The sequence below is a fragment of the Lotus japonicus genome, chromosome 1 (genome assembly GCF_012489685.1).
Source record: "Lotus japonicus ecotype B-129 chromosome 1, LjGifu_v1.2".
Classification (NCBI taxonomy): Eukaryota; Viridiplantae; Streptophyta; class Magnoliopsida; order Fabales; family Fabaceae; genus Lotus; species Lotus japonicus.
In genome coordinates this window covers 136,351,946-136,488,035 of record NC_080041.1, presented here as the reverse complement: position 1 = coordinate 136,488,035, position 136,090 = coordinate 136,351,946, and the positions used below count along the sequence as shown (strand labels likewise).

Here is a 136,090-nt window from a genome sequence, read left to right as displayed (position 1 = left end):
AAGGGCAACTTCACTAGCCAAGCCTGAAAAGTTATTTAGAGAAAACTTGGATAATTTGTTGGTTAGAACTTTGAGTTTTTTCTTGGAATTTCGTTTGAGATGCTAACTCTTTATTTAGTCATGTCCTAACAAAACATGGGTGGATGGATCATGGATTAGCTACTACCGTGCTTGTAGAATGGTGCTAAAGAAAAGGAAAAATCAGTGGTGTACGAAAGGGTTAAAACAAAAGCTAGAAAGGTTGATTGAGGGGTCATTCTATTTTCTTTTTCTAGTAATAGCAAAACAATATTTTGAAAAAGTAAAAGAAAAAATTATTTTCATATTTAAAAATATAAATGAGCTTAATTTAATTATTTCAAAATGAAAAATAAATATTTTTATTTTAGTTGAATTGCATTTCTGGCTTCCTTAGTTTTGGCATACGTGTGATTTTGGGTTTTGACCATGGCCAAATGTACCTTTGAGTTTTGGGATCGCTGCAAAGTCCACCTAGGGTCGAACTTGCCGATGCTTCTTTCCCAATTATGATATCATGGATCGGTTCTTTGTCATGAAGCGAGAGAATTGAATGAACCTAATTGTGTGTCTTTAACGATTTACTTAGCTCCGCCATGTCGGTAAGTTACCGACAACCAAGGTTGTTGGTATTCTATGCCTATGAGTTGTCAGCAACTTTTTTCCGACAAATCTATTACACAAGAGCATAACTGTTAGTAATCCGCCAAAAAATGTAGGTGTTGGTAAGTAGTGGTAGTCGGGGGCAGAGGAGAGATAGATGCATCGGAAAAGTTAGTTGTGATTTTACATTTGCTTTAGTGCATGCAACGTTGGGGGTTGAAGAACAGAGGTGAAAATGTAGTGATAAATTTGAGCAGTTTATAGATAAAGACAATTGATGATACATAGTGATAAAAATGGAAGTTGAAGAGAGCTCAATAGACTCCAAGGGTTTGATGGTGAGTTTGAGAGGTATGATAACGGTGGGTTAAAGAGGTGAGATAGAAGTTATTGCTGCTAGCGAGAGATAAGAAACTATGAAGAATTGAAATGAAATTATATATTGAAATTGTAATTAAAGAAATGACAAAGAATTTGGATGTCAAAAATGATATATTATAATAGATACATTACTGGATATAAACGCATGATACATAGGTGTTAAAAATGAATATGATTATATAATCGATAACTTAACATGTGAAATTTCTCATTAACAATTGCTATGGACCCAAGAACCAAGATGATGAAAATACGAGGAGGAAGAGGAGGATATGTGCTTATTTATTTAAGTCATTAAAAAGAACCAAATCACTAAAACATTTAATTGAATAATTGAAGCTAGGAAAGATAATAAACAATATGTTGAGTAAAAAGAAAATAAAAGGTAGAACTCTTGATTTGAAACATAACACAACACCATAATAAAATGCTTTACTTGCGAGCATGCATGCTAATTGAGTGACATATATTTCTTCGCCATAAATGCACTTCAGTTTTAATCTATTATAAATAGATAATAGATCAATTGGCAAGATTTCACAAGAAAACAACATCAATCTCTAGGAATCACTTTCAACTAAGTCCTGAATTTGCTCTGACAACATTTTTCAAATATTTCACTTCCTCCAGGAAAACTATCTGGTTCTGCTCCATTGAATCACTGCATAAAATTAAGCTGATATTGACAAACAGAGCCCAAGTACAGTTGCTTTATAGCGCAATTTACAACTGTTGTTATAAATCAATCAGCCAGGAGGTTAAAAGGCACAAATTAAATTCACCAAGGATATGGACATTTACTTACACAAAAATGGACCATGAAAACCTAGCCTAATTAGAAAAGGTGTTATGGTTATGCCCAACAAAGGTAGCTAGGGAAGAACAGTGTTTGGATTGGCGCCATAGGACAAAATTCACAAGATGTCAAAAGCAGCTCTAGGGGATGACTGAGTGCATGTTCAAAAATCCTTCTCCATTTCAATCTAAAGTCAAAATCAATTCTAGAGAGAAGCTTCTGGTTCCTATAATTGATTCTTAGGAGAAGGAAGCTGATTCAAACATACTATTATACCTTATGTGATTCTGACTATTGTGAATGTGGAAGCAAACATAATTGTACATGTCTACAAGACTCTTCACATTCTCTTCATGAAGAATACTCAAGACCTTAAAAGAATAAAGGATAAGTTACTCAACCCCAGGCGTATTACCAGCTGTAGGTATTCGCATATCATCCTCCACTGCTTTCCTTTCATTGGCTTGCTTCTCACATCTTCTCCAGCAGTATTTAGAAAGATGCCCCTTCTTGCCACAAACATTACAGGCTATGCCCTTGGTATTTTGTTCTAACTTATTCCTATACATACCATGTGGCCTATTGTCAGCAGCCCTGTGTCCACTTGTATTGGCCTGATGATATCTTACACTATTAAAATGTTCACCCACATGTTTGACTCCATTGCGAGATTCTTCTTCTATTCTTATATGTTCCATTAAATTCCAGAAAGGTAGATACTCCTCACGCATTAACTTGATGCTGAATCCTTTCCAGGACGGTGGAAGCTTTGAAATGATGACACTAACATGAAAGTTCTCTTCAATAGAGATTCCAGCAGCAACAATAGAATCTGCAATGCTATTCAATTCTCGAATTTGGTCAACAACCGCTTTCTCATCAACCATCTGAAATTCAATATACCTTTTCACCTGAGATCTCTTTGTTCCATATTCCTCATACCGATAAACCAAATCTAACTCTTCCCATAACTCCTTCGCGCTCATTTTTCTGTTCACATACTGATTGAAAAGATGATCAGATAAGTGGCTCAAGATGTTGCGACGACACATTAGGTCATCATTTACCCATCTCTTTTCAGCAGCTTTGGCTTGTGCAATTTCTTCACCACTTGCATCTTCTCGTAATGTAGCATTTGGGCATAGTTCCACAAGCACATGGTGAATCTTTAACTGTTTCAAGAGTAATTCCATCTGTTGAGCCCAAAATTGGTAATTCCTCCCGTCAAACCGGATGATCTCGATAGGGACAAGCTCAAGAGGAGCAACATCAACAACTGAATTTGCTGCATCTCCATTTTTCTCACCATTAAGCTCTGGTCTACATTGTGATGATTATATGCTGCAGGTTAGGCCAGTCTACAGATACAATCTATACTGTTCAAAAACAACTTTTTACCATGCACTTGAGTATAATTAACAGACTACAAACATGTTTCATTTTCATCCAGAAAGTAAATACTAAATATTCATAAGAGTGCAGAAAACCTTCCAACTAAACTACAAAGTATCATATCGTATGCAGTTAGCAAATCATCAATATGCAGGGTTGAACAGAAACAAGATTCCGTGTTCTGTATGTAGAGGATTCCTCACAACCACATTTGGACACTTAACTGATCAATATCATTATGAATTCAGAAATTTTCATGTAATCAAAGAACTCATAAATCAACATTGAATGCTCACCTTATCCTTCCTTCCATCTTCCTGATAGCTTCCTCTATGGCGGGAACACTGTTCTTGAAGGTTGACCATTGTTCAGTAGATAAACTTATCCCTAAAATCAGCAGTACAGAGAAGGGATGCCTTTAGTTTCGGAGTTCAGAGTAATGAAGTCTCAACAAAACACAGCCACATATATTTGAAGAGAGACAAAATTCATCTCAGAATTCAGAGAGACAAACTCCAACTTAAGCATAAGCAACGTCTATAAAAAACAACACAGGTTTCATATTATAATGATGACACTACCTTACCATAAATTACTAAGCACGGTCAGTAGCCAAAACACAATTAAGGATGTTACTTTACTAAGAATATTCTAGGTTACATAAAGTCCCTAAAATGTACTCATTAATAACAAGTGTTAAGGGAATTTATGTAAACATATAAGTAGAAGAAAAATAACATGTTAATTTTTTTTAATAATGGCATGGGGTTTAGTACTTAAGAGTAAACTCCAGCAACACTTGCAAGATAACAAACCACTACATGAAGGTAGGAAATAAGGCATGTGAAAGGGTCTATGACCATAAGAGAAAAGAGAAAAGCACACATTAGAATGCTAAGCATATATTAATGTAAATGACCTTTAGGACCAGGGAGCTGTTTTCCGTCTTTATGATAGAACTCCCTAATTGACACCAGTGTAGTCCCTCTGAAATCTTGAACCACCACATTCCTCCTGTTTGATAGCTAGATCAAGCAACCAATTCATACTAAGGCCCATGATTAAGACTTAAGAGAGGAATATATTTGAAAGTTTAACAATATCAAAGACTGTAGTTCACAAATTGAATTTGGAGTTACCCACCTGGCAAATAACGCGTTCTGAATCCTCCTTCTCCTTCTTCATCTCCCTGTTGGGTTGCACGTCGTCTCTAGACTCTTCTTGCGGCGGTTTACCATCGGCGGCGGCGACAGTGAGAAGATACGACTCGACGACGTTTCTAACGAGTTGCTTGGTCTCCGGCGCGGAGAGGTCGATGCCGAGTTGGTCGGAGGCAGCGACTCGGATGGTGAACTCAGTGGTTTGTTCGATATTGGATTTCTTGAGTATATCCAACACAGTTTCCTCGATTTTCCGTCGAGTTTCGGCTTCCATTGCAAAAAAAACCTAACCTAACGTTGAAACTGAGCAGTTTCTCCAAGAACTCCCTTTATATTCAAGAAAATCTTAAAAATCATGTGTTTTTTTGTTCGTCGAGGTTTCGTGAGAATAGATAGCCTGATATGTAAGAAACAAAAATAAAAAAAGAGGTTCCACCGAGATTTGAACTCGGGTTACTGGATTCAGAGTCCAATGTCCTGACCACTAGACCATGGAACCTATGTGCTACTTATCGCTTTAAAGTCACTTCAAATTCTTGTTTCAGTCGTAACATTGTACTTGTAATTTTGCAACTAGGAAAGGTGAGGAGTTTTTCTATGCTATGAGTTTCACTTGTTTTCAGAACTTAAGGGCTGACTAATGACCTATTTCAGGGTATGTTTGATTATGGGGTGACAACCCTTGTCTTTTTTTAGGACGACATCATTCATTAGAATAATTTATAGTTCGTTCAGGAGATGAGGCTTGATTGGTGGGTTACGTCGGGATTACAGATTGTCTTCATGCGGAGTTGTTCGCGATCCTCCATGGCTTGGAGGTGTGTTGGCAGCGGGGCTTTCGACGGGTGGAGCTGTTCACGGACTCATCGCTAGCTTTAGGGCTCATCACTACAGCCCATCCTATGTACCACCGATATGCGTCGATCATTAATTGAGTTAAGCAACTCCTTTGACGGGAGTGGGAGGTGATTTGTCACCATTTGTTCCGTGAGGGCAATGCGGTTGCAAACTTCTTGGCTAAGTTGGATGCTGAGTCGATGTTTCCTTTGTTGGTGTGGGAAGAACCTTCGAACGACATTGCGCATGTACTTCTTGTTGATCGCCTAGAAACTTCTTTCCTCAAGGAGTACGTGTTTTCTTTATGTTTTCTTTTGTTGTTTCTTTTAGCCTTTGTATAAAAAAAAGGAGAATGTATAGAAAATATAATATATGAAATAGTTTTTTTTTTAAATCAATATTTTATTTATCTAACTCAATAACCAGATCAAATAAATATGATCTTAGTTACATCAGTTTAGATTGGTGCTAGATAAATCTAAATGGCATTTTATATGACTCAAGAGTAGCATTTTTAATTGAATATAGTTTTAAAAAAAGTCTACCTCATTGACATGGTGAATAAGGTTGACAGTACCCGACGTAAGTTAGATTGGGTTAGAATCATTTCCGACATGCATTATGTATAACCTCTTTGGTATATCTAATTGTCCAAAAAAATCGCATAGTTCGTAATAATTTCTAACTTGTCATTTTAGTTCACCTCATTCGTGCTAATTCTTTCTCCAACGTCTTAAACCCTATTAGGCTGGTTAATCTCAATTCACCCTTGTTGGTTTCCTCTTCATTGATAGAGTTTTCCAACCATGAGGCTCATTCATCTCGATCAACAAATGCCAATTAGGCTTATACTTTACTTCATTTGACGTGATTGCAATTATGTCTGGCTCGTGATTCATGTATATTCACTTGATAGTTGTTGCAAAGATTGGAGAGATACTAGAAGTTCTGAATTTGAAAAATGAGAGTGTAGGAAGTGAATAAAAATTCTTAGAGTGAGAAACTATTGAGAAGTATTTTGCTTGTTTGATGAGATTAATTTATTAGTTTGAAGTTTGAACCATTAGATGCATCCAAAGGTTCTTAAAAAATGTTGGGCTTTCATGACTTGAGTTTTGGCGAACTTGGCCCACACGGAAGTGAAAGAAGAACGCAAAGAATTTGGCATAAATAAAATAAATTGTTGAAGGTTAGGAAAATAATATGAAATGTCAAGTCAACGTGCAACGCATTTTTTTCAGTGAAAGAGCCGGAGAATGATATTTTCATAATATTATTTTATTTATTTTCATTCCTCGTTGCAATTCTGCCGTACGATCACATGGACTCCTCGTCCGATCGCCGTCTCAAACCGGCGGCCAAGCGAGGCTCTGTCGCCGTGGATCACAGAACGATGAAGAAAAGAAAAGTCGCCGATCGATCGGAGCCGGAGCGGATTGGAAATTCGGCGGGGAATCAAACGCCGACGGAGAAAACCGTTGATAAGGATATAAAACAAGTCCAAGTGGTGAGAATGCTCTTTATGAATTTTCAGTATATATTAACCTCATAACATGTATGTATTGGAGATCAATGATGAAGGTTTACATACCAATACCATTGACTTTTACTGTCATCTCATCTGTGATGTTAGGCTGTAAGTTTGATGTGTCATCAGTGCCAGAGGAATGACAAGGGTGGTGTTGTCTTTTGTTCAAGTTGCAACAGAAAACGTTACTGTTATATTTGCATTGACAAGTGGTAATTAACCTTTCTTCTTCATATTAATCTTATTATTAATTACTTTAAGAACTGTGAAAGAAATTTAGTTCATGAGATATTGAACTTTAGTAATCTGCCTGCCACCACTCGATCACTATAATTCAAATTAATCAGGTACCCTGGAAAAACCAGAGAGGAGTTTGAGACTCTGTGTCCATTTTGTTTTGGCAATTGTAACTGCAAAGCTTGCTTGCGCGAGGTTCCTGTGCTAAGGGTACATGCCATGCCATCCTTTCTTTTATATATGATTTCTCTTTCTATTTGAAATTTTGAGAGTTTCTTTTAACTCTTGTCCTTGACCTTGTTTCCACAGCACCCAGAAGTAGATGCAAGTGTCAAATTACAAAGACTCGTTTACTTGCTATATAAAGCTCTGCCTGTTCTGAGGCATATTCACAGGGAGCAGAGCTTGGAGTTAGAGATTGAATCCAAAAGAACGGGTAACGTCATCAGAAACAACAGTTGATAAATTTAGTTTTCTTCAAGACTTGTTTCTTATTTTATTTTATGTTATTCTGGTGTTAGATACTCAACTGCAAGAAATTGACATTACAAGGACCAAGCTAGCCGAAAATGAACGCTTGTACTGGTACATTTACTAACCATATTATCATCAAAAGATATTGGAATGCAGTCATTAGAGTTTCTGTTACCATTTTGTTCCATCTGTTCTGCCTTTGGTTTGTCTGTGACTTTATGGAATAATACTTGTCATAAAATTTTCACAACAAGGCTCTCTCATTTTTGGTGCCTAAATTACTTTCACCGTCTAATACTCCGGTGTCACTGCTATAGTGCTATGTGGTCCTAAACTGAATGCCTTCATTATAAATGGCAGTGACAATTGCAATACATCAATAATTGGATTTTACCGTAGCTGCCCCAACACCAGTTGCTCTTATGATCTATGTCTCACGTGCTGTCAAGAGCTCCGGGAAGGTTGCCAGCCTGGAGGTGTAGAAGCTGAAGCATCTCATGAACAATTTGCAGAGAGTTTACATAATCATAATTCCAAGAGAGCTAGGAGTAAAACGCCTAGTAAAAGACATGGGTGGGAGAGTGAACTTGCACCTACCGGTTCTGATTTTCAAGCTGACATGTCCTTTCCCCTTCCTGAATGGAAAGCTAATAGTGATGGTAACATTCCATGTCCTCCAAAGCAGTGTGGAGGTTGTGGTACTGCATTGCTAGAGCTGAGACGAATTTACAAAGCTGATTGGGTAGCAAAACTGCTAAATAATGCTGAGGATCTCTCTAGAGATTACATGCCACTGGATGCTGATGTTACTGAAAAGTGTTCTTTATGCCAGCCATATTTGATTGAAGGAAAAACCAATCCTGAAGTCAGGAGGGCAGCATTCCGGGATGACAGTAATGACAACTTCTTATATAGTCCAAATGCCCTAGACATGCCTGATGATGAGATTGAGCACTTCCAGAGGCACTGGATGAAGGGAGAGCCCGTGGTTGTGAGAAATGTTCTGGAAAAGACATCTGGTCTTAGTTGGGAACCAATGGTTATGTGGAGGGCTCTCAGAGAAACAGGTTCTAAAGTGAAGTTCAAAGAGGAAACACGAAGCGTAAAAGCCATTGATTGCTGGGATTGGTGTGGGGTAAGTTATACAAATAGATAAGTTCAAAGAATTTAATCTTGTCCTATGACATTTTATTTTATTTACATTGAATTGCTACACAGGTTGAAATTAATATTCACCAATTTTTCCAAGGCTACCTAGAGGGCCGAATGCACAAAAGTAGGTGGCCAGAAATGTTGAAATTGAAAGATTGGCCTTCATCAACCTCTTTTGAAGAGCGTTTGCCGAGGCATGGTGCTGAGTTTCTTGCTGCACTCCCCTATAGGGACTACACTGATCCCAATTCAGGTCTTTTAAATTTTGCCAGTAAACTTCCTGAAAACTCACTGAAGCCAGATTTGGGACCCAAAACATATATTGCTTATGGATTTTCGGAAGAGCTTGGTAGAGGAGATTCTGTGACAAAACTGCACTGTGATGTATCTGATGCGGTAATTTCTGCTCTTGGAAATCCTTTTATGTTGAGTTTGTATGTAGAAACCTGTTGATGGCAGTCCTGTACCTTTCATTGTTATCTGGCCTTGGCACTTCAATTAGATATTATTGGCCTCCAATTTAGGCATTGTTTTAGTTGCAATGTACCATATAAAACTTTTGAGCATCTGCAATCATGGAGTAGCCCTTTTATTGTGATTAGAACATTTCATTAGATATCATTTCAAGAGATAAGTCTATCACATTACTCAACTTCAGTCCTTTTACTTCCAATTGCATGAGAACTCTCACAAAGTTTTTCTCAAGGATGAGATGATGAAATCGTAGTTATTTCTTTTAGTAATTTTGAATCTTTGTCACATATCTTTGTATTGTAGTTTTCTATTACAGCTTATAAGTTTTGTTTATTTCAAATGAAATCTCTAAAAGTAGGAACACTTTGAAATGTAGATGTTTTTATTGACTTGAGACTTGTTTTTGTGTTTCTATGTGTTGTCTTTAATGAGTTCAATTTGATTGCAAATATTTGGTATACTAGTTGAGTCTAATAATTTTCACTCCCTAAAATTCACAACCTCCTGGTTTTCGCATTTTTTTAGGTTGTAGTTACCACATAAAACTGTAGCTTATGTCATAATTTTGTGATGGAGGTTTAGGTCAATGTGCTGACCCATACAAACAAGGTGAATATACCTTCCTGGCAGAGAAAAAGCATAGACAAATTAAGAAAGGAATTTGATAAAGAAGACTCTTATGAACTTTATGATGAAGCATTAGGTGATGTTGATGGAAGATCTAAATATAAAGCATTGAATCATGATCAAAAGGCAGAAAATGGGGCTAACAGGATTTCACCAAGTAGCCAAATGGATCAGAGCATTTCATCTATTGCTGAAGGCATGAATGGACAGTTAGAAACACGGAACATGGAAAATAGTATTAGCTTAACCTCTACTGAAGTTTCAGATCCTTCCAGGACTTCCGAACTGGAACATGTTCAATCTGCAAGCAGTTCAGCTTCAAGTAATACAAGCAGTAAGGAAGAAAGACCGAGGTTTGATTTTATAGATGATATTGTGTCTGGTGATCCCAAGTTAGAGCCAAAACAAGGCCTGGAGAAAGATTCTCTGGTAAATGAAAATGGAGCTGAGGTTGTGCTTGGTGCTGCTGTCTGGGATATCTTTCGTCGGCAAGACGTTCCAAAGCTAATTGAGTATTTAAGAAAGCACAAGAAGGAATTCCGTCATATCAACAATCAACCTGTGGATTCTGTAAGTAGCATTGCCAGTCATTGTTTACTTTATTAACCATATTTGCAGAGCTCAGTATCCTTTAATGTGATGGTTTCAGGTCATACATCCCATTCATGATCAGACTCTATTCTTAAATGAGAGGCATAAAAAACAGCTTAAAAGGGAGTTCAGTAAGATGCTAACCCCATTTTCCTGTTTTAGACTTGGTTGAAATTTTTTACCACAACATAGTAAACATCCTTTTCTCTATACAGATATTGAACCATGGACTTTTGAGCAACACCTTGGTGAGGCTGTTTTCATTCCAGCAGGATGTCCTCATCAAGTCAGAAATAGACAAGTAATTGATCTTCTTGTGATTAACTTGTATTTTAACTTACTAGGCAATATTATCTGCATTTATTATAATATCTGGAAAAACATGCAATTTCTCTCAGTCTACTTTTTATGTCACTATTTTCAATATGATTTTTTGTTGTTTTCTGGACTCAAAGTCATTATTTGACACACTATTTACAGTCACTGAATCTACTGTCTATGAAAAAGAATTCTGATTATGGCTGCAGGGCATTGCATGTTGAAAACTTGGATATAGTTAATTAATGACAAATGAGTCCTTAAGGATCAGCCTTTAGAGAAATGTCAATTTTATATACGGGTCAAAGCACGGGAAATTTTGGAAAATTGTGTTTTGTCTTGCTTATTTGTGTTCAGGGATTTGAATGAAATAGAGAAAGCCCTGTAATGTGGAAAAAAGTGGGGAGGTTCAGGTTTTCTAGAATCTATGGTATTTATCTATGCAAATTGGAGAGTAAAAGAATAGATAGTACATATTTGAGTCCTCCCTGTGCCTTATGAACATAAAAAGAATAGGCTTAATCCAGTTTTTGGTCCCTAACCTTTGTCATAAATATGACTTTAGTCCCTCGCCGGAGCAAAGGTGGGGTTGGTCCCCATTTTTTTGCAAAATAGTTGGCTTTAGTCCTTCCGGCCGGTTGGGTCAACACCGGAGCTCCGACAGCTGATATGGCCTTGCCACGTCAATTAATGAGGTCCATGTAGTTTTTTTTCTTTTTTATTTAAAAAAAATTAAAACTCATCTTCATCTTCAGCTCTCTCCTACACTAAAAAAAAACCCAGCTTCTCTCTTCCATAGTGGGCAAATAGCGGCGTTGCCATTAGCCAAAAATCGGCTACGCTATAGCGGCGTAGCCGCTATGTGATAACACTTGGATCACTAGAAGATTAGAAGGGTTCATGTCTTCAATAATCTGTACCCGAAATGTCAATGTTAGGGGTCCAATATTTTATATCGTTTATGCTGAAGAGGGGGGTAGTTTGTGCCATTATCTCTCTTTCTTCCTGGCAACTTATTACTTTATGTTCATAATGAAGGTTTGTGTTAAATATTTGTTAAGATTGCTGTTTATTTTGTTGTCAGTTTTTATTTTATTAAAATGACTACTTTGTGGGTAGTTAGGGTCAGTTTTTGTAATCATGGCAAGTTAAGGGCCATGTATGTTTAGTGGACAATTATTGTTATTAAGTGTTGTTGTTCTAATGTTATTTTAAATCAGTTTTTTAGTCAGAAATGTAACAATTCTCTGAATGTATCTCTTCTGAAATTCTGCACAACATAACTTTTTTTCTGGTTTAAGATTTCTCTCTATTCTGCTACTAATTTAATTCTCTGCTACTTCTTTTATTCTCTTAAAAACCAACAATTGGTATCTGGAGCCCTCTTGTTACGGACCTGTGAAAATGAATGCTGAATTAAATTCCTCACAAGTTGCACCTCCCGTTTTCGATGGAGAAAACAATGATCTTTGGGCTATCAAAATGGAGGCTTACCTGGAAGCTTTGGATCTCTGCGAAGCTGTAGAAGAGGATAATGAGATCCTTCCATTGCCGAACAATCCTACCATGACCCAGATCAAGAATCATAAGTAGAAAAAAACTCGGAAAGCAAAGGCAAAGTCATGCCTTTTTGCTAGTGTTTCAACAACCATCTTCTCTAGGATCATGACTTCAAGAACAACTGAAGCATTTCGAGATTATTTGAAAGCGGAATGTGTTGGTGATCAAAGAATGTGAAGCATGCAAGTACTTAATTCATGAGAGGGAATTTGAGTTGCAAATGATGAAAGAATCTGAGTCGGTCAAGGAATACTCAGACAAATTGTCGAGTATTGCCAACAAAATAAGGATGCTAGGAAATGTTTTTGTTGATTCCAAAGTTGAGAAAATTCGAGTGACGTTGCCTGAGAGGAATGAAACATCTATAACTTCATTGGAGAACACGAAGGATCTCTCTAAGATCACTTTGGTAGAAGGGTAACATGTCTTGCAAGCCCAAGAACAATGAAGGATGATAAGAGAAGATCATGTGGTTGAAGGTGCCTTTCCAGCCAAGCATCATGATGTTGGATCCGAAATAAATATTTTTTCAAGAAAAACTAGCCAAGAAGTAGCGAGAATTTTCCAAACAACCAAAACAAAGACAGGGTTAGAAAAAAATTACCTACCTTGTCAATATTGCAGAAAGATGAGTCACCTACCGTTCAAATGTTTGAAATGGCCAGACGCAAAATGCTGCAAGTGCAATGAGATGTGTCATGAAGTTGTGATTTACTGAGGCAAAATCCAAGAAGTTGCAGTTGAAGCGAAAAATGCACAGGAGGAGGAAGAAAACCTGCTCTTTGTTGTTACTTGCTTCTCTAGCAACAATTTAAGTGAATTTTTGTTGATTAGTAGCAGTGTTATCAAATATTCCGCCTTGGCGGTTTTCTGGCTTTCGCCCATGGCTGATATCCCGCCATATGACCACCATATTCTGCCATTTTTTGTCTTGTATAGTGGGATTTTGGCTTTCCGCCATGACCCGTCATCCGCAATTTACAACACTGATTGGTAGTGGTCGCACCAACCACATGACCTATGATAGAGAATAGTTCAAGAGTTTGAACAACACTGAAGTCAAATAGGTCAGAATCAGGAATGGTGAACAAATTCCAGTAAAAGGTAAGAGAATAATAGCTATAGCAAGCCATACAAGTACAAAAACTCTCTTTGATGTTTTTTATGTGCCTGAAATTACTCAAAACTTGCTTAATGTTGTACAGCTGCTTGAGAAAGAGATCAAAGTTCTCTTTGAAGGTAAATACTTCACAATCAAAGATCCAGAAGGCCTTGAAATATTCAAGGTAAAAATGAGGAGCAAGAGTTTTTCATTTGATCTAATAAAGGAGGAACAAGCTACATTTCTAGAAGTTGAGCCCCATAACCGTGGTGCGGGCTCCGGAAGATGACACGGTAAAGTTAGGCCTCAAATAATAGATATCAAGAGTGCATTCTACGTAAAAATTGTTGAGAATAGTTAGGATCTGAAAATCCTAACGTAGTGAAACAAAATAGAAAAGAGATAAAGGATAATATTTCTGGTATTTTTATTATATAAACTGAAAAATAAAAAGGTAACAAGAACTGAGAGACTGAATCATCTTCATAACCTAGAGGTTGGTTCCTCCAAAGAGTTGGTTCCCTTACAACTCCATAATTCTCAAAACATGACTCTAACCTAAGGAGGATACGTCTATTTATAATAAACTGACTTAACAAGGATAATATCTTAAAAGATATAGGTCATGTTTGGAAGAGCTTATTTGAGCTTATCTGATAGTATAAGCTCTTATGTCAGTGTTTGGGAGAGCTTATACAAACAGCTTATGGCCATAAGCTGTTTTGAGCTTATTTTCATAAGCTACTGATGATAGCTTATGAAAAATAGCTTATGATTTTTTTGAAAGCAAAAGCAATAATATTAAATATAAAAGAGGGGAAGCAACCCACCCTCTTCAAAAACAGAAGGGGGGGAAAGAGCTACAGCTCTAACAAAAAATCACAAACACCCTATACAACACCTACCAAAAGCACTCCCTCCATATACAAAAAAAAACCCAAAAGAATATCTCCTCAGAATAAACTCCCCCTAAAGGTCAGCAACACCACCAAAACCCCTCAAAAAACCTTAGGAAAAGAACAACCAAAACCCAAGGGGCCGCTCAAACCCACCAAGAGACAAACACCTCAAAAAACTATCCTTGCAAACCTCTACGCGCCGAAATCTGAGCCGCAATCTGGTTTAAGGCCTCTGAATCTGAATATATAGCTTATTTTTAATTTATTTCAATAAATTTTTTAAAATGACTTATCAATAAGCGTGTATGGCCATAAGAGCTTAATTAAGTTGTGTTTCCAAACGGGGCCATATATAATCCTAATAAAATATGACTCATAATATAAAATATCATATCTCAATAAAAGATAGACCCTCAAAATAAAATATAAACTCCTAAAATAAAAGATTGACACTAAAACTAAAAATAGACTCCTAAATTAAAATAAACTAAACTCCTAATATTTATATCCTAACAACTATCAAGTACAAAGTTAGAAGCCTTAATGGGGTAAATGGCACATCATGGTGTCACCAACTGACGACAGAGCAAATTTTTACCCCATCATGGCGTCACCAACTGACGACAGAGCAAATTTCATTACTACGAACAAAATAAATGAAACCATAGAAGACACTGGTTTTAGAGTTGATGAGCTCAAGGGGCAAGACATATTGCGCACGAGTTACTCTCAGTCTATTGAGCATTCCCTTTTATGGAGTGAAAAAGCCAGTAGTGGGTCTAGCTTTAGAGGAAGCAAGAGTACTCCTTGATCCTAACCTCATTAATACCAAAAGAATAATTGAAGCTGTAGCATATGCTGGTTTAATTTTTGGAGCAGATCTCATTAACTCCCAGAATGATGTTGTTCTTCTTAGAAATGATCCGTTTGGTCAATGATGTTTGGTGCATCAAAATACTTCACCTCAAGATACTCAGAAAATGGGAGAACAAGCTGGTGAATCCCTTGATCCAAGTTTTGGACAAAGGATGACGAGGACTCTATGCAAGCATCAAAGTTCAAATTACTCAGCAATTTGTGGTCACTAACACGGTCTTGTGTTACAGCCGGACCGTTATTTAGTTCTCTAAACAAGGAGGAGTATTAAATCTTTGTTTAAGATTGCTGTTTAATTTGTTGTCAGTTTTTATTCTGTATACATCTCTTTCGAAATTCTTGCAGCAGCCAAATTACTTTTCTTTTTTGCTGGTTTAAGCTTTCTCTCTATTCTGCTAGTACTTTAATTCCCTGCTACTCTTTTATCCTCTTAAAACCCAACAGTTTGCATGTGAGTTTTTTTTAATAAATGTTTTAAGGAACTCATTAGGAAAATAAACATAGTCTTGTATTTATGTGCATTGCCATCAACTTTTATTAGCGATCAGGCCTTCAGCTTCACTGTTCTAACTAGTACCATATATATGTGTTAATTAATATTATTTGCTTATGTTTGTTGTCTTTTAACCTCTTTTTATTGGCCAGTCTTGTATAAAGGTTGCGCTTGATTTTGTTTCGCCGGAAAATGTTGAAGAATGTTTACAATTAACTGGAGAGTTTCGTCTGCTCCCGAAAAACCACCGAGCCAAAGAGGATAAATTGGAGGCAAGCATGTCTTTTATCTTTTTTTGATTCCTTATGTATGTTGATTGTTGAGTCTCAGTCATTCTTTTATTTATATGGAATAAAAAAAACAAGTGTATATGGTTTGTTTTCATAATATGTATTTTTTCATCCAGGGCTTCCCAGCATTATTTTTTGTCTTTTCACTTTAGAAAGGTCTTTTACATTTAAATACTTTCAAGACATTGAAGACAGAAGAATTTAATTACATTCTTGCACACTTCTCTTGGTTTACAGGTTAAAAAGATGACCCTTTATGCTGTAAGTAAGGCTGTTAGAGAAGTCAAAGAATTGATGATGGCCAAATGAGTAGGATTGGTTATATTCTTAGTTATCTTGTCAGCACAATTTTGTTTAAAGTCATATTTAATATAATGGAGGCGTTGAGGGTATTTTAGTCCTTTTTTTTTAAAAAGGACTGTACTTTTAAACACTTTCGCCGTAGGAATATATTTAACTTGTATAATTTTTCGTCTACATTTATATAATTATTTAGAAATTTTCAAAAAGGGGTCAGCACTAGATTTTATTTTTGGGTCAAGAGCACTTGTTTTATTATCAGCATGGGTCAGCTCTATCAGAATGGTTTCAGCCCACACTACGTTAGATTCAATGAGCAACTTGGGCAATTGAATTTGTTTGATGGTCCTTGGCCCAGTCCACTTCAATAATAGTACTCGAAAGGCTTAAATAATGGTTTCTGTAAAATATATCATTTTTGTTTTCCGTCTTTCCTAAAAATATTTTTTTTACAACATATTCTAAATATTACACATTTTATTTTTAATCTTTGCAGTCACATTTTTATCCAAACTAAACGAAATTACACGTGGCATGAGTTTTTTTTTTTTTTTTGAGAAAGGACATGAGTTAAATGGTTATTATGTTAAATGATTATTGTGTTTATTCATTTATACTCTTGTATTAATTGTGTTTATTTTGTTTAGATTGGATGGAAAATGTGAAGAAAATAACTAAAAATAAAACATATAAGTTTGGGAGATGTTATACACGAAAAATGTTTTACATAATGCAAAACAAAAATGATAATTTTTACAAGGACGAAAAAACTTATTTAAGCCTACTCAAAATAAATATCTCCTATATATTCGGATGGTTTTTAGTGTTATGTTTGAATTTTTTTTTAAAAGGGCTACACTATTTTAACAAATTACAAATCATTACTTTTAAAAAGGTTGCTGTGAAATTTATTAATTCATAATAGGTATCCATCATTGTCAAATTTGTAAATTCATAACATTGTGTAATGACAATAATGTGATGGTGGGCGAGGCACATAACGTTGATAGTTGATGTAGGTGTATTACCTAGTGTTGCCAGCGGTGGTGGAGGGTGAGGGTGGAGACGGTGGGGTGAAGGTGGCAGCAGCAGCAAAATCCACCAATTGTCCTTGACAAAGTTACGTTGAATTTTATGATAAGCATCAAAATCAATCCTTTATGTCCATCCAATCTATCTTCACTCTCATACAGTTCGTAGTATAAATGACCTCCTGAGTAATGATAATATTACTATTGTTACGCTAAGGAATAAACACTACAAGAAAACTATGTATTACGGCGACGAAACACTATCAGTAATGTTTAAAAACCCTTAGTAATGTAGTTTTTTTTGGTAACTCATCTTTTGTAGGTATTAAACTCGTCGTGAAATAATATTGACAATCTTATGTAAATCGTAGATAAATTACCAACGATTAAAGATATTGGAAGAATATCGACAGTTTAGTTGTCGATAAACTTCTGACGGTCTAAATTGTCAGCGGCTTACCGATGTCTTTAACCACCATATTACTGATGGTAAAAAAGTCAATGATGTGGCTTTTAAAAACTAATTATTAATAAAAATGCAATAATAACAGTAGTAACAATAACAAACTGATCACCCCACTCGTCCTCATCAACAGCATGAACACCACCACCATCATATGCATTCGTTAACTTCGCAATCTGCACTACCATACTTGTATACCGTGAATACATTTGTTCCATTTACACATCATGTCGGGCCTTATGTTGCTTCATATGCTGTAAGAGTATATCATTCTCTCGTTGTAGCCTTAGCTACCTTGTGGTTTGTCTTTGAATCATGAGATGTTGAATGAGAATGTCCTAAAGACTCGTATTTCAAGCAAGAGACATTGAATTTATAATGCACAATCATGTCACTAACTCTATATATTTATCCCTTTCTCTTTTCACTTGTCATGTCAGACCATAGGTTGACAAAGGTGGATGAATCACCCGCTGTATATAGTACAAGTACTAATTTACAAGTATATAGTATCAATTTACTAACTTAATACAAGTATATAGTATCAATTTACTAGCTTAATTATCATACATTCCTCATTCTCAAATTTCTAAATATAGACACATGTGTGAATTGACCCCATTTTCAAAGGCTCTGTTTTTCTTGACCTTAGCTGTAATATCATCTAAAATTCAATACGACTAAAGGGTAGATTAAACTCCCTCGTTAATCCAATGAGGTCTCTAATCAAGATGCACAGGGACCTAATAAGCATGTCCACAAGCGATGTTAGCACTTGTGATCAAAATTGTTTATTACAATCCTTATTTTAATATTTTAAAAGGATTACAAACATCGATTATAATGTATTGAGTAGAAAATCATTTGTATCTAAACATTTGAAGTTTTTTTTATAAACTCTAAACACTTGAAGTACTTATAAGAATATAAAAGAAAATTGTGGCCAGAAAGGTTCTGGCTGCTACTAAGGGGTTTGCAGACGTTAATGACCCACTAATCGCTGAAATTATAAGCTTTAACCCCTAAAAAGGATCTTTGTTTCAGGGTTACTCTCTTTGAGACAGATTATCTTATATTGCACAATGCTTGGAAGGCATGTTATGTTGTACAATGCTTGGAAGACATGATATAAACAAGCGAACTTATTTGTCTATATATCTTTTGATCTAGTGCAACATACAGCAGATTCTAACTTATATATTTGAATCTTTGCTGTAAATGCTGTTAGATTAATTTAAAGTACTCTCTCTAGTCTCTACACAATACACATGCATGCTATAAACAGCTCAACTCATGTCCTTCCTCATGCTTTCTAATAATTAATTAATAATCTTTCAAGAAAGCTAATTAATTAATATATTATTACACACCAAAATATTTAATAGTGAAAGTAAAAACTTGATGAAAATATACTCTGCAAACTCCCTGACAAATGTCACAGAATCTAAATGAGGAGTAAGCTCAGTGACATTTGCATGCCTTCAAGAGGAATCTGATTCTTGTAAGCAAATTAAATAAAGAAGCATGCATGCATCAAGAACAAATTAAAGCAAGCTAAGTATCACCATCTAAGTGAGAATAAATTAAACCTCATCAGTCACATTTGCCTTGAAGAATTAATCTAATGATTCTTCAGCCAACCGTGCAAGCTAATCTAAGTATCATCCAGATATATATAAATATAATACTATTAAATTGCAGGAAGATCAAGTTTAAGCCTTTAGTATTGAAGCAAACAAGCAAAAGCAGAGATGAATGTCGACTCAAAATGGAGACGATTCCTCCTCCTCCAAATCATCATCAGATCCTATTTCCACACAAACCAAGCAGAAGCCAACCGATCCTGATTTCATCAATTTAAAAAAAGCATTTGGTAGTTATATATACATCATACATGCATACACACTAGCTAGCTAGTTGAAACTATTACGTACATGAGTTGATGATATATATATATATATATATATATATATATATATATATTCTATTTAATAAGCAACTTATATGGATTTATAAATCAGAAATATAATGCACAGTTTCTAAGTTGATCATTTTTGTTTTCTGCAACTTTAACTATATGAAGTTGATCATTTTTGTAAGGATCATGTAATTGGGGCTTCCTTGATTCCTTTAGTTCAAGTACTTTTTTACTTCCTTCGATTTTTTCCCATAAAGATGGGTTTTTCCTTGAAAGGTTTTAACGCAGTTTAACTATTGGGCTATGGGTCCCCGGGGGCACGTTTTTGTGTCTTACCCGGATTTTAGTAATATATTTTGCTGTAAAAAAAAAAAGTTGAAACATTAACAAAGACTTTTAAGGATGGGTTTAATTTCTATGAACGGATGGTGTAAAGTTTTTTTACACCATCAACCAATCAGAATTTAAGGATATGAGAAAATTTCTAATTTTATTTAATTTCATTAATTGATGAGGCACATCCTTAAAATCTGATTGGTTGATGGTGTAAAAATACTTTACATCGTCTGTGCATAGAAATTAAACTCATATTAAATATATAAGTTTCAAAATGTATCTAAAAATTTTACCAGCTCAAAAAATTGTAGTTACCTTTCACAACAAATAATTTTTCCAATTACTTGAGCTTGTATTCTCACATTTATGGGGACCTAGTTTGCTTACGATTAGAATAACACTTTATTGGTTTAAAATTTTATTTAATAAAAGTTATTGATTAACATTTGTACGTGTATGCAAATTAAATTTTTTTTCCTGAAACTTTAAATTTCTGTTTTTGCAGATTCTGTGTTAAAAGAAGTCGAGAGTTGTTATGTTAATTGGGAAGTTGTAAATTTACTTGATCGGTTACATGGTCATGTACAGAGAGATGAAACAATTTTTCATTTAGCCTTGAGGCAAAACCACACACGAGATCTGGAAGAGGTAGTTAACAATAAATATACGGAGCCACAATACCTGGAAATACGAAACAATGATGGGAACCCAGCATTTCACGTGGCCGCAATGACTGGGAAATGGGAATTTATGAGAATTATGATGAACAAGAATCCAAATTTGCCACTCATCCCTGGGCAAGATGAGATGCTTCCAATTCACTTGGCTGTTTTAGGTAGTCATCGCCAAATTGTGAACAACCTGTACACTTCTGATCTACTCGAGAAAATGAGTAACAAGGATATCGGACAACTCTTTTTCATGGCCTTTAAAAACAACATGTATGGTAAGTATAATTAATCTTACTATTTATTTGTGTATATATATAATATTGCATGCTTAATTTATAGTATTGATCAAATTATATATATGACAACTTTTCCTTTGTAACAAAAAAAAAACTATATATGTGACAGATGTGGCTTACAACTTAACTCACATGCATAATACGAAACTAATAGTGCAAAGAGATGATGATGAGTTAACAGCTTTGCATATGCTGGCACGAAAACCGCCTTCAGAAAAGAACAAATATCTTCAACAGAGAATGATTTTGAATTTACGGGGCAGATTTCATTTTTGGTTTGAATACAAAGAGAAATTAAAGTTGAGAACTGAACCTTCAGTTGTAGTGTTTGATGCAATAAAATCAGGAAACATTCATTTTTTGGAAGTGTTTCTTTCCATGTGCGGTCATCCTGATTATAACTCGGAAACTAAACTATGGGAGTTAAAGGACCCTTATAATGGACAGAATATACTGCACATTGCTGTTTGGTATCGACAAAAAAGTATAATGAACTTCATACTTGACTCATGGGAGTCAAAACATACAAAACATATTGTAATACAAGGAGTGGATAAAGATAGTAACAATGTTCTACATTTTGCTGCACGTCCACCACGAGAAACATCGGCTAGTCTGAGACCAGACATTCAAATGAAAAGAGAGCTCGAGTGGTTTGAGGTAATTATACTATTCTTCTTATCTTTCTTTATATATATTTGTAAAGAGAAACAATATAAAGAAAACAAAAGAGAAGCGGAACACACTAGAGTTTACATTATGAATGATTGGTTTAATTAAAAGATAAAATACTTACCCATATGTATAATGTGCATATATGTCGTTACAATCATTAATTAATATAAACTCCTTGCTAATATTGATATGCATATTCAGGAAGTGAAGAAGAGAGTTCCTCCTGAATTAAATACAATGAAAAACAAAGACGGCAAGACACCAATGGATATGCTTCATGCTCATCATACAAATTTATCAAGTGAAATTAAAGACACTGCTAAAAAAGTAGCCGAATCTGGTATGGTTCACTACCACAAAAAAGGGGTTGGGTAGCGGTTATGTTATGAGTTGGGCAGCGGTTCCGGGACCGGTGCATAACTGAGCGTTGCTAAAGTTGGGCAGCGGTTCCATGAACCGCAACGCATGGTATTAGATGGGCAGCGGTTAAAAACCGCTACGCATCAAGAAACAAACCGCTACCTAATATTAAAAAAAAAAAAAACCGCTACCTAAGATTAAAAAAAGAAAGAGAGAACCGCTACCTAACCTTTTTTTAACCTTTTTTATAAATGCAGCCAAATGAATCAAAACATGACTAAATTAATATATATCTGTGCTGAAATCACATCCTCTCAAGAATCTTCCCCCACCAAAGCGTTGCTAGACTTTGTCCACCCAGTGATATCAACTTCTCTGCAACACTGCCTATCAAAAAAAAAAAAAACTTCTCTGCAACACTTGAACAAATCTTGCAACTTCCACTGCATAGAAATCATGCAAAAAAAACCACAATTGATTATGATGAATCTACTGATCCAAAATATTAGATGAATCGTGATGTGCTCAGAATCATGATAAGCAAAGTAAATTAAACCTACATTAGACTAAACAACCAGCTAGCTATCTCTATGAATAATACTAAACAACCAGTTAGAAGACAACTACATTACACACTTCTAATAGATGTCTCATCTAGATTTCTTAGTGCTCACACTCAGCCAAGTAATTATGCTGATGCAACACAAAGAAAAAGAAGAGTAATCGACATTAATAATTTGGGTGTCAATTATTTGATGAAAAAATCCTCCAGAGTTACTGAAATGCAAAGTAAAGTGAATGACAGAACTCACCTTCAAAGCCAACTCTAAGACTTTAACTGCAACATGAATTAGAATGAGAGAATCCTCCAGTTCCTATTGGCATAAGACATGGCATGGTTAAATATGATATCTATTAAAAATATGAGAAAGGTTTACCACCAAGGCACTTCATAAAATCTTTCAGAAAACATTCTAACTGTGTGCATTAGAGTGATGAAAAGAGAACATACACGTTTCTGGTTCTTCTGATTTGTTATGAAATAAGGAGATATGTAGCCCCTGTCAAGCTTCATTCCTTCAACTACTTCCAGCTCATTGAAAAAAGGTTTGCCATCCTGAACCAAAGACCCCATTGGAGTAAGAGATAAGAGATAAGGAATGTAGCACATGTGGTTCTTGTAAAACATTTGAAATGGTCCCTTGTTATTTTGTTACAGTACCATCACCAAAATAATTGCATACTATTTGGAGCTTATAAAATGATAAAGTATCTGATCCTAATCAGACAAGATTTTCAAAGATTTCTCCAAACATGCACTAATTGTTAAACAATCATAGAACCATGCAGTTTCACATCATGTAAGTAACAACAAAGTAACCACTGTTGAAAACATTTGACCATAAAGTAGAATGTTCTTCAGTTATATCAACTTACCATCACCAGCTACATCATTGTTTGCATTTGCAACCTTCTTAATAAGACTGGCACTAACATTTTAACTTTACCCTTGAATTCAATGCTCTTTGCAACAGTCACTCCATCTTTGGTCACTTTAGGAGCACCAAAACTTAGCTCAATCACCACATTGCTCCCCTAAAACAGAATAAACTTGATATCAACCAATACTTATTTGGGATCAGCAATCATAATTCCTACATCAAGAAATACAAAAGTGATTATTTTTTAAATAGGTGAAATTATTTCACAAAATAACCAAGAGACAAATGAACCCAAAGCATGCAAAAATCTTAGCAAACACAACAAGGAAATAAACAATTTGCTCAGTTACCTTAGGAGGACCAATGGTTACTTTGGCAGCATCAGTAAGCTCTTCAACACCCTTAAGCAAGACCCAACCCAATACAGTTTAGAAACAGAGCTTGCGCGAGCAAAAGACAAAGGCAATGAAAAGCAAGCTATAACAAAGAGGACAAAGACAATAATTTAAGAAATTAAGTACAGAGACTAGATCGAGTTTCCCATCCAAGAATAAAAAGAATTACCAGCCAACAACACGTAACAGACCTAAACAACCCACTTTCCCAACCAAACCCAACAGCCAAACTAATAAATTCATCCATAGGCCCTCCAAATTCTAATTAGCAACTCGCCAAGCAGAAACAACAGTCGAGTACGAGTAAAAAAGAAGGCAAAATGAAAAGGGAAAAGGGAGATGTCACCTGAAGAAAGTGCGCCGCTGTCGAGCTTAAGGGTTGAGAAAAGGTGGAGCAGCAGTCGAGGCTTGTGTCCAGATGCGGAGAGGTTACGAGCAAGGTTGAGGAAGACTGGAGCAGCAGTCACAAGAGCAAGGGAAAGCGAGATTTCGTGGGTACTGTGTAGTTGTTCCACCACTTGGGCCGTGTGATCACTCTCTTGGGCCTGGAGCTCTCAGTTATGGGGAGCCCATCAGAATTGGAGCTATCAACTATATCCAAGCTTGATTATTGGGAAAGGACTACTGTTTATCTCCCTTGTCACTATGATGATAGCATTTGCTGCAGCTTCCTTCTTGATATTTGGTCACAACTACAAGTGGGTTGCATATGTAGTGACTACGTTAGGGCTTCTTACAATAATTTTTGTTCTTGGGCTTCAACTTGGCCTTGCTAATGTTTTACAAGGAGGTACAAATCAGTTGGCAAGTAGAATTAGTAATCTCCTAGTCAGGATGCGTGAGAAATTCCGCAAGTTTAAAAGGACAGATTTACCGGTGTCTGATAATCGGATCGCTGATCTGTATGGATGAGTCGGATGGTGAACTTACTGTCTCTGGAGTCTGGACATATGCGATTGTGGACACAGGAATTGCAAGGAATGGGGTATATCTAATTGATTAGCTTAGCTGTTTGGCTGGAATGGAATTAATGTTGTTGGGATTTATGTTAATTCAGCCTCTGTAGTAACTAGAATTTGCTGGCAGATTCATAATATGTGTACAATATATAGAGACGGATTGCTTTAGACGTTGTATTAACTAATGATCATGTTTTTTTTTTATATATTTCTTGTGAAAAAATCAAGTTAATTTGTCCTTGAGTTTGTGACTATAATATATGTATTATTTATATCTTTTGATTCAAAATTATGGTTTAGATTGAGTCTTTTTTCTTCAATTTCATGAGATTGCTCGGGTGTATTAATTGACAGATGTTATATTTGTAGTGTATAAATTTATTTATACTCCCCGTACTTTGAAAGTCAGGTGGAATTAGCTATGATATTAGCTTCGAAACTGCGGAACTGACTGTGAGAACAAAGGTGAAATTTTGAAAGGAAGGTGATCCCAACTCCATGACAGTGAATGAAGAGCGGAGCCAGCTGCCTAATTGAGATCGCTTCACTCTGCATCATAAACAGGTTGCTTTAATATGCAGTGAAGTATTAAGATTCAATCTGCAAAATGATTGAAAGAGAATTTTGAAATAGCTGCATTGCTGTAAGTTGGCTTTGATTTTGCTGTGAATGCGCAACAGCTGTGCCTTAGCTATTCATTAGCCGTGCAATTGGCTGCGTCTCTAGCTGTGAAATTGCTGCGCATAATTTAACTAGGAAAATTAGCTATGAACCGTGCTACAAAATTAGCAAATTAGCTATGAAATTGGCTGCGATTTAGCTGTTAGCAGCGACACTGGCTGAGCATCAACTGTTGAATTAGCTGGATCTATGTATGATACTTTATTTACAGTGGAATGGTATGCAAACTGCAAAGTCAACAGATCTCACTGAATAACAAATATGATGTATGCCACACGAGGAAAGTTTGGAAAAGAACAATGACATTTATAGTTTGGTAACTAACACTAGAGTTAACAAAATCATCAATAATGGAGGATGAAGTTGTATTGGAACTGAACAACTCCTAACCAATTTGCTGACCAGACTGCAATAACCCAAATAGCCAAGAGCAGAAACAGGACCAGCAAAGCACTAAAGTGAACGAAACTCTTCCTATGGACCGTGATGAAAGTCCGTAGAGATTGCACACACATACTTGTTGCATTGTTGAGCTTCCATGTGAACTCTTTGCTCAAATTTTAGCAAAGTAAAAAGCACAAGCATAAAAACATGTCAAAAAGTTTTTGAATGCCAGACATTTGACTGCTGGCAAGTGGAGGAATAAGCAAACATGTTTAGTGTGCCAAGCAGCTTGAACATCACTCTTTCTCTGTTGACATCATGCAATGTTAGGTTGTGAATGATATTTTCACAGCAATAACAAATTAACAAAAGCCACGTTAACAGCAACACAAACAAAAGGTATCAATCAAACAAAAAATGCAACTAGGTTCCTAGCCCAAACAAATGAAAGTAATAAAAAACTTAAGGACCTATCAAAAGCTTGGTGAAGTCTTATAGAAAAATACTTGTGAAGGAACTGCCTAAGAGAGGCATCACCTACATTAGATTAGAATTTCTAAATGGAACAATATCTCTACCTTAAGCCTAAACTAAGGTTGTAAAGTAATGAGAGTATTCAATGCCTCCTAATCTTGCTAACCACTACGGATCTGTCTAACACTAGTAAAAAAACCCTATATTCTAATCCTCCATCAGAACATTTTAATAACAGAAGTCATAGTTGAACTAACACAGGTTTATCTAGACTTCATCATAATCTTCCACATCTTCACCAATCCTTCTATTCAAGTTAGCCAGTTGTATGGGATCAATGGACATTTTTTCCACATCAGACAAGGACCATCCAGGGTATTCCTCTTGCTTCTCTTCTGACATTGATTTTGGAGATGAACTAGTCGGCACCGGAGCTGGTGTGGATAAAAAAACCATGTTCTCATCTGGGTTCATATTTAAGTCAAAATTTCGAACGACCACTCCAGCCGGTTTGCTAACCGAAGAACTCTGCTTAACTTCTTCAGGTTTTGAAACATTTTCTGGGCTTCCCTTGCTTTGAGTGCGCTTCTCATTTAGCTCCAGCATGTCAGAATCATCTTCCAAGTTGGCATGTGAAGTCATCTCTTGATCTACTATTGTTCTTTGAGTAGGATTGGTTATATTCTTAGTTATCTTGTCAGTATTTTTAGTACTTTATAGTCATTAATCTGAGAAATTACTTATCCTTGTTTTAAACATATGGATGTGTATTTATTTGATTATAACCATTTTTGTGGTGAAATAAAATGAATTGAATATCTGGAGTTTTCTTTTACCACTAGAGTTATGTGAGGGTAATGCAAGAGTATGAGCCTCTTCAGCCACATGCAGCCAAAGGGGGCAATGAAATCCTTTTTACTTTCTTCTTTTCATTCCTTCATCTTCTTCTATTGCAAATTTTGATGAATAGCTGTAAAAGGAGCATGAGGTTATGTAAAAAAAAATCTAATGTTAAAACATTTATATGAAACTGGTTTAATTTTGTTGTCGATAGACTACATGAGAATATAAAACCAATTTATCTCTTTTGTGATCATATGAAACTTTTATTATTCTCTTATTTGACTAATGTTATTTTGAATTTTTATATTTAAATATTTAATAAATTGAAAATTGTACTTTGAGGAAATTGTAATGAGTTTATAAAATAGAAGGAGGTTTACCTAATGTTTAAGAAATAGTGCGCCATAAACCAAAATGATAATATTAAAGGTAGTTTTGTCGACTCCATAAAAACAAAGGTTGACGTTTAGGTGTAGCTTATTTATGAAATAGAATGGACACTGGAGTAATTTAATTAATACTGTATTAAATTTTCAATCATAAATGGCTGTATGGGCAACCGCTAGCATGAATAGAGCAATAAATATCAATAACGAGTCTCTCGTTTTGGTTCATTTTTGGTGGACTTGTACCTAAAAGTCCTCATCACATCACATGCACGGACTCATTACCCATCCATCAACGGTGAACATGCCAAAATAATAGAAACAAGGCCAAATCCCTGACCATAATCAACGCAGCAATCAACATGCATTATTTTTGTGGTTGTGTAATTAATTTTTAATCTCTCTATCAAGCCTAATCTCATCTCTTCATTCAGAGTATTTGAAACAAAGTTTTTCTAGAATGCATCTTGCTAACATTATATATTCAAGAAGATCCAAGGATACAATTATAAACTGCATTCCATGTGCCCACGTACGTTAGAAAATTGACGGTATTTTTGCATTTCAATGTCGGCCTTATGCTGCATAGGTCATGTTATAAATATTCATAGGACTAGGAGCATGTCGTGCTCGAAAGGACAAGAAGATTATCATATAGCAAGGGTTAGAATATATGCTGTGGCCACCAGCTAATTACTACACTGTTCTTGGCGTCTAGCTAAACTATAGCATTCACTAACCAAGTGATATTTGTTGATGATACAGCTTTCACACGCTCATTAAGCATTGCCAAATTTTCTTAATTATTATTAAAAGTCCAATTAACCAATCCCACTTTTTCGATTAAGTTTTCCTTTTACTGGTAAAGTTAAGTTATATGTGGGCTTAATGCATGCTTAGAGTCCGTTTGGACATAACAGAAAACACAAAATCCAATAAGTATAGATGTGAGGGCACTTTTCTATTAATAGCTAGACTCCATAATCAGAGAAGAGTGTTTTAGATTAAAAACCAAATAGACTCTTACTAATTATAATATTAGTTCATACATGGAAATTGATTATGACGTTCGATTGTGACAATACTTACTAATATCCCAAAATTGGGTTGATATATTTTTTTCTAGTCACTGACCGACTGATTGGTGAGGAGATGTAAATTAACGGAACACCATTATGGTGATGGTGCTAAAAGAAAAATCATATATTTTCCATTAACTTGCATTATTATCACTACAATTATAATAAGGTAAGCAACACCATGCCAATAGTCAATTCTGGTGCTGGAGTAAACTTGGTAACCAATTCCACAATTTCATGCAGTACTAGTGGTGAATGTCCAAGAAACTCTAACAAGATAAAAAAAAGAGAGAGTAAAAACTAAAAGTTTATAGTTTTTGAATCACCATTTCTGGATGTGTATTGAATTTCATCCATAATGAACACATACAATTATGTTAACTCGTACGGTACATATACATGATTTTGCATGCCAAAGCCATAATTGAAGCAAAATTTAAAATATGGAATGAAGTCATAAATTTAGAAACCCCACTCCCCACCCAACAACCATGATAATTCATAATTAACCACCGCGCCTTCTTTTTACACCGGTAATGCATCCACCACTCTGTGTCAGAACCGCCTTTACACACCTCGCTTCATTTGTATTGCATCATCATTATTGCTATCATTATTTATTGTACAACTAGTAGATAGTTAAACTCTTTAATCATCTAATTAAGAATGTTCAATACACATAGAATGTAATGAACGGTTTGTCGAGAGTGATACACTCAATTAAATTAATGTAATTTCTGAGTATTAAGGAGATTATTCTCACGGCTAGCTATTGAAGGAATATAAAATATCTTATAGAAAATATCATTATTTATTCTCTCTGCCACCTTCACTCTTTTTCTTCACTCCACATCACAACACACTCTCTTGTCTTGCTCTCTGCACTGCACTGCAATGGAGGAAAGGAAAATGAAACCCAACAACAATGCCCTTCTTTTCTTTCTCTTAACCATCTCCTTCTCACTCTCCACCGCTGCTGTATCTCACTTTGAAACCCAATCTCTGACCCTCAACTCTCTCCCCCACCAACCCACCCTCTCATGGCCTGAATCTGAAGAAGAAGAAGAAGAAGAACTCTCCATACCCGAATCCGAAGGATCCGACCCAGAAACACTCTCACTTCAGCTCCACCACATAGACGCACTCTCCTCCACCAAAACCCCTGAACAGCTCTTCCATCTCAGGCTCCAAAGAGACGCTGCCAGAGCTGAATCCTTCTTCACCACCTCCGCCGCAGCTCTCAACAACTCCCACGCGCCCAGATCCGGAGCGGGTTTCAGCAGCTCCATCATCTCCGGTCTAGCCCAGGGAAGCGGCGAGTACTTCACACGCATCGGCGTCGGCACCCCCGCGAGGTACGTCTACATGGTACTCGACACAGGAAGCGACGTCGTTTGGCTCCAGTGTGCACCGTGCCGCAAATGCTACTCCCAGGCTGACCCGGTTTTCGACCCGTCAAAATCCCGCACATACGCCGGGATCCCCTGCGGTGCACCACTCTGCCGGCGACTTGACTCCGCCGGCTGCAACAGCAAGAAGGTTTGCCAGTACCAAGTCTCCTACGGTGATGGATCCTTCACGTTCGGTGATTTCTCCACTGAAACGTTAACGTTCCGGAGATCCAGAGTGACGCGCGTGGCTCTCGGTTGCGGCCATGACAACGAAGGCCTCTTCGTCGGCGCCGCCGGGCTTTTAGGCCTCGGCCGCGGGAGGTTGTCGTTCCCGATCCAAACCGGTCGCCGGTTCAACCAGAAATTCTCGTACTGCCTGGTGGACCGCTCCGCTTCGGCCAAACCATCTTCCGTCGTGTTCGGCGACGCCGCCGTTTCACGAACCGCCAAATTCACACCGCTGCTGAAAAACCCTAAGCTCGACACCTTCTACTACGTTGAGCTTCTCGGGATCAGCGTGGGTGGCACACCAGTTCGCGGCGTCTCCGCCTCGCTCTTCAAGCTCGATCCCACCGGGAACGGTGGCGTGATAATCGATTCTGGCACTTCCGTGACTCGCCTGACCCGGCCCGCGTACACTGCACTGAGAGACGCTTTCCGTCTCGGAGCTTCGCATCTGAAGCGTGCGCCGGAGTTCTCGCTGTTTGACACGTGCTTTGATCTCTCCGGGCAGACGGAGGTGAAGGTTCCGACGGTGGTGCTGCACTTCCGGGGAGCTGATGTGTCGCTTCCGGCGACGAACTACTTGATTCCGGTGGATAGTAGTGGAAGCTTCTGCTTCGCATTCGCCGGAACGATGAGCGGGTTGTCCATTATCGGCAACATCCAGCAGCAAGGCTTCCGGGTCGTTTACGATCTTGGTAGTTCTCGGGTCGGGTTTGCCCCGAGAGGTTGCGCGTGAGAATCGTGGTGGGAAAAAACTCTTTCCCCTGTTTTCTGATTATTAATTATTATTACCTGCTTTCTTTTCTTTTTTTGTAATTTAATTTCGAGTTTTAAAAAGTTAGATTATTAGAGAAGGAAAGATAAGATTGACATCTGAATCTTTTTAGATCTTACGGAAAGATTGAACAAAATGTTTCCACTGTTTGTTGTGTTTTCCTGTTTCTTAATCCATTACCTTCGTGAGAAAGACAATTATCTCAATCCTTCAATCTATATAAAGTATAATGTATTATCAGAGAAGTGAATATTCTCAAAGTGAAATTTAGTATTGAGTTTAAGGGAAATTCAAGCATTCTAGTGCTACATCTTTCAACATTTCACATTTACATGCTTCTTTCTTTTGATCATATTCTAACTGCTTTGTTTGAATATTCTTCAATGTTGCACTTGCTAATTTAATTAAACGCCCTTTCTATATATGCGTCAAAATTTAGCTAAAGTTGTGCATCTTTATAATTTTATTAGTATTAAGCTTATTTGTGATTGTTTTTTGGAATGCAAGATAATCTCATCAGGTAGTAACATCATCTCAATTATTTATGGGGACTAGAAAACTAATACTAGAAACAACATGCCAGTGTGAAATGAAATCCATAATGTGGTGTCCCTTATAATGGGTACGCAACTCCATGTTCTTTTATCTAATGTCCCCATCCTCAGAGTGGATCCAAACTCATATTGGATCCATATAACCTTGTTTTGCACATGCTCTTGTAGTCTGGTGCAATAGTTTCAAAGTGTTGATACCACATTGCACATGCTAGAAACAGTAGGTCAAAATATGCGAGCACTAACTGGACAAATGGAGAAAATTGTCAAATGGTTAGGAGAAGCTCGTGACTTAGGAAAGATAAAAGCAATAGTCTCTTTTTCCACTGTGTTGGAGTCTAGCTGTTGAAGACAGATTATAAAGTGGAGAAAGCACTAACCCACGCCAAAGCTCCTTTTTAAAATTAATGTTCCGGCACTTGGTAATGGCCAATTCCATTTTCCGGCTACCCAAGTCCCCAAATACTCGGGAACTGACCCACACCAACACCTCCATCACCATGTGCGCACATAGGAAAAGTTATGGCCAGGATAAGTACTGCTGTTCAGATTCTTGCAAACGAGCCTTGGTCAAGCACCTGACCATGGTTACCTCAGTGTATACACCAGTGTTTTAAACCTTGGCTCGGTCATCAACTCGGTCGGGGTACTGAGTCACTGGTCAGACCAGTGGGTCACTGGTTCAATTGCTTGATTCGGTATATTTTAAAAAAATTTAAAAATTAATAATACTAACTAAGGCTAATTAATATCTCCGTACTCTAAATTTAAAATCATTACCATCACACAAAAGAAAAATTCATTACCATCATACACAAATACCTAATAAAGTACTAACAAGAAATATTTTACTACAACAAAATATCACATATACGTTTAAAATATCAATTAAAAATAGGTAATAGGTTCTACATTTTTTAATAATAGTAAAAACACACAAATAACTTTTTTTTTCCTTTACAAATAACTTATTTTAAATTATAGTTATTAAATACTTACATTAAAATAAATAACACAAGTAAATATTGTCACTTTTGAAAATGTGGTTTTAGTTATTTTACTAGTTGAATTACCGGTGCATTGCACGGGTGCCTGTTATAATATATCATCTAAAATATGTGTAATATGACATGTTTGCAACTTTTAATAAAAAATTTCGTTTATTCATTCCATTTTTTTTGTTAAATTTTTTTTTTTTGATAAATTATTCTTGCAATTTCGACCTGGGTATGATGAAGGTTAAAGGTCTAGCTCACTAAGACTGTGACTCCTAGAAATTGAATTCTCAACTTAAGAATTTAAACTTATATATAAGCTGTTTTTTTATGGATTTTACATATTATTTTTCCTAGAAAATAAGATGTTGATGTCAATCCAGAAAATTGTGTGGATGATTATTTTAGATAGGGTATTTATATTTAAAACCTTGTTAATAATTACTCGTCGGATATGTCGTATTAAGCATGATTGTATAAACTTATACAACACATTGTGAGTTTATCCACTGTTTGGTGCTAATATTGTATTGTATAGACTTATCCTTATTATTTTTGAAATAAAACCGATAAACTGAAGTGAAGCGTATTGGAGAATATATACTAAGTTGATATCTTTCTCATGTTGGCATATACCTTTCAAGACTAATATTTACTCATGACCGATTGTATGTGGTACTTTCAAGAGTTACTGACAAACAATGGTTGTGGATTCTTGCAATTGATGATGAAGAAAAGACATGTTCAACAACAACGAATTTAGTTTACATATATATTTTTACTATGATTTAATTTAATTAATTTTAATGTTTTTATGACATATATATGTTCAATTCATCTTTAAATAATAAATTCGTGCTCTATGTACATCATATGTGCATGCCATGTGCATGTCACGGGTTCAAAACGGGTATATATTGTAATTCCAATCTCACCCCTTTTTGTCACACTTCTAGTTACTGTTCAATCCCATTTCTTCAAGATTCATTGCCCCAGAACTCCAATTGATAGGATTGGTGTTATAAGAGAAGAAAAAGAATTGATTTTAATTTATTCAAACTCAAAAATAAAGAATACAGTTGCTCAGAGTTTCGAGTATCACCCCAATATTCCTGATCATATCTCACAATAGAGTCAGTTTTCCCTTTTTCTATACTCTACTAACTTCCTAACTAACTCACTGACTATTCATTAGGTTAGTTAGCTATTGATACAATAACAATCTCTCTGAGCCCATACCTGGCACTCCCCTATTCCAATCATACATATACATATTTAGCTATTTAACTTAATGTAGATAAACTAATGATTATGTTATACACAATTGCAGCAAATGTGGAAGTCACATTCTCATTTTCTAGCTTGCATAAGGCCGAGGCATATGATCCTAGTTGGGTAAACCCAGAGGACCTCTGTGCCTAAAAGGGTTCCATGGTTGAAGTTGAAGGTGGGGTTGGACCTTTTGGAATTCTGACTTTGGCTTCAGAATATTTGGAGGAGTTCACTATGATCTTCTTCAGAATTTCCAAGCTCTAGGAAAGCATGTGGTTCTATTGTGCTATGACGCACAGAGGTTTGTCTAATTCAAATAGGGACCGAGATTTCCATTTTTCTTTCTCCCATGACTTGCTTTTATTTGAAAATTAACTAGTTTTCTTGTTTTTCATTTATGAAACCGTTCCTCTTTGGTGCATGACCCGTTATGGTACAAGCCAGCATTTGCTGGATTTGTTGATGTGGATGTAGCTGCAAGCAAGAAACTTTCACTTAGGGGGCGTTTGTTACAAGTTTTACAAAAATATGTCCAGAAATGTTGTTTTCCAGGAATCTCATTACCAGCAAAGTCATTCCCGAGTAAAATAAAAAATGTGTTTGGTTAGTATACGTTATTCCCGGGAATATTTTTCAAAATCATTTAATAAAAAAAATAGAAAAATAGAAAATAAGTAGTGGAAGAGGGAGTTAGTGGAAAATAACTTCCATTCCCATGGAAATGTAAGATTCCCCTTCTTTGAGATGGGAATGAGATTCAAAAAATCATGTGTAATTTACTTACCAGAATCTTTATACCCGGGAATAAAAAAATTTAAACTTCTACCAAACATGGGAATGTTACTTTCCCAACATCACATTCCCGGGAATATTTTGAGTGTGTGCAAAGGAAAACCCCTCCTCAATTTACATATAAGCTATAACACCTCCAACCGTGGCTATATTAAATAAAGTTACTAAATGGTTCTAAAACTACTATCATATTTACAAGGTATTGACCTTAATTTGGATGTTCACACTATAGCTGCAGATTTCATGCTCATGCAGTGGCGGAACTTGGAGAAAAAGTTCAGGGAGCAAAAATAAGATTTTAATACATTAAATAAAATTTTATTATCGACAATACTCATACACAGAAAAATAAAGATAAACTTAATTCGATTACATTAATATTGAAAACATGTTTTTAAGTTATGTTAAAAATTATAGGAGTTTTACCTAAAATAATAATCATAGAAATTTACTTCTCCTTTTTTACACCTTCATCTAAATTGTGGTTTTTTTGTTGAACTCATCTAAATTGTGGTTAATTGTAAAGGTGCGTTAAAAATGTAATAATAAAAGAAAAAGATTGAGGCAGCTAGATAAAAAACCACAATATAAAATAAAAAGTATCATCTTCCATGGAACAATTTAGTAACTCACATTTATGCTTTGAGGTTCTCCACAATAATTGGCGCAGTATCATTGTTGAAGACAAACAAGTGAGCTTGATTCATTAGTGCTAGCGGTGGATAAACCCTGGATAAAATATTTTCTTTTTCTCCTTCTGCAAAACTCTCCACCACTGAGTGATTGAGTGATCAATCTGCCATAATGAAGAAAATCAAATCAGAGAACATTAATTAATCAAAATTAGTATAGTCACGCTTGGAGCTCCTAAGTGTTATAAACTTATGTGTATACATGAAATTGAGGAAGGGGTTGCATTATCACATACCAAACTTCTGAGAGAAAGCTTCTTAGTTGCTTCTAAGTCCACATCTACAATCCAGCAAATGCTGGCTTGTACAAGTTACACTTCAAAGAGGAAGTGTTCCGAAAATGCAAAAATAAAACAATTAATTGTCAAATTTAGCAAGTTATTGGAGAAATAAATTTTGTAAGTTATGCATGCGTGGAGGACTACGTACTCATGCACGCACGCGCACACACACATATATGTATATAAGAAAGGGAGTCCTATTTGCTTTTGTAGTATTAGGGTTTTAGATTAATAGCCAACTAATCCAATGAATAGTTTTGACCAGAAAAAACCTAATGAATATTTGAAAAAAAAACCCTAATTAATGAATAGTTAGTTAGGAAGATATTTAAAAAAAGTTAGTTAGGAAGTTAGCAGAGTATAAAAAAGGGAAAAAGGAGCTCATTGAATAAAATTAGTTATTTTTCCATCATCTGAGGTGTTGTCAGGAACATACATATCATTCTTTGTAAAGTATGTTCCCAACGTGTAGTACTCGATGTAACACTGAACATGAATGTTGTTATTGTCAATGACTCCAGTGTAGAAAATCACGGGCCCCTAACCGGTAAGGCTCGTGGTCGACCCGGACCAGCACCCAAACTTGTCAAATGATTTGGATGGGTAAATGGCCGGTTCGAGTATTTTCCAGTTAACAAGGTCTGTTGAAAGCAAGTGGCTTTATACAATGTTGCCCCACTTAGTGCCATTTGGGTTGTACCGGTAGAAAAGGTGGTACAATCCATTGTAGTACACGGATCCTGTGTTTTTAGCATTTACCAGTGTAACTTGTTAGCATAAAGTAAATGAAATAAGACGCTTAATTATAATTTGGATCCTCTTAGTTTAACCTATGATTGAATTTGGTCCCCTAATTAAGTGGAATTGACTGAAAAATATTAAACAGGACCAAAATCACTCGCGTGTTAAATTAAGGGAACAAAATTAGAATTAAACCATAAAATAATGAAGGCTTAATACATCAGAAGACCCCTAAAATTGTAAAGAGAATCAGTTCCAGGGCCTGTAAAATTTTCGCATCAAATTGGGTCCCTAAGAATTTTTTTTTAATTCAATTAAGGACAAAGTGTATCTGATGCTGAAGTGACTTCAATTTTAGCCTACTCATCTTTTCCACGTGGCATTTGGAATTATTTTTTAACTGAAAAATTCTAAAACTTTATTTTTTAATACCAACTCATATATTGAAGCATAAATAAAAAATAAAAAACTTAATAAAATCCCTAACCTAAATAAAAACCTAATCTAATAATCACTAATGCAAGATCAAGCACCATCCTCGCACACCATGGTTCAGGTTCAAACGACCCTAACATGGAAGCATTAGCCTCTGAATGCTTGGCTTTAACCCCACCAAACCACTCCCTCTTCTCCCACACCGTCAACAACCGCACCTACACCTTCCTCATCGACCCTCCCTTCATCTACTTCGCCATCTTCGACCACCGCCACACCAAATCCCAAACCCTCGCCTTCCTCAACCGCATCAGATCCTCCCTAAAGGAAACCCTTGATTCCGTCAAGGATTCCACCGCGCCGCCGCCGCCGCTATCGCTCCAGACGCCGTTCGATTTGATTCTCCGGAAGATTTTTCATCTCGATGACGGGAACAGGTCGTCGCCGGCTGTTGTTGGGATCCTGCACGACGAGGGGTTGAAGAAGAAGAGGGTTGTGGATTTCGCCACCGCCGTTGTCAATAGGACGGGCACCAAGGATCTTGCTGCCGCCGCGACGATGGTTGATGTCAACGATGACCTTGTTTCGATGCTGGCGGTGGCGTTCGTCAAAACGCTAACCCAGAAGCCATTTTGAGGGTTTGATTCGCTTATGCAAGAAGCTGCATATACTCTCATGTTGATGGCAAAAGGGAATCTTGGAGATGAAGTGAAGCATGCTAGTGATCATGTTGATTTATCAATTTTTCGCTGTCGGAGTCGATGACCATGTACTGATACGTGGGAGGGATGTCGATTCCGATCCGGACGAAATACTCTCCGCTCCCTTCCACCACGTCGTTAGAGTCGAAACACTACTACAGAAAAGGCTTTTCGCCACGGTTCCGCACGCCCTTTAGCCACGGTTTAACCGTGGCGATAGCGAGCGTGGCAATTGCTCTATTGCCACGGTTCAAGGTTGAACCGTGTCAATTGGTTAGCCTATTGCCACAGGTCATCAAGTGTAACCGTGGCAATAGAGTCCACATATGGCCACGGTTACGTACTTAACCGTGGCAATAGGGTACACATATGGCCACGGCTACGCGCTTAACCGTGGCAATAGATACCTTATTGCCACGGTCCCGTGCTTAACCGTGGCAATATGTAGACTCTATTGCCACGGTTATAACCGTGGCAATATGTGGTTCACCTGGTCTGGGAAATTGCAACATCCATATTTTTTTTATTTGACCTGTTCTATGCATAAATTGCAGTACATTTTTTAAGAAATAAATTACATAAAATCTCATGTCCAGAATAACATTAACATATTCTAGAAGATAATTACTCAAATGTGCCAACAACAAAACAATGCTAAAACCCATGTCACTTAACAAATTTGTCTAAAAATACTAATTGTTGTTGAGAACACACTCTCTCAAGAACTTAAACCAAATAAGCTACATCAGTTAAAAGCATGAATTAATAATGACAAAACATGCAGCTGGAACAACAACAAACAACAATGAGGTTGACTCATCATCAGCCTCTTTTATTGATGAAAAAACAGCAGCTTGACAAACCCCCGGCCACTACTTGAAATCACCAAAGCTTGGCAGTCCACACTAGGCAAAATTCTTTAACACATAAGTAGCCCACTCTTCTTTAATTTCATTTAGTTGATACTCATCGTAGAAGCCAAATTGACAATCAGAGAAGTACTGCAAAATGATGGTAAAAGTAAAATTAAGAATCTTAGAAGGGAAAAGATAGAGTCAATACTTAACTTTCTTCTATTTTGATCACCTCTTCTTCCCTAAACGAATCTATCCTCTTTGACTGCTTCTTCCCTGATGAAGGTTCGGAGATTATTTTGCTGCTACCGTTAGATGTTACTGAGGATATGCCTGATCCATCAAATCTGTCCGATGAGTTTCTTGGCCCATCAGAAATGGGGGATTTCATGGATTCGCTTCGTGGATGCTTGGTCAATGAAGCCTTGATTGATCGTGGAATGCATTTTGAATGTCCTGAGGATGTTTCCTCTTTGTCTTCTTGTGGTTTCTGGTCTTTATATGTCCTGCACATTTGTGCATTGGTTATGTTATAGATGACACATTGGCCAGGATGTAATGTAATAATAACTATCATGTTCCATTCAGAATCCAATCATAACCAAAGAAAAAACTGTAAATCATGAATCCAAAAAGCCAACCACATTAATCATTGACCCCAGTGGCATGTTATATAGATTAGCCTCCATGTAAAGAGCTCATATTAAAAGAAAGAAATAAAACAGCAATGATGCTCATAATAACATGATATATGTGCCTCTATTTATTATTTTTCAGATTATCACTCCACCCCTTTTTGTCCTTTCCTTTTCCTTTTGTTGAGAAAAGGGAGGTGGTCTGATATTAGATATTTCAAGTATTCTTTTTTTTAATCAGCATGTTATGTTCACAAAACAGCAATTCTTTGTAACCTTTAAGAAATAAACATATAAACAAGCATGTGAAAGTACTTATATTTCATGAATTTCTGTTAGCTTTAACAGCCCATTGACAAAAGAAATACAAAAACATAGGCTTTTTAACCATGATCAGAGGGACAGAAGATGTTCAAGTGATTTCTTTTAATAAAAACCTAAAAATGCTAAGTGATATGGGGGAAATAGTGAAAGCATTTGCAAAATGTCAATGTGTGGACTTTGATTTGTAACAATTCACAGCTTAGTGGATGTTATGTTACTTTTGAAATCATTCATTTAATGTTGGAGAATATAACTCAAGCTGAAAAAATATTTTCAGATCTGAGAGAAACTCAATTAGCCTTCTATGAACAGATTCAAGCAGTTAGCATTATCACCTATAGACCACTTGCACAAATCACTGGTTTTCTTCCTAATCTGGCATTATTCACAATTCAAAACTTAAAGAATCACTAGATTCTAGATATCAATCCTGTTGCTACATCAGACCTTAAGCAATCCATATACTATTTCCTCAACATTGAATAACTATTTGATTATGACTAGTCCATTTCTTACAAAATTAAGAAAACATCAGCATGCATAACTCTTCCACGTGCGAATTTGTAATGCTGTAAGAGAATATTTGAAATCAAGACTTACCTTTCATCATTGTAGGAAGAAGAACGTTTCAGAACTTTATGTGCCTCTCCTTCCTTCAGTTTAGTCTCAATTAAGCTCCCACTAAAGTATTCTTTGTCTTCCAACCTAAGATTCATCAGCTTTGGATTCTCTGCTAAGCAATCAAATTCCCCTAACATAAAAGAAGTGGAGAACAGCGGAGAAGGGAATTTTGAATCAGAAAACCTATGCTTATTCAGCTTTCACTTCTGGAACTTCAGCTTGACATATTTCATGGCATTCAGGTTCTAATGATCTATCCTCTGTTGATACACCCCTTGTACAAGTTTTCTGAGCTCTGGTTCTGCTAACTTGTTCTTCTGTCTGAGTGGAAGCATCTGCCAATCCATCAGTCTTGTAAATTTTGTACTCTGTCAATGCCAAGCTCAGAGAGTCGCTCTTTTCATCCCTAGACTCCGGGGAAACATCCGAGGAGCCCGTATGCGGTTCTTGAGAAAGCTCGTCCTCTTGGGAGGTTCTTGTCTCTTTCCCATTCATGCTAGATGAGGAAGAGGCTTCATCATGACTTCTAGAAGAAGCTGGCCCCGGCAGCAGCTTCACATTCTGCATTTTGACGTTGCTAATGGGACTGAAATTATCTGCAAAGCAAAAGCCACAAAGGCTAAGGGTACATGCATTCTATGTCATTCAGAACCTACCAAATGACTATAATTTGAAGACGAATAAACAAAATATCTTCTTTACCTGAATTGGATTCATCAAAGAGCTCAGAGCCTTTGAGGACATACTCATTTCCATGGGCTGGTAAAATTAAATCATCTTCAGAAAGATCATGCCACACAAATCCACTCTTGTAGCTTCTGAATTACAAGAAAAACTAATATCAATGATTAAAATTGTATGCAGTAATTACTAAACTATTATTCAAAAGGGAAACAAGGGGCAAAGAAGAAGCCTATCAAGAGCATGTTTGGATTCTCGTAAAACCTTCCAGAATTAATTGCACTCCCACAAAAACAACTAGGATTAGCTTCTTATAGAATCAATTCTTCATTCCTAGGTGAAAATCTACTGTGTATCCAAACATGCACCAAGTTTCTTGATTTCCCCCTTTCTTTCTTTTTTCTCAACACAAATTAAACAACAAGACATAATGACATAGAAAGTGTTAAAAACTTGCTCACCTCTTACAAGACCATGAATACAAGGAAGCCATGCCTCTACCTCTCAATGCATTTAGTCTATCAATCACATCTGCACAAAAAACAAACAAACCCCTCAAAAACCACAATCCACAAAGGAAAATTTTAAAACCCTACAACCACATACCCAAAACAAGAGTACGGAGTGAGAACGGTACCTGTGGATGGTACTTGCAGTGAGAACGGTGAAAGAGTACAGAGACGGCGGAGGAGAAGACGGAAATCGAACAACTACTGTGAACGACAGCGAACAGCTACTGTGAAATCGAACAGCTACGGTATCTGACAACGAGCAGCTACTGTGAACGACGAAGCAAGAGGGAGATCATTGAGAACGAGAGGGAGAGGAAGAGAGGGAAATCGTGTTCTCATACGTGTTCTTGAACTGAGTCGAGGCGGAGGAGAAGAGGGAAATCGTGTTCAGGTGAGTCTTTGCTGGGGTTTCTAACTGAGGAGAAGAGGGAACTGAGGGTTAGGGTTATGTTGGGGTGGAGAGTGCGTGTGGGGAGGGAAAAAATTTGGAGTACTGGAGCCAAATTGTTAATTTGCTGGGGTTTCTAAAAAACATAGCCTATTGCCACGGTTCCTAAAAATAATAATAAAATATTTCCCCATTTTGCCACGGTTCCGTGTATAACCGTGGCAACTGACCTTTAGCCACGGTTCTGCCTATAACCGTGGCAATTGAGGCGTGGCGAAAAGCCATTTCTGTAGTAGTGAAAGCAGCAGCCTCCACTAATTCCTCTGCATAGTTGTTGCTGCTCAGCGGCAGAGGAAAAAGGTTTTTTTGAGATTGGTTGTTGTTCTTGGTGATGAAGGAGGAAGGAGAGCTTGGTTTCTTGTCTGGGTTCAATTTGGGGATGGGGAAGATTTGTAATTGGGTTCAATTTTGGGATGAAAGGGTTTAATTAGGGATTGGTTATAATTAGATTATTAGGTTAGTTTATTATTTAGATTATTAGATTGTTTAGTTAACGGATTATTAGATTAGGTTTTTATTAAGTTTTTTAAAATTTTTTTCTGATTAAATAATTGAGTTGGAATTATTATTTTTTAATTAAAAAAAATTATAAAAGCCACGTGTAATTGATGACTATGACAAAATTGAGGTCTGGCAGCATTTGACCTTAATTGAATTAAAAAAAAAAATTCTTAGGGACCCAATTTGATGCGAAAATTTTACAGGCCCTGAAACTGATTCCCTTTACAATTTCAGGGGTCTTCTGATGTATTAAGCCAATAATGAATGGTGCGAAATTTGGGGGTAAAATATAGTTTTGGCTCACCATTTGGGTCTGCAAGTATTTGATATGGGGGTAAAATATATTTTTTATTTTTCTTAACTAATTTCAAATAAAACTTCATTTATAATCACATTTTTATAAATGGTTTTTTTTTAAAATCAATTTAATTCATTATAAAAATTGTATTATTTAAATATTGTAAATGAAAATGATCATTATATTATCAAATTAAAAAAAATAAAATAAAATAAGTTCAATTATATCATATAAACAAGGAATTTTTTTTTTTAAACTATATAAACAAGGAATTTTATAATAGAAAAATTCAATTATTTTAATAAATTAGGTGAATCTGAAAAGTCAGAGTCTTAAAACTCTTTGAATTTCTAAATTTTATCATCAAAACACACACAAATATTCATATGTGGGTTTTAGTATTTAGAATGTTTTTCCTGTTTATTTTTCTTAATGCAAACTATAACACATCTTCTAAGACAAAAGGATCGAGGCAAAATGCTATAAATAAAGCTCAAGTTGATAAGTTAACTAATTTACGAACTGTTGATCCAATTTCTTAGAGGCTGAAAATGGAATCTCATTCTATGCATTCCAGTTGCTGGTGGTTCAGATTGAACTGCTTCAACGCCATTGCTTAGCGACCTATATATGAAGCACCGATTTCGACACAACACAGCGACATGACATGATACCGACACCCTAACATGGTTAATCTTCAAAAAGTATGACATTATGACACCGCTTATATACATAAATGTGCGTGCGCGTGCTTCGTGCATGTGGGTAGATAGGTAGATAGATATATTGACATTCTGAAAGTCAATATAAATTAGTCTATTCACAAAGACAACATGAAACCAATTTCCTAAACTCTATATATATGTGAACTTCATAAATTACTAAGAGAAACCATTTTACAAAGTAACATCTTTGTCTAAAACAAAAAAAGTTAATCTATCTAATAGTTTTCACCTCATTCTTGATCATCACTAGTGAAAAGTATAACCTTAGTCTAGTTCATCAAGTGAAAAATGTAATTTCTTTTATGGTTTGACTTCTAATTTTTTTAAAGGGAAAACTATGAAAATGGTCCCTGATGTTTGAGCGAGTGTTGGTTTTGGTCCCTTCCCGGAGTAACTTCCGGAAATAGTCCCTCCGGTGAGCCAAACCGCCGTGCTAGAGTTTAAGTCCGGCAACCTGCTCACATGGACACGCCACGTCAATTAATGAGATGACGTGGTTTTTTTTATATTTTCAATTAAAAATAAATAAAATTAAAAAACCTTTAACCCATAATTTTAAACCTTTTCTAATCTTATCTTCTTTTTTTTCTTTTAAAAAATCCTAATCTTATCTTCATCTAAGCATCATCGACAATTCAGATCTTCATTTTTTTTTTTAAATTATTATATTCATCTTATCATCATTGACAGAAACACAACACACAACAGGGATATGCGGTTGCAGCTTCATGTTCTTCCCTTCCTTATACATCTTCCTTTCTAATCCTCTTTCCTTCTCGGTTCTAATTTGTGGGAGGCGGAAGTGGGTTTCATTGCAGATCTGTCGTTGGGGTTCATGGGTTTGAAGAGAAAGAAGTGGGTTTGGCTTCAGATCTGAACAGGAGTTGCGATGTTTGGCTGCGTTCGAGCTCCATCGCCGCTTTGGAGACCAAGTTCGCACCTCCATCACCACCACGTTTGCAGCTTCTCTTTCTCTTCCTCTTTCGTCTTCTCTGTTACATCTCTCCCACGCCCTTTCTGTCTCTCAATGGGTTTGGATGCAAACCCATAAACATATCAATCAAACCCACCAACAGCCACACCCCCAATCGCAAACCCAACACCCAGATCCATCCAACCCCACCGCGAGCCCCACTACAAGCCCCACGAAGAAGGAGATGAAGGAGGAGGAAGATCCAGATACTGTTGTTGCTGTTGCTGGGTTCGGTAGGGAAAATGATGGAGATTGTTGGTGACGGAAGGGGTGGTGGTGAAGTTGTTCTAGGGGGAGAGGGATCCTGAAATTTGACAAAAAAGAGGAAACTTGCTAGTGTGTGGGTGAAACAGAGAAAGAACAGAGCAGAGAAAACAAAATGAGAGAAAAAGAGAGGGAAGGTCGATGATTTGGGTTTGGTTTCCAGAAATCATGGCAAGGGCTTTGATTGTGAGTGTTGAAGGTGGGTTTGGGGCGTTGGCTGGCTTGGAATGGTGTCTGGTGATGTTCTTAATCAAATGAGGTTTCAATCTGGAAGGTTTTGATTTGTATAAATTGGAAGGTTTAAATTGGATTAAGATTGCTGTAAAAAAAAGAGTAAAAATTGGATTAAGAGTAATTAGGTTTAATTGCATTAAATTAATTAGATTTATTTTTAATGATTTACTGATTTAAACGAAAATAATAAAAAAAAAAATCCACGTCGGCTCCTTAATTGACGTGGCTATGCCACATATGCACGGTGGCCGGAGCAACTCTCCGGCGAGGTCCAAGCATGGCGGTTTGGCTCACCAGAGGGACTATTTCCGGAAGTTACTCCGGGAAGGGACCAAAACCAGCGCTCGCTCAAACATCAGGGACCATTTTCATTGTTTTCCCTTTTTTAAATTATAAGTGTCCTAGATGTGTCTGAGCTAAGAAGATGTGTCGGTGTTCGATCAATAAAGATGTGTCGGCTCAAGTGTCCGAGCTGTAAAAAAATATTATTTTATTCGGACACTGCAAAGAAGCGTCTGACACGTGTCATGTCGGTGTCCAACATTGGACACTTCATATCTCAAAGGTGTTCGTGCTTCATAGGTACTGAGTCTAGCAAAAACTTACTTATCCATCTTGTCTCTTATAGACATAGTACCATAGCTTAAAAACTCGGACCGAACAAAAAGACAAGCACTTCTTCTTCCAAGGGGTACAACCTTTTCTGAAATTTGTTGATTACATTATCCCATGTGATAGTGTCGCCAAGTATGCCAAGCCCTAACTAAAGCATGCAATTCCTTATCATATGTAGAGTAGTTAAGGACGACCTCATTTAATTTTTCACTAAAATAGGCAATGAGATGAACCTCCTGCATTAAAACAACACTTATCCCTGCCCTATACGCATCACATTCAAGCATATACCAATTCAAGCATAAAGAATTTTGAGCAAGCAGAGAAGACATACATTAATGCTTGGAATATATTGTTATCACAGAAGACTCGACTACTGAATTGCATTAAGGCAGTGATAGCCCATTGAAATGGAATGTTGAGCACTTAATTGACGACGCTTTATTGAGAATTCTTTCTGGGGGGGGGGGGCTGGGAATGCCTTAACCATTGCGTTTTTGTTGATGTCTCATGAGTTGAACCATTATGGATCTTGGAAGAGATCCATGCCCGTATTGTTTAGCGATTCTTCACAAAGACATGGATCGCTAATCTCAAGTGGTCAATTCAACTTGATTTTCACCACCGATTTAGCCATGAGTCATTATCAACAAGAGAAACAATTTAAATGGTGATTAACCAAGCTAATTTTTTTTTTATCGTGAATCGGTTTAAACATATAAAATTAGGAACAATAAAAATTAACTAAGACATGTTCTATAAATGATGTATAATTAATGACAAACAACCAAACTACCCTTCTCCATACACCACAACATATTAAAAAAAGTGAACCATATAAATCAAATTTTGTAAAGATAGTATACTAGCAAATGGATTTAGGATGCAATTAAAACATTGAATGACATGAGCTATAAAATAATGGGGGTGTAGAGTACATAATAAATATATATATATATATATATATATATATATATATATATATATATATATAAATTATACAGTGTATGACCAAACGTTGTATAATATATAAATATTATAAAGTCTTATCTTATCAGGTCTAATACAATATGATATTATACTATATAACATACCAAACAGATCCTTAATGTTTAATATACCACATATTTGCCTTGAAAAATGTGTGTTTTCAATATAATTTTATCATTGAGAAATTATGTGAGTTTTATGAAATAAGAAATAACTTGCAAGTGAATTTAGCGTGAATGTATAAGAAAAATACGCATCAAAATGGGGAGTTGGGTTTGGCACCCCACCTATGGGGTGCCACCCCCACTTTATCAAATACGGAATTTAAAATTCCGTATTCTCCCTATTGAATACGGAACTTAAAATTCCGTACTGTATTTAAGCATGCGTGTCACATTTTCAACCACTCATTATATACTAAAACAGATACGGAATTTTATTTTCCGTATTGATACGGAACTTTAAATTCCGTATTTGAGTTTGGTTCCTATTTCTGATTTTGAAAAAACCCTAATTTTTTGCAGTATTTATTTGCCCCTTTTGGTTACTTTATCAAATACGGAATTTAAAATTCCGTATTCTCCCTATTGAATACGGAACTTAAAATTCCGTACTGTATTTAAGCATGCGTGTCACATTTTCAACCACTCATTATATACTAAAACAGATACGGAATTTTATTTTCCGTATTGATACGGAACTTTAAATTCCGTATTTAATAAAGTGGGGTGCAAAGCCTAAGGGGTGGGGCACCAAACTCAATTCCCATCAAAATGGAACGTGTTAACGTATCGCCCAAGAACCAAAGGCCAAACCAAAAGGGGCAAATAAATACTGCAAAAAATTAGGGTTTTTTCAAAATCAGAAATAGGAACCCTAATTTCTGATTTCAGATTGGATAATGCATGGAAGAAGGAAGGGGAAATGCTGGAAAGGGAACAAAGGCCAGAGCTTTGATAGAGAGGGCTACCAATTCCACCGCTCCGGAGGTGGATCCCCGCCTCCTCAAGGCCATCAAGATGGTGGTCCGTTATTCTGATTCCGAGCTCCGCCTCGCTACCGAAACCCTTTTCGAGCTCATGAAACGCGACCACTCTCAGGTACCGACTTCCCCCTTTTTTCCATTCTAGTTATCACTCTGATTCAATTTCTCATATTAGGGTTAATTCAATTTGATTTCGAATGATAAAAGATTGATTCAAATTACAATTCCTTTTGCAAAACTTGGATATTATTCTGATTAATTCTATGCTTGATGAGTAAATGAATTCTAGTTCGTTTCATTGCTGTTTATGTTGAAAATCCCTAGTTTGACCTTGAGAGATACTTGTTGCAGGTTAGGTACCTTGCACTTTTAATAATTGATGAACTCTTTATGCGTTCGAAGCTTTTTAGGGCACTGGTTGTTGAGAACTTGGATCAGTTATTAAGTTTGAGTGTTGGGTTCCGGCGAAATTTGCCGCTTCCTGCCCCACCGGCTGTTGCGTCTGTTTTGCGTTCAAAGGCTATTGAGTTCTTGGAAAAGTGGAATGTGTCTTTTGGGGTTTATTACAGACAGATCAGATTAGGTTATGATTACTTGAAGAATACTCTTAAGCTTCAGTTTCCTAACATACAAGCTAATGCAGAGCGGATTCGGCAAGAGAGAAGGGAAAGGGAAAGGAAGTCAAAAGAGATTTTATTGAAAAAGTATGAATTATTGAAAGAGAATTTATCTTCAATAAAGGGAGGAATAATGTCTACGGTGGATGAGATTGATCAGTGTTTGGGCATTTTGCATTCAAAAGAGGAGTTTCTGTCGGACGATATGTTAGATGATGAAGAATGTGATGAGTTCCGACCTTTGGAGCTGCAGCAGATTCGTCTTGAAGCATTGAAAGAAGGGGAGAAAGTTTATGAGAACAGTGACAACAAGGTAGTTTTCGATGCATTGAGGGAACTATACAAACTTCTCATGACAAAGCATATGGTTTCCATTCAAGAGTGGATTTCTGTTCTTGTAAGAGTTGAAGTAGCCGATAATAGATTCAGAGATGCCACTTTGAAGGAACTCATCGATATCCAGAATCATCTCAAATCAATTAAAAATAAATGTGAAGAGGCTGGTTGTTCTCTTGCAAACACATCAAAACCTGATGAGGAAGAAGATTTTTGGGAGGATGGTAATATTGTTTCTATTGAAGCCTCGTCCAGTGCAACCAATAACAAAGATAAGCATCTTGACACGGCATCAACCTCCCATAAAATGAACAATGATAATCTTGGTCCATACACTAAAGTATCTAATGGGTCTACTGTTGATAGCCCACTTCATGGAGGAAAAGAAGTTGAGTCAAACCCTCTGAAGCTTAAACTTAAGGCTGAAGCTCCTGTAGTAAGATGGGGTTCCCACTTGGATAATTGGGGTTCAGACAGGGTTTTTATGGCTAACCAGCGGGGCTTGGAGCTTGAAAGTCACTGGGGTAGGGTGGACAATGATGCAGTTATTCCAGCAGATAAAATTGCTGAATTGAATGTTCAGGCAATGCCTTATGAAGAAAAGCAGATTGAGATCCAACCATGCCGTGCTCCTTTGAGAAAAGGGAGACTCTGTCAGCGGAAAGATCTGAAAGTTTGCCCATTTCATGGACCTATCATTCCTCGAGATGATGAAGGGAGGCCACTCAATCAGAGCCCTTCAGATGAGAAGAGAATGGATTTAAAGACTGATTTAGTAGATAAGTTAGCAAAACAAGCGGTAAAAAATGTTCGTGACAGAGACAAAGAGGTGGCAAATAAGAGAGAAATTGATAACAAGTTGCTGAAACGTGCTAAACTTGCTAAAATTCGGGAACACAATGACGCAGTTTTACGGGATGCTGCTTTGGCTTCAACTTCAAGATCAGCTGTTCTTGGAGAAATTGAAGAGTTAACTAATGAAGACAAACTGTCTGCCAAAGAGAAGAAACAAAGTCTTGCATCTATGCTGCGGAAGAAAGTAACTTCAAAAGATAGAATAGGTCAGAAACTTTTGAGTTCGCGGGCAAGGGGTAATGCTGATAGGAAGCATGTATCTCTTGAGGATTCCAAATACAGAGAGGCCTTCCCAAATCAATGGTAAACTAGTTTAGTCTTTGTTGAGCTTGCATGAGTACTCTGAAGTATGATCCAAACTTCAGAATTAGCTGTATTTGGCGCCGAGCCTTGCCTATGGATCACAAATTCATCTATTCATTTACTTTTCTGCATAGTTATTTCTTCTTAGGCAGACTCATAACTCATAAGGACCAGCTGGACCGCTAAGGATGTAGGGAAGTAGGTTATTTTGCCGGTTTGTGTTTTATTGTTAAATTTATCTCCCAAAATTTCTGTAAATCGTGAATAGTACATTGTAAGTGCCAGAGGATTACAAATCCGGGAATTGATGTGATGCTAGTTACAATTTATAAATTTATTTGTCCACCATAAGTGCTTCTTAATTGTAACATGTAATCCCATTTGTCAATGAATGTATCTAAATTTCAGTCAAATAAATGAATATTGGGATTGGATTTCCTCTAAGTTGGGAAAGTCTTGTGTGATGTTTTAGCAGCTTGAAAGGTGTCATAAATGGTTTATGGAAACCATTATAGGAGGCAGTTCACCAGTCTGGTTTTATTCGTTTGCCTCTGGTAGGTATGCTTTGGTGACTACTGACAGATTACCTAATTATTGATTCCCCCCAACCACAAGATTTTACTAAAGACAAGCATAATGCCTCTTAAAATAGAAACTCACTACTTTACTCTATCACTTTACTTCAGACGTTTCTTCTATCAGTAAATGGATATTAATGATTTAAAATTGGAAAAACACTGGATGGGAAGATGAAGGTGATGGGGCAGTTACTAGAAAACTAGAAAAAGAAATATTCCTCGTGTCCCATTTTTTGGTACCAAACTGAAACTTTTGGATCACTTGTGGTCATTATAGTGAAACTTCTGTCTGTACCTTGTCCCATTTTAACTCAGTATCTTCATGTGATCATAGTACCATAACGCATTGATGCATCCATCATGATTCCTGTTCTGAATTAAACTGGACAGCGGAGCTTACGGGTTATAGTACACTACTACACTCCATTTTCTATCTCTCAGTATTCAGTAATCTTCCATGGGAAATTGTTCAATTATTACCATCATATGTATCTTTTGCAGACCTCATAACTATGCAGGACGTGTCTAAAGTCGATATGCCATAATGATTTTCTTCTGCTGTATTCATGCCAGTAAATTTATAATGAAAGGAAAGAAGGAAAAAAAAAGAGAAAGATTTACAAATAAGACAAAATATGCAAGATAAAAGTGTAAGCAAAGTAATTAAGAAGACTTTTACCAAAAAATGAAACAAAAAAATAATCAAGTTATGATCTGAAGGATACCTCACAAGTAATAATAATTGAATGTCATCCTATTAACAAGTGTAATAATTGAACAAAGTCTCTATTTTTGGTTGAGGTGTAAGTCTTGAAAAATGATTCTTTAGAAGTGAACATTTATTCAACAAGTGCCGCAATACCTGTTATAAATAGTTTGCAGAACATCCATTCCTTATACGTGTTCAAAGAGTATCCTTAAGTTTATTAACAGTACGACTAAGAGTCTAAGATGATTTAAGCCCACGAATTAAAAAATGTGACTTTGAGCACTCAACTGAAAAACTAAATATTTTTTAAACTTCGGCTAAGCCTGTCATCCCCAAAAATGATTGACAAAGGACCCTTACACGGTGTATCCTAAAATTTGGTTCAACTTATGCTTTATCACCTTAAACAATGTTGTAAGTTTGGTATTGTGCATGGAAAAAATCAGTTGAAAAATCTAGTCTCATTAAGATATGAATGTTGCTTATTTGAGCAAAATGACCTCGTGTGTACATTAAATTTGTTATACCAATTGAATGCATCCTAAAAGTGTAAGGCGTGTTTGTATAAACCTTCTCTAAAATGTGTTTGTACATTAACTTATTCTAACTTCATAATAATAGGCGTTTGAATTTCCGTTAAATTCAATGTAAATCTATGTTAAAATTAGAAAATGATAGAGTAAAATCTTACTTTCTATTCTATATTATTAAATTCTAACTTCTTCGTTTATACCTTAACATACACAAATCAAGATTACATTTACACCAATATCAAATCAAAATACATATAGTAGTTCCCTTGGTTTTTTCACTTTGGAATGATGCAAGCAAAGGTGCTTTTAGGATCGAAAGAAGTGAAATTCAAAACACTCTCCTAGTGGTAGACCCCAGCATTAATTCAAATGAAACCACCCTATCGTCCTCCACATGTCAGAATTGTGAAGGACTTGTGAAGAAAAGAAAAAAGAAAAAACTAATTCAATTGGCAATTGGCATCACTGGGATTGAGAGAGACAATGTGATTTGGGGGAGTTGGGTAGTAATAAATTAGTTTATCTTTTCCTTCATATCATATCATTGAGAACACACAACACAAGCCCCTTGAAAAATGCAATGACATAACCAAATACTACTAGTTGATCTTGATCTACATTCATTCTACTTGCTCTTCCTTCTCTATTCTCCCTGATCTTCATCTTCCTGAAAACCGTTTGATTCAAATCCAAGGGTCCTCATTCCTCAAGACCCGTTATATTCTATGACTCCTCTGTTGTCTAAGGAAGACACATAACAAGACAAGCATCGATTAAGATCCTTGCTTTTCCACAAACCCATCTTCCTTGTCTTCAAAATTACACAACACCACCATTCTCTTCTTGCTGCTGCTTGATTTATGATTCAGCTCAATCACACCCACAATCCAAGATTATCCATTTATTAATTGTTTTTGCTGAGCAAAAATGGAATCAATTAGCATTGATAGCACTGTGACTATGATGGAAGAAGATGAGCATCCTCATCAGTTTTCTTCAACCTCCAAGCTACATAACATTGGTCCTGCCACCACCAGTGTTCATGACCTTCTTGAATGCCCCGTTTGCACAAATTCGATGTACCCTCCAATCCATCAGGTCTGTTCTCTCATCCATTTTGCCTTTTAGGGTTTGGTTCCTCCAATTATGGTGTCAATATCTATTTACTTTTTTTTTTCCATAAATAGATGATTTTTATTAATGGGTATGTCTAGAATTGATGTTGCATGATTCTGCTGATGTTGAATCCTGTGGATTTAGTTGCTGTGTTGGGTCTCTTTGGTAAAGAGAAATGGTTCTTGGCTAGCTGACTTTTTTACTTTTCTGGGGATCTGAGTTCATTCTTACCTATTGCCTTTTTTGCTTATTTTGGTGAAGTTGTATTACTGATTCTGATTGATAGAATAGGAAAAAGTTTTAATATAAATCTATTTTCCCCATCAAGCCCTACAGAAGTTTACTTTATTGTTGTGATTTTTGGACTTAAATAAGGTATGGAGTGAAGACATATGCCTCTAAAAAACGCCGCCTAATTGTTTTGTTTATGTGAATGTTTTTACTAAGGTACCTTTGTAGATGGTGATTCACAAATAAGAAGGCAAGGTTAGAGGCATCAGTATATGTTGGCATATAACTTCTGATTATTCCTATCAAGAGCAAGGATTTCAATCAATGTTTGTTGGTCAATGAAACAAACTTAGTTAAGTAACTTGTCAAGGCGATGGTTGTGAGAGGAGCCGATAGAGTGGCATTCTAAATAGGATTTTAGTAGATAAGAATGTTATAAAAGCTTGGTGACAAAAGAAACAAGGTTATAGTGAAAAGTGAATGGAATGGAAAAATAAAAGGATCCAATGTGTTATCTTTTACTTTTGCTGTGAGATCAGTTGTTACTTAATTCTGAATCTAACACATTGAAATCCCTTCACTCATCATGAGTCTAAAGAGTAAAGACACATAGCTTGCTTTTATGTAAAAGTCTGAGATCCACCAAAGCTGGCCATTTCTTAAGTTCCATTATATGCTGAAGTTTATTTCACCAAGTGGTGGTGCATTTTTTCAGATTTTGACATTTTCGAATGAGGAATATTTTACCTATTGAGTAAATTGCTTTATCTGCATTGAAGCTTTCTGTTCTTTTGCTTGTGCAAGAATACAGGTAATTGGATAGATTTGTTAATGAAGTTTGCAATACATTAACTGACTCTAGACCAATTTTATTCTGCAGTGTCACAATGGACACACCCTTTGTTCAACATGTAAGACAAGGGTGCACAACCGATGCCCAACTTGCAGGCAGGAGCTCGGTGATATCAGGTGTCTGGCACTGGAGAAGATAGCAGAGTCACTGGAACTGCCTTGCAGATACATCTCTCTTGGGTGTCCAGAGATATTTCCCTACTACAGCAAGCTCAAACACGAGGCTGTTTGTAACTTCAGACCGTACAACTGCCCTTATGCCGGATCAGACTGCTCTGTTGTTGGTGATATTCCATACCTTGTTGGTCATTTAAGGGATGACCACAGGGTTGATATGCATTCTGGATGCACTTTTAACCATCGTTATGTCAAGTCCAATCCCATGGAAGTAGAAAATGCTACATGGATGCTAACGGTAACTATGACTTCCCCCTCCCCCTGCCCCACAAAAACATAAATATCCTTCTGTAGGGTGGTTTGCTGTTATTGGAATGATATTGATATGATATTCATTGCTGCATCTGCAGCAAATATTTCTTCATTGCTATCTTTGTTCCAGCTATTACTTACATATAAGTATTGTTCACTCCAAAATTCTAGGGGTCAGACTAAGCAATAGGTGGCCTTGCCTAACTACTCAGAATCAGTATTAGAGTGAAGATGCCTTTTCTCTTCTTTCTTTTCCTTCTTATAAGTCTTGTGACTATCCTTCAACAAGCGGTTCTTTAGTTATTTCATGCATTATTACACTGATTATTAGGTTATTATTATATCATTAATTGTGTAATAAGTTGGTTAATGAATGGAGAGTTACTTCTTGTGTTCATGGCTTATCAATTTCTTACACATTCATATACGAGATTGGCTTTGTGCATACTCTTATTGGCACTAGAATGAGGGCTTAAACCTCAGGCCAAGTTTAGATGCTAAATTAGTCGACATGTACACAACTCTCCAAGTCCTAAGCATCTTGCTTATTGTACTTGTTTTGTGATCCTCTCCCATCCAACTGACTAGATGACCTCAGATCTTAGGCTGAGTTTAGTGCTAGATTGCTAAGATTACTCAAATATACAAGTACTAATAATTATGTCACATTTTTTACATCTTATATATTGTTGTGTTACACATAGATATACATCTTCGAAATCTCATCCCATTTGTTATGGCTGACTCTAATATTTATGTCAGGTTTTCCATTGCTTTGGTCAGTATTTTTGCCTCCATTTTGAAGCCTTCCAGCTCGGTACAGCTCCTGTTTACATGGCATTCCTTCGGTTCATGGGAGACGAAAGAGAGGCCCGGAACTACAGCTATAGCTTGGAGGTTGGAGGCAATGGACGTAAACTTACTTTTGAGGGGAGTCCAAGAAGCATTAGAGATAGCCATAAGAAAGTGAGAGACAGTCATGATGGCCTCATCATATACCGTAACATGGCACTTTTCTTCTCAGGTGGGGACAGGAAAGAGTTGAAGTTACGAGTAACAGGAAGGATATGGAAAGAACAGCAAAACCCTGAAGGTGGAGTTTGCATGCCCAACCTGTGTAGCTAGGTTGATGCTTCTTGCTGTAGATAGTTTTGGAAAAATCAAAATGTATGACTGGTGAATGGCTCTGAAAATTAACTCTTGTTTCTAACCAAGATATTCTGTCAAATATTTGGTCCTAAGTGTGTCATATGCAAAATCCCTTGAGACAGTTTTTATCATGCAATGGATTTTATGTTACTTATGAACATTTTTCGTGAAGTGTTTCCATAGATTATACTTCCTTGTCATTCCTATTAACTATTAGCAAAATCTTGATACAAGCAAGAGTCTTGAAATCGCGTGGGACTTGTGTATCATATCCAGTTTAGGTTCCTATGAGACTTAAGCAGAGAAAAACACTATGGATTGCTGTCAGAAATGGATCAATCAAACCCAACCATTTCTTTATCAGATCAAAGCACCAAATGGATCAGAACTGCATTGAACATCTTACTGTATTTGAATTATGTAAGAAACAGAGGTTGAAGTGCCTTGGAATATTCAATGTGGCAACCCAACACCGTGAATGTGAAAAGAAGCTCCATTGGTCTATTCAGGGTTTAGTTGTCATTGCCGCTGTCGTTGCATTGTGTTATTACAAACCACTGTGTAGACTTCTAAAGTCGTTACATTATGGCAGCAATTGCGGTTGCGTAGCTCTGGGTTTGTTACTCCGTTATGTTCAAGAGCCAAATCAAACACAACCTTAAAAGATAGCAAGCTGTTGTCCTTATAAAAAAACTACCGGGCTTGAAACTTATGAATCAAACTAATAACAAAAGAGATTCAATAAAAGAAAGAAAAAAAATAATAAAAGAAAGTAACGTGATATTAAATATTTTAGTACTGTAAAAGGGTTTTTAACTTGCACAACTGTTCTTTCTTTCACAAAGGTCAAACTTTTTCTCTAGGTACAATGGTTACTTAGTTTGTAAAGAAATAACAATACTCGTGCATACATCCTTAGATTAGACCCCCTTGTAACTTTTTGAAAGGTTTAAGATTAAACTAGTATAATATACTGTATATGGTGGTAGTATATAACTATTACCTTGAAAAATAGCATTACTGTATTACAAGCTAAAAATTTAGTTCGCTATGCGATAATATCCATTGCATATCCTTTATTTCACTTTCAAGAAAGCCTTTTGGTTTGAGTAACTTATGTGCAAGTCAGACTCCTCCCTATGCGATAATATCCATGGCACATATATGTCTAAGCAACCTCTGGGATTTTGAGGTTTGGTTAGTACTGAGTATAGAATACAAATGTAACCCATACTCAGACAAAGAGAAAAAAAAATCAAAAGAGGGTTTGTATAAAACAATAAAAAGTAGAAAAATAGAAAATGACAGAATATATGTAACTTGATGGTTTCCAAATACTGCAACAACCACTTCACTTTCCAAATTCCGATTTCACTCCAAGCAAGCACAACCTTATTGTTGAAACAAGACAACACCCCTTACAGAAAAAAGAACATCAAACTACAACCCAAATAGGGAACACTCTTGTATACTATCCCTGGAATTCAAATTTAAGGAAAAAATCAACTACAAACTCTAAAAGAATTTGTTATCTGTAGTAAACTTCTAACAAAATTAAAACCTAGGAAGTTATAGCAAAGAAGGGTTTGCCATTTCAACCAAAGAAAACAGGCTTCCTTTGTCAAAAAACAAAAAATCCAACTTTTGAGCTATACGTATGTACGTCAACATATGTACACAGACGTTCATATACCTTCTATTTTTGCAGAATTCAATTCTAGTTGTAAAAGAGAGCCGGCAATCTCATCAAGGCGCTGGTCTATGATTTGGGAAACAGCATCCAGCAATGTCGCTTCACTTGTGCCAGGAAGAACAGAATCCAGCGCTGCTTGAACTATTTCCTCTATCACAGATTCCTTGTTCAAGGATTCTCGGCACATGAGGCTTCCAATGGCATAAGGGGTCAATCCTCTCTCTACCCCTTTCTTCAAAAGCATGGTTGAGATTCTAAGAATACGAGCACATTCAACTGGCAGATCCCAACCATGAAATTTCAAAAGGGAGATATCTTCTTCAGCATCCAGTGACTTTATGTAGTCAATAGTTTCAGGGGAGTACGGCTGCCGAGCTTGGGGCCAGTAAAGCCATTCAAAGGTGCAATCTTCAAACTGTTGGAATGGCAAACATGTCAAATGATTGGCTTAAACAGGATTATATAAAGATCTGTTTGCATTTGCTTGTTGAGAAGACTTCAAACTCCATTATTTGAACACACACAAATCTAATTGGAATTACCCCAGCCAGTTCACTTTTGAAGTTATAACTATAATTTTAAATTGAATATATTATTGTACAGGACTGGAACACCAGGATCCTGCATTCTCTTAAAAATCCAGCCCCAAATCTCCCTGAGAAAACATAAGTTTAACACTTTGAATCAAGGAAGCAATAAAATTCAAAGAGAAAATGAGTTATAAAGAAAGGGGAAATATGATATGGAAGAGTAACCACACATGCATTAAAGCACAACAAATAGAGCATAAGATAAGGTGCTTACGCTTGTGGGCAAGCAGTATCCATGATCAATTGGAATCAAAACAGATTGGTCCTTGTCCTCCTCTGTGCTGAGCAAAATATTCCCAGCATGCCTATCTGCATTTGCTAGTCTTATGTCCAATACAGTAATTTTATGAACTTCCTTTACTGGAAAAGCCCCAGGGCCCATATCTTCACAGCTTCCATTATTGTCCACGAACATCTGCATGGAGCCAATCTTAGCAGCCAAGTCTCCTGAATGGTTAAACCCTTTATGCAAGCACTTAACCATCAATGTTGGGGGAACACCAGCAAAGCCCTTCTCATCACCAAATAACGTGAGGCGCCCACTAATTGGATGATCCAAAACATAAGCAGCAACTTCCCTGAATGCTCCTTGTCCAACTATTGTACCCTTCTTCAACCCTTCACCATCTAATGAAAAAGGAAGACCTCGAGGGTTATTCACAGCCATTGGCTCTTCATCAATAGGTTTAAAAACAGAAACATACTTTTGCCCGGTTGAATCTAGCATAAAGTAAGCTCCCCCTGTACCCTCTGCGGACCTGATAGGATATTTTCCGCTATCTAGTCCATCATATGAAGACTTTACCATATTCAAAATCACGGAAGCATATTCAACTTTAGGGTTAACAATAATAGGCTCCAAAATGAAATCTCTATCAGGAGGCTTTCTTGGCAGAGCCCTTTGAATTGCATCAGACTTCCTAATAGCATCTTCTTTACCAACTTCATAAGCATATCCATCAACATCATTTTTGTTCTTATCAGACAAATTCGTTGCTACAATGGACAACTCAAGGGGTCTTCTCTGAACTTTCGCATGCTTCTTTCTAACAAACAGATGTAGCACCGCATCATTATGGTTGCAGCGGATATCATTGATAAGCAACTGGTCCTCAAGCTGTTCCCCATCACATTCGATTTCCTGCTCCTCTGGATCATCAAATTGTTTCTCCCTATTGGCAATCCGTTGCTTCACGTACCCGACATCCTTACCCCGTTCGACCTGAAACGTGAATTCCTTCCCACTAGAAGTCTTCACATTGATGACCTGAAGATCTGACAATTTGATTATCAAATGCAAAACATTCCCATCTGTTACCCCATAGTCCTTGAGCAGAGTATCACTCCGCGCCAGCTCTCGGCCAGCATAAACCAACTTCTGCTTGTTTGTCAAGAATGGAATGCTATCACACCTTTGGATTTTAAATTTTACAGACTCAATGGTATCCCACTCCATAACACGTATCGGCGTCATCGAGCCCGAATATGACAAATATATGAAAATGGAATGATCCTCCAAAGACAAATGTGATGGGAATGGATATGCCTTTGGAGACAACAATGGCTCAATGGCAAGAGGACAAAGAGTGGTTACACCCGCGGACGACATTTTCACTATTTGATTTGATTATCTACCAAGAGAATCAATGAATGCACTCACAAAAAAACAAAGCCAAAACTGAGAAACCTAGAAATTTCACAAGTCAGGCATGGTTTGTACAATTAGGGTGATGATGATTGATCACAGTCCTGCCCAGATTACCAATCACAAATTTGAGCAACAAGATACGATCTTTAGAAGGAAACTATGAATCGATCACTAATTCCCCCCTTCACATCCGAAGATTAACAGAGGCGATGAAATCCCCAAATTGAGAGGCGGAGAGAGAGGATTCTTACCCCTTGAAGCTGAGAAAAACGACGACGGCAGAGGAGAACAGAGATTGAAGCTTTTTCCAGCAATAATAGGAAGTAATTGAAGGAAGGAAGAATTGAATTGTGAAATTCGGAAAAGTAGGGTTTGCTGTTGACTCTGACAGAAAGAGAAAAGAGAGAGAAAGCGAAAGAAGAAGAAGAAGAAGAATTGAAATCAAATCCGTATAAACGCGTGTATCCGTATACGTATAGTGAGTGAGACCAATACAAAGATTTTGACTCAAGAAAATTTGTTGTCTCTATATACTAATACCATACACGTAGACATACACACACATATACGTAGCTATGCTTGGGCTTGGGTTAGGTTAATTGAGTTCACTGTTTTTTCCCTTTTCTTATTCAAAAAGAAATTCAAGAATAAGAGTTGGCATTACCAATCAACAATTGACACGTACATGAAAAAGTGTTGTAATTTCAATTAATATCCTGACGTGGATATTACCTGGAGGATCGATCCTAATTTTTATTGCCGTGGCATACAAGTACAATATATTTAGGGAAATTTTTTAAAATCTTTTATAATTAATTCCTATTTAAATTTGAGAATAAACTTCTATAAATTTTTTTATATGCAAATGTTAATTGTTAGTAATGTTAGTAAATTAATTCTTTCTTCTTGTTTCCGTAGGATAGCTCAAGTGGTAGGAGTTGGGGGACATATGGGTTGGGTAGGGGGAGGTCCAATGATTGAATCCTAACGGACGCAATTTATCTTTCCGATGTACCAAAAAAAAATTAGTTCTTCTCAGGGTTCGAACCTTGGACCTTTCACCATTCATCTCACTCAACTCTGATGTCATCTAGCTCTTACCTTCTATAAGTAATTTTTAGATATCAAAATTGATTTTAAGGAAAATGAACTTATCTAAACATGTGGTTGGATTAAGGGTGTGTTTAGAAAAACAATTTAATTACGCTAATAACAATCTAAACCAAACATGCTCATCAATGTAGGATATTTTTTTCCAGCGATGTGGTATAATATATTCAATATTTTCTTTGTGTAAACATTTTTTTATATGCATTTTGTGTAAGCATATTTAAAAAATAAAATGAACTCATTCATTACAGGTTGAATGGTTGAAATTTGTGTCCTTGTGATACAAATCTATTTCAGAAAACTTTAAAGCATCAGTAAGTTATTTCAGAAGTTTCATACTTACTTCCAAGAATCATGTCCTTAGGATGCTAACTAGTGCTAGCCTTGACGAGGATTATCTTGAATGAGTTAAATTCATTCATACACTATTTTTGCTTTTATTTAATTTTCACTCATTTTCCCTATCTATCCCTATGTTCTATTCATATCACTTCATCTATCATTTCTTTCTTCTCTTCCTTATAATAAACTTTAATCCCAATTTATAAACACTCACCGGTAATGACAACCCCTACACTCGTAAGTTCTCTCTTATCATATCACATTATATATTATGTGTCACTCACCACTCTTCCTCTCATACTCTCATTCTTGGTTGGGTGTAGACAACTCAAGAGTGTCTACCAAACACTATTGAATAAACTTGGAATAACAAGACAATTAACCCAGTTTAATGTCGAGGGTCTTCTCCAAAAAAGTATGCAGAGGGTCTTCAAGGATTTCATTCCATATGGCAAATTCAATTATCAGCTTTTCAACTTAAGGCACTGGAGGTTTAAAAAAAAAAAAAAGAACTTAAGGCACTGGAATTAGATAGGCACTACAATTAAATAGGCTAAATATATTTTGTCCCTCTAAAATAGGGGTCTTACAATTTCAGTAACCTACTTTCAAACCCAGAGGGTTTATTCACTGAACTAATTTAATTACATGGTATTAGGCTTCATTTAAAAAAAAAAAAAAACTACTGATGTGGCTGACAGACTACTAGTCAGCACACTTACATGGCTAACTCAATGGTGATTTGGACTTTCTTCCTCAACCTTCCAGGCTTCCACCAAAAAGGAAAGAGTGAAAACCAGAGCTCTAAACTCACTTGATAACTACGTTGCCAAACACCAACACAAACTGGAGATCTTAGTGGGTTTGTCGAGGAGGGAGAATTCGAATCGAAGATTCTATAGGGAATCATGACACAATAAATTAACACTCAACATTTTCAATCTGTTAATATCGTTCTACATGATCCCCACACGATTCTTAAAAGAATTCAGTTCAAGGAACCTCCAAAGCTAGATTCTTAAGTACTTGACATGGCCAGTGTTCGCTAGCCACAAAAGATGCACAATTACCTCTAGTTTATTCATTGTCACAATTAATATAGTAATAGTGTCCCCGAGGGTTAGCTCAAGTGGTAAGAGCTAGGGGACATAAGGGTGGAGAGGGGAAGGTCCAGGGTTCGAATCCTGGAATGGAACTTTGAAGGGATTTTCTAACTTACTAACAACTAACCACTAACATTTGCCTATAAAAAAAAAATATATATATATAGTAATAGTATTTGATTTTGTTGACCAGGACGAGGTGTTTGTCATGGTCAACAAAATTAAATATTATCAATATATTAAATGCGACAATGAATAAACTAAAAGTAGTTGCGAATCCTTTGTGTGTAACAAAAAATGGTCATAGGTTATGATACCATCAAGGTAGTCAAATATTGAATGGTCTAGCTTTTGAGTTTCACTGAACTGAATTCTTTTAAGAAAAGTGGGGCATCCCGTAGAACATTGTGGAAGATTCTTTGAGTTGTACTCGTTACCCCTCAGCTTCCCCCATTAAGATCTACATCGGTCTAGCACCGTCATCTTTCATGTAGGCCATCACCAACCGCCTGCCACACATCCTTCAGCAGCATTTTGACATGATGCACGAGATTCAAATGGTGAAGTGAAGACCATGCTTGTTGCAAGAGATTCGTTGAAGACATCACGTGTCAGCTAAACTTTTTTATGTTGCTCACAATGTCGTTCTGTTTGAGGCTCATGACCATTGAACTCGCACTCATGACCATCATAGCTTCAACACTCTGAGAAAGTTCGTGAGTTGCCAATAGACCACAATCACAAGTCTTTTGACCACCAAAAACTACATAGCTGCAACCTAGGGCTTTGACATCTTAAACTTCTTGAAGATAAAAGGAGGCTTTATCTTAGAAGATCCTACACAACACAACACACTCAATGGGTTAAATGGGAAAGGAAAGGAGGAGGTACAAAGGGAGGAAATAGAGAAAATGAAGATGAAAGGTAGAGGAAGAAAGGATGGCGTGAAGGTGTCTTAATAGGTCCAAATCATTAACTACATCAGATGAGCTGCCATATCATTGAACGAGTTCATGAGACAGTGCTGATTAGGATTTTGTTAGCCACGTCGGCACCAGAGTCAACAACAATGGCCAAAACAATGTAATTAAATTAGTTCATGGGCTAAACCCTCAATTTTGAAATTCAAGAACTAAAACTAGATGACCCTTATTTTTTAGGGACTAAAAACAAATTTAAACCTTTCATCCTATCATGATGTTGTATTTCACCTTGAATAGCGTGCCAATTATGCAGCCCACTGCATATACCAGAAGGCTGCATCAAAGCAAATAATGTGTTATCAATACAGTTTGATCAAAACTGCAATATGATCGCCTAAGCCACAAGAACGCAAGCTTGACAACAAAAACATGCTACTAAAAGCCCAAGCAAAGCACCACCAACAACTTGAGATGGAGTGTGACCTAGAAGTTCCTTGAGTTTCCTTTCACTAATAGGATGACCTTGGAACAAGTCAGCAACAATCATATTAAGCACCTGAGTAAAGTCACACAATTTTCTGGTCAAAGATTATCTAACCGAGCAAAAGGTAAAGATAGTCAAATTACCACATAGATACCAAGCAAGTTACAACAAATCTGTTGCACAATTAAAGTTAGAGATCCCCCTAGCCCTAAGGAACAATAACAATAGATAACATTGCTGGCTCAAAAGAGTACAAGTGATAGTATCTATATCTTTGACATTTTCAGAAAACCCAAGCAAGGGATGATTAAAATTCAAAATTAGATAGATACATGATGATATACAAAGCAAAGTCAAACAAAAAGTCAAGGTTTTCACACCAAACTGATAATCTTGGAGCATTTAGACGCATATCAACATTATACCATTTTTTAAAAATACTTCAAAGAACTAAGGTAAATCATGCATATTATGTATTTGTGAAGATTCCACTAAGCATACAATATGTTAGACATAATTTCTACTTGTTTGCAAAACAAGTAAAGTAATACCCCATTTTCATAAAAAGAAAGGAACACTCAAGGATATTGTCTGAGGGAACCCATTGATCAACTGTAACACTGATCCAAGATATGAAAGGCTTACAAGAGAAGGCTCAAAGTAGGTGATATGAGTTCAAAAGTCACAAAAAGTAGACAGCAGACAGTTGGCTACACAGGTTGGGTCAAGTGGGTGTGAGTTAGTTATATGCAGATATCAAGTAGAAGGGTGTATGGTGGATGATGCTAGCAGTGTCAGTGGCCATGGCGGAGGAAGAATGTGTGTAATAAGCAAATGTTTACAAACAAGAACCAACTACTCTCAGCATTTCAATCATTCCATAACCATGCTAAGGTTGACTGAAGAGTATTTCACATAGCAAATAATCTCAAAGTATAATCTGGCTTGCTAAGTTGTAGTACTTTGTTTTAATTAAGTTCTCCCCTACAAAAGCTACCTCATAATAGCTTCTCACAGAATCACTTCCCTAACAGAATTTCCAAACACACACACTACTTTACTTAGCATAACTGAAAAGAATAATTAGAGGGTTACCTCAGCTTGCATGCCAGCATGTCGTCTAACACCAATTGCATCATACATGACAATAAGGCTAAACCCCAAACAAACAGGAAACAGGGAATCAGCAACACCATGGCACAGGGCAACGGAAGTGGTGAGGGCGGTGCAGAGTGCGGAATGAGAAGAAGGCATCCCACCAGAAGCAAACAAGAGCCTCAAATCCCATTTCCTTTCAACGAAGAAATTCAGTAATACCTTGGTGGATTGTGCTACAAACCATGCAACAAACCCCGAAACAAACGTGGGGTTCCGAGCCAATGTAGCCACAAAGGGACTGAACCGAACCTTAGCGTTGGTTGTAATGCTCAACAAAGCCACTCCCAACCCTCCGTTCTGCGAGTAACAACAAACATGCGAACCCTTCTTCTGGGTTCGTAGAGCTGCCACCTTTTTAAGGGTTGGCACGATGGGGAAGGAAACCCAGGTGGGGATTCTTCGGGGATTGTCTTCGGGACTGGAACTGGAGGTTGATGGAGATTGAGAAGAAGAGATGGAAGTGGGTCTAGAGTGAAACTTGGTGGAAAGAAGAAGAGGGTTGGAATTGAATGATCGGAGTTTTGGGGTTAGAGAAAACAGAGAGTCCATGAGAGGGGTTTTGTTGAATGTTTTGGTTCAGTCAGCATTTCAAAAAAGAGGGAAAGGAAGAAGAAGCATCTACACGAAACCAGAAGCTGCTCTTTCCTTTGTCTCTATGCAATTGCAAAGCATCATTCGATTGATAAATTTGGTATATTCGTTTTTAATGGGAAAAATATTATCTTTACGATTTAAATTCATCCTAATCAAATATATATACGAGAAACGATGTAGATATAGAAAACCTTCAAAAAAACAAAGAAAGACATCTCTATTGCCTATACATGTAGACATTCAACTCTACGCATCCATTCACTCACACCGAACCGAGTGTTAACTAAAGTGGTAAGAGTTAAGATCTTATGCATATGAGGGTTGAGTGAGATGGAGGGTGAATGATCCATGTTCTAACTCTAATGAGAGACTAATTTACTAACATTATTTACAAATGAAGTGTATAAAAAATGTGGTGTTTACGTATCATTATTGATCTTAAAATATCTGAAAAGAAAATGAATAGCTTGTGATTGTATGTAATTAAGAGTGAAGAATCAAATTTGATTATTTAAAAAGTAGATGAACTTAATTAACTTGAGAAAAAACTATATGAACCACTTACTATCCGAAGTAAGGAGATTGAAAATACACTCAAGCCTATCAATGATTTGAACCACTTTTAGTGTCCGAATCAGCTAAATGAACCACCAAAATTCCATTTGCTTATAATGGTGCATGAGAACTAGAAGCTAGGAATATGCGGTTGGTACATTTGAAACAAATTTTAAAAGAGCTTGGTTTATAATAGCACACAATCAAGCACCTCTAGGCATGAATGAAAGGTCTTTTCAAAAAAAAAAAAGGCTTGAATGAAAGGTTATCAGATCAATTCAATAAAAGGTTATCAGTAATTAGTAATGACATGTTAGGGGATTAACATGCAAATGTGAGGCTTGAACTGGTGAACAAAAAAAAAAATATAAATAGACAACACGTAAATCCTGTTGAGTGTGATATTGCATATTTGGAATGGAATTCCCACAAATTTAGCATTAGAATGGAAACAGAAATCCCCTATGTTCGGTCCCTATACGCGGTTTTGACTACGGTTTGTGCGTAACCCCGTTTAGCAAACGCGTACAAACACAAGAACAAGTTCATTTCTCATGAGACACAAAAGCACATAAATAAGTTCCACACCACCTAGTAGCAAGACAACATCGTTTCAGGACCAAAAGTAAATGTGTATTTCTAGTTTGCATTCACTTTCATTAATTTACTTCAAAGATTCGTTTGTTTTTCATGATGGAATGGTCTGCAACATGCGCTACAAGGGCTTACCTTGATGCCCTTCAACTGGTATTAATTCCTTTTTACATTCTTTTCTTATTCATATATCTGGTTCTTCCATAGTTCTTACATTTTTAACAAGCACCTTCTTCCATTCTTCCTTTTAATTTTCTTCATCCTTTTTCTCGGACAACAGAAGGCATGAATCAATGATCAATCCTGATTTTCAATGTTAATTGTATAAAATATAGAGTAGGTTGTTTCATTGAATGTCTGGCTCCATGAGATTAGGCAATTGAATTGAATTTTATAATGAATACAATAAAGCATTGATGTTCTTTTAAAATGTTTGTGTATTTGATTTATAGTGTGCTCAATGCTTAGGAGTTTTGTGTGTTTGGATGTTCTTGAATTCAATGGTGACAAAACAAAATAGCTAAGGTTGTGTTTGGTCATCCATAGATGTCTCAGGGGCACTTCAACTCTTATAAATTGGCTTAAAAGTCTGTTTATGTTGCATTGATTTCCAAACATACACTAACTCATCTAATACCTTGTTCTTGACAGTGTAACAATCATAAAAGACTAAATGGATTTTGGAGAGTGCAAGAGCCTGGAAGCAATGAATTTCTATCAGCATTAGCAGCAGGGATGAAAGCCAAACTCATAGTGGAAGTAGCATTCGGTGCATCCCCATTAACAATAGCCCTTGCAGCCGCTGCGCGACAAACCGGGGGAAAGCTGGTCTGCATTCTCCCGGAGCCAGTCCTTGATGAGTCAGAAGAAGTTATTAAGAACTCTGGGCTGAAAGACCAAGTTGAATTCAGAACTGAAGACCCTTCTAAGCTATTGCCTTCCTATGAAAACATTGATTTCTCCCTTGTTGATTGTAAATATGAAAGCTATGGAAGGTTGCTCAGCTTGCTAGATGTCAATCCCGTGCGATCGGTGGTGGTGGCAAAAAATTTGGTTGGTGATAGAAAAGGGTCACGAGGCTACGTGAGAACTAAGGATGATGAAGTAGAAGTAAGGTCTCTAAAGCATCCTATAGGGAAAGGCATGGAAGTTACACTGATTAGCAAGAATGATGAAACTGACAAGATAATTGGGGTCAGAGGCCATGGTAAAAGAAGAAGAAGCAGGAGCAGGTGGGTTGCCAAGTTTGATGAGGAGAGTGGTGAGGAACATATATTCAGGGTACCACAATTTGACATGTTTTGGAATTAAATTGCCATTGTGGTTTCAGCTGTATCGCGGAATTGCGGACAAATGCGGGTTGATGTGGCTGCATTTGTGGTCCTGATATCAATGTGGTGACTCCAAAATCTGTTACGTTGAAACCAACTACTACTAGGAAATAATTGCAACTTTATAGCATGTTTATAGTGGTGGTGGTACATAATCCAAAGCATGCCAATTTCAAAAACTACATTTTGTTTGTAGCTTAGTGATTATGTTCCCACGGCTGAACCAAACACGCTATTAGTATATGAAGTTGTCCATTGGAGCAGAGCTCATGTATGCTTTTTATAAAGCAGTCTTTTGAGTCTGTATTTTAGCATTAGTAAGAATAAGTATACGAAAAATGTATCGAAAGGTTTATAATAAACCGAACCTAAGAAGTGCAGGGCTTGTGTTCATCAAATGTTCCAGCGCATAATGCTACATAAAGTTGATGGCTAATAGGAAATTAAATACCATAACAGTGTCTTTTATAGGATGAATTGAAACATCAAACATGGACTAACAACCTAGTTGGATGCAAACCAAAGAGCACCTATTGGACCCGTCTGTATAAGTCTGTATCCAAACAGGCTATGAGCCATTTAACCTGTCTCGTCCTCCTATGTGTATTTGAAGAAATCTGTAACGAAATAAAAAATATTCAACGTTAATGTAATACTAAATGATAATAAATTTGGCCAGTTCCAAGTTGCTTCACTACAGGTCAGAAAAAACAGAAACTGTTCTCTTAATTTGGTGAATTCCTTCAGCTTTCTAGTTCTATTTACATCTTATTTTGATAAACAATGTTAATTTACACTTCCCACGATTTATCTTGTTACTGAAGCAACACATAGCAACCCATTGTTTCAGAGAAGATAACTAGACAAAAGCTGACACCCAGATGCATCTGAGCTTCTTAAACATTTTTTGTTATTTAAATTTGAAATCTTTAACATTTGAATGTATTTATTGGAGTATGAATGAATATTGCTTGTAGAAAGTATAAGGAAAAAGCACCAAAGGAAAGGAGAGAAATGCAATTGGATGTAGAGTTCTCAAGAATAGAAGGTTATGATGATTACCTCCCAGTACCAACCACTATATATACCCACCAACAACCACCAAATTGCAAGCTTCAAACGTAAGAGACTGAAACATCTCAACCGTTTTGTTAGGCCTTTGTATTCACATTTCCTCTCTTATTCTACAGTTTTGTAACATCATTGTTCCCAGCCTTGGATCTCACTGGATCAAGTCTATGAATGGCAAAGCTAAGATCTAGTACCCCATCTTTTGTCAGCTTGTGTATTTTGAATCTTGTCCTGAACTTCAAGATCATAGCATTAGCAGATGACAATGGAAGTATTAGTAGTGGTTTTGCATCGGAAAGTGCATGCAAGAACATAAATTATCAAATTTTCCTCCCTCCACCTTATCAGAATATATCCTCCATGATATGCAAACCTGTTTGGCATACCTATGAATTGAGAGTAAGTTCAAGTTGACTTATAGCATGTTTGGATTAGCTTAGTTTTTGTTTCCTTAGAATTAAATCTGAAATCCAGAAGCTTCTTGGATAAGCTTCTCCCAACATTGATTTTGGCTTTAAAATCAACTGTAGAAAAAATTTCAAACATGCTATTAGAACTATAATGCTTTGTTGCAGGGTTACTCACTCATTATTCTCAAAGAAGCCACTCTGTTGAAACTTGTTTACTATGATCTGTTTTATGATTCAGGGTGGCCTCATGTTTTTCACATTATTTTAGAATTTTAATGCTTTATTATCTCTATCTCAAACAACTTCGCGGGTTCTAGAATTTATCAAGGAATTATTGGTTTGTTATTAGGATTAAACTCACACGTATTTTAAGTGTAAAACTTCTTAACACTGACGTTCCTTGATTGTTTGCTACTTCAGAAAATAAATTCTAAACTAATCAAATTTTTAAATTATGTGACATTTTCTAAGAAGTTGGCTAATCTGGCATGACATGATTGGATGTCATTGTAAAAGAGTTTTACTCTATCAAAATTAAACTGTGATTATTTGATTGTTATGTTTGTCCCTTTGAATCTAATATATAGAGAGATTTTGTTGCAGTACACTAAGATTGGTGATACCACAACTATCATATTATCTGCTCCCTACACTGTTGGGTGGGTGGGAATTGGATTTTCCAGAGATGGCATGATGGTTGGTTCCAGTGCAATGGTGGGGTGGATTAATAAACATGGTCATGCAAAAATCAAGCAGTTTTATTTAAGGGGCAGGAAGCCATCAGAAGTCATTGTGGACAAAGGTGAACTTCCTCTAAACAATATGCCAGCAGCTGTGGCAATAAATGGGGCTGACATTCATTTGGCATTTCAGCTGCAAACAACAGTTCCGTTTGGGAAGCAACCAATTTTATTGGCTTTTGGTACTAGACATCCACATGAACACCATTTGTCAAAGCATGATGCCACGACAGCAATTGTAATTGATTTTTCTTCAGGTGCAAAATCAGATGTGCCATTTTTTCAATCATGCTACGTTGTAGCAAAAGTTACACCTATTTCCAAATCTGTAGGCTAGGTTTTTCAAGGAAAATTTGACTTCAACTTCCATATTTTCATCACAAAATCATGAATTTTAGGTACCAAAGCGAAAAACTTTTTATTCCCGAGACCTATACTTGAATTAGCCATTCTTTTGTTTCAAAATTTTTATAGGTGCTTTTCAATATGACTTGAAACCAATGTAGAGTATACCATGATAAAAAAAACCCCACAGAATGAACTTGACAATAACCCTACTTTCAGGTTCTACTGATCCAGCATCCAATGGGTTCATTAAGATGAGGAAGAGCCATGGAATAGTGGGTGTAATAGGGTGGGGCCTAATCATGCCTGTAGGAGCAATCATTGCTAGGTACTTCAGACATAAGGACCCTGTATGGTTCTATCTACATTCTTTCATTCAATTTGTGGGATTTGCATTTGGGCTCATCACAGTCCTTCTTGGAATACAACTCTATAACCAAATGCATGTTCACATACCAGCTCACAGAGGCATAGGCATCTTTGTCCTTGTGCTAAGTATACTTCAGGTTAGCCCCTGACTCATGTATAATACTCAATGTTCAGTCCTCTAATTATCACTCTGTTAAGGACAAATTTAACTGACTCTAAAAGCTAAGTAACTTCATATACATGCATTATGGCTATGTTTGAAAGAACTTATTTGGCATTATCTTATAGTATAAACATTTACGCAAGTGTTTGGATAAACTTATGAAAATAACTTATAACCTAATTGTAGGCTCCTGTGAGCTTATTTTCATAAGTTGCAGTTTATAAATAAGCTCTTACACCGACCTTTTAAACTATTTTAAGCCTATTCCAATAATCTTTTCAAATAAGGTTATGAATATGAGTGTTTATTGTGATAACCTGTTTGCCCAGACGTGTACCCAAATAAGCTGATACCTAAACGTACCTTATAACTGATTAAGCTGACTTTAAGCTATGTAAGTTCAGATATTGGCATTCTTATTGAGGCCAAACAAGGACACCAAGATCCGCAAAATTTGGAATTTGTACCACAGCTGGTTTGGAAGAATGGCACTTTTCTTTGCAGCCTTGAACATATTGTTGGGGATGCAAGCTGCGGGAGCAGGGAATGATTGGAAGACAGGCTATGGATTCCTTGTTAGTGTTATAATTGTTTCAGTTATTGTTCTTGAAGTATTGGCATATTTGAAAAGGAAAGAGCATTCTCTCCCTCCGACCTTCCAAATGGACTCAGTGCGAGAGGTTGACTTTCCAAGTAGTAATCTACCTAAAGGTACATTCTTCCCTTGATTAATATATCTTAATCCAATTACTGAAGTTGAATTCAGATTCACTGTCGTGAAGGACTCAAGGATCCTACATTCACTGAAGTCAGGGATTTGTGACCATTCGAGGTCAGACAACATGGAAGCTCCAATTTTAAGAGGTTACTGTGGACTTATAATCAACCTATATGTAAGAACCCCTAACTTCAGTGAATGCAAGATCCTCTGACCGTGGGGAATCTGGACTCCGCTGAAGAACAAACATATTTGTATCATTGTATCTCATACCACTATGATGAAGCAGGGTGAATGTGTTTTAGTTTTCTACTCGTACAAGCAGCCATTCAGCAAATCCAAACTAAAGATCACATTGGCATGAGCTGGATTATTGAGCTTTTTGGATGTAGATATATAGCCAACTAGAAGTTTGCCAAGATGGAGAATCCAAACGTTTGGCTTGGCTTCCTCACTTGAACTTGAGATTGCACCTTTTTGCTTTCTTCATTGGGTTTCTGCTGCCGCATGGTTATGAATGTAATACCTCGGTTTGCATCCATATTGTTGTCTTGTTTTTCTGTAAAAATGAGTTGAACCTTAAGAATCAGGTTGGTGAGTGAATATATTCTGATCAAATGGCATAATCATAGTTCCTTGCCCCAGATTAGAAAGAGGAAACGCTTCTTCAAGAAATTGATCTTCCAAGAAAAGAGTTTATGATAATTGATAGCCCTATGAAATTTGCACTAAGATACAGAGTTGGCTGCATGTCAATCCTTCATAAGATACGAATTCTTTATGTCATTGATTACAATTTTTACATATCATTTTTTTTTATATGTCAATCCTTCATAACTTCTCATCTCTCACTAGCAGCAACAAAATCTTCTATCTCACCTCCTTAATCCATTGTTACTAAACCTCTCAATCTCACCATCAAATTAATTAGAGTATATTGGACTCTCTTCAATTTCAAATTGTTTTTCTCTTCAATTTCTCAAATTTATCGCCACATTTTCATCACTCTTCATCGGAAAAAGTTGTCTATAGCTCGCGGGCATAGTTGTCGCTACTCGCTAGATAACTGACAATAATATGACAAGGCGATTACAAATACTCACAGTCAAGGTTCATTCAATTCTCTCGCAATACAAGGATTCAGCTTACATCATATTCGTTTCCAGGCAAAGAACTGATCCGGAAATTACAACTGGGAAAGTGACATTTCCATGTTCAACTCTACTCTACTCCTTTAAATGGAGTAGTTCGGTGCCAATAAAAACTTGCTCGGGAGACTTGGATACGCACCCCTATACCATTTCTGAGATCTAAATTATGTATATGCCCTTCCAGGGATTACAATTTTTACATATCATATTTTTTATGACATGCCAATCCTTCATAGTTTGTCATCTCTCACTGGCATCAACATACTTTTTTATCTCACCTCTTTAACCCATCCTTAGTATACCTCTCAAACTCACCATGAAAATGTTAGGTTATGAACCGAACTCAAGTATTGCTTTAATAGACGAACAACCTAACCATTGGAACATACTAGAGTATATTAGACCCTATCTTCAACTTCCACTTTATTACTATATAACACTTGTCTTTATTTATAAATTTCTCAATTTTATCATCAAATTTTCACCATTATTCAACTCTAACTCAATCTTTCATGCACTAAAGCAAATGTAAAATCACTACTAACTTTTCCAATGCATACATCTCTCATCTTCCTCCTACTACCACTACAAGATAACATACTATTATTAGAGACCTATAATTTTTTGACGGATTATGGCCTTGTGTAACAAACTCTTTTGAAAAAAAGTTGATGATGGCTTGCAGCTCAGTTGTCGACTTGTCAGCAGATTACCAATGACCATCGGTAACTTACTAGCAGGGCTAAAAACCATTGCATACACTAATAATCAAGGTTCATTCAGTTCTCTCGCACTGTGAGGCTTCAACTTATATCACAGTCCCTTTCTAATAAGAATTGATCAGAGAAATCAAAACTAGGAAGTCAATAATTAATTACCTACTTTAAAAAGTCAATAAAAAATCCAATTAATAATTTATAGTTGTGATAAGTTAAAAAGTTTTTTTTTATAAGCGTGACAAGTTAAAAGTAATTACTTTACAAACAAAATAAGATTTTTTTTTTTATACATCGGAAAATATAGCAAGATTTTTTTTTCTATTCTCTATGCCTGGTATAAAAAAACTAAAAACACTGATGCCGCCAATTTTTTTTCAGAATTGGCGGTTTCCTCAAATTTACAAATTTGAGCCTCCCCCTCCATGAAATTTCCTTTGCTTTCCCTCATCCTCACACACTGTCACTAGTCACTACTCACACCATCTCTTCTTAGTATTTGATTCTAATCTCAAATTTTCTCAGGAAAATTATAATTTCCCAGCATTTTCTCGGAATTCTCCTTCTACATTCTGATTCATCCTCCCCGACAATCGATCCGCACCTATAAACCTAAACGTTCGTATCTCCGGCTTTCTGTTTTGCTTTTCAATTCATTTCCCCCCTTCTACGTCTGATCCCCGAAGGGGAAGAGTTACCCAAATTTTGCTTTCTTTAACTGTTCAATTGGGGTTTTGGCATCAGATTTGTGTGTGTTCTGTTCTGGATTGATTCCGGTGCCGCGACGAATTGTGTGCAGCTGCTTCACCCAGAATTAGGGTTTTGGCGTCTGCTCACAATCACAAGATGATAATCAAGGAGATTCTGGATGCTGAAATGCAGCACCTGAAGAGGGGTAAGCTAGAGGAACAAGAGAACTGTGCCTCTGAGCATTCGCCGATTACGAAGAAGCAGAGGGTGGACGGTGATGAAGATTTCACCAGTGAAGGACAGAATCCGAATCCTATGGAGTTGAATGCTGCTCGTGAAAATGCGCCTCCGTTGTTGCGTTCATCGAGAGGTCGCGCTCGGGTTCTTCCATCCAGGTTCAGGGATTCAGTTATTGATAGTAATAGTTTGCGAGGTGTTGAAATGGGATCTGTGAAGCAGGGAGGGAAGAGGAGTGAATGTGGCTCTGAAAATTCTCTTGCTAACAAGTTTAAGAGCATTAGAACGACGGTTACTGGGGGTCGTTCATTGTTGGTGAAAACGGAGAGTGATAATGGAAATGGAAAAAAGAGGAAGGAAACTTTCAAGCCAGAGGATTTTGCTTTGGGTGATGTGGTTTGGGCAAAATGTGGGAAGCAATATCCTGCATGGCCTGCAGTGGTGATTGATCCCATGTCACAAGCTCCTGAATCGGTTCTCAACTGTTGTGTTCCTGGTGCAACTTGCGTCATGTTCTTTGGTTATTCAAATAACGAAAAGCAAAGGGTAATCTACACCTTTCCTCAGTTTGACTAGTTAATTGTTGTTTGTTTTTGGGAAAATATTTTGTAGACATGAAGAGAGATAAATGAAGAGAAGAAATAGAAGTGATATATTTGATGTATGATACAATGTGATAGAAAGAGAGAGATGCTGAAAAATAGTGGGCTGTTTGGGGGATCTTGATATTGTTTAGGTATCTCAAAAATGGGATTGTTTGTTTTTTGTTTTTACTGTTGAAATCTAATTGAATGATGTTGGTACTGGGCAGGATTATGCATGGGCGAAGCAGGGGATGATATTCCCCTTCTTGGAATTCATGGATAGGTATGTGGTAACCATATTTGTTTCTACAGGAGTCAGGAGTATTTGGCTGGCTGGCACTTACTCATTGAAATTCATATTCATTTAGATTTCAGGGGCAGACCCAATTATTCAAGAGCAAGCCAAGTGAGTTTCAAGCGGCAATGGAGGAGGCAATGCTAGCAGAAGAAGGCATTCTGGACTCACACTTGGAGGGTGCACGGTCCTATGTTGATCAGGAACATCACTGTGAAAACCAGGTATAATATTTATTTCCTCCACTTAAGTGCTGTGTGTAATAATGACTGAGGATGAGAGCATCATCATGATCCGTTTTTTGATGAGAAGATTTATAGTTGTGTTGTGAACTAGTAATATAGATGACAGGCTATACCGCATTAGTCATCTTAGAAGGAAGGGCAAGGACGGACTAGGGAGTGCCTATGACATATGCGCCCTAGCTTAGCTATTACATATTCCTGGTCTCTTAAGTAGTAAATCATTTCTGAACATGTCTCATGGAGTAACATGTAAAATAAAAATGAATCACCAACAACTATAGAATGAAACATCAGAAGTTTAAATTGTGCTTGCTATCATATGATTAAGCTGTCATTTTTTGGGTGGCCCAAAATGCAAAATCAAAGGGACTAATAGTATCATGATTTTTTCAACTGATGTCAATTGCTCCTAAGTCACCTATCATAAATTATATTGGTCCACCTTGGATGGGGTTAAATCACCCTCATAGGTGATTTAGACAATCCCGTTCTAGGATTAAGTTCAAATAAATTATTTTATTAATTTTTTTTGTAAGAATTTTCAAACTTTAACCATTAAATTATATAAAATTATTTTAGTAACCATGCCTATTAATTTTAGACTATAGGGATAATTTTATCATTAATAGTTCATTATATTTTTTAACATATGTTAAATATTAAAATATTTTTTCGAGACAAGTCCAAATAACTCAATTTGTATCAAATTTTGTAATCTATTTAATGAGAATTTGTAATCAAAAGTTATTATAAGTATAATATGTACACAACTCCATAGATAAATTATTATGGCTTGCTTTGGCTCCTTTTTAGCGCAAGCGTTTTGTCTTTAATCCTTTTGAAATCAGTCTGCATGAGAGATGACACTCACAGTAATTCCTACTAAATATTTCCAAAGTCTGGTTGAATCTAGATTTTTATCCAGTCAATAATTTTTGCAGGAGACAACGTCTTGCGCTGGTTGTGGTTTGATGTTGCCGTACAAAAGCATGAAAAAGATTAAGGATTCAAGCTGTGCTCCTCAGTATTATTGTAAACCTTGTGCAAAGGTACAGCAAATGACTTATTTAAGATGTCTTCAATTTCTTGACTGAATGAATTTATTGCTGACATTTAATTTTCGTACTTTTGGTTCTGCTTTAACAGTTACTAAAATCAAAACAATGTTGTGGCATTTGCAAAAAGATTTGGCAGTGGCACCATTCAGATGGTGGAAGTTGGGTGAGATTGGCTGCTACTCCATCAAGTGTCTGCTTGATTTAATTTATATTTAATAAAAGATCAAACTTTTGAGATCTTGTGTGGTTGAACTATTTGATTTAGGTATGCTGTGATGGTTGCAATGTTTGGGTGCATGCGGAGTGTGACAAAATTTCCAGCAAACTTTTCAAGGTATTGTATTAAGATTAACGTGGCGCTATGTATCTTTTTTCTCCTATTTGATTTCCCTTGTTCAAAATAGTACGAAAGATGACTGCTGATTTTTTATACAGGATCTGGAAAATATGGAATACTATTGCCCAGAATGCAGGGGAAAGTTTAATTGTAAATTATCAGCAGCACAAACACCACAAATTAAGTATGGAGCAATTATATATTACTTCCGTTTCCCATTCTTTCAGGGGCATTCAGCATTTTGACTTTATTCTTTTAATCTTATCATGTGATGCATTTTTTTGGAACAGGTCAATGGATAATAGCCAAAAACCTGTGCTACCGGAAAAGCTAGCGGTGGTGTGTAATGGCATGGACGGAGTTTATATTCCAGAGCTTCATTTGTATGCCTTCAACCCTTCTTTTATATTATGGGGTTTGATAACCTAATTTAAATATTTTGATTTACTGTCCTGGGTGCAGAAAAAGTTGTATAATTTATATTCAGAGATCCTCTTCATCCATCTCTTGTGATTCTTTTTTTATTCTCCCTTCCCTTGTTCTTCAGGATCTCATATTGTTGTTATGTCTATACATTTTTTTCCTCACAACGAATGTAGGCATGCATGCATACATACATGCCTACAAATGGTCATTCACAATCATTGATGAAGGATTCCTTGAAAAGTTAGATTCGTAATCCTTATTAAAATTTAAATTCCTTTTTTCCTCATCAAAAAATTACATCTTCTGGAAACTACTCACAATCTAGACTCTAGATTTGTTAACAAATGTGGCTAGGTTCACAAGCAAAACATTTTCTGAACTGATTAAAGAACTTTTGGTGATTTAGCCACTGTGTCATTCCAGAAAAAAAACATATAATTTATTTTTTATCAAATTTTCTTGCAGAGTTATGTGTAAGTGTGGGTCATGTGGTTCAAGGGAGCATACACTCACTGAATGGGAGCGGCATGCAGGTTGCAGAGCCAGAAAATGGAAATATAGTGTGAAAATAGCAAACACAAAGCAACCACTAATAAAATGGGTTTGTATCTGTTCTTGCTATATTAGAGGCGTGGCAATTTTTTCTGTTGGATTATATTTGTCAGTCTGTTTTGAATTATAAACCATGAAGAATGATTATCCTCCCTTAATTTACTTTAATTCTGTTTACAATACTTGAAGTTCCAAACTTCTCCCAATTTTAAGTATGAAGATATAGTTCGATATGTGTGTGCCTCTTTCTCATTTTTTGAACTAACAAAGTAAATTCCTTCAGATCTCAGAACATAATTCTCAACCTGGAAATTTCCTGCAGTTAGATCAGAAACAAGTGCTTTCGTTTTTGCAAGGTAAATGTGTATTATATAAACTCTTAAATACTGAAGCCTTCAGTTCTTTTAATTGTTCAGGTTGTAGGGTACAATGCAGTCTCATGTTTTCTTTTAAATATATATTTGAAAAGGTAAAACTTATTTTACTTTACCTTATTGTCACAGAGAAGTATGAGCCAGTTTATGCAAATTGGACAACAGAAAGATGTGCCATTTGCAGATGGGTTGAAGATTGGGAAGATAACAAAATTATTATCTGTAACAGGTGTTTTTATCATTGTTCATGATCTTTAATCTGAATTATGGATCTATTGTGGATATTTTAAGTTTTGTTTCTGAACTACAGGGCTTTCTACAAAGGATGTAAAGTCAGTTACTTTTTAATTGTTCATTGTGCAGGTGCCAAATTGCAGTCCACCAAGAGTGCTATGGAGCAAGGAATGTTCAAGATTTTACTTCCTGGGTTTGTAGAGTCTGTGAAACTCCTGATGTTGAACGAGAGTGTTGCCTCTGTCCAGTAAAAGGCATGCCATCTACATTTAGCATTTTCTGTAGTCTGACGTATTTACTGTATCACATGCTGTTAAATTCTTTATGGAAGTAGTAATGGATCCAACACCCTAATTCTTCCTTGATAAATGGGCAATTTAATACACATGAGGATTGCCTTGACTTTCTTGGATCATCATCAATTGGCTTGAGTTTGTTGGATCATCAATCTCAATATACCAATCTATGCATGCAAATCAATTTAGCCTATGGTTAAGGAGAATCCTCTTATATGCGTCATACAAATATGACTAAGATTATGTCTGAAGTTCTAACCTTGTCCACTTACTATTGAATATGACCTATTTTTCTCCTGATAATTTTTCCTCCATAGCCAATGCTGTCATCTATTGCTATTTTGCTTTTACAATATGGGGGAAATGATTTGCAGGTGGTGCACTAAAGCCTACTGATGTGGAGATGTTGTGGGTTCACGTGACATGTGCTTGGTTTCGGCCTGAAGTTATTTTCAGAAACCATGAGGCGATGGAACCTGCCTCTGGAATTCTTAAGATTCCTCCCAATTCCTTTTTGAAGGTAAAATATAAGGCTAAGGTTTTCTTGAAAGTTTTTGTCAGGGGGTTTCAGCTACAAGTTTGCAATGTGCTTTCTAGCAGTACCCTAAGGACTAAATTTTGTGCTTGCTTTATTAACTCTGCAGAATACATTGTTTTAGGGCGATATTAAAAAAGTCTAAAAATTGTAATCATACAGTGATAATATTTCACTTTGGTCATTTCATACCCCCACCGTGACGTGACCTTTTTACCCTATCCAAACTCGTTCTTACGAAATTACTTTTCCAAAACGCTTTCCACTTGAATGTAATTCTGTACGTCTGAACATTCCATAAGTTATCTTCCACCTTCAATTCAACAGAGATAGTAACCGTCCTCCCCATGTGTTTTATTCAAATTTGGGCAGTATGATATTGATGAGATTGCTTGTTTATTGTTCGGGAACCTTTTCTCATTTGGTCTGGGTGGGTTAACACTCTCACATTCTTTTTTTTAATGTTTCCTGTATACATTGACTGCAGACTTGTGTAATCTGTAAACAAAGCCATGGTTCCTGTACAAGTTGTTGCAAGTGTGCTACATATTTTCATGTGATGTGCGCGTCAAGAATGGGGTATAGCATGGAAGTAAGTTTGATTGTCCTTCTAATTAATGTGAACTGGTCATTGATCTGAAACTGCTACTTTTTCTTCTTAATTTGCTCTTTCTTGTGGAGGGCAGGGATCATCTAGGTTTCCAATTTAAATATACAGATATCTATGGAAGCTAGCATTTAATTTGAGTACTACCTCTGCTGAGGAAATATGTTAATATTGTTTAAATTTACAGTTAAATTCGACAGAGAAGAATGGGACTCAAAGAATGCTAATATACTGTGCAGTTCACAGGTTTGGGCTCTTGTCATTAAATTATGCTAATGCAATTTCCATTTGTTTTTTAAAAAACGTTTTCAATTTCATTTTAGGGTCCCAAATCCAGATTCTGTACTGGTTGTGCGTACACCCCAAGGGGTATTCTCTCCAAGAACTTCGCTTCAAAATCACAAGGGATGCTTTAGTGGTTCAAGTTTGGTTTCATCAAAGGATATGGAGCTCCTTGAACCTCCAACCTCTGAAAGTTATGATGTTGAGCCTCTATCTGCTGCCAGGTGTCGTGTGTACATAAGGTCTCCCAGTAAGGTGCTTATAAGAGCATACTACTGCAGCCATAATTTTATATTAACTTCTCTAGTCTTCTGTTTTAGAGTCATAGTCCATAGCGGTATTTATGCTGCATAGAATTAGTTAATTACATATTCTAATTTGTTTAGTTTGGTCTCATTCGATACATTTCTCCTATATTGTCAGAAGAGAGATGCAGCAGTAATGCACTTGCTTGGGGGGCCGAACCTTCATTCTTTAAATGCAATAACTCAATTGAACAGCAATAAGGTGATATTCTTATCCTGATGTTTTTGAGTTGTGATTGTACAACACAAATTTTTTATTTTATTTTTTTGTTTGGTCGAGAAAACATATCTTCCTAGTTCTAATCTTGTTTTATGATAGGTTGCTGAAGTGTTTTCTTCTTTCAAGGAACGTCTGCACCATTTACATGTTAGTTAGTTCTCCATTTTCTATGGTTAAATCTTCATTTTAGTATCTTAATTTTTTATTTTTAAATTTAAATCATCTATTGTTTTTGTTTAACCTTTGATGTTTTGGGGTTTCAGAAAACTGAAAACCACAGAGTTTGCTTTGGAAAATCAAGTATTCATGGATGGGGCCTCTTTGCTCGTAGAGATTTGCAAGAAGGAGAAATGGTAACCTATTGTATAAATCTATGATGGTCACTAAAGTGTAAGATAGATACTTGCCTGCAGTTTCATCTGATAGACATACATCCATGGATTTCTTGTCCCTGTATGCAGGTTGTTGAGTATCGTGGTGAGCAGGTAAGGCGTAGTGTTGCTGATCTGAGGGAAGCAAAGTACCATTCAGAAGACAAAGATTGTTATGTGAGTCTTGAAAGTTGTTGTCGATGTCTGTCCTGTCTGCTATACTCCCAGCCAGTCAGCCACTTGCTGTCTGAGTGTCTGCTGACTGCTGCTTCACATTGTGTTTGTATAGTAGAAAATGATATTCATTTGACTGGTAAATCAAATTGCGCAGAGAATCTTTAAAAAATAGTAATTAAGTGTTTTCTATTTTCTCAACTCTCAAGGACTTCAATGGTTTAGATTTAGAAATGCTATCAAATTTAATGATCTCAAGTCATCAATTTTGTAAGGGTGAAAGTGTAATAAAATCAAGTCTATTTTAATCTTTTCTAAAAGTTCAAATTGATTTCATTTTTTCTTTTTCTCTTTTCCCCCTTGAGAGTTGAGATAGCCCAAGCAAGCTAAACTTTCTAGTTGAGGATATGGGGAATTGTGATAGGAACCTTGATAGGCTTGGACCATTTCTGTGGTGCTGGGCTGGGAATTGATATCTATGTCATTTCAAATCCAAATTTAATAGAATTTAAAAAATAAAATCATTTGTCTTTTAATGATTCCAAACACAACCGTGAAACCTATTCTATAATCATGTAGAGTTCTATTATGCTTTATTTGCACTCTTATAAACATGTTAAGGCATGGTTTAGAACTGTTCATGTTTACTGTTAACTTTAGGATTCATTGTGCCTGATCTCAATCCTGTGAAATAAATTATGCAGCTCTTCAAGATTAGCGAGGAAGTGGTAATTGATGCAACAGATAAGGGCAATATTGCACGTTTAATAAACCATTCTGTAAGTTATTTCTGATTAATCTCATATTTGGTTTTTTGGTGGTGCTAGTAGTTTCTTACTTTGTACTTTAGTTGCTCGTTACTCCAAAAATCTACAAAAAAAAGTGTGAAACGTTAATTTTGTATTATATACAATGTATGTTTCTGAAAAAGATAATGATTCAACAATGTGACCTGCTGCAGTGCATGCCAAACTGCTATGCAAGGATTATGTGTTTGGGTGATCATGAGAACCGGATTGTTCTTATTGCCAAGACCAATATTTCTGCTGGTGAAGAACTAATGTATGGCTTGTTAAGTTGTATATTTTTTATGTCTCCTCACATAAGCCATCTTGCACATTGATGTCATATGACAGCATTTTGAAAGGCTTTTCTTTTTCCGGTTTAATAATGAAGATTTTGATCAGTCTAACCATTTTTTGCCCTCTTTTTTAACAGGTATGATTACTTGTTTGATCCGGATGAGCGGGAGGGACGCAAGGTTCCCTGCCACTGCAAAGCCCCTGATTGTAGGAAATTTATGAACTAGGTTGGTTTGACATTGTTTTGCACCTGGGACAGTTGCACTAACCAAATCTTACAGGAAATATATGTCCATTGAGCTTGTATTTTTTTGAAAAAATTGTAGTTAAATTAATTTGTAGATGTGTACACTAATTATACAATTAAAGGAAAATTTGCCAGCTATGAGCTGGAAGCTTTTGTTTTTCACTTGCCAAGTCTTCCAGCATATTCAATTTTATGACTTTGGCTAACAATTTAGGTCATCGGACATATTATGTGCATTTCAGGCTTTGCTAATCGTCTTCAAAGCCTGATATCATTTGACTTTCAGTTTTGCTTCTTAAATTGGATGAATGGGTTTCAAAATACGGATTCATGATTTTCACAAGCTGGTCCCTGTTCCCTTCCCCACCACAGATTTGTTCATCTGAAAATCAATGGACATGTTGATGTTCCTCTTTCACTTGTTCATGTTTTGTCTTGTCATATCTGCCTCAGGTGATTGCCAATATTCTTCATGCGGAGATAATAACATCCTTATTCGTTTCCCCTTCCGATTTCAAGGTCAGCAACAGCCTCATTGTGGCTATCCTGGTTTCAATTTAACTTGTACTGATGATAGCAGAATTGTTCTAATACTCCCTCATACCGGAAACTTGTATGTCCGCAATATCAACTATCTCAGACAGCAGATACAAGTCTATGACCCTGATGATTGCCTTCCTAATCGTCTTCAAAGCCTCAATCTTTCAGGTTCTCCCTTCACTGCCATTCTTCTCCGTAGCTACACCTTCATAAGCTGCCCAACTCAGAACATGGGGTCACAATTCATTCCTGTTGAGTGTCTTAGCAATTCGACACATTTTGTATCAGTTGTTCTTTCAGTGAACTTGACCAATCCATTGCCTGAGTCCTGCAATGTTATTAGAAACCTCTCAGTTCCAGTTGCAAATGTCAGAGATCACCTAAGTGAAGATCTTTGGTTGACATGGTATTCACCTGACTGTAGACAGTGCGAATCACAAGGTGGCATGTGCAGGTTTGAGAGCAGACACAGTGATCAAGTTCTTTGTTTCTATGATCAACAACCGGGTAACTATGTTGTCTTATTTTCCATCTGAATTATCCCATTTGTCAACTCATTTGCAAAATCAGAAACTTGATGATCCAAATTTTTTAAAGGACTAAAAAAAACAAATTTATGACTAATTCATATTTCCAATGGAGTTGCCAATCTCAGGTGGGCCATAACGCATAGATTTGACCTAGCTATAAAAATCAAGTCAATGATTTGATGTCATACTATTTGTTTTTCTTTGTTTGTTTTTGACTTAAAAGTTCATTTACATTGTGGTACTAAATTACTAGCTGTAAATTAATGAAAACCTCGTAAAGTCAGCGATTATGAATTTATGATCCAGTTTCGATGTTGACGTCACTTGCTAAAAAAAACATTGAATAAGTTTCAATGAATGCTCTTTGGTCCGCATCCAAATAAGCTCTAAGTATAACATATTCATTGATCACTGAGTAACTCGTATATTTTCAGGTCGCGAATCACGACATGGTCGAGTTTATAAACTCAGTATATTATCTGCTGTTGGACCAGCTCTGATTTGTGTCATTGTGTTGGCATGCTTTGTGTACTACGGACATAGAAGAGTTATTACATCCAGAACTGTTGTTGCACTATCACTGCAAACTACAGAAGATAATACTAGGATGGGTTTGGACGAGTCTACGATCGAGACATATCAGAAACTTGTATTAGGTGAGAGCAGAAGATTACCAGGACTCAATGACCTGTGTTGCTCTATATGCTTGTCAGAGTACAAAAGCAAAGACACCATTAGATGCATACCTGAATGCACGCACTGTTTCCATGCTCACTGCATAGATGAATGGCTTCGCATGAATGGTACATGCCCACTATGCCGCAACACTCCCTCCCCTTCACATGTTCATGTTGTGTCCAGTACCTCTTAGATTGATTATGAATTTAGTGTATATGTCCACACAATTTAAGTGCAATGTGATGGAACTTACATATATCCTTACTTATAAAAGCAAGTTCTAGTCACGTTATTTATCTTTAAATGCGTGCTGACAACTTTGTATACTATAGTAATAACAGATATCCAAACATAATCTCACTCATTATGTGCTCACAATGCAAAATCTGGGGGAGAAAATCCAGCTGCTCTCATTGTTCGTTAGTCACACTTGCAAAGGTTAAAGATATGTCAGATTTGGGTGATTTGCATGTAAAAAGATTGGGAACTTAGTAATATAATGATTGAATAATACTAACAACTGCCATTGGTAATAGTGATTTATTTATTATGTAAACGCAAAATTGAACTTGTTCATAATGCACGAGTCTTGGGTTATACATTGTTCAGCTTTCCTTTGGCTGCTGGTAATGTTATTGCTATATTAAATACAGCCCACAAACAACAATAAAACGAACAGAAAAAACACACATTAGGCATTATCTGTTCCCCAAGCCAAAATACAATTGACTGCCAAAACAAAAACGCAGGAACAGTTATAAGATGCTCTGTACAGAGAAGGAACTGCTTCGCAAATGATAGATGAGTCTGTTTTTTTCATTTCTTTGCGAGCAGCTTCTTTGGAAGTTTGTCTAGGGGAGTTGATTTTAAAAGAAAAAGCCTGGCAGCGCGCTCCTGCAAAGTACCTCCACATTTTAACCCACGTGACTGTAGTTCAGACTTCAACTTTTCCAAGCCAAGAACCTGTTAAAAACATCAAAATTCAGGATCTATATGAAACAGCACACAACAGAAATCATAAGATAAGTTCTGAAAATATACCTCAAGTTCAGTAGCTGAATTAAAAACATCAAAATTCAGAGGCTCCTCCAAAGCTGGAATACTAGTGCTTGGTGAGCTTTCTTCATTGACTGCTGCTTTATGCTCAAGAGATCCATCAATCTCCATATCATTAGATTTGCCTGCACAAGTCACAGTTTCAGAGGCTTGAATAGCTGTGCCACCAGACTTGTCAGCAACAGATCCATTGCAATCCTGATAACCATTATCTTCAGCATTGATTTCAGACAGCACTGACTCTGGACAGGGCATAGCATTAGCCTCTATCATCTCTTCATTCACCACAGGTTCAGCAGCAACACTCAGCTCGGCCTGAATAGTTCCACCATTCTGTGTTCCAACAGATTCCACTTTGCCCTCTTCCACAACAGTTTCCTTCTCTTCTTCACATCCAATTTCAAATGAGCCGGCACCAGAAGAGTCTTCATCCTGCTTCCCACCAGTTACAGACCCTGGACTATCTTCAGCCTCATTTGAGCCCAACTCATTCTGGCTATTTAACAAAACAGATTTCTCAGTCTCCTCCACATCAGAATCATCACTATCGCTTTCATTCACTTTCCTCTTCCCCATCCTAGTAAATCCACCAACACAAAGATCAATAACAATCCATAGAATACGCAAGAATCTAACAATAAAAATATATCACAAATCCATAAAAAATCAAGTTTCATCATATTATCTACAGTAGCCATTGACACACACACTAACTTTCTTTATTCCCACCTAGGTAAATAAACAACAACAACAACAACAAAAGCCTTATCCCACTCAGTAAGGGCGGCACCTAGTTCAATAAAAACGTGCCAACTTTTTCTTCATTCTGTATCATGTTTTGTTCTACATTTAACATGCATACACTACATATAAAAGATATCTTTTCCCCATTTTCCTAACATGTCTATTGTTTAAAAATCCATGACATTTTATCTCATTTTGCCGCATTTAATAACTATTCCAGAATCACTCAACCAATTACTATAATCATATATCTAACTCCTATTTTCAGTATCACGATTTTCACCAATTACTCAATCAATTGAAGAGCTATTAAAATGTGTATGTAACCTTAAAGTAAACAACAAGTAGCCCTAGTACTGTTCTATACTGTTGCAACCTTTGAAGCAAACATTGTATATCTAATAATAGAGAAATGAAAAAGGAAAACTAGACCACTTACCATATCTTCAACTTCTTGCCATCACGGGGAGGGGAAGCATTGGATGGTGAGGACTTGCGCTTGAGAGAAGACAAAGCTTCCTGAACAGACAAAGCAACCTCTGCAGTGCAGCGTTCAGACTCTTCCCTATACTTAGCAACATACTTGTGGGCCTCGCTATCGACATCACCCTTCTTCCCCTTATTCTTCATCTGCTTCTTCAGAAACTCCTCAGCAACCTTCTCCAGCTTCCTCTCCTCTTCCCCAGCCTTCCAATCCTCCAACCTCTTCTCAGCGTTCACGTGCCTCAGCCTTCTCCCACTCATATCCCTGCAGGCGTCGAAATTGTTGGTCTTCTTCTGCCCAGCCTTCGTCGCCGCCCCACGCAGAAGGGAGCCAAACCCTCCCTTGCCGCCTTTCAGACTCAGCAGCAGCCGCACCGACGGGAACATGTTCCCCTCTTCCGGCGAGCAACATAGCAACGATTTCTCGTCGTTTAGATGGCGGCAACCGGTGACGAGACGCTGGAGCTGGGAGGGAATTCCGGTGAGTTGGAAGAGGCGATCCTTGATGGAAGTGGCGTAGAGGATCGGAGATGGGAATAATAGGGTTAGGGTTTTGCCATCCAAGTGCTTCACGAACAGGTTGTACATCTTCTTGCTATCGTCGGATTCCATGGTGGAGGATTTGGGGGAATTAGGGATTCAGAGAAATCGAGGAGAGAGAGAGAGAGTAATCAGATAGAAGAGTGTTTGATTTTTTGTTCGGTCAACGTTCACTATGGTATAAATCACGGCCCATAGATAAGTGTTTGATTGAATAGGCCCAAACAAAGAGTATTGGGTAACAGCCCAATGAAAAGATAATTGAAATAAATTACATCATCCGCTTCTTAGTATAAGAACTAAATAGAAGGTAAAGGTAGTATATCTTAGTCCTTTTTATAAAAAACCGACTTAAAGTCTGCGGTGCATTATTCATTTTTTAACAAAAAAAAACTCTTATTTAATTGAACTTTCTCTGTCTTTCCATTCACACAAGCATTAATGCAATTGTTTAGTATCAGAGAGAGTATCTTCTGTTATGTTTAAGAATTCAAATTGATTAGTTTTTTTAGTTTTGTTATATTTTTTTTCTTATTCTCATTGGTTTCTACATTCAAACTAATTGTTTTCACCACCCTGGTTGAAACTGCGAGATCAATGAGAAAAAAAACACTTTTTTTTCGATTTCTTTCTTATTATTGGTGATAGTTTCTTTGAATTCCACATATTTGTATAAACAATATAATTAATTATTTATAATTTCCTTTATACTTAAATCTACTCATGTAGATTCTCTCCATGTAATCAGTTTCTACTTAAGTTAGTTTCAAAAAAAGAGTTAGTCAAGTTAGTGAGCATCTGGATTATTATTTCAATTAATGGGTAAAAAAGAGAGATTATTAGTTTATTTCGGTTTTAATATTCTTAAGTGTAAAAAAACCTGCATTTGCATACTTGGTCTGCTTAAGAATAGAGAACTAAACTGTTCAAAAAAAAAAGAATAGAGAACTAGAGAAAATCTTCTATCTTTTTTGTCCTATCTATAATTTTTTTAATTGACATTACATAATTTCATTGTTGAAACACGAGATATAATATTTGGGATACGAGATCTTGATTCGGAAACGAGATAGATGATTTCTATCCCGCAATCCTATGGCTAACATGGCTCATGGTTCATCAATCATGCATTTAGAATGATATTTGTAAAACAAACTTGTAAAGGCATCTTAGTGCTTCCAATAATTTAGCATATATTGAAAGTCATGAAGTTTGCATGCATCTAAGTGAACCAAGCAAACCAAACAACTTCACAGATTTCTCTCTCTCTATATATATCTGGTCCTTAATCAATAGCAGTCAAGTAATTAACCCAAGCTCAACCTATTCTAAAGCCTATTACTTCATTAACAATGAAAATGCCAAGAACAGCAACCATTTTCCTAGCTGGGCTTCTTCCCATTGTGATTCTCCTTTCAATATCTGCAGCTCAGGCTACAATCACGTGTCCCGCGGTTATCCAGGCGGTCACGCCTTGTGCTAGCTTCCTGTTGCAAAACAGCTCCCCCTCTCAGGGATGTTGCGATGGTGTCAAGAAGCTGAGTGGTGAAGCTGGAACACAAGAAGGTAAAACAGCTATATGCCAGTGCTTGAAACAAGGATTGGCCCAGGTTGGGAAATACGATCCCAATCGTGTATCTGAACTTCCCAAAGATTGTGGGGTGCCTCTTACCCTTCCTCCTATTGACCAGAACACTGATTGCACCAAGTAAGCATGTTCTCTTAGGATTTTTCACAGTAGAGGGATTTCCATAGCCTTTTGCATTGAATAGATAAATTTTCACTTACTGTGTCATGTCATATTCGGTAATAAGTGGCTTATTTTATACATGATGGTAATTGTTTCCTTTTTATATTCATGCAGAGTTAACTTTGCGAAGTACAGTTAATCCTGCTTCTAATGTTCACAGAGAAGTGCTGCCACTGGAAACACGACAAGGGAATCTTACATGGAAGTAGAAAACTAAATAAATGTCAACCAGGGATGTATGACTATTAGTGATGCATAAATAAAGATATATGTATGAAACCTCCCTTGCCAACAGAATAAAAGTATATCTATATATTTTTCTCCAAATTTCTATTTTTTTCCTTTTTCCTTTGGTTTCTTTTATTTCTCTTTATTTGGTACTGCTCCATGAAGTAGTTCTCATTAAAAATTGTGAAAGATTGGTTCTTCACTGGGGCTAAGAAAGTAACAGATATCGCTGTTAACTAAGGTAGCTCTAATTAAACTCAAATGCTGGCATCAGTTTAAGGATAAAAACTTTGTAATATAAATAAGGCTAATATAAAATGGATTTTACTTGTGTAATGGAAGCTGCATAGTTTACATGTTCAAAAAATATTATATTTTCAAAGGGAACTCTTGCCAATACATAACACATAGTTATTGAAGGAATTCTTAAGCAACACTCAAGTTACATATATATGCACACAATTGAGTGCTCCTATTTAGTAGTTAGTGAAAGCTGAACTTGCATTAAATAGCTCAAAACTATTGTACCCCTAGTGTTTCTGAGCAGTGAAATCTGGCTCAGCTGGCTTTGGAGGTAACAGAGGTAGCAGTCTCTGTGGCGTTCTGCTTTGTCTGCTATTTTCTCTCAAGTTTCGTAATGCCTTTGCAGCAAACTTTGATGCATATATGGTTGCACCAAGGCTTAGAGTGGATCCATTCTCAATTGCAAGAACACCTTTTAGTTTGTCTTCTTCTTCACGCAATGTCCTCTCAATTTTCTTTTTACAATATCTACGCCAAGCTGCTTGTATGAAACATGTAGCCCAAGTTTTCCATTGTGGGGAATAGAACCTGGAAAAACATATTGTTGAATAAAGTTAGGAAGGATTAAGGAAAACACAGAGACAATTGTCTTCATAAATATTAAGAGGATCTCAACTATTTAATACATATGAAGAGAGAGAGTGCGACAAACACAAAATCTCGACAATGTCATGTGGAGTACCCAACTATATAATCGTAGTATTCTCAAAAGTATGAACCTAAACATTGATGATTTTGATTTTTGAACAATATCTGCAAATTTTACCTACTATCTGGTGCGGTATTGATGCACAAATTGTAGTGATTAGTGTTTTATGGTGAACTTCAGTGGAAAAAAGTACAACAAAAATATCAAGCCTTACCTGAAAGTGTGCTGGAGCTGTTTGCTGTTAAATAGACGTCGAAATTGGGAAGCAACAAACTTCAAGTCATCAGCCATGAGAGCAAAGGCTTCGACTTCTGAAATTGTTTGGACTGTTCTTGTTGAAGTTGGTAGATTTGAGGAGGAATTAGGATCCAAAGCCCATGTTAGAAGCTCCTCTCCACAGAAGTCACCAGCTACTAGATCTAAGGAGTTAAAGAAACCAGTTCTGCCGCCATTTGTTGTCATAGTAGAAACTTTTCCGCGCATTATGAATAGCATCTCATCAACTGGATCTTCCTCGCGAACAATGCAACTCTTCTCTGTAAAAAGGACTGGCTTCAGTCTATCGCACATTGCATCCAACAACTGCTCATCCATTTTTTCAAACAGTGGAACCTAAAGCAAATAGAACATAAAATGTTCATTACACGTGTACAATATAGTAAGGAAAATGATTGGTATACATCCGCGCAGTGCAGACACTCGAATGACGTGTATCTACAATTTGAGTGTCTAAGTGTCATTACCCATATAGCATAGTTGTATAAAGAATAATTAGATGCAGAATAATGACAGTTTATGAATGATACATACTTTTTTAACCAAAGCTAAGCAAAGATGGCGCTTTATGTCCCTTCGGAGATCTTTTGGGAGGTCACGAATTAATGTCTCCTCCTCCACACCCCTATTCTCTTGCCATTTGTACTGTTCATAACTTCTAATTCTTCCCTTCAAGTTCTCAGGTAGCATACGGTGAGACATCCACCGTTCTGCGTCCTGTCTCTTCACTCTCATCTCTTCCACTCTAACAGTAGTAGATTGCAGATATTCCTGCAACAATGTTCATTACAAATTCACAATCAATGAGCTCATTAATAAATAAAATAAGTCTGACGTAGCTGGTTTTCAACCCAAAATTCTCTGGTCAAGTCCAGACCAAGAGTTACCTGCATGTTCCCAATAAGTAATGAGAATAAGACCAATCCAAAGATGGCAATGAAGATTGCAAAGATTATCTCTGGGACATAAGTACTTGTCTTGAGGTCTTGTCCAAGAGAACTGCAAAAAACAACAAATTTTTTTTTTCAATTCTGCCATTCTTTTAGTCAGTCTCATGTTTTAATATATTTCTCTACTTTTTCTTTGAGAAAATATCACAGAAAATAATAACTTCCATTGAAAATTTTCTTTGAGAAGGATATAAAGTTCTATAGTTCATAAAACGTGCATGTTGCATTATAATATGAAGACAAGAGCACACGTGATTTTTCACTAACCTTAAATTCCGCAAACCCCACCAAAAGCAGTAGAAGAACTTCGGAGGAAAATCAGTTGTTGAATCTATCACACGTGATTGTAGAGCTCCGAAATATATTCCAAAGTTGAAGATGTTTTCTTCATTGATTTGATCAGGGTCAATCAATGAGCAAGTACGATTTAGAAGTTGAAAGATAGCTGGATCGCGTGGTTTGCAGCCCAAGTAGGACTCATGAAAGAGCGTAGCATTCTTCATCTCACGACGCCAGCACCGCACCTCTGATTCTACTGAAAGGAGATACCAGAAAGCTCCAACCAACTGATATACCACATGTGCGTGTTTGGATCAGCGTTGTCAAAATTGATTGTAGATATAATTGGTTTTCATAAAATTGATTATGGTAAAGTGAAGTGATGTATTATTTCGATACAATTATGAGAAAAGTGATTTCTGTACGCAAATGTTTGCGAAATCTCATAATTGATCATGTCCACCGTTAAAGCTTTCATTTTTAGCTTCATTCCACTTGACTTTGGAGCTAGAATCAATTGTGTACGGAAACATTCAAACACCGAAAAATTGATTTTGACAGAGGATAGTCAATTCTAACACTTGCAAACGTGGAATCAAACATACTAGTATTTGGGGATCATAAAACTTGGCACAATAATAGAAACATAGATACGTGGATCTAAATATGTAGTAAAAAAACTTACATGGCTTGCTAGCATATACAGAAATAGATTAAAAGCAGCTCCAGCCCATGCTGTCTCTGTCAATATGCCAGAAGTTCTAGTTACTTCTTTGAATAGTGGACGGATCCGCAGAAGCCTCGGAATTAACTGGATTATTATTGTATACTTCAACAAATCCTTTGCTAGAAATGGATATGAGTTTTTCAGGTTTGGAACTACAGCTAAAACAAGCACCTGAAGTTTCAAAACAACAACAAATTATGTCTTTCACATAAAACTGAGCTGAAATATTTTCATGACAAATGCATTCAATTTGGCATCATTGGAAAATATTCTTAAGAGTCAAGAATGAGTTGAAGAGGGAGATACCTGTGGAAGTGGAATAATTGATAGAATGTCAATGATGAAGTGTGAACTTAAGTATCTTTTCATTATGGCCACAGGATCCTCAACCAGCTCACCCCTCCCGAAAACACGAGAAGAAGGAGCAATAAACCCCGTTTGAAACTGAAAGATTATGTGAAGAATGTAGAACAGATCAAAGAAAGTGCGTAGAACACTGGCAGTAATCTGCAATGCTCCATCTAAATCAAGACACTTGTTTTTACCAACAATCACTGGAATGTAAAAGAACAGCGGATCCACAGAAACTGCCATCACACATGTGATTACAAATATTTTATTCCATTTCTGAAGCATTGACCCTTGAGGATCAAGAATATTGCACCCGGAAGTCGGCTTTTTTGTCTTTCCATCACTTAAAGGATGGACAGCAGCGGAATGTCTTCTCAAGCTTTTCACTTTCTCTGTTCCACTCTCGAGTCTTCTTCCAATACTCTTCAAAATAGCACTTACACTCGGTATGCCTTTTCTCTTGTGATATCCATTGTTTACAGAACCTTCCTGCTCCATACTAAAAGATGACTCTGATTTCCAGTCCCCAAACCTGGATTGTGAGAGATATAAACTTAGTTAAGTATGTCAGGTATATACGTTAGCATCAATTAGTTTTTTCAACAATTATAAACATCATAACTAATTGGATATCTATTAACACCATTGCAAATGGACGTTAGTACTCACTTTGAGGCCAAAAGTGAACCAAATTCTTCTTATGTATTGAGATAAAGATCGTTCAACTGGTATCTAAGCAAACACTAAGCAAGTAAGCATAATATTTATCTTATAAATATATGAGTATTACCCCTTTAACTATAGTTGCAGCATTGTAAATTGAATAACCAATTGCAAAATTTGGCAGCAATCTGTCATAGGTCATTGCAGCTTTTAAGACAACTTTGTTAATTTTTCAAAACATGTCAATAAGATGAGCCTTTTCTGAATGGAGGAAGTAAATAACTGAAGCAGAAGCAATGTATTAAATTACAGATAGAGGCAACACGTGACATGTGGTTCTAAGTTTCTGTCCAAAGAGTACAGAAAGAAAAAATTATCAATATGTGTAGCAAAGCAACACCAGGATTGAGGAACCGAACCTCACAAATTTATGCCCCTTTGCATTCATGATCAAACTACTTCTGCATTCAGTGAGAGAACAAGTAAGCTTTGCAGAAAACACTCTACTCAGTGCAACAGAAGACTCAAGCCTGCATCAACTTGGGAACTTGTTTTCGTCCTGAAGTAATAGGAGTGTGAATGTAACTGCAAAAGGATAGGGTCAAGGTCAACGATTTACTTAACTATAAGTAAATGTTAAAGAATAATGTTTCTCATACTATTTATCACAGATAGATAGATGGGTGTAGGGAAGAAACTTCTGTCCTTTTTTATAACATAAATAAATGGGAGCAAAACAAGGGTAAGCGTTAAAAAAGTTGTGAACAGTTAGAAAAGTAAAAGCCATCAACAATATGGATATTTTTAAATTCAATTCAGTTTCCAAAGTCAAGTACGCACCACTCCAACTAACCAAACCACCCTCAACTAGGATCAGCAATGAATTTGTAAATAAACAAAGGACACGCCAATTTTTCAAGAGAGAAGAAGAAGAGGGGAAGGATTATTGGTATGAAAGAACAAATGATAAAGAATAAGATGAATCACAAAGGATAAAAGGTTAGCAGCAACCAAATGATAATCAATCAGAAAGGAACCTCACGTAGGAAAAACTGACATGTAAATTATAAACAAGTATAAGTTAAATCAATCTAAAAGTTTGAACCGTAGGAATAATTTAATCGGATTGTATGACCGAGCCGTCAAAGAACGTCATAGATAATGTACAAGTGAAAATTTTGTACATATATATAATAACCCTAGTTTTCATCTAGGTCACTTACGATCCTACATCATAATTCAACATACTTATCAATTGGGCTTGAGCCCAATAAATACAACTATTATACGTGGTGATTCTCAAACTTATAATTAATCAAATAATTAAATAGACTTTTCGGAAAAATATCAAATTATTCATTCAACCCATTTTATTAAACAAAATCTACCATGAATAGAAGCCCAAACCCAGAAAATTATAACATGAACTTCATCTGTGAAACACGGAACACCAAATTAAACTCACTTCAAATGCAACTATGCAAGGCCTGCCTATACTGTACATTTACATGAGATGACTCTGGTTGGTTTTGGAGAAAACAAGGAAAAGAACAACGTGCAAAAAGTAGAAACACAGTTGAACAAAAGATTGTTGTGGTTTTGTGAAAGAAATTGCAAATATATACAAGAATGAAAAGGAAACGCTAACCTTAGATATGCAGAGTTACATGCGGTGGTGTAGACACAAGTTTGTTGGTGTTGTTTCCTTTGAAGCCTTAATTCACAGTTCAGAGAGATTGATGGCTTTTTGTTGTTGAAGTGTGAGAAATAAAGAGAAAGAGGAAGGAAAGAGGGATGGAAGAAACTGAGACTGAGTCCATGCTGTCAGAAGAGTCAAGTCAGCTCAGCTCATGCAAATAGCAATACGGGACCCAAAAATTTATAGTTGAGTTTAATATCATACTTCCTAAACGTGGAACTCTTGGAAAACTCATATGAGAAATGCAAATTATGGATTATTGAAAATTATCTTTGCTCTTTACCCAGTCGTACTTTCCAGAAATCAAATTAATAAATTATTAAAATTGTGGAAAATACTGTTTGCTATGCTGATGTGGAAATTTTTTTCTTTTCCATTTTGGTTAGCTCCTTATACTTTAATCGAAGTTTTAAAGTCTCATAGTTTAATATTTTTTTCAACAAATCCTTACTATTATAAGTTATTTATAATTAAATCTCAAAGGCTTATAACACCATCATTAATGCAGATATTGAAGTTGAAGAATTTTCTGGGAAAAAATGCAAAAGTAACTTTCTAAATCAATGTACAAATGGGATGTCCCTATTGGGTTTGCTTAGGGGTGTTCATAACCGAACCAATCCAAACAAAACCAACAAACCGATCCAAAAAAAACCGAAATCCAATCAAACCGAAAACCGAACGGACTGTAAATTGAAAAAACCGAAATTATTTATTGGATCGGATCGGATTTCGGATTTGATTTCCAAAACCGAACCAATCCAATCCAAACCGAACATTCACAAATATGTATACTTTTAGTTATACATATATCATTCCATTTACACTTACATAGTATATATTTATTGTATATATATTGATTATATCACACATGCTTATTTATAAAATTACGTTTTAATAAAAAAAGTTCAAGTAATTATTTGAACTATATACATGCATCAAAGTAAACAATTATAATCATAATTTAAAAATATGTTGATTATGTTATAATTTATGAATGTTATATTAATGCTATAAATTTGTATCGTTGTATTTATCATATATTATATATTTTTACGATTTATACAACACAATTTCAAAGTATAAAAAAGTGAAACAAAAACCGAACAATCCAATCCAATCCAAACCGCTATAGATTGGATCGGATTGGTTCGGATTTGAATTTAGTAAAAAATCCATTGGATGACAAAATCATAAAACCGATGAGATCGGATCGAATGATTTTTCTCCTCAAAACCGATGCAATCCAATCCGCGAACACCCCCCTCCACCCACCAATACACTTAGAAGAGCTCTGAGTTAATCACTTTCATTCCTCTGATTAGACCATCCGTAGCACCCATGCAAGAAATAAAATTCGAACAGTGGCAGATCATGGTCCCGACATATCCTTTTATTTTTACCAGTGCTATACTTGACATTGATCACATAATTCTGATTTTTTGCCTCCATATTCTTTCACCTTATTAATCTCGTACTGGAGTAAAATTAATAAGTCATATATCTATGATTTGCAAAGCTGTCTTGCATTTTTTTTAAAAAAACTCTTCAACTTTAATCACTTTATTGATGGAGCTTTTTTTTCTATATCTAACTTTCTTGATTGAAAAATAGTTATAATATTGTCATTGGTAATTAACAAAATACTAAGGGTGTGAAAAAGACCACCAAAGCCAGAAGAATCCTAGATTCTCGAGTGAACATCAATGGTTGCAAATTGCAATGATAATTGGTGTTGCAATATTTGCAAGGATGTCCAAGAAACAAAATACACCATCTATGCATGAGTTGATGGTCCAGATGCTCTGTTGATGTCATGGGACAAAGATTGAATCGAAGATAGCAAACTCCAATGGTTGATAAGCACACCTTTTATGCATCATATAAGCTTCACTCATAGTAAGCTTATCAATTTTCAACTAATATACCACCTAGTTTGATGGATGTTTGGAACAGAAAAGTGAATTATAAAGTAGAATAGACTGGAATTGAATTATATATTGATTGTAGAAGGAGAATTACAGAAGTAAAGATAAGTGTATTGCTAGAGAAAACTCTAACAACCCCAAAGGAGCTCTAATGGCTACCTCCCTAAGAAAGATACCTCTTTCTCTCTCTATAACAGAAATGTAGTCAAGAGTGCGTTCTCACACCACACCTCATCATACTATATACTAACTTACTAACTAATTCCTTCTTTCCTCATGTGGTTTTGGACACCTCAGCACCCTTCCCTCTCTTCCTCTCATAAACTTTCCATATCTTGGGCTTACCTAAGCCCATTCCCCATTTAGCATTCGAGTCTCTATCAACTCCCTCCCCCTTAGAAACAGCCTTGTCCTCAAGGCAGAAGTTTGGGAATTGGCCTGCTAGGACTTCATTGTCTTCCCATGTAACATCATCCACAGAACTGTTTTGCCACTTGACCAAACTCTGTGGAACCTCTCTGTCTCCTTGTCTGATGCTTCTCGTGCCTAAGATTACTTCAGGATAAATGTCAGTAGCTTCTCCTACTTCCAATTCTGTTGGTAACTCTCCCTGAACTTGAGAACTTCCTATGGCCTTCTTTAAAAGAGACACATGGAAGACTGGGTGGATCTTGGACTCCGGGGGAAGCTTCAGCTTATAGGCAACAACTCCAATCTGTTCTTCAATTTGGAATGGACCATAGAATCTAGCTGCCAACTTCTGATTGATTCTCTTGACCACAGATTGCTGCCCATGGGGCCTGAGTTTCAGGAACACCCACTCTCCCTTGTCAAAGCTCAAGTCCCTTCTTTTCTTGTTAGCATAGCTAACCATCTGCTCCTGAGCCCTTTGTAGATGTGCCCTGAGTTGCTTTAAAGCCTCATCCCTCTCACTTAACTCCAAAGCAACAGCTGCTACCTTTGTTTCATTAGCCAAGAACCTAATAATGGGTGGTGCTTTTCTGCCATAGACCACCTCAAAAGGAGTTTGACCAATTGAGCAATGGAAAGTAGAGTTGTACCAAAACTCAGCCCAAGGAACCCACAAAGACCAAGTCCTAGGATGTTCAGAAGCAAAGCACCTCAAATAGCTCTCTAGGCACCTATTTATAACCTCTGTCTGGCCATCAGTTTCAGGGTGATAAGAGGAGCTCATTTTCAACTTGGTCCCCTGCAGCTTGAACAATTCAGTCCAGAAATGACTCACAAAGATTGGGTCTCTGTCACTGATGATAGTGTTAGGAATGCCATGAAGCCTCACTATTTCCCTGGCAAAAACTTCAGCAATGGACTTTGCAGTGTAGGGATGTTTGAGCAAGATGAAATGACTGTATTTAGAAAGCCTATCAACCACCACCAAGATAGCTTCATAACCCTTAGACTTGGGTAAACCAGTGATGAAGTCTAAGGAGAGGTCTTCCCACACAGCATTGGGAATTGGTAGGGGTTGAAGTAACCCTCCTGGAGACATGGCACTGTACTTTTGCCTCTGGCAAATATCACAAGCCCTTACAAAGTCTCTTACTGTCTTCTGCATCCCTACCCAATATAGGGTTTCAGCCAGCCTCCTGTAAGTTCTTAAGAACCCTGAATGACCCCCAGTAGGTGAGCTATGGTATTCTTCCAGCAACCATGGAATTGATGGGGATGTAGGTGATAAGACTAGCCTGCCTTGATATAAGAGCACCCCTTGTTTGACAGTAAAACCAGGCTTGGCTTGGGGATCTTGCTGGACTTCTTGTAACAGTTTCTTGATGTAGTCATCAGACGCAATTTCCTCTAGGAGTTTCTTCCTGTCTTCCCACAAAGGAAAAGAAACCAAGCTAGCAAACTCACCCTCATCATAGCATCTAGAAAGGGCATCAGCAGCCTTGTTTTCCTGGCCAGGCTTATATTTTACCTCAAACTGGTAACCCAAGAGCTTGGCCAGCCAGCACTGTTGGTCAGGAGAAGATATCTTCTGCTGCAAGAAATGCTTAAGGCTCTTGTGGTCAGTATACACAATGAAAGACTTGCCAAGCAAGTAATGTCTCCAGTGCTGTATACTAAGAACTAAGGCCATTAGTTCTTTTTCATAGACTGATTTGGCCAAATTTCCCTGAGACAATGCCTTGCTCAGTTCAGTCAGAACCAAGTTCTGCTGCTGCAACTGATGTGCGAGCTCTTGCAGCGTCACAGTCACCGTTCCCATTTGAGTCTCCAACGCTTCCATGCGATCAGTCATCTTGGGTGGCATCTACGGAAACTGATTCTCCGGCGTAATGAAGATCCGGCAGGTCGGACCAATTGATGGATGTTTGGAACAGAAAAGTGAATTATAAAGTAGAATAGACTGGAATTGAATTATATATTGATTGTAGAAGGAGAATTACAGAAGTAAAGATAAGTGTATTGCTAGAGAAAACTCTAACAACCCCAAAGGAGCTCTAATGGCTACCTCCCTAAGAAAGATACCTCTTTCTCTCTCTATAACAGAAATGTAGTCAAGAGTGCGTTCTCACACCACACCTCATCATACTATATACTAACTTACTAACTAATTCCTTCTTTCCTCATGTGGGTTTGGACACCTCAGCACCCTTCCCTCTCTTCCTCTCATAAACTTTCCATATCTTGGGCTTACCTAAGCCCATTCCCCATTTAGCATTCGAGTCTCTATCATAGTTTTACAAAACATAGCTATAGAAACAAGAGTTTATGATATCAAAACTGCTTGTATCTTAGAAGAAATTACAATTATACTTCAACGAAGTAAAATTATTCTGCACTGAAGAATAACAGTGCAACCTGTTCTCATCAGTGAAATACAAAATGTCTATAACAACATCACATCAATCTTCACAACAAAGATCGAACCAATATATATCCAAATGCATCAATTACTTCCTAAACACAGTGCCCAACTTTTCCAACTCGCAGTTTTCTCAAAAAATTCAAAAGATTGCAATTAAAGCTAACAATTGATATTTTTTACCATCATTCTGATGATATGCATCATGCTGCCTCCACTTCGGTAACAGTAAGCTTGCATGCTGAGCAATCTAAATAGTAATCAAAGCATTTTGTACTCCTAAATTTATCTAACTTAATGACTACAATCAGAAACATAACTTGCCTCAACTTCACTCAAGACCTCTCTCCTCATCTGACTGAGAGCCGTGGGGCTCTGTATTGACAAAGAAGTCATCCACTGAAATAAAAACAAAGGTATAACAAAATCTTAGAAGTAATAACAGTAAATGCTACCAAAATTGCAAATTTAAATTACAACCATTTTTATCTATTTATATATAACATCATTTGACAAATTATGTGACTCACCATCCACCAAAATATGCAAGTTCAATTACAGTCCAATATGCTATTTTTTTGTTTTAAAAATAAGTTGTTGCATTGCTACCAGTTTTTACCCAACAGATTAAACTTGATGAGAATGACATGAAATTTATGCCACCTAAAGACGTTTTCCTGTGAACAACTGAACCTAGTTTAACCAAGGGTCTTTGTCATAGTTTGATTTATGTGAAAGCCTCTTCTAACCAGATTTTACAGAGTTTACAGTCAATGTTTAGGTTCTAGATATATACTATGCTCCCTGTGGTCTTTCATGACTGTAAACCCGACGTGGAGGATGTCCCCCTGACAAAGTTTTGTTTTAGGGCAAGCCATGCATCACTCTTTCCTCACGGAGTACATTGATACCTTATACACTTTGTGGAGGTCCAGAATTTGGTAGATTCTACTGATTGTAATCTAAATCTCTTTTTGGCCATTATTACAAACTAAATTTATAAAAATTTAAGATTAAATATATGCGTTTACAATTACCTATGTCCTTTTGATCCGAGGATTCCATCAAAATATCCGAATCAGACTGCATAAATGGTGAACCAGGGTAGTTTCCCAGAGCTCCAAGATCTGCAAAGAAAGATAATTCATAAACAAAGCATGAAGATGTCCACAAAGGGTAAATAATTAAAAACAAGATGCAAGAGAACCCAAATGTCCTGAACTCATCATAAGCCGTAAATCTCAAACAACTATATATCCAGATGACCGCTGAATGACTATATATCTATAAGTGGATCTCAAAGTATAAAAGGAAATTACCTCCCAAGTTTGACAAATCTGCTGTTAGATCAGATAGACTAAAATTCCACTGTATTTGATCGAGGGATCTGGGAATAGCAGTGCCATTATCTGGTGCAAGATGCAGTCCGGCAGAGCTTGCCAAATCAGATGCAAATGCGGCATCCAGAGCAGATGCATCTGCCCCCATTCCTGGTATGTCTGATCCAGTGAAGGGGAAATGGCCACTGGATGCTACCGATGCTGGACTCACTGGCATTTCTGATAAGGATGACATTGCACTGTTTGGTGGGATAACAGGTTTTATATCAGGAGCACTGTGGTTCATCACCATTCTTCAAAAAAGATAAAAGCAGCTGCTGTTATTCTATCAAGCAAATTACTTAAAAAGAGGAAGATGATGATGATTATTTTTATATCTAACAAATTTAAATGGAGAATATCTTTGCGTGGTGACCAGCACCAGCCATAACATGTAAATTAAATGCCCATCAAGAACATCATGGTTATTTTAACAAACAAACAGAAACACATTGCTAAACAAGCCAGAGACCAGTTCATTGACGAAACCAGCTGTAGTTATACATGGCAGCCATCTACACATATTTAGACTAACTGAAATACAAATGCCAGCCATGCAAAGCCAATGGGAAAACCCCATAAGGCCTAAAGAGAAGACCTTTATTATACTTGTCCAATGAATGACAAAAGTGAAAGAAGTATGTGGGGATGGATAAGTTCTTACCCATTCCCAGAATTCGTCCGAATGGGATGGAAGTTGCTAGGTGCAGGGACTCCATTAACCACATGACAACTTGATATACCACCATTCATGGAGTCAAGATGTGGTTGACCAGCTGGAATGGAATGCTGTTGTAGCACTGGGTATCCCATAGGTAGGTTGTTGACTGCACTGCAAATAAATGTGTTGAAGAATTACAGCACAAGAGAAAATAGCTAAGAAAAGCACTGGAGGAAGTGAAGTTATGCATCTATAAAGAAGATAAATGTGAAGCTTGATATCATGATAAAAGTAAAAGGAAATTGTGACATAAAAGAGCACAAGTATCTGTTAGATTATTGTTGAACTCCCCCCCCCCCCTCTCCCCAAATTACCAAGTATACAATGGGAAGAAGAAGCATGTGAGCAAGGAATCAAGGATGAACATGAATAGAGATTGTTTTTAAATTGTTACAATAGAATGTACAATTGTGTGACTAGGAACAAGGACTGCTATGCAAGTTATAACAGAGTATTATGGGCAGAGTCTGTTAAATCATAAATGTAGGAGAAGGATAAGTGTGAGGGCATAAATTCAGTGACTCAGGAGTAGGGAGGTTTCAACCTTGTGAAGAGCTGTTTATCCAGTCTTCACTATTTTCAGTTTATCATTTCCTTGCATTGATCAGCTTCTTGCATTGTTGATCCTATAACAGTGGGAGTAAGGGGATCTCTAGAGCGAATACTATAAATCTCAGTTTTTATCCATATCTAACTACTAGCTTTCTAACACCTATGAGCCTTTGATCTAAAGCTTCACTGTTCTCAAAGGGGAGGAAGGTGCCATTAGTGTTTAGCACAAAGACCCACACAGTTGATCATTGACACTATAAAACAAGCAACATGGGTGTGAATAACTTTCAAGAGCCCTGTGCATCTTCTCACTAGTTGTTCTTTCTCGTAAGGGGGAAGGGGAGTATACATTAAGTCCTTTTACATGATCAATGTTGCCTGATCCTTGTTAATTACATTGGAATTTAGCAGTGTACTGAGAACAATAGTCAGAATGATTTGGCATGTCTTAAAACTTGCAGTTAATTAATAGTCAATTAGTCATGCAGTATAAATCAAGAACTAACCAGGCATTGGATGGATTCCATTCTGCATGGGAGCAAAAGGAACCTTTGCAGGCAAGGGATACTTCATCAGATGATACTGATGCTCAAGCAAATGATTGAACAGAAGTATTTGCTTTTTTAATTTTAGCCTGATATAGTAGGCCCGGAAGAAATCGGCATTCTCCTCTTCCAACTTCTGCCATACTGAACAAAAAGAAATGGGCATAAAATAGAAGGCAATGCAATCTGACATCTACCAGTCTACGTTTTGAAGCAGAAAAAAAAGACAGCGAATACCATTTTTTTTTCCAAAAGTAAAATCATGCATGTCTTGACTATCAAATTAAGCTAATATCTAGTTTCCACATCATTAACTCCTGAAATGGATAACAATTTATGAAAATAAAAATTTGAATAACTGAGAAGATAAATTATCTTCATCATTGTTAGGATGAAATATATGACATGACAGACACTTCAAGATGCCTCACCCAGAGTTGTAAATGCAGGGTCTATCTTTGCCCGAGTCAAGAGTGTTTTGACCACTTCATCTTTATTCATATATAATTGTAGGCATCTTTCTATTAAATTTTGGACCTGCAAAGTTCATTTGAATATATATATTTAAAATGGAAACTAAAAAAAACAGATCAGTCCAGATTAGCTTCTGTAAATTATCCAGTTAGACACTAACAAATAATGAATTGTCTTACAAGCTCAATATCCTGCCGCGAAACTTTTTTGCTATCGTTGCTCGATGCAGATGCTGATGCTGAACCTGAGTCAGTAACGGGGACATCAGTTGTGTGATTGTTTGGTTGTTCACTCTGGGAATCTAGAGAAGCTTGAGCTGGGGACTGTAATTCTTGTGGGCTCTGACAGTCCATAAAAGATTTCAATCACTTAACAACAATAACAATGCTAATCCATGGATGAAATGTATTGAATTCATTTCATTAAATAGTTCCCTAGGTCAAATTTGTCCATAGCAAACACACATCAGAGATTCAGATTCACAAGGCAATCATTAATTGTGGACAAATTAAGTAACAAGATTAAAGGAATACAACGTTAGAGAACCTGTAAATTACTCATTGGTGCTGAGAGCAGGTTGACCACATGTCTTTGTGAAATTTGAAGAATAACTACCTGCTACAATCTGAACTCAACATGTTTTGCATACATACATGTCTGTAACACCCTCAAGCTGAAGTGGATTGGGTAGTAACTAGTATTATGCTGATGAATCGATTCAAACACGTTTGGATACTGAACGAGAGAGAAACTGGAAGTAGAAGATACAAAAATTTGAAAGAAACAAGATCTGGCAGAAAGTGCAAGAAATGAAGGGTTTGTGTTGTGTTGTGTCAGCGAATTGAGCTCAGAACGGAGTCGACGTAACGCCGGATGGAAATTGCAGTGACCAAGAAAATCTTGAATTCAAACCAAAAAAGGTAGAGATTGAATGGATGAATGAAAATGGAAGTTGCATACATGAGGAAAATCCATGACTCGACGAGAGAGAGCTAGATAGAAGAGAGAGAGAGAGAGGTTACGAGGAAGAAGAAGAAGAAGAAAAGGGTGTTCTGTTCAGTTCTCAGTTCACTGCAGAGAGACGGTTTGGACACTCCTTCCTCGGCTTCAGCAGTAATGACGGAAGAAGAATAATAGAAAAGTTAATGCTTCTTTTCATTTTACACCAAAAAGTATGTTAGATTGAAAACTGAATTAGTGTCAGTAATCAAACAACTTAAAAAATAATCTCAATTTCAATTTTTTTATTTATTTCGTTATTTTAAGTTTTTAACTTTGAGTTGTTTTTCTCCATTACCCTAGTTATATTCAACTATCTCATCTTCAACATTTTAGTAGCGATATTTTAGATATTTTTAGAGTATTTTAATAATATGTATGTATTGAATAACAAAGTCTTTGTCGCATTGTCAAAAAAAAAAAGTATTTCTCGCAAATAATCATCAGTTTTGAAAATCATTGCATTAGTTCTTAATCAATTCATATGACAATCTCCAAACCGTGATTACCAATAAAGTTTGGCGCACTATTGGACAGCTGGTAGATAGCTAGGTCTCTTGTATTTTAACTTGTTTACAAGAGAAATTGAAAAAAAGTGAAAGTAATAAAGGAAAAAAAAAGTAAATTTAAACTAAAATAAAAAAATCCAATAAAACCAAGACGAATATGAATTAAATTGGATTACATTGAATTTTGATCTAGAGACAACTTCAGTGGATGATAAAATAACAAAACTAATAAAATTCAATAAGATCATTTTCCTTCAAAATTGACTTAATTAATCCAATATGCAAACACATACATTGCTCGAGATTGACCTAATTTCTCTTACAATTTTGATACATACATTGATAAACACTTTTATTTCGCCTCAATTCCACTTTATTTTTCTCTTTGTTTCCACATTTTTTTCTCCTATCATCACTTTTTATATCTATGAGTTCTTTGTTTCATCACGCGTTGATGCAAATTTGTGGACAAGAAAACATTATTCTTTATTATTTACATTGAGAGATTTTTGTTCCGTTTCTCTATCTCTTATCTATATATTTACATTGTTTATTACATTTACCATTTATCTCTTTTCTTTTCATATCTTTCTCTAATGTCAAATGGTGTACATAGAACATCACCATTGGAATTTAATAGATATGTATCGTCAATTTAAAATAAGTTTATATTAAATATCAATCACAATATGCCAAATAGAAAAAAAAATTAATTTTATTTTAAAATTTATAGAATTAAATTGAATAAATGTGTAAATAACCTTTAATTTTGATTGTTATTTATAAGTTCATAAAAAAAATAGCCTCAATTCGTATACATGATACTTGTATACACTTCTTTTTTTCTTCCTATTATATCCCATCAAATACTACATCTAATATTTTCACTCTTTTTCTGATTTGGTGTTTAATACTAAAAAAAAAGTGATACCGGAATTCGATTATCGATTATATTGTATGAAAAACGCGACTCGAGGATATGGATGTTCACAGAGCTGACATTGTCTGAAATGTTGTGGACACGTGGCATGAGCGTAACGGTGAGTCGTGGCGAGCTCGTGACCATTGCTGATAAGCATTGGAATCTGCAGGGAACGACTTTCAAAATTCCCGCTAAGGTTGTTTTTCTTTTGGCGCCATTCGTCTTTCATTATATACTAGAATTGTTTTTTTTCATTATATACTAGAATTTCTCTTTAATTTTAAATTGCTTTTTAAACATTCAATTTTTTATCACACTACTATTATATAAAGATAACGTTTCCAACTTTTTTTTGGGTTAATGGTCAAATTGGTCCCTGTATTTGTAGTGACTTTTGATTTTAGTCCCTCTCCGAAAAAAACTTGCCGATCTCTCCCTGCAGTTACAATCATTTTGGTTTTAGTCCTCACCGGAGGTCGGAGCTCCGGTGAGCCCCGACCTGGCACGCTGATGTGTTAAATACTTAAATGAGTCCTATGTGGATTTAAAACAAAATTAAAAAAAAAAATTAAAAACCTAAAAAACCCTAAATACCCAAATCCCCCAAATCATCTTCTACCTTCCCTCATCTGCGTGTTCTCTCTTCCTTCTTTGTGTTCATCCTTCCTTCTTCGATCTGAAAAGTGGGTTCTCTTCCTTCGTTCATTGTTTCTCTTATTCTTCTTCTGCGTGTTCTCCCTGGATCTGAGTTTTGTTTTCTCATTGGAAGATAAAAATTCAAGCTTGGCTTCGATTCTTCCTGGGTTGCAGGGGTTAGGGAAGAAGAAGGAAGAGGAACAAGAGGAAGAAGAAGAAGATTTTGATGATTCTTTGGTTCCAAGACCTTACCTTTCTGAAGCATGGGAATTTCATGAAAAAAGGAAAAAAGAGAACCCTTTGATGAATTGGAAAGTCCGTTCTTTAAAACATGAAATTGACATGAAAGATAGTCTCAGATTGTGGGCACACACTGTTGCTTCTACTGTAAGATGATGCAGTTCAACTTCATCATCCAATTTTTTTTCTCACATACACTTTTTGCCAATATCTTTGAGATTATTGGTTTTATATAGGATAATGTAACCACATTTTTTCCCCTTCTTCTTTCTATATGTTCCTTTTGAATTTTTTTTTTGCAATTCTGCATTCTGTACACTTGTAATCTGTGATTTTGAATAATAAGGGAAGAAATTTCATTCAGCATTTCAGATCTATTTCTCAATCCATTATTTGCTGAGGTAAGGAATTTACACTACTCAATATCCTCATCAAAATCACAGTTTTGGTCCAGCAAGCTTCCTTCCTCTAGCAAGGTTGTTCGTTCACTCACGATCTAGGTTTTGGTACTCTGGAGAAGGAGATGAAGATAAGAATTAAGAAGCATCGAGTGTCTAGTTTTGGTCTTCGATTGATTTGGGAATTTAGGGATTTAGGAGAGACATGTGAATATTCGTAAGCCTACGCATGTTTCTAGTCCTTAAATATTTTTAACTAATGATGAAATAGTAAATATAAATTAGTTAATCTCAGATTTTACATGGATAATTTTAAATTAAAATTTAGATATTTCTTTAAAATAATAATGTACTATATAGTAGAAGAAAGAATAAGACATGATGTTGTAACGAGTCGTCTAGTATTTGTAAAAATTACTTGTACATTCATGTGTAAATTTATCTTTAAGGTAATAGTAAAATATTAAATGATGGGTTAGACCAGTAACGGATCCAAAAATGTGATGTAATGAGGGTAAAATATACATATAATTTCATAAAAAAAAATTACATATACTATTAGAAGTGAGACGTTTTTTACCAAAGGGGACACACGAGAGAGCATTTTTTACCAAAGGTCCATTAGAAACCACATACTTTTACTACTCAAGTGAGGGCATTTAGCAATGCGGGACACAAGTGAGGACATTTAGTAATGTGAAACATAAGCGAGGACATTTTTTTTTATCAAAGGAGCCATAAAAAATCACATACTTTTATCCCTCAATTTTTTTTCTAATGTTTTTTCTAAAATTAAGTGAGGGCATTTGCCCTCATACCATTGTACTTGAATCTGTCCCTGGGTTAGACTACCTCATATTTTAGGATATCATTATTCTAAAAGTTATTGAGAAAAATAGAACACTAAAGAGTTACACTCGCATGATAAGATTCAATAATAGATGATGTGATAAGAAAAAAATAAAAAGAGAGAGAATGTGAGAAATAGGAGAAACAAAGGAAGTGAAAGATCTCAAAGATTCAAATTTCCCTCACGGCAATGGTGCTTCTACTTGCAATGGTGGTTAAGATGGAGGCCAAAACAAGGGTAGGCTCATGGATTGGAACAACTCTGGTGGTCTGAGACACAATAGTGTAGAGGTATTTCACGGCTGGGTTAGTGACAGCGTAGTTCGTTCTCGACCGAGAGTTGGTAAACTGGTAGTTGGTAAACTCTGGTGAGGGATTGAGGGTTCCAAGGGGGTTCGAGGTTGCAACTATCAAAGTTGGGGAGATGGTGACGAGGGAGGAGGTTATCAGGGAAGATGCAATTGGAGGAGGAGGAGAAGGGTGGTGGTGGTTGGTTGGGAGGGGATGGACAGAGAGCGGTAAGGAGAGAGTTGGGGAGGGAGGGGAGAATGAGAAATGAAAGTAGAACAACATGCATGCGAATTATCCAAAATAAACCTAAGTGCACCTATGGACAAATTTAAAAAAATCCACCCTAGTCTTAGCCCTCAGAGGGCTCCCCCAAAAAAGAGCCAACGTCTAAAAGTCGGATACAGTCCTACTCAAAAAAATTCGTTGTGATTTACATGATGAAAGCAGACAATATTATTATGTTGGTTTCATGGCCACCAGCAAGAGAGAGGACATGTACATAGTATAGCTTAAAAGGACAACCAATTTGATTGATGCCACGAGAAAGATTAGGTGCACATGAGCATGACTGAGACAACTCTAAAACCATAACTCACACAACACAAGATCCGAATCTAAAACTTGAATGAGTGCATGTGTCAGCATATAATATTTTTTCTGAGATTAAAGTACCTACATCTTTTATTTACACCTCATGTTTTGAGATGTAAAAAGAAGGAAGAGAGACAGGATAAAAGAAGAGAAAATGTAAAGATATAATAGATTATTTAATTTATAGAAAAAAGAAATAGATAAAAAAATATGAAAAAGGGGTGAAGTATGTATGAATCATAATTCACCGTCAATTATAGAGACCAACCACTTTGCCACAAGTGCTCGTGATAAACAGTTGGCCGCAAATTGTACTTTGTTTGCATAAGCAAAAATCGAATCCTCAACCTCATAAACAAGGTGATCAACCACCACATCACACCTCCTCGTGTCAATGATAATATTGATATACGTCAGTGGTACCAACTGGGAGTGCCCATTTGCATTTTAACGACTAGAATGGAACCTAACTTATTAGGGAAATTATTGGAAGGACCACACAACATGTCAACTTCTGTCGCTTTTTCTTCCGTGTCTTCATTTTGTGTTATTTGGTTTCCAACATAAATAAATAACGATATCACCCCAATAAATTACTTGTACGACCAAATCAATAAATTAAGAAATAATCAGTATTTCAAAAACAGGCCGGTCCTTAAACCAGTAAAAGATCCCTTGGACCGAAATTAATTTCACTGGTTTAAGGACCAAGGGATATTTTACTCAAGAGGGAATGAGGAACGGAAAAAGTAGACCAATTTTTCCAAATAGGGGCAGTGTTAAAAGATTTAAAATCACAAAAAGTCAAAAACCAAGACCACCACACTCTTTGGGACAACACATTTTATTCCAATACAACAAATGAATTTTCTTCTATAACCTTCCCCACTCCGATAAAATTTACTCACCAGCCCCTCAATCTGATCACAGAGCCCATCATGTAAGGCAAAACATGACATAATATAAACCGGGATAGCTTGAACAGCCCCTATGACCAAAACCTCCCTCCCCCGCCCTTGGCAGGGCCTTCCCCTTCCAACCTTTAAGCTTCTTCCTAACAAAAGAAATTTTTTGGTATTGGACTTGCCAACAATAACAGGATGCCCGAGATACTTATCATAGCACTTTACCGCCCAATATCTGGATAAACACATTGAATCTGGTACTAGAGGGGCGAGGATGAGGCATTCAAGCCCCTAATTACATGAATAAATCTTTAACCTTAATTGAAGATTTTGACATTTTTTTGAGTGAGATAAATGTTGAACTTCTAATTAATGCTTAGTTTTATCCATCTTTCATGATTGATTTTAATAGAAAAATAATCTGCTATTTTTATTTAACTGAAAAAAATACACATTATAGAAACATGCAAATAGGAACCTACCCTGCACTAATATTTAGTAGATAGTCTAAGAATAACCAATGAATATTGAATGGAACATGACTAGCCAATATTTTCAAGATCATCCTATTACTGTATCAGTAGACTAGACTCTAGAGCCTTACTTGATAGTATGTTCATTCATATTTTGACATTTTGATACATTGCTTTACCACATTCATCTTCTGCATTGTTCTCTAAAAAGAGAGGATGCAAATTTGAGGCAAGCCAGATGCAAATGACATCTAATATTATTTTCTGATAATGATAGTGTTACAATGTTAGTGTTGCTGCATCTTGTAAAACAAAAGCCCTACGCTAACACATGGTATAAGATGAGCTGACAAAACTTTAACATGGTAAAACTTGTGATTTGACTGGTTGTATGTCTAAACTTTAATAAAAAACTAACACTGAGCATTGCATTCTCTTTAATCTACTGTTCTTCATCCTTAAACAAGGTCTTGGATGAAAAAATGTAAATAAAGTGTGTTAATCACCTGTAAGTATACATGCAACAGGAAGGGCACAACGAGGGGCCTTCACAAGAGATTTGTCAATAGAATTAATGCCCCCTGCTACCAAAACCATAAATCAAAACGTCATAAAGCAATCCAACTGAAGAATAAAAGTATCAAACATCATAACTTGTAAAAAAAAGATTCTAAAAGAATTGGGGGATTACGTGCCACATATTTAGAGAGATTCGACACTGGGACTCTAACCATCATAAACATAATCTGACAATATCAAATGTTGCAAGCTGCTTCACACAATTAGTTATCCGCCTAGCTAAAAGTGGTAGCTTGGAGACAGAAAGAGTCAACTACCTTGGGGCACGAGGTGAAGAAGGTTGATCCGGTGAGCATTGTTTAGGAGTGCCACCATGAAACCTCTGCTCCTCAAATGCTCCACCAGATTCACTTCCCTCATTACCTGAGAAACCCACATGTCCCGGAGTTCCAGTATTATGATCATAAGGATAGAACATTACAACAGATGGAACTGTTGGTCCATTACCGCCGGAGTTCATGCCGGGTAGAGGGTACATTCCATATGCCACATTTGCAGAAGTATTTTGTGAGGAATTTACGTGAACAGGGCCATTTCGATTCTGGTGAGAAACAAAAGAGTCATGTCTATGTGAACCCCACAGTCTTTCAGAGTTGCTCTCACTTGCTGCCAACCTATTTGACCTTGAGCTAGACTTCTCAGTTTGAATGCGATTATGTCCACGCCCAGTTGTTCGCACCTTTGAGTTCATATTCCAGTTCCCTTCTCTGTCACCATGGTGATCACTTCTATCATAATTGTAACTACCCCTTCTGGTATTGTTAGAATGTCGATCTCGAACAGAAACCTTCTGAAATAAATTTGGAAAGGTAAAATGTTATAAACTTAAATAGTACCGAAAGCAAACAGATCATATATAAACATATTGAACCACACTGCAGACAGAAACATAGAAAATAAATTAAAGCACAAACTACAAATTACTTAGAAGTTTGTCTTACAGGATTTGGCAGATAGGTTCCAGTGCCACTACGATACCGTGGTATCTCATCTCCAAAACGTGGGTAAATATTAGGTGGTCTATTAGAAACTGAATGGAGAGGAGCAACAGGTACTAGATGTGGCCCATAGCTCATAAGCGGGAAAATATTCATATTAGCTGAAGGTGGTCTTCCAGGACCATCCCAAGGAGAACGACCCTGCAAATAAACAGGAGGTAACATTATAGGCGGAGGATAGATAACTGGATGAGGATGGTGAGAATTTTGACAAAATCGCCCATACTGCAAATTTTGCCAGTGGCTAACAAAGTCACTGTTAAGAATGTCAGGTTTGGGCTCTGATGAGTTAACAGTAGCTCTTCCTATAGTATGGGAAGAACTTAAGACCTCAGGCTGATCACATACCTCAGATGAATCAAAATTCTGACTAGAATCATTGCTGTCCGCCCCTTCTTCCACATTGAAATTGCTTGTTGATGTGTCAGAAGATTCATTAGGAAAATTATAAAATGGAAGCATAGTAACAAATGGTACTGGTGGCCCTGTAGGATAGAATGCAAACGGAACAGCCCCAGAATTATCATTGGGCCTTTGGCGAGAGCCATGGCCAATAAGCATTGGAGGTAACATAGAATCTAGGCCACTAGTCTGAGCTGCTTCATAACCAGATACTTGCTGTCTTGGGGTATGCATGGGAGCAACAACTGGCCCAGAGCTTCTTTCTGACATATCAGCTGGCTCAGTCCCCTGCCAATTTTCATCATCCACTAGATTACATGAAGTTTCTAAGACATTCTTGCCCTTCCCGTAAGAAGCAGACGGCGCTGATGGAGTATTTTTCTTACCTCTTTTTTCTCTTGTTGATTTTGAGGATTTTGCTGATGATCCTTCCCAAGAGCTTTCAGAAGATGTCTTACTCCTGAAGGAGCTGGAAGATGGTGCATTGGGAAACCTAGAATTTGCTACTCTATCATCAAAATAAACATCATTTCCTCTTCCATATTGATATTGAGAAGAATCAATGTGCTCTTCTTTTGTTGAACCTTGGTTTTCCTTAGTGGTAAACTCCTCCTGAAGTCTAGCAGAATTACTAGAGCTGCGAACATGAGATGATGTGGCAGAGTTATAACCACTTGAAGTTGATTGTTGCTTATCATCTTGAAGTACTTCAAAATTTCCATCAACAACTCCAACCCCACTAGCAGAAGGCCTTTCTTGCTCATACCAGAAATCATTATCAACTTCTGCCTGGCTTGCTTCAACAGAACTGTGATTCTCATGGCCAGTTTCAATTAAATCTTCTGGACCTGAGGGCAACCCAATGCCAGGGAAATATGGAGTCAACGGTGAAGGGACTAAACCTTGGGGAAATTGCATATTAGAACCCCACGGAGCCTCAATCAAGGGAAAGTTACCCATGTTTCTCTGAGCATATCCCATGGATGCAAGAATGGAAGGTGAAAAAGGTAGTGGGAAGTGACCTGGAGCTAAATTCACTGGAATGCGAGCCTGACCGGTGAAACCTTGAGCTCTGGGAGATGACATCATGTTCAAAAGATCCTGTTCCTCTTGATGCATCATATGTGTTCCACCTGCTCCTGAAACAGATGCAAACTCTTCCCCCCCAACACCGGAGCCTGATTCATCATCATAAATATTTAAACCATTGTTTGAATCAGCAGCACTATCAAAAACATGATGAGATACAATGTGTCCATCAGATGCATTGTCAATTCTAACACCATAACCTGCTGGCATGTCATGATCAAGATACTTCCCATTGCTATTCTCCAAATTTGCAGAAGAATTTGGGCCTCTCCCACTTTCTTGAGTTGTCATACGACTTCCAAGGGAAGCAACTGCACCATATGTGTCAGTCAGCTCAGGACTAGAACGTGTTCTTGCAAATAAAAATCTTCCTGGCACATCACTCAATGGACGATCGGGTTTGACATTTCTCAAACCTTTATCAATATGAGCACCTTCATTACATGTAGCTTCCCTTCTGACTTGATCAGAAGTCCTGACATTATTTTGGTTGGCATAAGAATTCGATACTGTAGAAACATCATCACTTTTAGATAAGTTTTCAGAGGACAAACTACTATTAGATAAACCACTTCGTGAAGTATGTGGCCCTTTGACTTGCATTACACAATTAGAGCTGCTATATGTATTTTTATTGTTTTTCTGAAGATTCTCAGAGCCTTGTTCATGACTAGATAATCTCAAGCGCCACAAATCATTGCATGGAACATCAGGCCGTTGTCCACTTCCATGTCTATCCCATGTGTTCAAAAAGAACTGATTGACTTCCAAAAACAATTCATGCTTAGGGCAATCAAGCAGTCTAGCCAGCTTTTTGGCCCCAAATGCAAAAGCACTGCGTATCCTAAAGAAATTACCTGTACATAATATATGCAACTATTAGTGGTTAAAAAAGTAATGGTTCAGGGAATTTAATAAGCTATTAATATCAAGAATATTCCATCCATATAGAGCTAAGTGTTCCAATGTGCATAAAATTTTCCTAAATTTTATCATTCATTCTAATCATTCATTTTTTTATTTTTGAAACTCCAAATGGATGCAAAAACAAAGGAAAAAACGTGCATGTTGGTTCAAAGAGGGGAACAATAGTTCCAAACTTCCAATATATATATAATTTATTCTTCAAACTTTATGAAGAAGCAACAGAATCAGATCCACATAAACCAACTCAGAGCCCTAATTATAATAAAAGAAAAAACAACAACGATGCATCAAATGAACCAGACCCAAATTTTGAGCCCAACACACCTTTACTAACGCTACGCCCAAGGTTATTGCTGACACGCAGAGGATCGATAACATTGAAATACTTGGAAACAAAGGGTTGCCCCTGATTTTCTTGGCTACTGGGGAAAACAGCATAAACTGTGCTACAAGCATCAAGAAATAACTTGCTGAGCAGTAAATCTCCACTGTCCTTCCGCGGAGGTTCAGCTGTGAAAAATGTTGATGGAGGAAAACCATAAGCATGATGGAGATATATCAAATATCAAAAAGAACTTCAATCAGACTTTACCTACCTGTCACATCTGGGAGCGAACTAATGGGTACTGGACCCCATAGGCTCACACAAAAATTATCCCAGTCAAACTTACTAAAAAACTCCAGAAACCGATACAATACCTAAACAGGCAAAGAAAACACTAGGTCAATTGGATCACAAAAAACACGAAAATAATAGCACCATTTAATATTGCTACCTCAAGTGGTCCAGCAAAAGAGTTGTTGAAAACGTGAAATATGTAAAGAACCAAGGTTTCTAATGCATAAGTTGAGATAAGTCCATGGTGAGCACCAAGTATACGGCTTTCATAGTAACACCAAGCTTTTATAAGGATCACGCTACGCTTGAATAAATGGTTTTGATTGATCAAATTATCAACCTACAGCAGACAAAAACAATCTTATCAGTACAAGAAAAATATTATAAAAGGGCAAAAATTAAGGAGAGAGATACAATGAGGCTTCTAGGATGAACCAAATTACCTCCTCCAGAAAACAAAGGGTACACAACCCTCCTAGCTGGTTAAATGAAATGTCTACCACAATATTCTCAACAAGACACTTTATAATCTTCACCTGCAAATTTGAAGAATAACTGTAAAATACAAATTCTAAAACCCCCAGTAGATGGCCGAAAACCAACAGAAAACAAACTCTCTTAAACAAGCTTAACTTAAGCCCTGGAAGCTAATAAGAATTATAGAACAAATAGCTTATACCTCGACATGATAAAATTAAGTGTATTTTCAAGGTCGGAGTGGTTTATCTATTAAAGTGATAATTTGGTAAAGCTCAAGTTTCAACAATCACACCCCCCAATCTTATGATAAAGCAGTGCTTTCTCAGCAGTGCCATATAATACAACTTAGAACTTGTATTTCACAGTTATTAATGTAATAGTTTCATATGCTTAATCAGGGCCAATAACCCTATACCCGTGTTAGCTCTAATGACCTAAAGCTTATATAACACCCTATCTACACTCCACAATAACGCCTAGAAGCTTTTATTTCACCTGTGATTAACTAAATCTACAAGCACAGATTTCAACATTTTTTAAAGATGTTATGCTATGAGGGAACCTACCTCAGCTTGGATGAACTGAACTTCCTTGACATGAAACTCAGCATTCTCATCCTTTTCCTCTTTCTCAAGCATGTCACGGACTTGATGCGCCCATGCATCCTTCACATTTTGACTCTCACTGAATGCAGTTAAGTCAATATCTCCATCAGGCAGGTAAGTTTTGAGGGGTACTGAGCCAAAGGTGAACACCTGTGATCGTAAAACAACCATGATTGATCCCATCCTATCCATCTTAAATCATCATGTGATAATGCAGATAAACTAGTACATGATTTAACGATGGAAAGTCGTTGAGATCCACAACCCCTTGCTTACTTCCACATGACATAAAGAGAGCAAGACAAAGAGAGGCGCCTACCTGGCAAGGGAAGCACTTGGTGATGAGCCGCTGAACATAGTCAGCAACTGCGTGGCGGCGGTCCTCAGAGGGTGGATTAGGCTGAATGGAGGCAATTAGCTCTGCAATCCTTTCTTCAGCCTTCAACCATCGCTCCATGTCAAGCACTCTCATCACCGATGCGGCATCATCGGGCAACAGGCCATTCGGCAATAACCCACTTGGTGGCAGTGGCTGCGGCCAACTCTCATGCTCGCCCATGCAATGAAACCCTATAAAACCCAACCCAATACAACTACGTGAGTATTAACTGAATCCAATTAAATGGTGAAAAAGCATGAAAATTTATAAAAATGAACTAAAATAGGAGAAGAAAAAGTAATGAATAAGAAAAGGGTACCTGGGAAACAAGAGGGAACAGTGGGACAGTTAAAACCCTAATGAAAAATCGTGGGAGAATCCCATTCCGAAACCAGTTCAATGATGGGGGCGTGGCAACAGCGATAGAAGGAAGGGGAATATGGAAATGGTGGTGGGCATCAAATTCCCGATCGCTTGGAAGAGAGAGTGAGAAAGGAACAGAGAAGAAGAAGAAGAATCAGAAAATGGGAGTGTTGAAGTAGAGAGGTTTGAAGCTGAGGTTTTGGAATTGAAAGGAAGGAGAAGATTTGTGTTGGTTTGGGAAGCAAAATCAGAAGAAGAAGCAGAGGGTGATAGAGGGAATCTGGTAACGAAACAAAGACATGAAACAGAGAAAGAGAGAGATACAATACAAGAAACGAACAGGGAGAACAAATTTTAAACAAAAAAGAAAAAAAAAACCGAGATGAAGAAGAAGGAGAATCTTTTTTTTTTTCCTTTCTGAAAATGGGCCGTTTTATGAATGTGAGAGAGATGGGGCTTATGTGTAACTAGATAGGTCTATGATGAGGTAACTAATGATTATGAAGATGTTTTTAAGTCTCACCACTAGTTAGTAGTACTAAATAGTCATTTTCACGCTTCAAAATACAAAAACAAATGTAATTTTTATTTTTGAAAGCTTAATAAAATTAGTCGAAATGTTTTTTTAATTAAAATTGTCCTTAAAAGATGAAAACAATAGTTTTTAGTCATCAAAGAACTAAATTCAAATTGTTTTCTAATCTTTTGGAACTAAAGAGACTTTTTCCAGTTTTTTCTAGGTGTTGAAATGATCGACCAGATATGGTCAAACGTTTGAAACTTGTTGCCCTCATTATTCTAATAAAAATATGGAATTTGAGCAGGTGAATTTGTGTATTGTTCACGCTTCAAGTCTTAGTGGGCAGAACATGATATAAATATGATATAAAACCATTCTGAGTCATTTACTCATTGACTTACACTTTTGAGATAATTGATTTATAATGTCTTCGTTTAGATACATCAACGCCAAACCAGATGTGTTGATGTAATAAACCAAGTCAAAAGGTTGAATTTACATTATCCTTAAAAAGGTTAAGTGCATGTTTTGATGTGTAACATCTTAATCTGATCACGATTGTCCTCTCAATGCAACAATATAAAGTCTTTCCAACGTGTTTTGTTATCCCTTACGCATTTCCCAAAAAAACTTTATAGGAGATCGCTCATACCATATTGCTCCAAGGCAAACACGCTAAACCTTAGAGTTTCAATGAATCGGCTTCCGAAAATAAAATTCACCTTGTTATCATAATTGTACCTATCAAATCTTATCAATTCTCATTAACTTGTAGTCTCATACCTACAGTAGTATGGATCTATATCTACCAATGCGATTAGGGTTTGCAAGGAAGGAGAGATAGAGTTAGAAAGAGCGACAAGAGTTGTGAGAAACAACATATTTTCTACCTGCCTTTTCTCATTCCAAATTTCCAATATATCTGTTTCATGTGCCACCTTACAACTGTATGTTTAATTTCCAGAATTAAAATAAATAGAAACTAACAAAGTAAAAGAACTCAAATATAATTTTGGAGCCACTAAAGGCCTATTATATGGTTTCTCTTGTGCCGCTGAAAGGAAGAAGTGACAAGCCCACTTCTATGATTCTATCAATACCTTCCCCGGAAGAAAATGCATTGTCCTCAATGCATGTACTGTTGTGCTGCAGCAAGGAACGGCGTGAGGAAGCCAAGCCCAGTCAACAGTTAACGGAGGAAGTCTTGCCGAGAGAGAGCTGCTCATTGTCTGTGTCTTCTCATTGCGAGTATAACCTACAATCTGAGCACGTTAAGTGCTAAAGGTAGACATGTTAACCTCATGGACAAAAGTGAATTCCAATTCACTACTACGATTTCCTAATCTCTTTGCATGAATAACAAGAAAGCACTGAACTTCTTCATAGAATCCACATCAATCACAAAAAAGTTATTTCTTTGTTTATCTTCCTTATGTTAGGTTATTTGCATTGAAAATGGATTATTAAGGCTATGCAAAAATATCCTTCATTGCCATGCAATTCAAGACAAACATTAAAACAAACTTCTCTTATGGATTAAAATGAAAATCTGTTCATGTACAAACAGAAATTAAACCATAAGAAACCACTCTTTTGTTGGCAACTTATTTAGTGTGTCTATACAAATACATCATCATGTATATATTGGAATTATTGACATTTTGCGTACAATGATAATCATATATGGACTATGGAGTGATGAATACATACACTGCTAGCTAGATGTTTATAGATGTACATAAAATAAAATGATGTTACTAAGCCAATTTAGTTCCATGATTTTATTTTATCAAGATCTGGTGTTCTGGAGGAACCTCAGAAGAAATTAATAAGAAAAAGGCATTTTAGACCCCAGTTATTATCTCCTTTGTCATGAATCTGCATCTCTCCATGTTTTGTTCATGGCTCCACAAGTGAGGAGATGGTGAAGTCAGCAGTGGCCATAACTCATTAATCCTCTGCTCCCTTACTCTGCGAACCAGAATCTTGGAATGTTGTCTCAGGATTCCATTGACAGCTTTGAGGTAGTTGCTGGAGTCATGGTCTCTCAGAATTGTGCCTTCTGAACCATATGCCGTTGGATCACTGAGTGTTTCAATAGGATGCGGTTGATTAAGGAAGGTTCTAAGAACACTTGGAGAGTATCCGCATCTAGTACTGTCCAAGGCATAGAAGGCACTTCCTGGAGGGAGTAAAGGATGTGGAGGAGATGTCTTCTCATCAGGTTGGAGAATGAATATTTTCCCCAGTGGTGAGTACAATAGCTTCTGAAAATATAAGTAAATAGATGGTCATATAATCTAGCACTAGTCCTTCATAATTCAATATTCAATGAGTTCATGATTTTTGTCCAACCAAGCCTATAAGTCTCAACTCAAAAGCCATATGCATAAAGTAGTTTATATGAATAAGTGCTCAATGCTCATGCTTACCTATAAACTATTTTGAGTTTGTTTCAACAAGCTTATGAATAGGGCTTATGTGGTATGTGATAATGTGCTTCAGTGCTTTTGACATAGGTGATTAATTAAGTTGTTTACTTAAACACACCCTGAATGAGGGATGATATGCTTACATTTTTCGTGAGACAAGGATGTGACCGAAACGTGCTGTTCAAGCGCTTGAGGACTAGAGCTACATGGTTGGGGTAATTGCAGGAGAAGGCCCTTGGAACAATATCTCTATGCATCATCACACAATGGATTTGACTCTCATCCATGCCTAGCTCATCCATTAGTTTTTGGCCTCCACAGAATACAAATGGTGAGCCAAAAGTTACTACTGGCAGAAGGGTTGAGGGGGTGACAACCTTCCTAGCCAATAGCATCAAATGAACCAAAAGGGAGAGACTTCCCCCAAGGGAGTGTCCAGTGAATTGAAGCTTTGCACGATCACCATGTCTTTTCAAATGGTCCATTATTTCTGGCATGAATTGCTCATATATTCCTTTTGCAGCTTCATAGATTCCTCTGTGAACAAGCACATCTGTGCCCTGTCAGAGAATATGTTACATGAGTGCTTTGGTGTTTTTCTTATAAAATCAAAGCCTGAAAAATTGTTTAACAGCACAATGAATGAGACTGTATTGTCTCTATAAATGAACAATTGTCCTTACTTCAAATTTGGTGGGTTCAAAGAAGAGATTTGCATGCCAAGATGCCACTGAGTCTGAACCCTGCAATATGAAATAACATTGCTTGTCAAATTTCACCAATATATAACTCAAAGGTACAACTCACATAACGATCATGAGAGGATCATCTGCAATGTTGTGTCTATCCCTTTCTTCATACATTTTCAGAGAATCGCACAATTAGACACGTGATTTTATATGATAATGTCATGTGAAATTTTGAACATGAGAGGATCCTCATTTGATAAAAAAGAGTGACTAAGGAATTACCTGAATAACAAAACATCTAGTGTAATTGCTGAAATCATCACAGACAAACCACTCACAAGGTGATGAATGGAGTGATTGTAGGTCCTTTGCTGTTTCATGCCTTTCCCTCTCACCTGCTGCAACCACAGAAGTCATTGTTGAGGCGGCCATGTAAGCTGCAACCTCTGATTTATAACCCCGTGAGGTTGCTTCTGCCTCCTGTTGTGGTGAGTCTACTCCATTAGAATCCTTATTGTTGTTATCACTATGCTGTGACTTTGCAGCAAGGGACAAGAGGTCCTTAGCTCGCAATTGGACATAAGAGGCAGCTGAAGCAGCAATGTCATAAGCAACCCGGATTTGATGCTTGTTTTCATTATCTTTGCATTTCTCTGAGCCATCTTGACTTGCTGCTGAATCATCTATAGGAACTCGAGTTGAGTCTTGATCAAGTTTCGCTTTTAACTTAGCAATTTCAGCTTTCTTCTCTAAAGAAGATGTTACAAATTGAAGACTATAGTATCTCCTCAAATCCATAGCCTACAAATTGATTGGCAATATATAGTTACATGCTTATGTTTCTCTTTTGGTTCATACATGGAAAAAGGAAAATGAAGAAACATATATGAAATCTAATAACCAAATAGTACATGTTTGAAAATATTTCTAAAATTGAAATCAATACGGGAGAGAAGCTTCTCTAAGTAGCTTATGAACGTCATAGTTGATTCTGAGGAAAAATAAGTTGATCCAAACATGTTATAAATATGCATCTCTTGAGAAGAAATCGAGAAATTTTGGTACCATTGGTGCTTACCTTGATTTTAGGTATTACATAAGCCATGTTGCAAAGGAAAGCAAGCTGAGAGTAGTGTTTGGTATCAGTCCATGGCACTTGAGCAAGAAATTTTGAGAATGAGTCATGATCATATGTCACTTCTTGCTCTTCTTCTTCATAATCCACCTCACAAACACTGTCATCTACATCACAATCACATTCACCAGAAGTAGTGTTGTCGTAGCACGCCCCATCATCCATATGTATACTTTCTTTAGGTATTCTGTTTCTCCAACGCTTCTTAATTTCCATAAGCCTCTCTACCCAGTTGGTTCTATCTACTCTCTCTTCTTCACTGCTAATTTCCTCCATGCTTTCCTCAACATGAAAACTCTTCTCCCTTATATTTACTCCCTTACTTGTTTGTGAGTCAAATAAGAAGGAGCGAAGCGAATTTGGGAAAATGGAACTTGAAATCTGAAATGGAGAATTGCCCTTATGGTTTGATTGCATTGATGTAGCTTGTATGCGGTTGATGTGGCTATATAAGTGGTTCTCAGAATAAGACCTTCTCATAATGGAACGTGTACACAACAAGTCTTTGTTGGAGTGTGAGCGGCGAAGATCATTCTGCTCTGTGGATATGTCCATAGTTGGAGAGGTAGGCATTGCAATAGCAGAGTAAGCCATAGCTTGTAATTTTCATGCAATTCAGCAAGATCTCACAATGTACATGGTTTCTGCAAATTACAACAAATTTGTCAGACCTCAAAGCTTGATATGTGGAGTTTAACTTACTGTTTTGTTATTGAAACATGCCTGTTACATGGACATGGATTATATAAGAAAATTTACAAAAACTATGTTTCTTGTTATCAACGAGAACCTTATGAAAGAAGTTAAAATTTACAAACTTCTCAGTTAAATTGATTTAGGCTATCCTTTGATACTTGATGTCAATAGACGTTAACACTCACCTAAAGACAAAAATGTAAACAAAACATTTTCTATGGATTAAAATGAATGTTCATTCAAGTTACACTCAACTAATATTCAAACATACGTAATTAACATCATTGAACATAACTCCTATCTTAAGGTATGGACAAAAACATAGTAAGTTGTGTATGTGTTACCAAATCCAATGACATAGATAGGTTAGAGACCAAGATTATTGGAAAACTCTGACGATGTAAACCATTATGTCTGACATTCACTTGGATCATATTACAAAACATCGAGGAAAGACATACAAAGTTCGTTGAATTCTATAATTCTGAATAAGGACATGCTTTATGTAGCTAAGTGCCCCATGTTGTTGACCTTACCAACCTATCAGAAGAAAAGTTATCAAGCAAAACAAGGATAAGGAAAGGGTGAGAGACAAGTCACATTTTTTTGTTTGAAAACAGAAGACACCATTAATTTGAGTTAGGAAAGGTTATGGCTAAGATTGTAGGAGTACGTTAATTTCCTCGGTATTACCACCTTATTAAGAGATCTAACTTTCAACCGACATGGTAGGAGGGAAAATAGAAAAGAAAAAGACTTCCTCCAACTTCGATAAGCACTATTGATTTTTTGAATACTCCTATCCCCAAAAAAAAGTATACTCAAACAAAATGAAAACAATATAAAGTACCTCGGAATTTCCGAAGTAATATTCCAATCATATTCATATGATCCTATCATACTTTATATTTTTAAGAATATTATTTTTTACGGCATGGTAGTATTTTCCTGTTTTTTTTTTGGTAAGGAGTATTTTCCTGATAATTTCATTTAAAAATGGTTTTTTCTTGTTACTCAAATAAATCGTCTAAAACCTCCATCATATAAGGCATATAAAAGATATTTAAATTCATGGTAATAATATCGTTAATAAATCTTAGCCTTAGTAAAAAAGTGATAATATCTTAAACATTATAATATATGGTAAATATCCTAATCTAAATCAATATAGAATAATACCAATATTTGCTGATTATTTTTTTCAAAAAATTATATTATTCATACAAAAAATTATACAACACTTTCTATGAATTTTTTTTTTCTCTCTATCTCTCTTTAGCACATAAATAATAATATTATTGTACATTTTTATCTCTCTCTTGAGCACATAAATAGTCTTATTCTACATTTCTATCTCTTCATATATATCTCTTTTTAGTGGATCGGATCCTCTTACGTGCAAATCTTCTCATGTTTACTCATCTACCTAGAGAGCTTGGGTGATAAAAACGTTGGAAAGTGTTTTGTTCTTATTCAATTCTTATTCGATAATCATCCACTTGGTAGGGCTTGGGTCGCCCACTTGTACAGAAGTACTCCCTATAATCAGGGGTTCTTCCATAACTTAGCAATGTAGTGCATATAGTAAACATGTAAATAGTTTAAACATGTGTACATATATTGACATGTGTACCTCGCCTACTGAAATAATATTTGTGAGTATTAAAAAAAACAATTCGCGTTGTTAGAATATAATATAAAACCATTCATATGGCCCTTACCCAAAAGCTTAAGCTTTTGGGATAAAGTGGTTATTTGACATGGTATCAGAGCCTCTATGGCCGAGAGGTCTAGAGTTCGATCCTTGCTCCCCTCACTTTCTAATTAAAAGTGGAATTTAATTAAGCACATGGTAGGTGGGCCTGCGCATTTATCCACGCTTCAAGCCCAAAAGGCTCTTGCGTGAGGGGGCGTGTTAGAATATAATATAAAACCATTCATATGGCCCTTACCCAACAGCTTAAGCTTTTGGGATAAAGTGGTTATTTGACATGGTATCAGAGCCTCTATGGCCGAGAGGTCTAGAGTTCGATCCTTGCTCCCCTAACTTTCTAATTAAAAAGTGGAATTTAATTAAGCACATGGTAGGTGGGCCTGTGCAATTATCCACGCTTCAAGCCCAAAGAGCTCTTGCGTGAGGGGGCGTGTTAGAATATAATATAAAACCATTAATGTGGCCCTTACCCAACAGCTTTATATAAAAATTAAATTACTTTACAGGTAGAATAATATTTTTCAGGAAAATATCTTACAAATTATTATTATTATTATTATTATTATTATTATTATTATTATTTATTTGGTTAAATTATAAGGTGAATCACAAAATGAAAAGCTAGTTTCATAAATAGTTTTGATTACGAAATAACACTGAAAACAGTGTCTAATTAAAAGCCAATGAAATTAAGAAATCAAACCCAGTGTTCATGTTCATGTTCATGTTCATGTTCATATTCATATGCAAAATGCCACCGTGACATTATATGAGCTGTTTCATCAAAATCAGATTCTGTTTTTTATTTTTTTTTTGCTATTGATCTTAAGGAATCTTTGAGATCTGATCTGAAAACTTAAGCTAGCAATCAACCAGATTCATTTACTTACACTTGTTGCATATAGCTAATTACCAGCACACACCAGAAGAAGCAGAACAAGAAAATAAAAAGAAGAATGTGGAAATGGATGAATGCAACATGCAATTACTTACCCTGATCATAGAGAGGCATTCAGGAATTGGAAGAACATTATGGCAGAGGAAACAATGGTGGTGGAACTGGACAGCGCATGTATGAAACTGCTTCTTCCACCAATGGTGGGGAATCATCCTGCTGCTGCATCATTTTTTGTTGTATTATTCAATCAAAATTAATTAATGTGCTTCTCTGTTCTCTCTCTGTCTTTTATATTGATTCCCTCCTCAGATTCATTCAGCTACTGCAACGTGACACAACCAATAAATAATCCAATATCTCTCTGATCTGTGTACAAGTGTGGACATAGAAAATTGAGGAAATGAATCACAAGAAACGACCATGGGAGTAGAGTAACAAAGAGCGTGGGTTGGATTCGGTTGCCAAACTCAAAGCATGAGGTATCTTTTATAGACCAAAATGTCCTTACTTGTCCTTTTCTTACAAACTTTAATTCGGTGCATGTGTTGCTTATGTGACAGTACTCAAAATCAATTGTGTATTATTGACTTCTGAAATCGGTGTTTCTGTAATTAATACAGGCCAATTCTATATAAAAAAATCATAAGAGATTTCTATAAATACCAACATGAGTTGGTATAACATATTTCATGTTCCAGATTTAACTCTCACATCCACATAACATCCACATAGATTAAAGTTTAAATCCTTTGAGGTTAGTAAGATCTTAATTGGTGTGCAATCCTTATTAGAGAAATCATCGACGCTCCTTCTAGGAGCGAGTCTCTGTTAGCCTCTCCAACATACCACTCATATCTTGTGTGGTAGTCTGAAGATGTTTTCTCTCGGTTCTAGCATTTTTTATGATATTATAGTCCAAGTATTTTTATATTTATTAATATTTTTAATTAAAAAATAAAATACAATTCAAAATAAATTATATGATGGAAACCCCTAGAAAGCTCATGATTTTCATTGCTAGGTCTTCTTTCTAAGGAAAAGAAACTTCAGATAAAAAATGTTGGCCAAAAATGTTATAAAAATTTCACCCTTTTCAGATTTTTCAAAGTGATGGAGCCATTAAACACAAAAAAGAAATAGTATGGGAGAGTAATATTGTCAAGTCCACTCATAAATGTGCATGTGCATCTAATTTCTAAGTAGGTTTAACCGAAACATAAACGCCTCTTTTGTTGGAAGATGGAGGCAAGAAGGTCATTTTCGTCATTTTAAGTTCATCACCCCCCAAACTGTAAATAGCAGAAACAAATAAATAAAAATGATTACAATGTTGGCAATTGGCATTGTTCGGTGGTGCTATGGCCAAATGTGCGGTTGCATGAAGCGGAGCAAGCCAGCTGCCGCCACATTCTCCACACTGGTAGCGGCAGCCGTCACCTCCTCTTTCGCCAGTAAATTCTCGATCCCCCTACGTAGCATCTGATTGTCTTCTTGTTTGACACGTGTCGTCACATGAGGAATTCTTACGAGGAAAGAACACCATTAGTTCTTTGCTGTTTTCTTATTGTTTCTGTCCCGTGATTTTCTTGGATTGGGCTCCGGTTGGGCCTTTCTTAACAGCCATTAACAACATGTTTGAGGGAATTGCATTTTTGAACTTTTTTTTAACCTTCACAAGTGTCTCAGTTGTATTTTCCAACAAATGACTCCTCTAAGGATAGTTTTCATTCTTAAAGAATTGATTTGGTTACTGCTAGACTAACACAATCTTTGGTAAAAGCTTTCCCTCCAAGTATTAACGCAGTTGCATTCAGAGAGATTCGAACCCAAGATCTCTTCTTAAACTTGAACAACCTCATGTCAAATGATCTATGCATTAGGTTATAATCTACATGACATTTTACTTGACCTGGTGCTCTTCACAAAAAATAAGATTATATTTATTGTTTAGATCAGGATACATATTCACTACCAATAGCAGTTACTAGTTCTCTCACTACGGATGTTCGCACCGAACGATAAATGAATGAACACGGAATGTGTTTCATTATCATGAACTACGACCTCATAGATCAGGAACGAGATGAGTAACGACCACATTTTACTAATTACACATCTTTTAAAAGAAAAATAAAGATAAGATGTGTAATTAGATGTTAAAAAAAGGATGTTTAATGTGCTATGTTCTTAACATGACTGAGAGATTGGGAAAAAAATGATGAAACCCTACACTTGATTTGGTATGGACGCCTTTATATAAGATCACTCCTCTTCAAAAACCCTCCACTGCATTCCTTTAGAAGAATCTAGCACTTGTAACCCTCCAGAGAACACAGGTTGGCTATCTCCCTTTTCATGTATATCATAAATAGGTGGGACTCTGAATATTTATGAAAAAGAGATACAAAATTTCAGTTTAACATTGTCATCTCATGTTAGAGGATGTATTCCCCAATCCCCATGCATATTACAAGATAAGTTATTTCATTTACAAACCAACAGAACAAAAAGACTGCAGAAAGTAAAGGGAATAAAAATTTCTTGCTGATCATTAAACACTTTGAATTGGTTACCTTCATCAAGAGTTCAAGAGTTTTAGAACTTCCTTGGAGGCAACTTTTCGTGCTATATCCTTATTAGCAGCTTTCTTAGTGTGCTCGTAATAGATCCGTTTAACTTTCTCCTGGATTGTATCTTTGTCATGGGGGTCGGGGAAAATGGTTTCTTTCATTTCATAATGTTCTTTTTGGCATAACTCTGTCAACTCCTGAATAGGATGTCGTTTTGCTGTTTCAGGTGTAACCAGGGGTTCCAAAAAAGGCCTTATGCTTTGGAAAACAACATCTTCCTTGTACCCTGAATCAACAAAAATCGCTCCTGCTATAGATTCTATAACATCTGCAAGTACCTGTCAGAAGTAGAATATACATAAAATGAAAAGCATTGAAAAAAATGTCAATTGCCAAGTGTGAATTCATTCCCTTTGTCAATTGTAACCTTAAAGGGTAAAGGCCATGTCTATATTAAACTGTGATATTGATAATGAAGAGACTCAAGAGTCAATAATACGGCAGTAGTACGTATAAGTATTGCAGTAATAAAAACTGACCTGAGAGAAATATGTTTCTAACTCCCATCCAAAACTTGATTCCAAAGATAAATTCTCAACACCTTTCATAGTGACTGCAATAAGCTTTTCTACCCCAGAGTCACAGAGAACGTGTTCATTCAGCTTAGCTTTAATGGCTGACAGCGCGTAACACTCATTGTTCACAGAAATAGACCTCATGATAGTTAAAAACTTTGCAGACAACAAATGAACAGGATATTCATTGTAGAAATACATCGTGATCACATAGTCCAACACTGCATCGCCAAGAAACTCTAGTCTCTGCAGGGAAAAATTAGTAGCAAAAACTCAGGTAGCAAGAAAAAGAATTGAAAATCATAGACACAATAACCTACAGGTTCTCAGTCTATAATATAAGAGTAATAACCTAACATGAGTGATTTTTAAATGACATGTCACAATCATATTGATGAGACAAGGAAGGGGACACCAAACAGAGACAGAAGAATTTGATCCTATAATTTCAACCGTACTATGATCCTATAATTTCAACCGTACCGCTAGATAAAAAAACCAAGGAAGTTCCATTATACACATTTACTTATCACTACTTAATTTAGATTATCTCCATGATGCAACTCATGAATTGCTAAATCAAATTTTATATATATCAATCTTAACAAATTCCCATAATATCACATCATTTTTACTACAAGTATCTACATAACCTCCAAAGTACCTGATAATTAAAAGCCTTTGGAAATTCTGTCCGATTGCAAGAACCATGTGTCAGAGCTTCTACTAAAAGGGAAGGGTCTTGGAATGAGTAGTTTAACAGGGATTCTAAATGGTTGACTCTTACAAGCTTCTCCGCGACAAAACTAAGGTGTCTCTCATATGGTATGATGTTCATGTCAACCTCGATTCCAATCCAATTAATAAACGATAAAGCTGCTTCTTTATCTCCTGTGCTAAGGAAGGCACCAATTAGTGCCTCAACAACATCAGCAACCACCTTCGGCTTTACTCCATTAACCAACTCTTCTTTTAGCAAGTTATTCTCTGACTTCTCGCCAGGTATAAGCCACTGTTGTGGTTCAAAAATTCCTTTTCTTATAAAACCCTGCAATATGAAAAGAATTTTTTTAACCATTACTAGAAAATTTTAAACCATAGTAGAAAATTTAAACTATTTATATTCTCCCAAGGTCATAGATGCAAAAATAAAGGGGGGGAAATTACAGGTAGTCCGCGCCTACAGCCATACTTAAACAAGACATCATTGGAAATCAACTGCTTCCTCTTTTCAGAAAGATCACCCTCACTAAGATTTTGGTGTGTTTTGAAAAGATGTTGGGTAGTGATGTACTTTAGAAAAGAATCTCCGAGTGTCTCTAGGGAATCATAATCAAAGGCCTCTTGACATTCCTTTGTAGTAATTGCTTCCAACACCTGTATGAGCAGTTCTAATGCTTGTCAAAAAACAAATGAAACACAGTTGTTGATATTTTAACATGTATATATTGTACTTCTTACAGGTACATATTCAGATGTTCTATCAACAGATATTCTATATTTAACAATTGTAAGAATCCACTTTAACATTGAATAACTATTAAAGAAACATAAAATTATCTACCTTAATGTTAAGCATTTTTTAGAGGTATACCTTGCAGATTGGGACAACATTTTGCACGCAATGATCCAGGAGCAACTTTTTTAATTTGAAGGCAACGAGCAAGGACTCGACCCGATGCATGATTGATGGAATGAATGAAAATGAATATATGGTATTGATTGCTATTGGTGACATGATTATATCACAAAGCTCTGGGGGCAATTGACAAGGGTAATCTATGCTTGGTCCTAGAAGTGCATCAAAAAATGAAAGAAAGAATCAATCAAGTTGCATTATGTTGATCTAGGAGATATAATATAAGCTACCAATGGTCAATTAGATCTAAACCTTTCAGCTTCTTTCTATTGCCTTTCAGAAGGTAATTTTTAACGTTAAAAACACCCCCCCTTCCACGAAGTAGGGATTTCTGCAATTCAATCTTGGGGCTGAAATTTTCAAACAAGAACCCAAGTTATTTATAGCGGCCAATGGGGGTGACTTATAAGACTAGCACACACACAATGAGCTGCAAGATTTACTTACTCGATTTTGAAGTCCTCCTTGTCGGTGGTATCTCGCTTACCTTTTTGGTGTTGCTGGCGTGAGTTTCCATTCAATTCCATTGCCCCATTGATATGAATTGTACCGTTATCAGGAGTGAAGACCACAGAATTTTTAAGTTTGCAAGAACAAACAATACCATTTTTGGTCCGCACATAATGAGTATGATCCTTACACTCACAGGTACTCTCAGATGAAAAAGGTACAGAAGAAATAGACTTCCAATCAATAATTGAATTTGAAGGTCTCTGGTCTTTAAGAATGGCTGGGAGCAGAAGATAATCAATTTCAGCATTATCTCCCAAACTAAAATCATCCGAATCACTTGTTAACTTATTCACTTCCCTGTTCAGAAGGATCCTAAAGAGAGTGGTCTGAAATCTTCTACAATTTTGAACCTGTAAAATAAAAATATACAAAACATATATAACCCAGCACTCAATTTTCTTTGACACTAGCTACCATGTAAACAGCACATGTAAGCACACCTCATCTGGACTAAGATCAATCGGTTCTACATGTCTGAGGTTTACTGACAAGTTTCCACCGTCAACACACAACTTAATTGGTGTGCCTGTGATTTCTGAGTCAAGTTCATTCCTCAATGCCAGCAAAATGTCATGAACCGACAGGTCATGTTCAAAATCCTGCGTCAACTCTATCAAATAGCAATGGTATGTTGGATTGCAAGTATTTGGTGAACAATTTACCAGTTCAGATGGGACATATTTGGGTTGATTCTTTCCTGCACAAAGCAAATAGATTTGTCAAACTACACTCAAAATATCAAAAAAATAACTTAAAAGAAGAAATGAGAATCAGATCAACTTTCAATTAGAAAAAGAGAGGGAAAGAACTAAGAATCTTAATCTAATGAAGTTACCGAATTCTTCCATGTTCATGACACTTTGATATTCTGATCAATATTTTAGTTAGTTCTAACTTATAGCAACGGAAGTGCCTGCAGGGACCACTATGTACTAGATTCCACACAGAACAAAAAAGGCTGAGTAAACAAGTAAAGTAAAGTGATTCATTTGATGTTGCATCTCCTTTATGAAACTTTAACCAAGTGCTTCACATAGTACAAAACGTGACTAGTGATTGTCAAGATGCATCAGAATCTCTATGACCAAGTAGAGTTCGATAATTGCCAGCCTCATTTTGACATAATTATATCAGATTTTAAAAAGGAAATTACAATATTATCCTTACCCACAATCTCCCTCTTTCTAGCTTTTTATTCTCCGCCACCTCCTTCCTCCAGAGTGTCAACAACTCCCTCCGCAGCAGTGTCTCCTCTTCCGACCACGCCATCCCAAGCGTTAAAACCGAACCACCATAGCTTCCTTCATCCACTCATCTTCGGCCACCATAGCACCGTGAAGTCTTTGCTTATCTCCACTCATAGTCTCAGCTACCGTCGTAACCAGCACCTCTGCGGAGCTCCACCGCGCATTTAGTTAAGTGGCTCCCTATTTTTCGACCATCACATTTGCCGGCAGCAGCGCTGCATCATCGATCCCCCCTCCCACTGCGATCAACTACCTTCTCCTACTAACCACCATCGCCCCACCCTAAACGCTCACCAGCAAAGTGAAAACAGTGCCGGAGCTGAGAGAAAGACGCGGCTGTGTCAGTCGGAAAAGTAAAGAAGATGGAAGGTGTGGGATTATGATTTCAGGGACATTATGGTCTTTCTACTATTATTTTTTTCGAAGTGAATCATGCTGTTCGGTTTCACATGTGCTTCAAAAGTGACAATAGCACAATTATTAGATGGGCATTTTCTGTGGTACAGGAAAATTTTTTTGGGTCTGGTACAGGAGTGACATGTACCATAGAAATAATAACATGTGGAAATATTATTTCTGATTTCTTGAAATTCTACATTAGCCGAGTAGGATTATTCAAATTATGAACCAAACCCATAGGTTATCTTTATTTTAATTTTAGTCCTCATATCAAGTGCAAAGAATACAGAGTTCACCTTCTTCCCCTTCTCTTCCATTCATCAGTGGTTTGGTGCGTTCCACTCTAATTTGAATTTGTCCCAGTTCATTGATTTCACTTCTCTTCAGGTCATTAATTCTCTGTGCGTGATTTTGGAAAATCTGGGTTTGTAGGGTATTCGAATTCGTCGATTTGGGATCCAGAGAAGCTTTTAGGGTTCGACGCAAAAGGGATTTCGTTACAGTATGTCGAAGCGAAAGCAGGGGAGTTGCTTGAGAAGGATCTGGGATGGGTGGAGTGGAAGCTGCACTGCATCTCGCGGTTGCGAACCACAGCGATGAAACGGTGCAGCAGTATATCAAAGAGTGGTTGCATGAAGTGATTATATTGGAATTTTAACTTCCAAAATTTGGGGCGTTGGAGGTGAGGTTGCTGGCTAGCAGACATTAGGAGGCCAATCCTATTTCTTTGCTGCACAAGTGTTTTGATATATGATGGGCCTATGATTCTCTTTTTTCCATTTACCTTTGTAACAATTCTGGTTATGCTACTAAGTACTGATAGTGGGATAGGGGCTATCTGTTCTCATTTTGAAGGGTGGTTGCTCTATTGATTATGTGGTGGCTGAGGAGGACGTTTTTGTGGCTTGCTGACACAGTAAAGGAAGGTGTGCCATTGATGGTGTATCGAATTGATCTGTTTCTGGCTTTCTGGAATTGAATATTGTGATGATGGGTAAAGTAAAACAAAAAGTGGGGGACATATTTAGTAAGGTAAAAAGTACTGGGGTTATAGCATAAATTTTTTGAATGATATACACTTAGCACTAACTTATCCATGTCATATTAAATGTATTATTATTATTGGTCCATATCACTTATGTACCATACACTCGCCTGAATTTCTGGGCACCAGAGCAAGGAGTTGGCTCTTTAGTTTTTAGTCAAAGCTACAATTGTGTCCTGTGTGTAGAGAAATTTTTGTTATAAAATATATTCATGTAATGTGATTTTAAAGTTTTGAAAACATTAATCTCATAATTCTCGACGGTATAAATACCTAATGCACACAAAAAACAAGTTGGCGACAGCTTTTGCGAAGAGAAGCATTGTATTGGATTATGTGCTCTGATTCGTGATGAGAACAGTGCTTGGGTTGCAATTGTTGGAAAGCACTTACGTGTTGAAGCTTTGGCTTGACTCACGGTCTTCACTTGGCCTGGAACCGAGGTTGCATAAGAGTAGAATGTGGGTGGATTCTGCGAACTTGCTAGCTGTTATCGACGATACAAGGAGTGGTAGACTTTTGCATGCAGTGAAGGAAACATGAGTGGATTTTAAACATTCATTGGATTCATTGGTCTTATAGAAGGTAGATGGTGAAGGTACGATGATGGAGAAAACTTTTTTATTTAAATAGACAGACTATCTTGCAATTTTAAAAACTTTGAACAACATTATATGGCATATCAGCATAGGGCCAAAGCCCAAAGGCCTTTTATGATTAGTCCAAAAGGGAATGTCATGGAAGAAATCCCTTTACCAAACCAGTAGCACACAGCAACAAAGACATATACATTCATACATTTCCTCAGGATAAAAACACAGAAATACTATCATACATTAATACTAATAGGTATATGATATGATATGTATGATAAAAGATTAATTACTATTTAGTATTTACCATTACCTTCGTAAGTTGTTAATCATAACTGCGCCATTATCATGAAATAATGTAAAACTTTTTATTTTTTGTAGACATTCATTTGATATAAAACTAACTGTACATACGTGAGAATTTTGTAACATGAAATTATGCATCAGTAACATTTTTCTCCAACACAAGAAAGAAAGGAAAACCAAAGGTTATTGAAAAGTCAGAGATAGAATGAAACAAGAAGAAATGTTGGGTCATGCCAGTGTTATTAAACTCGGCTCGGACCGGCCGGTTCGACCGGTTGGACCGGGAACCGGACCCCTGACCGGTCCGAGCCACACATCTGATCGGCCATGCAACTGACTCGGTATGAACCGCTATGACTCGGCCGGTTTAGTCAAAAAACCGGTGACTCGGCCTGGTTCGGTTCGACCGCTACCTCAATCTATTTTTTTTTTACGTGAAAACCCATTTGAAGGAAGAAGAAAACTGTATAAAAAAAAAATGGAAGAAGAAACCTGGGTTCTTTTTGCTAGTTTTACAGTGTTGAGTTGAGAAAGGGATCTAAGTTTTCTACCACTCCCCTTATGCCTTCCCTCTCACTCCCATTTAATAACACTGAACAAGAGGCATGATTTGGCCGTAGACTTCTCCCTTTGTGGTTTGGAGACTCTTGCTTCACCAGAAATTTGATCTCTGTTATTGATGAATGATGAGGCGCCGCACAGCTACATAACAATTTAGGGTTGTCTTCATTATCACAATGTAATGGGCCCATATGGTTAAACTTTTACTTTTTTGTCATATTCCTTCACCTTCATTGCACTGTTGCATTTGGGCTTGCGCATAATTCATTTCAATTTGGTCCTAGAACAAACTTTTTTTGGAACAAAAAATTGTATATGTATTGCATATATAATATCATAATATATTTTGTTATAAAGGATAATACTATTTATTGACCAAAAAAAAAAAAAAGGATAATACTATTTTTAAAAAATTAAAAATAATATATTTATATTAATATTATGTAAAATAATACATTTATATTCAAAACATTCCTCATTGCTTTTGTGTGTATGGTATTTGTGACATTTTGTTATGGTATTATGAATTTTTTATTTTTTTTAGTGTCAACCGAGTCAAGCGGTTCAACCAGTGACCCAGTGGTTGAACCATTGACTCATTGACCCAGTACCTCGACCGAGTCGATCACCGGTCCGAGTCTGATAACACTGGGTTATGCATCATGCTTCCGCGTTGTTGCTCAGTCCATTACAAAAAAAGACACTTTTCATCATAATGCCTGTCTCACTTTTCTTGACCCATCCAAGGGGTTAGACTCAGGGCCAGGAGTGGGGCATTTGATTTGAACTTTGAAATGGTCAGCAATTGAATGAATGGCTCACTCTCACTCTCACTTTGTCTCAACTCAAAGACCCAAACCTGTGTTAAGGCTCACAATTAGGACCCACATTGTAGAAAACTCACCCAGTTTGGTTCCTTGTGTTCACATTTCCAGCCTTATATATAACACCCCCCTCGTCACACTTTCCACAAGCAACTTCTCTTTCTATTTCACACTCAGCTTAGCTTTCTCATTACTCTCCCTTACAATTTCACTAACCCCATTTGCCAATTCAACACCGCACAGCTCGCTCCGCATGTGTTTGAATAACAATTGAATGCAACTTAAACGTACTTTTAACACAATTCATAAAAAGTATGGTTCATTTTTTATCTTGAAGTACATGTGAGAGTCTTCTGCTCGTCCGTTTGCATTAGTGCAAACAAATATTCAAATACACCTTTACTTGTGGCCTTAAAGTGTCAAAATTGAAAATTCCTTGTTGAGCAACAAATCCTTGGATGCACAGTGAACATCTTCACAAAATGGAACATGTTAGTCTCATTGATGAACTGATCCAAGGAATGGAGCTGGCAAAGCAGCTCAGTGACCATCAGCTGGTTTCTTCTTCTTCTCCATCATCCCAAGAAACCAATGAATTCTTGCTTGACAAAATACTTTTGTCTTACCAGAAGGCACTTGCCACGCTCAAGCATGGATCTAATGCGGGAGAGAGTCCTAAAACTACCAGCTGCAGCGTGATGGATTCCCACTGTTCTTTTACGAGTGAGAGCCCCAGAAGTGAGGTCATGGACCTTGAATTTCAGCACCAAGCTGTCTTAAAGAAAAGGTAAAATGATGTTAACAGTTACCCAAGTTCTTGTTTCTTTCTGAATTGCCAAGGCTCGTGGTTGTGGACTGATTTCAATGTGGCATTCTATTCTATGAATTTGTGGGGTGCAGAAAGACCATGCCCAGATGGACAGAGCAAGTGAAGATTTGCTCAGGATCAGGACTTGAGGGATCTTTGGATGATGGATATGGCTGGAGAAAATATGGCCAAAAGAGTATTCTTGGAGCCAAGTTTCCCAGGTTAGAAGCTATTTTCTCATTTAACTCCTAGTTAGTCAGCATTTTTTTTCCTAGGAGAAGTTTATAACTTTGTTTAATTGGCAGCTAAATAGGACAACAAAATTCACCCCTCTTGCTTATTTGACATAGGAACATTAGTAAATACACTAAGTTTATATTAACTGAAAGTAATTGGTTTGTGTTGCAGAGGATATTATAGATGCACACATAGAAATGTACAAGGGTGCCTAGCAACAAAGCAAGTTCAAAGATCAGATGAAGACCCAACAACAATTGAGGTGACCTACAGAGGTAGACACACTTGCAAGCAAGCTAAGCATTTAAACAAGAAACTCCCAGCAAAAGTAAAGTTGGGGGAAAATCAAGTTCACAATGACCAAAAGAATCAACTACCACTACAGGAGAAAACCCAACAAACCCCAGCAACTTTCATGTTTAAAGCAGAGGATGAGGACAAAACAGAGGAATTGGAAACCAAGGAGGATCTTAATATCTTCCCTTGCAATTGGTTTTGCTTCCCTTCTCCATCAATTGGATCAGGAAGTGAAGAATCCAACATATTATCCCATGCCATGATGGAAAACCATTTCATAGAAAGCTTTTCTGCTGCATTCATACCACCAGTAACTTCAGAATCAAACCTTCTGTGTCTATCAGCATACCACTCGGGCAACAATGGACTAAGCCAAAATGTAAAAACCTCAGAATCCGATATCAGTGAGATAGTTTCAGCCCCAACTTCAGTCACCAATTCCCCAATCCTGGATTTAGATATCTTGCTATCTAATGGGGAATTTGACTCGGATTTCCCTTTCAACACCCCTGAATACTTTTCTTCATTAAATTTTTCACTTTCAGCTAATTAGTTAGAGAGTAAGAAAAACATACGAAATG

The 136,090-nt window shown here is 36.6% G+C and overlaps 22 protein-coding genes, 1 long non-coding RNA gene, 1 other non-coding gene and 1 pseudogene across 35 annotated transcripts in view; 12 read left to right on the top strand and 13 right to left on the bottom strand.

Moving 5' to 3' along the window:
• The window catches only part of LOC130731406 (protein DEFECTIVE IN MERISTEM SILENCING 3-like), a 3,944-nt gene extending 3,727 nt beyond the window's left edge, over nt 1-217 (top strand). The window contains exon 6 of the mRNA XM_057583695.1: nt 1-217. This exon is cut by the window's left edge and continues 154 nt beyond it. Within this exon, the coding sequence (XP_057439678.1) occupies nt 1-27 (27 nt within the window). The 3' untranslated portion in view covers nt 28-217.
• Nucleotides 218-1,591: 1,374 nt separating this feature from the next.
• On the bottom strand, nt 1,592-4,783 carry LOC130731405 (uncharacterized). Its single transcript, XM_057583694.1, has 4 exons — nt 4,334-4,783; nt 4,110-4,215; nt 3,487-3,577; nt 1,592-3,118 (listed from the first exon to the last, which is right to left on the bottom strand). The coding sequence occupies exons 1-4, from the start codon at nt 4,622-4,624 to the stop codon at nt 2,191-2,193; spliced, it is 1,416 nt and encodes a 471-aa protein (XP_057439677.1). The 5' UTR covers nt 4,625-4,783; the 3' UTR covers nt 1,592-2,190.
• Nucleotides 4,778-4,849, bottom strand: TRNAQ-CUG (transfer RNA glutamine (anticodon CUG)). Its single transcript has one exon. It is a non-coding gene; the product is annotated as a tRNA-Gln (tRNA).
• Nucleotides 4,850-6,396: 1,547 nt separating this feature from the next.
• LOC130731404 (lysine-specific demethylase JMJ27) lies at nt 6,397-16,317 on the top strand. Of its 2 annotated transcripts, XM_057583693.1 has the most exons (12): nt 6,397-6,694; nt 6,821-6,927; nt 7,063-7,162; nt 7,262-7,388; nt 7,474-7,537; nt 7,787-8,561; nt 8,645-8,974; nt 9,635-10,249; nt 10,329-10,401; nt 10,486-10,571; nt 15,671-15,790; nt 16,046-16,317. In XM_057583693.1, exons 1-12 carry the CDS (start codon nt 6,509-6,511, stop codon nt 16,115-16,117), a joined length of 2,655 nt encoding a protein of 884 aa, XP_057439676.1. In that variant the 5' UTR covers nt 6,397-6,508; the 3' UTR covers nt 16,118-16,317. The 2 variants fall into 2 exon arrangements, with proteins under 2 accessions (XP_057439676.1, XP_057439675.1); XM_057583692.1 differs by lacking the exons at nt 15,671-15,790; nt 16,046-16,317 and adding an exon at nt 11,969-13,023.
• A 2,999-nt stretch (nt 16,318-19,316) lies between these two features.
• On the top strand, nt 19,317-21,873 carry LOC130727341 (uncharacterized). The gene is made up of 4 exons (XM_057578447.1): nt 19,317-19,475; nt 20,362-20,802; nt 20,933-21,483; nt 21,700-21,873. The coding sequence occupies exons 1-4, from the start codon at nt 19,358-19,360 to the stop codon at nt 21,871-21,873; spliced, it is 1,284 nt and encodes a 427-aa protein (XP_057434430.1). The 5' UTR covers nt 19,317-19,357.
• Nucleotides 21,874-23,300: 1,427 nt separating this feature from the next.
• On the bottom strand, nt 23,301-24,181 carry LOC130731403 (uncharacterized). Its single transcript, XR_009016667.1, has 3 exons — nt 24,042-24,181; nt 23,651-23,701; nt 23,301-23,513 (listed from the first exon to the last, which is right to left on the bottom strand). It is a non-coding gene; the product is annotated as an uncharacterized LOC130731403 (long non-coding RNA).
• Nucleotides 24,182-26,129: 1,948 nt separating this feature from the next.
• On the bottom strand, nt 26,130-27,004 carry LOC130731402 (uncharacterized). Its single transcript, XM_057583691.1, has one exon. The coding sequence runs from the start codon at nt 26,833-26,835 to the stop codon at nt 26,461-26,463; it is 375 nt and encodes a 124-aa protein (XP_057439674.1). The 5' UTR covers nt 26,836-27,004; the 3' UTR covers nt 26,130-26,460.
• Nucleotides 27,005-29,330: 2,326 nt separating this feature from the next.
• LOC130731401 (aspartyl protease family protein 2) lies at nt 29,331-31,217 on the top strand. Its single transcript, XM_057583690.1, has one exon. It carries the CDS (start codon nt 29,396-29,398, stop codon nt 30,851-30,853), a length of 1,458 nt encoding a protein of 485 aa, XP_057439673.1. The 5' UTR covers nt 29,331-29,395; the 3' UTR covers nt 30,854-31,217.
• A 6,804-nt stretch (nt 31,218-38,021) lies between these two features.
• On the bottom strand, nt 38,022-41,037 carry LOC130732764 (protein SOSEKI 3-like; annotated as a pseudogene).
• A 5,798-nt stretch (nt 41,038-46,835) lies between these two features.
• LOC130731400 (UV-stimulated scaffold protein A homolog) lies at nt 46,836-49,570 on the top strand. The gene is made up of 2 exons (XM_057583688.1): nt 46,836-47,130; nt 47,367-49,570. The coding sequence occupies exons 1-2, from the start codon at nt 46,936-46,938 to the stop codon at nt 49,128-49,130; spliced, it is 1,959 nt and encodes a 652-aa protein (XP_057439671.1). The 5' UTR covers nt 46,836-46,935; the 3' UTR covers nt 49,131-49,570.
• Nucleotides 49,571-51,429: 1,859 nt separating this feature from the next.
• Nucleotides 51,430-54,905, top strand: LOC130731399 (E3 ubiquitin-protein ligase SINAT3-like). The gene is made up of 3 exons (XM_057583687.1): nt 51,430-52,044; nt 53,174-53,560; nt 54,337-54,905. Exons 1-3 carry the CDS (start codon nt 51,874-51,876, stop codon nt 54,697-54,699), a joined length of 921 nt encoding a protein of 306 aa, XP_057439670.1. The 5' UTR covers nt 51,430-51,873; the 3' UTR covers nt 54,700-54,905.
• Nucleotides 54,906-56,058: 1,153 nt separating this feature from the next.
• LOC130731398 (phosphatidylinositol 4-kinase gamma 4-like) lies at nt 56,059-59,069 on the bottom strand. The gene is made up of 2 exons (XM_057583686.1): nt 57,221-59,069; nt 56,059-56,831 (listed from the first exon to the last, which is right to left on the bottom strand). The coding sequence occupies exons 1-2, from the start codon at nt 58,613-58,615 to the stop codon at nt 56,409-56,411; spliced, it is 1,818 nt and encodes a 605-aa protein (XP_057439669.1). The 5' UTR covers nt 58,616-59,069; the 3' UTR covers nt 56,059-56,408.
• A 2,396-nt stretch (nt 59,070-61,465) lies between these two features.
• Nucleotides 61,466-64,447, bottom strand: LOC130731396 (uncharacterized). 3 transcript variants are annotated; one of them, XR_009016665.1, is made up of 3 exons: nt 63,712-64,447; nt 62,421-62,688; nt 61,466-62,233 (listed from the first exon to the last, which is right to left on the bottom strand). XR_009016665.1 is itself a non-coding variant. In XM_057583684.1 (2 exons), exons 1-2 carry the CDS (start codon nt 64,321-64,323, stop codon nt 62,527-62,529), a joined length of 774 nt encoding a protein of 257 aa, XP_057439667.1. In that variant the 5' UTR covers nt 64,324-64,447; the 3' UTR covers nt 62,280-62,526. The 3 variants fall into 3 exon arrangements, 1 of the variants encoding a protein (XP_057439667.1); XR_009016666.1 differs by having other exon boundaries at nt 61,466-62,046; XM_057583684.1 differs by lacking the exon at nt 61,466-62,233 and having other exon boundaries at nt 62,280-62,688.
• A 1,022-nt stretch (nt 64,448-65,469) lies between these two features.
• LOC130731395 (uncharacterized) lies at nt 65,470-67,246 on the top strand. The gene is made up of 2 exons (XM_057583683.1): nt 65,470-65,670; nt 66,169-67,246. Exons 1-2 carry the CDS (start codon nt 65,614-65,616, stop codon nt 66,826-66,828), a joined length of 717 nt encoding a protein of 238 aa, XP_057439666.1. The 5' UTR covers nt 65,470-65,613; the 3' UTR covers nt 66,829-67,246.
• A 763-nt stretch (nt 67,247-68,009) lies between these two features.
• LOC130731394 (cytochrome b561 and DOMON domain-containing protein At3g61750) lies at nt 68,010-71,468 on the top strand. 3 transcript variants are annotated; one of them, XM_057583682.1, is made up of 5 exons: nt 68,010-68,318; nt 68,933-69,131; nt 69,634-69,920; nt 70,351-70,657; nt 70,729-70,943. In XM_057583682.1, the coding sequence occupies exons 1-5, from the start codon at nt 68,091-68,093 to the stop codon at nt 70,767-70,769; spliced, it is 1,062 nt and encodes a 353-aa protein (XP_057439665.1). In that variant the 5' UTR covers nt 68,010-68,090; the 3' UTR covers nt 70,770-70,943. The 3 variants fall into 3 exon arrangements, with proteins under 3 accessions (XP_057439665.1, XP_057439663.1, XP_057439664.1); XM_057583680.1 differs by having other exon boundaries at nt 68,018-68,318; nt 68,933-69,326; nt 70,729-70,940; XM_057583681.1 differs by lacking the exon at nt 70,729-70,943 and adding an exon at nt 70,954-71,468 and having other exon boundaries at nt 68,021-68,318; nt 68,933-69,326.
• A 1,486-nt stretch (nt 71,469-72,954) lies between these two features.
• On the top strand, nt 72,955-82,459 carry LOC130731391 (histone-lysine N-methyltransferase ATX3-like). Of its 2 annotated transcripts, XR_009016664.1 has the most exons (25): nt 72,955-74,004; nt 74,270-74,325; nt 74,411-74,561; nt 75,524-75,631; nt 75,729-75,803; nt 75,906-75,974; nt 76,076-76,161; nt 76,268-76,360; nt 76,869-77,004; nt 77,239-77,311; nt 77,459-77,558; nt 77,693-77,817; nt 78,234-78,379; nt 78,882-78,986; nt 79,189-79,247; nt 79,325-79,538; nt 79,707-79,790; nt 79,908-79,955; nt 80,072-80,161; nt 80,270-80,356; nt 81,058-81,132; nt 81,315-81,415; nt 81,572-81,662; nt 82,136-82,201; nt 82,323-82,459. XR_009016664.1 is itself a non-coding variant. In XM_057583676.1 (24 exons), exons 1-23 carry the CDS (start codon nt 73,378-73,380, stop codon nt 81,660-81,662), a joined length of 2,799 nt encoding a protein of 932 aa, XP_057439659.1. In that variant the 5' UTR covers nt 72,955-73,377; the 3' UTR covers nt 82,136-82,274. The 2 variants fall into 2 exon arrangements, 1 of the variants encoding a protein (XP_057439659.1); XM_057583676.1 differs by lacking the exon at nt 82,323-82,459 and having other exon boundaries at nt 82,136-82,274.
• On the top strand, nt 81,660-83,851 carry LOC130731393 (putative RING-H2 finger protein ATL21A). Its single transcript, XM_057583679.1, has 2 exons — nt 81,660-82,729; nt 83,187-83,851. The coding sequence occupies exons 1-2, from the start codon at nt 82,075-82,077 to the stop codon at nt 83,621-83,623; spliced, it is 1,092 nt and encodes a 363-aa protein (XP_057439662.1). The 5' UTR covers nt 81,660-82,074; the 3' UTR covers nt 83,624-83,851.
• Nucleotides 83,852-83,956: 105 nt separating this feature from the next.
• Nucleotides 83,957-86,411, bottom strand: LOC130731392 (uncharacterized). The gene is made up of 3 exons (XM_057583678.1): nt 85,670-86,411; nt 84,472-85,063; nt 83,957-84,393 (listed from the first exon to the last, which is right to left on the bottom strand). Exons 1-3 carry the CDS (start codon nt 86,323-86,325, stop codon nt 84,247-84,249), a joined length of 1,395 nt encoding a protein of 464 aa, XP_057439661.1. The 5' UTR covers nt 86,326-86,411; the 3' UTR covers nt 83,957-84,246.
• Nucleotides 86,412-87,503: 1,092 nt separating this feature from the next.
• On the top strand, nt 87,504-88,418 carry LOC130731390 (non-specific lipid-transfer protein Cw18-like). Its single transcript, XM_057583675.1, has 2 exons — nt 87,504-87,961; nt 88,118-88,418. Exons 1-2 carry the CDS (start codon nt 87,606-87,608, stop codon nt 88,140-88,142), a joined length of 381 nt encoding a protein of 126 aa, XP_057439658.1. The 5' UTR covers nt 87,504-87,605; the 3' UTR covers nt 88,143-88,418.
• Nucleotides 88,419-88,587: 169 nt separating this feature from the next.
• Nucleotides 88,588-94,327, bottom strand: LOC130731388 (cyclic nucleotide-gated ion channel 1-like). 2 transcript variants are annotated; one of them, XM_057583673.1, is made up of 9 exons: nt 94,078-94,327; nt 92,849-93,014; nt 91,722-92,298; nt 91,374-91,586; nt 90,677-90,975; nt 90,347-90,458; nt 89,994-90,230; nt 89,398-89,795; nt 88,588-89,062 (listed from the first exon to the last, which is right to left on the bottom strand). In XM_057583673.1, the coding sequence occupies exons 2-9, from the start codon at nt 92,875-92,877 to the stop codon at nt 88,762-88,764; spliced, it is 2,166 nt and encodes a 721-aa protein (XP_057439656.1). In that variant the 5' UTR covers nt 92,878-93,014; nt 94,078-94,327; the 3' UTR covers nt 88,588-88,761. The 2 variants fall into 2 exon arrangements, with proteins under 2 accessions (XP_057439656.1, XP_057439657.1); XM_057583674.1 differs by lacking the exon at nt 94,078-94,327 and adding an exon at nt 93,270-93,421.
• A 4,462-nt stretch (nt 94,328-98,789) lies between these two features.
• On the bottom strand, nt 98,790-103,698 carry LOC130731387 (uncharacterized). Its single transcript, XM_057583672.1, has 8 exons — nt 103,104-103,698; nt 102,737-102,898; nt 102,515-102,620; nt 102,045-102,227; nt 100,930-101,092; nt 100,206-100,519; nt 99,924-100,013; nt 98,790-99,285 (listed from the first exon to the last, which is right to left on the bottom strand). The coding sequence occupies exons 1-8, from the start codon at nt 103,116-103,118 to the stop codon at nt 99,218-99,220; spliced, it is 1,101 nt and encodes a 366-aa protein (XP_057439655.1). The 5' UTR covers nt 103,119-103,698; the 3' UTR covers nt 98,790-99,217.
• A 5,911-nt stretch (nt 103,699-109,609) lies between these two features.
• Nucleotides 109,610-116,176, bottom strand: LOC130731386 (uncharacterized). 5 transcript variants are annotated; one of them, XR_009016663.1, is made up of 11 exons: nt 115,768-116,175; nt 115,389-115,639; nt 115,031-115,219; nt 114,428-114,520; nt 114,142-114,324; nt 113,962-114,064; nt 113,690-113,875; nt 111,296-113,295; nt 110,891-111,088; nt 110,062-110,739; nt 109,610-109,954 (listed from the first exon to the last, which is right to left on the bottom strand). XR_009016663.1 is itself a non-coding variant. In XM_057583671.1 (11 exons), exons 2-11 carry the CDS (start codon nt 115,626-115,628, stop codon nt 109,942-109,944), a joined length of 3,735 nt encoding a protein of 1,244 aa, XP_057439654.1. In that variant the 5' UTR covers nt 115,629-115,639; nt 115,768-116,176; the 3' UTR covers nt 109,610-109,941. The 5 variants fall into 5 exon arrangements, 3 of the variants coding, with proteins under 3 accessions (XP_057439654.1, XP_057439652.1, XP_057439653.1); XR_009016662.1 differs by having other exon boundaries at nt 109,610-109,951; XM_057583671.1 differs by having other exon boundaries at nt 110,207-110,736; nt 115,768-116,176.
• Nucleotides 116,177-117,840: 1,664 nt separating this feature from the next.
• On the bottom strand, nt 117,841-124,366 carry LOC130731385 (phospholipase A1 PLIP1, chloroplastic). Its single transcript, XM_057583668.1, has 6 exons — nt 123,991-124,366; nt 120,531-121,231; nt 119,735-120,253; nt 119,447-119,506; nt 118,907-119,323; nt 117,841-118,598 (listed from the first exon to the last, which is right to left on the bottom strand). The coding sequence occupies exons 2-6, from the start codon at nt 121,179-121,181 to the stop codon at nt 118,176-118,178; spliced, it is 2,070 nt and encodes a 689-aa protein (XP_057439651.1). The 5' UTR covers nt 121,182-121,231; nt 123,991-124,366; the 3' UTR covers nt 117,841-118,175.
• A 1,447-nt stretch (nt 124,367-125,813) lies between these two features.
• LOC130731384 (endoribonuclease Dicer homolog 2-like) lies at nt 125,814-130,261 on the bottom strand. The gene is made up of 10 exons (XM_057583667.1): nt 130,028-130,261; nt 129,633-129,889; nt 129,127-129,542; nt 128,932-129,029; nt 128,635-128,831; nt 128,208-128,417; nt 127,705-128,088; nt 127,005-127,286; nt 126,469-126,803; nt 125,814-126,275 (listed from the first exon to the last, which is right to left on the bottom strand). Exons 1-9 carry the CDS (start codon nt 130,044-130,046, stop codon nt 126,474-126,476), a joined length of 2,193 nt encoding a protein of 730 aa, XP_057439650.1. The 5' UTR covers nt 130,047-130,261; the 3' UTR covers nt 125,814-126,275; nt 126,469-126,473.
• A 4,070-nt stretch (nt 130,262-134,331) lies between these two features.
• The window catches only part of LOC130732762 (probable WRKY transcription factor 41), a 1,939-nt gene continuing 180 nt past the window's right edge, over nt 134,332-136,090 (top strand). Inside the window, exons 1-3 of the mRNA XM_057584754.1 lie at nt 134,332-134,954; nt 135,068-135,196; nt 135,384-136,090. The exon at nt 135,384-136,090 is cut by the window's right edge and continues 180 nt beyond it. Coding sequence (XP_057440737.1) covers nt 134,626-134,954; nt 135,068-135,196; nt 135,384-136,062 — 1,137 coding nt within the window. The 5' untranslated portion in view covers nt 134,332-134,625 and the 3' untranslated portion in view covers nt 136,063-136,090. The remainder of the gene's footprint in view (nt 134,955-135,067; nt 135,197-135,383) is intronic.

What these genes read in the sequence shown, in the direction of transcription:
- LOC130731392 (XM_057583678.1), bottom strand. Translation starts at nt 86,325, where the DNA reads ATGGAATCCGACGATAGCAAGAAGATGTACAACCTGTTCGTGAAGCAC. An exon ending in GGCAAGAAGTTGAAGATATG is followed by an intron (nt 85,064 to 85,669) that starts GTAAGTGGTCTA and finishes TGGATTTACTAG; the next exon opens with GATGGGGAAGAGGAAAGTGA. An exon ending in ATTCAGCTACTGAACTTGAG is followed by an intron (nt 84,394 to 84,471) that starts GTATATTTTCAG and finishes TGTTTTTAACAG; the next exon opens with GTTCTTGGCTTGGAAAAGTT.
- LOC130731395 (XM_057583683.1), top strand. Translation starts at nt 65,614, where the DNA reads ATGATGGAATGGTCTGCAACATGCGCTACAAGGGCTTACCTTGATGCC. An exon ending in ACCTTGATGCCCTTCAACTG is followed by an intron (nt 65,671 to 66,168) that starts GTATTAATTCCT and finishes TGTTCTTGACAG; the next exon opens with TGTAACAATCATAAAAGACT.
- LOC130731394 (XM_057583680.1), top strand. Translation starts at nt 68,091, where the DNA reads ATGGCAAAGCTAAGATCTAGTACCCCATCTTTTGTCAGCTTGTGTATT. An exon ending in GGCATACCTATGAATTGAGA is followed by an intron (nt 68,319 to 68,932) that starts GTAAGTTCAAGT and finishes ATTTTGTTGCAG; the next exon opens with TACACTAAGATTGGTGATAC. An exon ending in TGTAATTGATTTTTCTTCAG is followed by an intron (nt 69,327 to 69,633) that starts GTGCAAAATCAG and finishes CCCTACTTTCAG; the next exon opens with GTTCTACTGATCCAGCATCC.
- LOC130731404 (XM_057583692.1), top strand. Translation starts at nt 6,509, where the DNA reads ATGGACTCCTCGTCCGATCGCCGTCTCAAACCGGCGGCCAAGCGAGGC. An exon ending in ACTGTGATGTATCTGATGCG is followed by an intron (nt 8,975 to 9,634) that starts GTAATTTCTGCT and finishes ATGGAGGTTTAG; the next exon opens with GTCAATGTGCTGACCCATAC. An exon ending in ACAATCAACCTGTGGATTCT is followed by an intron (nt 10,250 to 10,328) that starts GTAAGTAGCATT and finishes TGATGGTTTCAG; the next exon opens with GTCATACATCCCATTCATGA.
- LOC130731401 (XM_057583690.1), top strand. Translation starts at nt 29,396, where the DNA reads ATGGAGGAAAGGAAAATGAAACCCAACAACAATGCCCTTCTTTTCTTT.
- LOC130731396 (XM_057583684.1), bottom strand. Translation starts at nt 64,323, where the DNA reads ATGGACTCTCTGTTTTCTCTAACCCCAAAACTCCGATCATTCAATTCC. An exon ending in ATGCTGGCATGCAAGCTGAG is followed by an intron (nt 62,689 to 63,711) that starts GTAACCCTCTAA and finishes GACTTTACTCAG; the next exon opens with GTGCTTAATATGATTGTTGC.
- LOC130731393 (XM_057583679.1), top strand. Translation starts at nt 82,075, where the DNA reads ATGGACATGTTGATGTTCCTCTTTCACTTGTTCATGTTTTGTCTTGTC. An exon ending in TTTCTATGATCAACAACCGG is followed by an intron (nt 82,730 to 83,186) that starts GTAACTATGTTG and finishes GTATATTTTCAG; the next exon opens with GTCGCGAATCACGACATGGT.
- LOC130727341 (XM_057578447.1), top strand. Translation starts at nt 19,358, where the DNA reads ATGTCGACTCAAAATGGAGACGATTCCTCCTCCTCCAAATCATCATCA. An exon ending in CAATTTAAAAAAAGCATTTG is followed by an intron (nt 19,476 to 20,361) that starts GTAGTTATATAT and finishes CTGTTTTTGCAG; the next exon opens with ATTCTGTGTTAAAAGAAGTC. An exon ending in CTTTAAAAACAACATGTATG is followed by an intron (nt 20,803 to 20,932) that starts GTAAGTATAATT and finishes TATATGTGACAG; the next exon opens with ATGTGGCTTACAACTTAACT.
- LOC130731398 (XM_057583686.1), bottom strand. Translation starts at nt 58,615, where the DNA reads ATGTCGTCCGCGGGTGTAACCACTCTTTGTCCTCTTGCCATTGAGCCA. An exon ending in GATACTGCTTGCCCACAAGC is followed by an intron (nt 56,832 to 57,220) that starts GTAAGCACCTTA and finishes CCATTCCAACAG; the next exon opens with TTTGAAGATTGCACCTTTGA.
- LOC130731391 (XM_057583676.1), top strand. Translation starts at nt 73,378, where the DNA reads ATGATAATCAAGGAGATTCTGGATGCTGAAATGCAGCACCTGAAGAGG. An exon ending in TTGCCTCTGTCCAGTAAAAG is followed by an intron (nt 77,818 to 78,233) that starts GCATGCCATCTA and finishes AATGATTTGCAG; the next exon opens with GTGGTGCACTAAAGCCTACT. An exon ending in GAATGGGGTATAGCATGGAA is followed by an intron (nt 78,987 to 79,188) that starts GTAAGTTTGATT and finishes TTAAATTTACAG; the next exon opens with TTAAATTCGACAGAGAAGAA.
- LOC130731399 (XM_057583687.1), top strand. Translation starts at nt 51,874, where the DNA reads ATGGAATCAATTAGCATTGATAGCACTGTGACTATGATGGAAGAAGAT. An exon ending in TGTACCCTCCAATCCATCAG is followed by an intron (nt 52,045 to 53,173) that starts GTCTGTTCTCTC and finishes TTTATTCTGCAG; the next exon opens with TGTCACAATGGACACACCCT. An exon ending in ATGCTACATGGATGCTAACG is followed by an intron (nt 53,561 to 54,336) that starts GTAACTATGACT and finishes TATTTATGTCAG; the next exon opens with GTTTTCCATTGCTTTGGTCA.
- LOC130731390 (XM_057583675.1), top strand. Translation starts at nt 87,606, where the DNA reads ATGAAAATGCCAAGAACAGCAACCATTTTCCTAGCTGGGCTTCTTCCC. An exon ending in CAGAACACTGATTGCACCAA is followed by an intron (nt 87,962 to 88,117) that starts GTAAGCATGTTC and finishes ATATTCATGCAG; the next exon opens with AGTTAACTTTGCGAAGTACA.
- LOC130731384 (XM_057583667.1), bottom strand. An exon ending in AAGGAGGACTTCAAAATCGA is followed by an intron (nt 129,030 to 129,126) that starts GTAAGTAAATCT and finishes TGAAAATTTCAG; the next exon opens with CCCCAAGATTGAATTGCAGA. An exon ending in TAGAAACATATTTCTCTCAG is followed by an intron (nt 126,804 to 127,004) that starts GTCAGTTTTTAT and finishes TACTTCTGACAG; the next exon opens with GTACTTGCAGATGTTATAGA.
- LOC130731387 (XM_057583672.1), bottom strand. An exon ending in CGCGGCAGGATATTGAGCTT is followed by an intron (nt 102,621 to 102,736) that starts GTAAGACAATTC and finishes TGAACTTTGCAG; the next exon opens with GTCCAAAATTTAATAGAAAG. An exon ending in CGGACGAATTCTGGGAATGG is followed by an intron (nt 100,520 to 100,929) that starts GTAAGAACTTAT and finishes TCTTTTTTGAAG; the next exon opens with AATGGTGATGAACCACAGTG.
- LOC130731400 (XM_057583688.1), top strand. Translation starts at nt 46,936, where the DNA reads ATGGAAGAAGGAAGGGGAAATGCTGGAAAGGGAACAAAGGCCAGAGCT. An exon ending in TGAAACGCGACCACTCTCAG is followed by an intron (nt 47,131 to 47,366) that starts GTACCGACTTCC and finishes TACTTGTTGCAG; the next exon opens with GTTAGGTACCTTGCACTTTT.
- LOC130731405 (XM_057583694.1), bottom strand. Translation starts at nt 4,624, where the DNA reads ATGGAAGCCGAAACTCGACGGAAAATCGAGGAAACTGTGTTGGATATA. An exon ending in ACAGCTCCCTGGTCCTAAAG is followed by an intron (nt 3,578 to 4,109) that starts GTCATTTACATT and finishes TGCTGATTTTAG; the next exon opens with GGATAAGTTTATCTACTGAA. An exon ending in AAGATGGAAGGAAGGATAAG is followed by an intron (nt 3,119 to 3,486) that starts GTGAGCATTCAA and finishes ATCACAATGTAG; the next exon opens with ACCAGAGCTTAATGGTGAGA.
- LOC130731388 (XM_057583673.1), bottom strand. Translation starts at nt 92,877, where the DNA reads ATGAATGCAAAGGGGCATAAATTTGTGAG. An exon ending in AAGGGGCATAAATTTGTGAG is followed by an intron (nt 92,299 to 92,848) that starts GTTCGGTTCCTC and finishes CTCACAATCCAG; the next exon opens with GTTTGGGGACTGGAAATCAG. An exon ending in TACTTATTGGGAACATGCAG is followed by an intron (nt 90,231 to 90,346) that starts GTAACTCTTGGT and finishes ACATTGTTGCAG; the next exon opens with GAATATCTGCAATCTACTAC.
- LOC130731402 (XM_057583691.1), bottom strand. Translation starts at nt 26,835, where the DNA reads ATGACTTCACATGCCAACTTGGAAGATGATTCTGACATGCTGGAGCTA.
- LOC130731386 (XM_057583669.1), bottom strand. Translation starts at nt 115,628, where the DNA reads ATGGGCGAGCATGAGAGTTGGCCGCAGCCACTGCCACCAAGTGGGTTA. An exon ending in TTCGCTCCCAGATGTGACAG is followed by an intron (nt 113,876 to 113,961) that starts GTAGGTAAAGTC and finishes CATTTTTCACAG; the next exon opens with CTGAACCTCCGCGGAAGGAC. An exon ending in AGAATTTTGATTCATCTGAG is followed by an intron (nt 111,089 to 111,295) that starts GTATGTGATCAG and finishes GTTTATTTGCAG; the next exon opens with GGTCGTTCTCCTTGGGATGG.
- LOC130731385 (XM_057583668.1), bottom strand. Translation starts at nt 121,181, where the DNA reads ATGGCTTACTCTGCTATTGCAATGCCTACCTCTCCAACTATGGACATA. An exon ending in CTAGATGTTTTGTTATTCAG is followed by an intron (nt 119,507 to 119,734) that starts GTAATTCCTTAG and finishes TTCATATTGCAG; the next exon opens with GGTTCAGACTCAGTGGCATC. An exon ending in TTGAACCCACCAAATTTGAA is followed by an intron (nt 119,324 to 119,446) that starts GTAAGGACAATT and finishes ATTCTCTGACAG; the next exon opens with GGCACAGATGTGCTTGTTCA.